We start from the raw sequence: 144179 nt of genomic DNA on the forward strand, positions 1-144179 counted from the left end.
CCATTTTCTTTTTGTTCATTAATAGATTTTATTCCCTAGAACAATATTTTATAATTTACTACCATCTACTAACTGTGTCAAATGAGCTTCTCAAAAACACTAAACATATGCTCACAATATGACTTTGTTATAGCACTCTTGAACATATACACAAAGGATTGTTCATTCTTCTATGGAGATATTCGCACAATCACGTTTGTGACTGCTATTCTCACAACAGCAAGGAAATAGAATCAGCTTATATAAGATCATAAAATTGTTGCATAATTTACATAAACAAGTATAGGATAGCATTTTATTCATCCATATAGAAAAATGAAATCTGCAAAAATTAAATGGAACAAGAAAATGTTGCTTTATGCCATGTGACTCAGAATCATAAGGAAATATTATGCGCATCTTCACACACCAAGACTGGTGAATATGCATATCCAGGTAAGATCAATATGAGTAAAAGAGCCCATAGAACTGGGACAAAAGAAGCTTGAAAGAAGGAGCTGGAGGAAGACAGTAGAACAGTGGGAGGTGGAATACTGGAGACAAAATATTTTAGTGTGGAACTTGGCAGATTGGAGTTAAAGGGGAAAGTGGGACTCACTTCACTATAATTAAATATGATTAATGAAACACTAATTAAACTTAGTAACTCACCCATAAAAAATGTAAAGAAGTGAGGACAGAATTTCTTGACAAGAATGTTTTACCATGAGAAAAAAGATTAAAAAGCAAATGGGAATCATGGGAATATAAATGAATGCTCCATTCAGAAATCTATTACTGTGTAAACTAAGTTTAAAGCAAATTCATTAACTTGATGTTAGTACCCGAGGATGAGGAAATCTGTACTCAACAGCTTTCCTTCAATTCTGGGAAGGTGGTAAAAGAACAAGCAGTTCCAGGATGGGGAGCTATTTTCCTGACATTTCTCTCTTACCCCACTCCTCTGTGCAACAGAAGAGAAAGTGCCCTGGGAAGTGGGATGGATGAGAGACCCATTGCTTGATCTGGGTACTTTTCAACTCTAAGTCCTTTCACTTAAACTACTGTTGCTGATGGAAGCAACAAAAGGCCTGAGTAAGATAAAAGACAGCCAGGCAGATGTTAAAATCATCATAAGAAACAGAAATGTAAATGTTCCTGAATAAATGATTCTTAAAAAAGAAGATTAGCAACTTTATATATTTCATTAAATCTAATAATCCATTAAATTGGCTCCATATTTTTATGCTGTAACTCATATCTTATAATCCTTTCTTCACTTAAAATAAAAAATAGCATTGCTATTAGAATTTTAATTAAAGAAGAAAATAGAAACAGTCTAAAATAGTATGTAGTTTTGGAGGAACATCTTAGATGATGATCATCTGAACTCCATGTGTGAAGTATTTCATAAGCATATTTTGGGAATATTATAAAGAAAAATTATCCATTCCAGCTTTCAGACTAGGAAAATGGGATTTTAAACACGAGTCATTAAAAACAGGATAAATTTAGGTGAAGACCAGAAGGTAATAGACCTAAGCCCAAGATTAGTAAGGAAAGGAAAGAAGAAAAGAAATGAAAGAGTCATACAAAATGAGAAGAACTATGCTGATCTAAAAAAACAATTCTCCAATATCACAGGTTTGGCATTAGATGGCCTAGAGTTTTGAACAGAGAGTGGGCAGCAATACATAACCAAAACCATGAACACAGCACAACTTCAAGTGAACAGACAGCACAAGTTGGCATTCTTATTGATATATTGAATATATTTAACATAATCTTTGTGTGGTTTGCTTTTTATATGATATTATAACATTGTCTTCATGGTATAAACATGCCCATATGTATTATGAAACGAATTGTATAATACTGAATAAACATTACACACAAAATGATTCCAATGTGTCTACATAAATACAACATTCAGCAAAATGCTGTGAGAAAGCATGCATCATTTGAAAAAGTGCAACTCCTTCTTTCTTTCTTCAATTCAAAATAGCTAAAGATTCTAAGTAATTTATAGAAACATAATATTATAGAGATAACAATATCCTTTTTTCATTGATAAGCCTTATCCAAACAAGTGTATGCAAACATATACCTTAAAACCAGGCTTGCTTCTGATGACTGCATAAAGACTGGAAACCTTAACAGGTGATTATAGTGCATGTAACTATGTGTGTGCTTTTGCATCAACAGAAAATTCTAACTCAAATGACTGAGAAGCAAAATATATGTGTAAGCCTAACTTTACTAAGCTATGCCTATAAAATCTACATATGATTCTAGAAATATCTCTGATTAATCCCCAGCTTCAGCCCTTTTTATTACTTTTACCAGGAAGACATGAATATTTCTAATTGTAAGACCCCAGATCCCACAAAGTGAATCTTAAGAAAATGTTGTTCTCCAGCAGGTATCACAAATAGAGTTCAGATATTCTTCCCAGGTTTTCCTACTCAATTCACATGCAACATTCTAATTCAAAATGGACTCTTTTAGCTTCTGTTCACCTTAATTTGAAATCTTTTCCTGGGAGTATGAGATCATGAGCAAGAGAGGGAGCCTGGAGAAAAAGTCTATGGCAGGATAAAAGATGACAGACACAGTCCAAAATATACCTGGTGGTTTTGTTTCAGTGTTTTCAAGTATTAGATAAATAATGGTTCTGCAAAATTATATATATATATATATATATATATATATATATATATATATATATATATATATGTATATATATATATATATATATATATATATATATCAACTTATATTTTATCTTTTGGATCTCCATTGGGAAAACTGCAAAGACCATCTAAGGCTTATTTGAAGTAATTTCACACTTAGAAATCCACCACAATATATTTGTATATCACTATGCTTTGATAATATAGAATGTTTTAACAACAAACTGGCAAGTACTACAAAAGAAGTTCCTAGTTTTCCCATTAAAATATCCATTTCTGGCTTTGGCAGAAAGGTAGAAGCTTTATGTTAAATTACATCGTCATCATCCTGGAATTGTAGGCTAAAAGGACAGAACAACAGATTCATTCCACTAGAGTTTGTCATTTTAAACAAATAAGGGAAACAGATTCCTGGGATACCATGACACTGTTACCAGTACTTTTCCAGTTACAGATTTCTGGCAAAACAGGATACCAAGGTCAATTTTAGTGTCAAGGTACCATGAAAAGCTGAAAGCTTCACATTGTTTTTATTGCAAGCACAGCCCCAATTTTGTTGTTAAAAGTTAAAGAACATGGCACATGAGATTGTGCATGAAACCACATCTGTTATTATTATCATGGAAGAAGCTTCTACTATTTAGAAAGTAGGCACCATTATTAGTCAAAAAGAATGAGCAGAGGGCTGCATACTCTTCAAGTGATGAGGCACTATAAGCTGACATTCTCTTATTTGAATCAGTTTCTGCCCCCAAATGAAATAAACTCACCATAATTTGCCTATAACTTAGGGTTGTTTTTTTGTAGTTCTATATGAAAATCATTCATACCTAAAAGCAATTTCAATTTCAATTTAAAATAGTTTAAAGATTTTTTTATCCAATTGTAAGTTTGTTAATCTTCTTAACTAATTTATTCTTAATTTTATAAGTATTGATTTGTTTATTTATTATTATGTCATATACACTCCAGCTGTCCTTTTCTCTATCTCAGAAATCATGCATGGTCCATGTCTATTTGAAAAGTAGCTGTACTACATGGCCATGCACCTCCACCACAAAATTGACATGGAATTACACAATATGTTCATTGTTCATCTACCATTTGTCTATTTACCATGAGTCACAGAAGATAGGCCATGACATGTAGTATGAAGTTTGCCCACTTCTACTGGAAACTATTAAATAGTAGCAATGCTCTTTGTTCTACAGGCTTGGAAGGTCTTCTTCACATAATCTCCTGCAATATATGATTACTTTCTCTCCTAACTCAGCTCATCCTGGGACTTATGTAGAAGTTTCATCCATCAATGTAATTCACCATATAAACAAACTCAAAAAACAAAACCACATAGTCATCTCACTAGATGCTGAGAAAGCATTTGACAAAATTCAACACCCCTTCATGTTAAAAGTCTTGGAAAGAGCAGGAATTCAAGGCCCATACCTAAACATAATAAAAGCAACATACAGCAAACCAACATCCAACATCAAACTTAATGGTGGGAAACTTGAAACAATCCCACTAAAATCAGGGACTTGACAAGGCTGCCCACGCACCCCCTACCTATTCAACATAGTACTGGAAGTCCTGACCAGAGCAACATTTTAAAAATGGCCATCTTACTAAAAGCAACCTACAGATTCAATGCAATCCCCATCAAAATTCCTACATAATTTTTCATTGAGTTGGAAAGAGCAATGTGCAATTTCATCTGAAATAACAAAAGACCTAGAATAGCTAAATCCACCCTCAACTACAAGAAAACTTCTGGGGAAATCACCATCCCTGACCTGAAGCTATATTACAAGGCAATTGTGCTAAAAGCCACATGGTATTGGTACAGAAATAGGCACATAGATCAATGGAATAGATTAGAAGATCTTGAAATGAGCCCCCACATATATGGTCACCTGATTTTTGACCAAGGAGCTGTAAAAATTCAATGGAAAAAGGACAGCCTCTTCAGCAAATGTTGTTGGTCCAACTGCCACTCAGCATGCAGAAGAATGAAAATAGACCCTTTCTTATCTCCTTGTACAAAGCTCAAGTGTAAGTGGATCAAAGATCTCCACATTAAACCAGGTACAATGAAACTATTAGATGAGAAAGTAGGGAAAACCTTAGAACACATAGGCACAAGAGAAAATTTTCTGAACCAAACACAAATGGTTCGTGCTCTAATGACAAAGATTAACAAATTGGCTTGAATGAGATTGCAAAGTTTCTGTAGGGCTAAGAACACTGTTAAGAAAACAAAATGGCAGCCAACAGAATGGGAAAAGATCTTTACCAACCCCACATCAGACAGAGGCCGAATATCCAAGGTATACAAAGAACTCAAAAAGCTAGACACCAAAGAATCAAACAACCCGATTAACATTAGGGTTCAGAAATAAACAAAATGTTCTCAATTGAGGAATATCAAATGGGTGAGAAACATCTAAGGAAGTGCTCAACATCCTTAGCCATCAGGGAAATGTAAATCAAAACAACCCTGAGATTCCACCTCACACCAGTCAGATTGGCCAAGACCCAAAACTCAGATGACAGCAGATGCTGGCGAGGTTGTAGAGAAAGAGGAACACTTCTCCACTGTTGGTGGGGTTGTAAACTGATACAACCACTCCGGAAATCAGTCTGGCAATTCCTCAGAGAATTGGACATAGTACTACCTGAAGATCTAGCTATTCCACTTCTGGGTATATACCCCAGAGACACTTTAATATACAACAAAGGCACATGCACCGCAATATTTATGGCAGCTCTATTTATAAAAGCCAGAAGCTGGAAAGAACCCAGATGTTTTTCAGTAGATGAATGGATACAAAAATTGTGGTAATTTACACAATGGAGTACTACTCAGCTATCAGAAACAATGACTTAACAAATTCTTAAGAAAATGTTTGCATCTAAATAATATCATCCTAAGTGAGATAACCGAGTTACAAAGAACAGACATAATATGCAGCCATTGATAATGGAATACTAACCCCAGAATGCTTGAACACCCCAGAAACAACTCACAGACTTCATGAAGTTCAAGAAAAAAAAAAAAAACTTTATGCTTAATTCTTACACACCAAGAAAATTTTGACTAATTCCGGGTTACATCCTGTTTTACATGTACTTTTTGCTCATTGTAACTGTAAGAACTTAATGTACACTATCAAACCTTTGGAAGCAAATAAGCCAAGCACTAACAAAAATGTATTCATATACTTTTATGCAAAATGCTTTGGTCTTTTGCAAAATTTGGTCTTTTATCTTTGTTTTTTAATATAAAGTTGTTCAAAAAAAAGGAAAGAAAGAAACTAAAGAACAGAAACGAAAATAAACTTCTATAGGAAAAAAAGAGAAGTTTCACCCTCACTCTCCCTATAAATCCCTGCTATGCTGTCCCTAGTGTGATAGCCTATCACTCCCAATTGCTCTTTAATTTAAGAAACAGCCACGTATGTATCCAGGTGAATATGTAGCAGAGGATAGCATTGCCTGTCATCACTAGGAGAAGAGGTCTTTGGTCCAGCGAAGGCACATTTTTCCAGTGTAGGGTAATGCCAAGTTGCTGAGGTGGGAGTGGGGTGATGGAAGTGAGAGCATCTTCATGGAAGCAAGGAAAGGTGGTGGGTGTATGGGAGTGGAGGGAAAGGGATTAACATTTGAATTGTAAATACAGAGACTATCCAATAAAAATGACAAAAAAATGAAGGACACACACACACACACACAAAAAAAAAAAAAAAAAAAAAAAAAAAAAAAAAACAGACACTGATCATGTCTCACTTTCATCCCAGGATCTGAGTATCCCTCTAAAGGAAGCCATTGTGAATGATAATTTTATGACATCTGGTTTCCCAAAACTGCTCTTTGTTCTAACACTTATTGGATTCATTTTTATAGACAGAATCTCAGATAGTAGCTCAATGTCTCAGTATATAGCCATGCTGTCATTGGACACCTAGTAGTCTGCCCTGTTTAGCCACCCAAGTGATTAGATTAAAAATGTGAATCATTATATCCATTATTTTATGGATAAAATGGTTTTGATTGTTTATCCCACACCAGTTCCTGCTCCTGCTTTTGACTACCTCAGGATATAGACTTCACCCATGCAGCTGCTAGGGAATTTGAAGTTGCAGTTGGAGTTGGAGTTGGAAATGAAGTATAGCGTTTCAGGTAACACAAATAATTGAGACATATTTTTCTTTTTAAATCCTCAGACCTTTGCCCGATTCAGAGTAGCTGTTTGTGGTGCGGGCACCACATCCAGGCATTTAGAACAATATTTTTAAAGCCCTTTCCCTCAGTAACACACTTCTTCCAAGAAGGCCACATGTCCCGCGCAACCGTCTCGCCTGCAAGAACGACGCGGCACACGAAATAGAATCCTTCTGCAGTAAACTTTATTATCCTCGAGAACCAGTACTTGCGCCACGTGACGAAAAAGACGGAGAAAGCCAAGAAATCCAAGAAGACGAACAGGACGAACAAGACGAACAAGATCCATGAGACGGACGAAACCAACGAGAGAGGCAGAGAGAGGAACTATCTAGCCCGTCCCCTTCTAAAGGGATCAGTCCTTGCCTTGGACGCGGAGCCCCCTGATTGGTTGAAACTCATCAGGCCCTATGACGCCACGGAAGAGGCAGAGCTCAAGAAGTGGAAAGTTACCCAGCACGTGCGCACATGGCTTGTTTACTGCTAACTCCAGCCGGATATCAGTGCCATCTTGTAATGGAGAATGTGTGGGAATGTGTGGGCGGCGCCCCACAGCCACACATACTCGAACAAAGCCACACCTCCACATAGTGCCACTTCCTGGGCCAAACATGTTCAAATCACCACATCTGTGAGAATTGTAGCTTATTACATCTTAGAAAATATCATGTTTTGTTATATTCTCTATGTGTATATGTGTGAGAGAGACAGAATAAGAGTGAATCGGGATGTCAGGGGAGGTGGAAAGAGGAGGAATTGGAGACATAGAGGGAGGAATAATTGTAATGAGAATATGTTGCATGAGAAAATGTTTTATTTTCAATTAAAAGGGAAAATAGAATATTAGATTATCTGGGATCATTGGGGAGCTCAAAAAGTAGCTTGTATTATTGGTCCCTTCTGTGTAAAAGCTGTGAGAAGAATTAATGTGCATATGAAGGATGGAGTTCCTTTGAACAGCTGCCCTTGGAATTATCACAAGTACCCTTGCTCCTAAGAGGGACATGAAAATGGCTGAGAGTACCCAGTCTGAGAGCCCTTGTTACCAGTTGGACAGGCACATAGCCTTCCTTTTTATATAATAAGATGGTACTAAAAGCAAAGAAGGAAGCTCCTGACCCTTTCAATGCTGAAGGGAAAGCCAAGAAGGAAGTGCTGAAGAAGATCTGAATGTCACCCACTTTCAAGTGACCCACAACCCTGAGGCTTTGGAGGCAGGTAAAATATCCTCTAAAGAGTGCATCTAGAAGAAACAAGCTGGACCACTATGCTATAATCAAATTCCACTGACCACTGAGTCAGCCATGATACAAACAGGACAACAATATGCTTGTGTTGGTTGTAAAAGTCAAAGCCAACAAGCACCAGATTAAACAGGCTGTGGAGAAACTCTAGGACACTGATGTGGCCAAAGTCAATAACCTGAGAAGGCCTGATGGAGAGAAAAAGGCTTATGTTTGCTTGGCTCCTGATTGTGATTGGGATCATCTAAACTGAATCCAGATGGCTAATACACCTTTGTTTTACCATGAAAGAAAAAAAGAAAGAAAGAAAGAAAGAAAGAAAGAAAGAAAGAAAGAAAGAAAAGAGAAAGAAGGAAAATCCATCACTTCCTAGATCATGTACCTCACTAGCAATGTGCATATCTGAGGACACAAATGTTCTACATTGAATATTTGCCTCTCATCTAATTCCAAATTTGTTAATGAATCTGTTGGTAAGCCAGATTTTCTGAGTACATTCCACTATACTGCCGAATCAATTATTAAATGTGGCTGCAGTAGTTGGAATAAGAATAACTGCCTTAAGCATAATGATTTTTGAATATCAAAAATTGCCACAAGGCTATATTTTTAGCTCTTGGATTATTAAGGATTTAAGGTCCAGGTGTACCACACTCTGAGAGGGTGCTCTACATTTATTTTTTTTCCTAAGAAGGACTGAGGCTTTCATTTTTTGGCCTTTTTTTTTTTTTCTTGAGCTTCATATGGCCTGTGAGTTGTTTCTGGGGTGTTCAGAGCTTTCTGGGGTTAGTATCCAATTACTCACCAAGAAAACTGGCAGTTTCCATGTTAAGCTCTGTCCTACATGTACTTTATGCTTACGGGATTTCAATGCATGATATCAAACCTCTAAAATAATTATGTACTGACAAAATATATTCATATAGTGTTATGCTAAAATGCCTTTAAAAATCTGTATATGTATACCTTTTTTTAAATAAAATAAAGTTACAAGAGAAAAAAAAAATAACTGCCTTAAATTCATGCTTGTTCCCCAGCTGGCAAATTTTCAGGGAAGAATTAGGAGGCTTTTTGTTGGAGTAGGTGTGGCCTTGTTGGAGGAGATGTATTTCTAGCAATGGTCCTTTACATTTCAAACACCATGCCAGGCTCACCCAGTCTATCTTCCCTCCCTCTCTCTCTCTCTCTCTCTCTCTCTCTCTCTCTCTCTCTCTCTCTGTGTGTGTGTGTGTCTCTCTCTTTGTCTCTCTCTGTCTCTTTATCCTTCTCTCTGCTTTCCCTTTGTGTCTGTCTCTCTCTCTCTGTATAAAGATCAGCATATAAGGATCTCAGACACTGTTACAAAGCCTGTCAGAGCCCTACCATGATGATAATGTATGAAACATCTGAAAATGTAAGCAAACCATGGACTGAATGCTTTATTTTTCAACAGTTAACTTGGTGTTAGAGTCTCTTCACAGAAATATAAAAGTGTTTAAGCTATTGTCATCTGGCTCTATAACTTTAACGAAACAATTAATAAAGCAACTGGACTAATATAAATATTAAAGTACTTATGCTAATACATTTTTTTGTATCCAATTGTCAGGTTTTCCTGGCGAAGTGATCTAAATAAGAATCTAATCTTAATTTAATGTGATAAAAGAAATTCTACCCATGGCATTGGCTGTTTAATCCAATGGTCTGAGAAACATTTCTGTTATGTTGACTACTGATCTTGTCAACTCAGCTGCCCTATAGTGCTGTATGTGAGATAGTACTCTTGTCTGAAAATGATGTTGTGTTACAGGCCCTTTAAGAAAAGCAGAATGGCTTCTTTCACCTTCTGTAAGGAAAATGGTAGCTCTTTTATAGAATTGAATCTTGATCCACTGTCATTTGATCTCAAGGGCTATGGAATGTTTGATTTATATTGCCTTGTAGAACATGGGATATATACTCTTGAATTAGATCTCAGTGCACATAGCACCTTGCCAGAAAGCTTTTCCAGACTGACCTTTGGAATGTGAATACCACATGCTAGCCTCACCATGCACCCTTTGTTCATATTCCCCTCTCACATTTTTATATTAGTTCTTTTATCACCTTATATACTTGTCATTTATTTATCATTGTAATGTGTATATGTGGCATGTAGTTTACTGCATGTTTTACAAATTATAAATCCTTTACATCTGTATGTGAATATGTACATGTATCTAGGTGTGTTTGCACATTGAGGTAGACCCCTGTGTGTAGATACATATGTGTGAAGGTGTTCAGTTTATATTACAATCATTCTTGATCACTCTCAACTTTCCTCATTGAGGCTGACTCTCCCACCTGAACCCGAAGCTCAATAATATCAGCTAGTCTAACCGGCCATTTTGCTCCAGTAATCTTCTTTCTCTCTATGGAGCCCTGGAATTACAGGTCAGACACCATTCTCATTCAGTATTTACATGAGCTCTAGGGAGCTGAACTCTGATCCTTACCATCTCCATAACTCCTGATCTCTAGTTTGGGGATCAGGTAAGTGTCTGAGACTTCCTTTCCATTCTTCTTGGATACTGATACATCTAAGCAGAGAAAATAACTGGAGTAAGAAACTGATGATGATGTCATGTTAATATTTGATTATCACCTATGCATAAGCACTTGCTAATGTATCCCAGTTTTTTTGTGTCTGAGGACCCAGATTCCAAATAACTGTGTGAACAGTGGTTTGAGTCATGGAGTTGTTGATCTGTACAGATTTCCTTTTCAGAGTCCTACACTTGAGGTACAGCTGTAGAAAGCCGCCACTTCAACTTTTCAATTTTTGCATAATTTCTTCTCTTTTATAATACTTTCTTGATTCTAACTAGATCTGTGTTAGAAGAAGAAAATAAGCCACCAAAACTTAGCAATTTGCAATTGAATGCTCAGATTAAAATGTACATTTTAAATAGGCACAAATACCTAGTAATTAATGAGTAGGAGGTCCTTCTTTTAATACAATAATGACACAAAAACAACTTGATCTTCATAAATAAAGCTGACAGCCCCTAACAGACACTTACATTGAGGAGGAATAAATACTCACAGGGACCTGCTATAAACTTTTAATCAGATTAGCTCAAAATTAGACCTTAGCCATTAGCACAGCATCCACTCCGCTGTAGTGATTATGGTAGGGAGTTCAGTTTCCAACTTTAGTATTTTAGACTGACATCATTATTTTCCAGTTAAATGTCTGCTCACTCACAGCACTTTAACAGGGTAGCACTAATTCTACCAGAGAAAGATAGTGACGGCTATGTTTGAAATGCTGACTGTAGCTTTGCTCTGCCCCCAACTGTAGCCAACCTTGATCCAGAGCTTACACTCTGGAAGTAAAAGTTTAAAGCCATTGATATATTTTATCTTGTCTAATTTTTGCATCAGCCTTCTGAGATAGAACACCGTTTTGTTTTCATGTTGCAGGTAGGGAAAGTTAAATTAGGTGAATTAAACTTAACCATTGAAGGTCACACAGTTTTCAATTGTGTGGGTATAAAAAAAAAAGTACATTTCACATGGGAATGAAGAAAGTGAAAGATGCAGGACAAGGAATTTTACTGTGCGTATACTCATCTCATAAAATGCATGTGCATTTTTTGTTTTGTTTTTTTATTGGATAGTATATGTATTTGCATTTCAAATGTTATCTCCTTTACTGGTTCTCTGTTTCTTTACTGTCAATCCTTCCTCTCCCATTTAAGAGGATGCTCCTCTCCTGCCCACTCCCATGTCAACATCGTGAAATTCTCCTTCACTGGGAAAATAAGCCTTCACAGGCCAAGGACTTGTCCTCCTGCTGAGACCAGAGAATATTATCCTCTGCTATATGTGAGGATGGATCAATGGGTCCTCCCACACCCATGTGTGCTCTTTGGTTTGTAGTTTATTCCCTAGGAGTTCTGTAAGATCTGTTTGGTTGATATTGTTGTTTTTCCTATGAGGTTGCAAATCCCTTCAGCTCCTTTAGTCCTTTCTCTAGCTCCTCCATTAGGGTTCCAGTGCTCAATCTGATGGTTACCTGTAAGGATCTTAATCTGTATCAGTTAGGCTGTGACTGAGCCACTCAGGAGACATCCATATCAGGCTCCTGTCAGCAAGCACTTCTTGGCATCAGCATTAGTGGCTGGGTTTGGTGGCTGCATATAGAATGGAAAATCTGGAGGAAATGGATGAATTCCTAGACAGATACAAGGTCCCAAAGTTAAACCAAGACCAAGTAAACCATCTAAATAACCCTATAACACCTAAAGAAATAGAAGAAGTCATCAAAAGCCTCCCAACCAAAAAAAGCCCAGGTCCAGACGGGTTCAGTGCAGAATTTTATCAGACTTTTATTGAGGATGTACCACATTTTTTAATAGGGTTATTTGATTCTCTGGTGTCTAGCTTTTTGAGTTCTTTGTATACCTTAGATATTAGGCCTCTATCTGATGTGGATATCTTAATTGTTAGATTATTTTTTATTTCCTTAAAAAGTTGTATTCTAAAAGCAAGATTTTGCTAATTTACATGTTCTAGGAAGGGAAGCAGATGTCAACTAGAAATTGTCATGGCAACAAATTAGGAAATTGGGAGAAATATTGTGAAAAACGAAGAGGAAGAAATCTAAACAGCTCAAGGGCTGCACAATATCCCGATTCTCATACACTGGAACACAAGATTAGAGGAAGGAGTTGCTAAGAAAGCTTAGACTGAACACAGAGACACTTTTGGAAAAGCCTGGGTCATGCCAAGCTGTCTCTGGCAGTTTAGGATTGCAGTAGCCTGGGGGTCTCTGGAGTAGACCTGAACAGGACTTTCTCTATACCAAGACACTTCTGGATATAGAAACAACATTGCTTTTAGTAGTGATGTGATGCAGAGATATAAAGTATAAGTATATGCGTAAGGGTGTCCTAAACATTAGCTACAGCTCTGCCTTACATTCCCAGATGCCAACCACAACAACAAACCAAAGGATTGAGGAAGCATATGGTAAGCAGCTTGAGAGAATCAGATTTTTTTTTTCTCTTGCATTGGAGTCCTATTATGTCTCTAGATGCTCTCTTGCCTGTTTCCTCTCCAATGTTCTGTGTCATCATCTGTGTCTGGTTAGTCCTTCTAGAACATGTGCAATAGTTTGTCATTGTAGTTTTTGGTTGTCTTTCCTGATGACTAGTTAGAAGAGGTATTGATTTCCATGCTTCATATTCAGGTGTTGTTATGGTCTCCAAGATTCTCAGTCTTCTATAACATTGTCCTGAAACCCTTAAAATGAGGGCAAGGCAGAATGGAAGATTCTGGGTCTAATGTACAGACTATACTATGTGGCAGTGGTCTCCTGCTTTGTTACAGATACTTTAACAGGATCTTGATAATGTTTGACATGCCTTTTCATTTTCTAAGGTGGGAATATTCTTATAGAGTCTTAGGTGTTTGGTGTTCTCACATCTGTCTGCACTGTTTTGGAAAGTAGTGGAAATGGAGGTAAGGGCAAGAACAGTGAACACAGCCATGGGTGAACAATGTCACTACTTGCAAGAGGATTATGGAGCCGTGAAACTTTTTTTTTTATTTCACTTTTCATGTTCCAGGAGATGGGTCTGTCTGTAAGTCTACTGGGATGGTTCATTACATTTATAGAATTGCATAGTTTGAAACATCCCTGAAGCTGTGGATAAAAGCTGACTTGACCACAGTGTATGGATAATCATTTTGATATATGTGTGTATTCAGCTTTCAAAAATTTAAAAATTAGTTTTTATCTATGTTCATCAATGGTATTGGTGTACAGTTTCTGTTGTTCATTTCATGGCATTCCCAAGCTCCTGCATATTTTTTTTTCATTTGTATAAAGGTTATTATCATATCATTTGTTATAATTCCTCTATTTTATCTTCAAGTCCTGATACTATTTCATCTATCTGATACATTACTCTGTTAAGGCTCTTTCCCTAGTTGTAGGTTTTTGAAGTTCTCAGTTGTATCTTCATTTCAGCTTGAGTTATCTTCAGTAGCTCTTTTTTTTTTTTCTTTCTGGAATCCAGTTTGCAAATCCTTCTTTTCTTTTATAATCTTATTCAGCTGTTTTATATGTTTTCTTGACCTTCAAGTAAGAGTTCACTTTTCCTTGTGTGTTTATTCATTTTTTTTGCCTGTGTCCTCTTTGATTTTTTTGAATTTATGATCATATTTTAATTGTTATATTAAATTATTTGTCTTGGGGTCCATTTAAATAATTTTCATTGGATAAAATGTTTATAGTACTGGTAGACATAGGATAATTAATTTGTCTTGGTCATTTTTACTGTCTGTATGATTTTTGTGGTGGGATATATACTGTTTTTGATTTACTGCTATGAAGACACTATGGTCATGACAACTCTAATAAAGCACAACATCTAACTGGGGCTGACTTACAGGTTTAGAGTTTTATGGCAGGAAGCACAGCAGTGTCCAGGCAGGTATTGTGCTAGAGGAACTGAAAGTTCTATATCTTCACCCAAAGGAAGCCAGAAACACATTGTCCTCAGGCAGCTAGGAAGAGGGTCACAAAGCACACCCCCAGAGTGACATACTTTCTCCAAAAAGGACATAACTCCTCCAACAAGGTCATGCCTCCTAGTAGTAACACTCTCCCGGTCAAGCATATGACATATGTGTAATATTTATTTTGTTGGTTGTGTGTTGCATATGAGATTCCATTATATATATATATATATATATATATATATATATATATATATATATATATATATATATATATATATATATATACTTGTGAAGGACTCAGCAAGACAGTTTGTAGATGGGCACAGGTTAAGAGAGCTTGGATATTCAGTTTCTGTCTTGGACCTAAACAGACTACATGTATGGGCATCTCAGCATGAGTGTCCTGGCTCTGACTGTTCATATGAATTCAAATTCCATTTTGGTCTGGTCCCAGAATTGTAGAATGAGGGTTATTCCAGGGCTTAGATTAATTTTAATATCTCCCTGATTATAGAGATTTTTGTGCTAACAGGCTTACAAGCAATAATTCCAAGTGTATTAACCTAATATTATTTCAAAAACTACTGAAGCAGGCGAGTGGGTGAAAACAGAGGGGAAGAAAAAAGATGCAAACAAAAGGATTAAGGGAACTGGAAGTGTAGAAAGGAAATATAGACACATGGTAGTGTGTTCGCTCTTTAAAAATAAAAAAAACAAGCTCCATGCATAGTGGTGGAAGATGATGAATTTAAGTAGAAATATACAAATATTTATTGCCCTCACTCACGTGGTATGGTACTTTATCAGGTGATAATCACACTCAACTGTTAAAAACATAGACCTGCCAATATGGATTTCAATGGCTTTTTTTTTTCCTCACAAGCATCTTGAACAGGTGCAGCTTTAACTTAAGCAGCCAGGAGTATTTAAACTGGAGTGTCTGGCAGCATTTCCTTCTTCATAGACTGTTTTTATGAGACTTCAGTCTTTTCCTTCCATTGTTTAAAGAACTTTCCAGAAAGAGCCAATACATCCCTCAGGACTGTATTTCATTAGCCATCTAAATGCAGGAAGGCTTAGAAATATAATATTTATTTGTTTTACAAACTTGTTTTCCTTTCTTTTAAGATTTATTTTACTTTATGTGTATGACTGTTTATCTGGAATGTATGTGTACCACACTAACACAGGCAGCTTACAAAGTGTTATACCATTATTAAAAGTAAATTCTGACCAGATAATTACCTTGTTTACACCCCTGCAGTGAGTTTGAATTACATACAATGTAAGGTGTTAAAGAATCATCCTTTCAAAGATTAAGCATAGCCAAATTAGCCTTGTCTGCTTCTCATTCTCACTCAGCCTCTGTCAGACATCAGAATTCACTGATAAGTCTCTGTGCTTGAGGTGTTGGTCCCTTGGAAGGCTTGATCCCTACTACTCTGATAATTTTCTTTGTCTTTTAACACTGGGATGACACACTGGCCTCTCCTGGACACTGCTTTGCTCTTCTCTACATGGATAATCAAGGTGAGATGCCTTTAAAAATGTGTAAGTGCTTAGGACCCAGTGATGGTGATAGTGAACCACAGTTTTAAACTGAACTGTATCTGTAGCCAACTCTGTTAGTTTTGAAAGTATGAGTGCTTAGGTTTAGAAAACACATTTCTTAGGCAGGCCTAGTTCTTAGGTAGTCTTGAGAAATTTTTCTAAAAAAAATTTCTCACTATAAATTAATAGCCATGTGTGGTGGAAAAATTGAAACCTGTTCCATGACCCTTATTAGGTGCCTTTGATGCTTTGGGTGAGTGCTGACCCTCTCTATATATCACAGCCTAGTTTGCTAGATTAACATATGCAGAATATCTTTTATATGGCATCGATAGACATCAGGGAACAACATATTTCACTTCATAAGGGAGGCAGTTGTTAATTAAAACACTTTATGCCACAGGTATTGAGATTTTTTTCCTTTTTACCTTTCTTCTTTTCTTTCCTTTTTTTACACTTGAGAATGCAGGTCATATGGGGAGTACATGAAACAATGAAACAGAAGAATATTTTCAGGAGAATTAGGCTTGAAGATGTAGCTTCAATCTTTTATATGACATGTTTGGAATTCCTAGAACATCTGCCACAATAATTCCAAAAAAAATAAGAATCTATATTCTAAACACAAATATAAGTGATTTTTGATGATCTGTTGCTATTCCTCTCTAATAACACAGAACACAGAGAGAAGTGTGTGTGAGCATCTCTGTTGCAGTGAGATGGAACACAGCCTCCTTGAATTATTCATGCTAATTATCAGGAAGCTGTGTCATGAATAAATTCATTTTATGGATGAACAAAATAATTGGTGAGTATATGACATTGTATTTCTCTTTCAATTAAAATGTTTCACAGTATATTATCATTATTCCCATTCAGTATAATTCTATGCTTTATCTATTAGTCTTGAAGATTTTAAGGTACACAGTCATACGAAATTGAGGTGAAACTGAACAAAAAAAAAAAAAAACTCATCTAGTGAGAGTTGGGAAGTTCAGTACAGTTTGAGTACCCCTAAAGACATAGGTATGAATATGTTAAGATTTTTGCAAACCCTCACATAATTACTATGACAATGCTGTAAGGGTACATACACAAAAGCTTGGATAGCAGGAACTTCAAAGAATAAATGGATTCCAAGAGCTGAATGGTAAAGAACAAAGTGTCTAGACAGCTCAGGGTGACCTGAGCTCAAGTGATGAGGAAGCTCAGGGTGACCCTGTGAAAGAGAGAAAAGAAGTGACTGGTGCTTTCCATAGAGAAGTGGCCACTAGGAGAAGAGGTCTTGGCATGGCTATACCTTCATCTGTATCATAAGTGATTACAGCAGCTTTGAATAAAATGAGTTTCCCATAGCTTCCTTTTTAACCTGTAAATATCTGAGTACCACACCTCATAAATAAACATTAGATTTGACTCCAGGACAAAACTATGAACAAAATTATTTGTATACTATAAAAAATATGCTAAAATTAGAAACTGGTTTTTCTATGATGCAGATTTCATAATATTCTGTGTAAGATAAAAGACTCAACCTTCTGAACCTGCCATAAAAATTGAAACTCATCCTGAAATTTATTTTGTTACTCCCAGGTGACTATCATGTGCAGTTGGTTTGAAAAACACTTACAGGGACACTAGTCAGAACACAATTTTAGATTTTGTTTTGTTTTTCTGTTTTTATTCTTTCCTTTTCTTTCATATCCCCAGTGAGATTTTAGAGCTAAGTATAGTTCATTGCTTTAAACACTAAAACCCATTTTTCTAGAATGACTAACAATATACATTAGTATTTGTAATTGCCAACACTCTGACATGAATTTAGAGGCTATTATTAACAGAAGGGCCAGCCTTCATCCTAAAAGATGAACTAGAAAATTATAAGAATATTACCGACACAAATTTTTGGGAAGAAAATACTTGGTAGTCTTGTGACTAAGCATTCAAAATCACTTGGTTTTATGAATATATTTTAATGGCAACATGCCTTTCTACACATGTGAATATATCAAATACCCACTATAAAAATTCAACCTTTGTTCTCTTTTTCATGAGCATATGTTTGTTGAAAGATCATTTTAGAGTCCTTAGAAGATCTCATGTCATTTGTTTGCTTGTTTATCTTTATAAAATTGTTGTTTGCTTCCTTTTAATTGACTATTGTGTTGAGACCCGTATTTATAGTCACTAATCAGCAGGATAATGTCCTACATTTAAAAGGAACAAATCATGATATCTGGCCAGTAATTTAACCTCTGTGCCTACCAGAATATACCAAGAATCTGTGGGCCTACAAGGATAAACAAAGAATCTCTTAGTACTTTAGGTAAACAAATAATACCTAGACTGAATCTTGTCAAGAACAAGAGTTTAAGAAGAAAAGTGAATTGATTTGTTAACTGAAATAATGCAAACCTCATAATATTTGCTAAATGTTTGTTTGTTTGCTTTCAGTATTGAATAGAGTTTATTCATGGCATGAAGAGGGGAGTCAAGTGGGTAGTAGGGGCAGGAAAAGGCATAAAGAAAAAAAAAGAGTAGAGGCTGGCCATGAGCACATGGAGAGAGAGGGGAGAAAGAAATGGGGAGAGTGGGGACAGGAAGGAAAGAGCAAGAGAGGAGCACAAGGGCCAGAGTGTTTGCTTAAATTTCAACAAGCAGTATTGAGATAAAAGCAAACAGTAAGATTAAAGGAACATAGCGTTCTTTGTCTCTTAGAGTTTTCAGCTGTTTCAAGCCAGGGACAGGATGTTCGGTTGGAAATTAATGTTGTTCAATAAAGAACAATTGGCTTGGCTCCTGAGTATGACATGTGATGAAACAGACATCCCTTAACCTAAATCTCTCAACACCATGATAATACAAAAAGGAAAGGGCAGTTCCACTTCTGATCATTCCTGAAAGGAATATTTTCTTGCTTTCCTGAAAGGTAGACTCATCACATATTCATCTTTAATATGTTTTATTAAACAACAGAAGAAGTAGAAAATCTCAATATAGTAGAAATGTTAAGTATATATTAATAATGAAATAATTATATTTAAGGCAATATGTATTTTCTAGGACTCAACAAACAACAGAAAGAAACAGTGGAAGCAACAAATCATGGCATGAGGCAGGCTTCCCAGAGAATGATGAGGTCCATCTTTTGGAAGCTTATCAGAACTAGGAAGTTCTGAACACAGATTTGAAAACTTGACTTTCTGTTAGAAATAAAAAGGTGACATAAATGAACTCACTCCACTGAAATCATGAAGTCCTTAACCTCTTTAGATCGTCTTTTTTGAAAATATAACTATATTGCAGATTAATTTTCAATAATTCAGGAAAATTTCAGAAAGCAATTCTGAATTAATCTGAGATTAACATTTGCATGGATATTAATATGTAAAGTTTAGCTATTTGAGCACCTAATCATTAAATTCAAGAGCCTAGGAACAGGTTCTTCCTGAACCCCACCTCAAAAGAATCTTACCATTCACCACGACTAAATCAGAAAAGCATTGCTGTTGGTTGTCTAGAGAACTATAATATGAAAATGATTGTGATGCATGATAATCACATTCCCAACAAACCTGTAAACTAGAGATAAACCTACTGGAACATGCAATAATCTATTCACCATGGCATTGTGGAAATGGGTTTTAAGTCTCCTTTCCAAATGCTTCTTCAAATGTGGAAATGCATATTATGTAGGGAAAAACACAAGCAAAAATCTGAAAGAATCTCAAGAAGCAATGGGATAAATGCAAAAAGAATTTAAAACTGAATGGAACAATGTGCATTCACTGCAAACTTCTTATGAAGTTTTAGATCTAATTTTTAAAATAAGTGAACCACAGTCCTACAATTCTGCCAGTATTGCTTTTCCTTTATTATACAAACCAATATTTAGTAGTGCTTAACAGCAAAAGGAAACTCTCAGCAATAGCATGTTGACTGCAACAAATGTAAACATATAGAGTTAGGATTGTTAAAAAAATGGAAGTCAAGAGTGTAAGCATTTTCAGTTTCAAGTTTTGAAGCTATAAGACAAAACAAACATGCAGAATTAGGAACAGAGCATGGAGGTAAACAAAGGGAGGGGGGTAATAAGAAAGGATGAGAATGAGTAAGAAAGAAGAAAGAAGGAAAGAGGAAGAAGGGAAACAGACAAAGGGAGGAAGAGGAGAAGAAAGTGGAAGAGGAACAGGAGAAGGTGGAAAATGTTAATAGTTCCTTTGTAAATTCAGTATGATTCAAGCTGGTATATAAGGATCCAGGTGAAATCCAGTGGAAAGTGAGGAACATGAGAGGGTAGCTTGGCCATATATTGTTCCTAAGAAAGCTGACAATAATTATGTCCTTACCTCTTAAATCAAAACAAGTCTCACCTGGGTATTTGTTCCAGTAACAATTGTGTGTGTAGCACGAGTATATATTGGGATTTACTGACAAGATACCTTCCTTGAGTGTTAAGTTTTACACTGTCCCTCATGTCCATAGTAACCGACTTTTCCTCTAAGATGACCTCTATGATTTGCTCTATGTCACCTAGTTTAGACACAGTCCTTGGAAATCATATTACCAAGAATCTTCCATATTTAATGTGAGATTTAACTCCTTATTCTCTGTCGATAGAATCTGCATGTTAGTTAGTGTCTCCTTAGCCCCTCGAATCTCATTCTTTCATCCACTAACCTACTCCCAGGCTTATAAAGCTCCATTGTGTATTGTTTATGCTATGTTCATAACGGTACCCAGTCTTCAACTAAATTCTCCCTCTCACTCTACTTCCTGAATAAAGTATTTTCTTACCGGTATTGTTAAACCATATGCATATATATGGCTTACTTTAACAATATCACTTGAATATCTGGTATTTCCAGTACTCCACTCTTTGTATTTTTCTGTTTCATATTTCTATTTCTCAGATCTATGAATACCAAAGTTAATTAATTCCCTGGAGACCTAGAACCTGCTCTTTATTTTTTCAAGTCTTATCCTTTTTAAACAGAAACATAGCAGGTGTCCTAAAAATGTAAGTCCGAAGGACTAGAGAGAACATTATTAAATATTAAATATTATTAAAGTTTAAGTGAATAGGTACTTGTAAGTCTTGAATATTTGCTTCTACCTATAAATAGACACATTCAAAGTTGATATTTGGTCATTCCTTTACATGGAATAATTTTTAAACTAAGAAATTTTGGAATTGTGACATCAGTTAAAAAAGTGATATGGTTTAAAGGTTTAAAAGGAAAGATTAATTTTTTTTAGCCAGTTTGTAACTCATCTGATTGTATTTTGTAAAGTAGACACAGTACACTAAGGAGATGGAATGATTATGATACACGAGCTTTCGTTACAATATCAATGACTCTTATAAATGAAAATTTGATGACCCCATTTCCTTGAGAACTTAGTTAAATATCTACATTGAAAGTAGCATAATCTTGTGACCTATAGGTCTTATAAGAGGTGTAATTATAAGTTATCAGTGTTTCACTATTTGTAAGTGACTATCTCATTTTATTTGCACTATCTTATCTGAAAATAAATAGAATCTCTGAAATAAATAGAATCATTTCTATCTTCTCTGGAAATGGAGATCTAATTTCAAGGTTAGTCTCATTAAATATCTAGCCACAGGGACATTCAAATAAGTTAAGGAAGAAACTAGCGTTCATCTCTTAGAGTTGTGTGTGAAAACTCTGTTTTGACCCTTTGCTGAAATAGGACCTCTGCAAAATTAAAGTTGTAACTCTGGGCACCTACTTATTTACCATATTAGAGACATTGAAAAAATAATTCACCTGTCCTCCTAGAGCACACACTACTGTTTGTTATAATAAGTTTATTATATTTAATGGAAAGCTGACCTTTGTAGGTATAGGTTGGAAAATATATTAAAATAATTTAGTAGGACTCAGTATACATTCTAAAATCAAACTTTTATTAAGTATCCATGTTACTATTTGGAGTAGAAAATGTCCATCATCCCATAAGCTTCATCGAGAACAGAATAATATCATAAACTTCCTTATAACCAAGCAAAACAACAAACAAAACTGTGTCCCACTGCTGTGACAAATGTTCCATTGCTACAGCAAATGTCAGAGGTCAGAGCAGGCTGACTCAGAAAAAAGAGCATTGTCCATAGAGGGGACTGACAAAGTACACAGGAAATCCTGTTGTTTGCTGCTCTTCTGCTTATAACACAGATCAATTTTAGTGTTCCTACTATTCTATGCTATACTGGTCTTTGCATCTCTTAATAATACATGTTTAAACTTATGCCTCATGTATAATTATTTTTCAGATACAGTTATGAACTTTGAACAGAAAATGCAATGTTACATAAACACACTAGTGACTAGGGACAGTGGAATCAGGGTAGAGTGGAGAAAGCTTTGAGTAGCAAAGTCCCAGAGTAAATTTGTATTGTGGACATGGGTACACAGCCATGAGAAAGACTTTAAGACCTTGATTCTACTGGGACATCAACAATGGACTTTAATATTTTAGAGGGTTAATATAACTTTCATTTTCCTCTAGGGACTCAACACAAGTGTTAATGAACAAAGGACCTACATGTATAAAGAGAAGCAACCATGCTTTCTCCTCCCAGATGGTTGCAGCCAGGGGCTGGCCTCCTACTGATATTAGATAAACTGTACCTAAACTATACCAGTGTACTGTACCTGATAAACAGGCTGAGGTTCCATGTTAGTAGTAGAAAATCTTAGCTTGAATGTATGTATGTTTGTCCCACTTTGGTTGCTGACCCTAGTCAGGGTGCCAGAAACCAAGCCTCAAGAGTGGAGGCAAAGCCATGTTATTTAAATATAGCTGTGTTTTTGGACAGACAATACAATACTGCTTCAGCACAATTGTGATTAAGTATTGGCAAGGCAAATGTAGCACTGCTTAAGCAAATGTGCAAACCTTGGTTTCTGCTCTCAATGTTCCCAATCGTTTATCCCCAGTGTCATAAGAGGCCAAGGAAACTAACTATTATCCTTTGTCATTGTTAGCCACTCCACCCCGAAAAACACACACCCTTGTTATCTAACTATCTGAGCCAGGGATAAAATCAGTGGGACACTTGGCAGCTCATTTTAGCAAAGACGACTTTCCACTAATGAGGCACCGATAAGAGATATTCACAGTCAGATAAAATTACACAGTTATGTAATCTTTTGAAGCTTCTGGTCCAGTTCTTTCTAGAATCAAATGTCTCTAGGAAATATATATGATCATAAGAATATTACAATAGAAATACATAGCCAACTATAAGCACAATGTGAAAGCACATAACTTTTAAATTAAATTCAGGAAGTGTTACATGAATCAAGGGACTGCCAGTTTAAAGGTGTTGGACATTATTTTGATTTTATTGCAGAGTTGCTTTCAAAATTACTTTATATCCTAAAATTTTAATACAAATAAGATTAAATATTTTAGCAACTGACAAAGAAGTTTTGAATGACCTGTAATTCCAGCAGACCCCACAGAATGACTGTGTCCCTGATAACAGCCATTCCAAGACCATGTTGTAAGACCCAGAAAGATTCTGAGTAGCTGAGCATCAATTTGTGCCTAAAGCATAAATAAATTAAGATAAAGATCAAAATTGAGTTATGCACAGACTTGTGGTGACTCAGAAGTAGGAACAATAACGGACTTAATGAAAAAAATCTTTTATGGTCTTTTTCCACTGAAATCACAAGATTAAATTCCAATGTTAGTTAAATAAAAGTATATGACAGCTGGCTTACAATTCCAAACAATTAAATATATTTTAATGACGCGGGCCTGATAATTAAGGTTTCTATGTTGTTAGTATAAGCTATCATGGACATTTTATTACATATCTGGGGAACTCCTGGACATGACTAGAATAATACCAATAAATTCAGCCAACTATGGTTTTTTAATTGTCTTTAGGAAGGAGAAACTAAAATCAATCTTAATTTCCCTCACCGTTTTTTAAATTTTTTGATTGAACAACTGTCTTTTAAAAAACAAAGACAAATATTCAGATTTAAAAAGCATTTTTGCATAAAAGTATATGATTAATTTTTGTCAGTACTTGATTTTTTAAAGGTTTGATAGTATGCATTAAAATCATACTAGTTGCAATGATCATAGAGTACATGTAAAGCAAGATGTAACCTGGAAATAGTCAAAGTTTTCTTGCTGTGGAAAGATAAAGCATAATTATTTTTCATCTTTTTTTTTTTTTTGGCCTTTGTTTTTCTTGAACTTCATATAGTCCATGAGTTGTTTCTGGGGTGTTTAGGGCTTTCTGGTGTTAGTATCCAATTAACAGTGACTGCATATTATATCTGTGCTTTTGTGTCATGGTTACCTCACTCAGGATGATATTCTCAAGATGCATCCATTTTCTTAAGAATTTCATAAACTCATTGCTTCTGATAGCTGAGTAGTACTCCATTCTGCAAATATACTACAATTTTTGTATCCATTCATCTATTAATGGACAGCTGGGTCCTTTCCAGCTTCTGGCTATTATAAATAGTGCTGCTATGAACATTGTGGTGCATGTGACTTGTTGTATGTTGGAGCATCTCTGGGGTATATGCCTAGAAGTCGAATAATTGGGTCTTCAGGGAGTACTATGTCCAATTTTCAGAGGAACCCCCAGGGTGATTTCTAGAGTAGTTGTACCAGTTTACAACCCCACCAACAGTGGAGAAGTGTTCCTCTTTCTCCACATCCTCGCCAGCATCTGCTGTCATCTGAATTTTTTATATTATTTTTCATTTTTCTCAGGGTTGTTTTGATTTGCATTTCCCTGATGACTAGGGATGCGATCACTTCATTAGATGCTTCTAAACAATTTGATATTCCTCAATTGAGAACTTTTTTTTAGCTCTGTACCTCCTCATTTTTTAATAGGGTTGTTTGATTCTCTGATGTCTAACTTCTTGAGTTCATTGTATACCTTGGCTATTAGGCCTCTATGAGATGTGGAGTTGGTAAAGATATTTTCCCAATCAGTTGGCTGCCATTTTGTTTTCTTGACAGCATCCTTACCCTTACAAAGACTTTGCAATCTCATTAAGTCCCATTTGTTTATATTTAACCTTAGAACATGAGCCATTGGTGTTCTGTTCTGGAAATTTTCTCCTGTTTATATGTGTTCTAAGGTTTTCTCTACATTCCCTTCTAATAGTTTCAGTGTACCTGGTTTAATGTGGAGATCTTTGATCCACATGAACTTAAGCTTTGTAAAAAGAGATAAGAAAGGATCTATTTTCATTCTTCTGAATGCTGAGTGCCAGTTGGACCAACACCATTTGTTTGAATAGGTTGTCCTTTTTCCATTGGATGTTTACAGCTCCTTTGTCATATATGTGAGGGCTCATTCCTGAATCTTATATTCTATTCCAATGATCGACGTGCTTATCTCTGTACCAGTCCCATGCAGTTTTTAACACAATTGCCTTGTAATTTAGCTTGAAGTCAGGGATGGTGATTCCCACAAATGTTTTCTTGTTGTTGAGGGTAGATTTCGCCATTCTAAGTCTTTTGTTATTCCAGATGAAAGTGCACATTGCTCTCTCCAACTCTATGATAAATTGGGTTGGAATTTTGATGGGAATTGCATTAAATCTGTAGATTGCTTTTGATAAGATGGCCATTTTTATAATGTTGATCCTTCCAATCCATAAGATATTGTGGCCTAGGAAAATGTGTTGAGTAGTGTTCCATTTGACTCTCTTTTCTGGAATAGTTTGGAGAGTATTGGTATTAGGTAATCAATAAATATCTGATAGAATTGTGTACTGAACCCATCTGGACCTGGGCCTTTTTTTTTTTTTTTTTTTTTTTTGGAGGCTTTTGGTGAGTGCTTCTATTTCTTTAGATGATATGGCGTTATTTAGATGGTTTACCTGTTCCTTGTTTAAGTTTATTATCTGGTGTCTGTGACAGAATTCATCTATTTCATCCAGATTTTCCAGCTTTGTACAGTAGAGGCTTTTGTAGTATGATCTGATAATTTCTTGAATTTCCTCAGTTTCAGTTGTTATGTCTCCACTTTTATCTATGGTTTGGTTAATGTGAATACTCTCTGTTTTCCCTCTAGTTAGTCTGGATAAGGGTTTATCAACGTTGTTAATTTTCTAAAAGAACCATGTCTTGGTTTTGTTGATTCTTTGAATGTTTCTGTTTCTTTCTATTTGGTCAATTTCTGCTCTGATTTTGATCATTTCTTACCATCTGTGCCTTTTGGGTGTATCTGCTTCCTTTTGTTCCAGATCTTTCAGCTGTGCTGTCAAGTTGCTATTGTATGCTCTCTCCAGTTTCTTTTTGGAAGCACTCAGAGCTGTGAGTTTTCCTCTCAGTACTGCTTTCATTGCATCCCATAGGTTTGGGTATGTTGTGTTTTCATTTTCATTAAATTATAGAACATCCTTAATTTTTTTTTTCTTCTCTGACCATGCTATTGTTCAGTACAGCATTGTTTAGTTTCCAATTGTACATGGGCCTTTTGTTGTCTTTGTTGTTTTTAAAGAACAGCCTTAGACAATTGTGATCTGAAAGGATGCATGGGAGTATTTCAATCTTCTTATATTTTTCGAGGCTTGTTTTGTGACCAATTATATGGTCAATTTTGGAGAAGGTGCAGTCAGATGCTGAGAAGAATGTGTACTCTTTTTTTTAGGATAATATATTCTGTAGATGTCTATTAATTTCAATTGGTTCATAACATCTGCTAGTTTCATGGTGTCCTTGTTCAGTTTCTGTTTCCATGATCTTTCCTTTTATGAGTGTGGGGTGTTCAGGTCTCCCACTATTATTGTGTGGGGTGCAATATTTTTTGAGCATTAGTAGGGTTTCTTTTATGAATATGGTTGCTCTTTTATTTGGATCATAAATGTTTAGGATTGAGAGTTCCTCCTGAAAAATTTTCCCTGTACTGAGTCAAAAGTGTACTTCCTTATCTTTTTTTTTGATAAATTTTAGTTGAAAATCTCTTTTATTCAATATTAGAATGGCTACTCCACCTTGTTTCTTGGAGCTGTTTGCTTGGAAGTTATTTTCTCCAAACTTTTACTCTGAGATAGTGTCTATCTTTGTCTCTGAGATGAGTTTCCTGTACACCTCAAAATGTTGGATACTGTTTATATATACAGTCTGATAGCCTATGTCTTTTTTGGGGGGGATTGAGTTCAATTATGTTAACAGATATTAAGGAATAGTGGTTGCTGTTTCCAAATATTTTTGTTTTTACAAATAGAATTGTGCCTGTGTGTCTTTCTTCTTCTGGATTTCTTGCTTAGGCATTTTCTTGTTTATACCAGGATGTAGTTTCCCCTCTTGTATTGGGTTTATATATTTGTTGTAGTTCTAAGGTTCTGGTCAGATATTGTGTAAATTTAGTTTTCTCTTAGAATATTTTGGTCTCTCCATCTATAATGATTGAGAGTTTTGCTGGGTATAGCACCTTGGGCTGACACTTGTGTTCTCTTAGGGTCTGCATTATGTCTGTCCAGGATCTTCTAGCTTTCATAGTCTCTTTTAAGAATTCGGGTGTGATTTTGATTGGTTTGCCTTTATATGTTATAAGACCTTTTCCCCTTACTGCTTTTAGTACTCTTTCTTTGCTTTGGTACTTGACTTTTTGACTATTATGTGTCAGGAGGAATTTCTTTTCTGGTACTACATATTTGGAATTTTGTAGACCCCTTTTATACTCATGGTCTTCTCAGTCTTAAGGGTAGGGACATTTTTTTATCTAATTGTTGAAGATATTTACTGTGCCTCTTAGTTGATATTCTTTGCCTTCTTCTATTCCTATTACCCTTAGGTTTGGTCTTCTCATTGTGTCCTGGATCTCCTGGACATTTTGTGTTAGGAGCTTTTTGGCTTTTGCATCTTCTCTGATTGTTTTTTCTGTGTTTTCAATGTTGTCTCCTGCTGCTGAGATTCTCTCTTCCATCTCTTGTAGTCTGTTAGAGATGTTTGCATCAGCGACTCCTGATTTCTTTTTTAGGTTTTCTACCTCTAGGGTTGTCTCTTTTAGTGTTTTCTTTATTGTGTCCATTTCCGTTTTATATTCCTTCTTCCATTCCTTCATCTCTTTGGATCTGTTTTTCCTCTAGTTCTTTGAGTTTTTTTTCTTGTTTCCTCTTTAAAACTTCTATTTCTTTATGCTTTTTCTTCCATTCTTGTTTGGCATTCTGCTGTTTGCTGCGATGGGAGATCTGGGTTATGGTCTTACCAGGTTGTCTTGATTTCCCTTGGGTAAGTTCTTTTGCTTTTCTCTTGCCATCTGTTGTCTGGCATTATACATGGTCTTGTTGTCAGAGATTGGTTCCCTTCTCTCCCGTGTACCTGGCCTGTTTTACTGGATCTCAGTTGTTCCTGGTGGCAGGTGGCCTGAGCACCTGTTCTGCAGGCAGGGACCCTCCACTATTTTTTGATCTTTGATCTTACAGCATAAGCAACTGATGTTGTGTTCGGGAATTTTTTCTCTGTGCCTATGTCTTTTAATGTTTTCACTACTTTCTCTTCAAATAGTTTCAGAGGACCTGGTTTAATGTGGTGAACATTGATCTACTTTTACTTGAGCTTTGTACAGATGATAAGGAAGGGTCTATTTTCATTTGTCGGCATACTGAATGCCAGTTGAACCAACACCATTTGTTGAAGAGGCTTTCCTTTTCCATTGAATATTTACATGTCCTTTGTCAAAAATCAAGTGGCCATATATGTGAGGGCTCATCTCTAGATGTTCTCTTCTATTCCATTGATCAGCATGCCTATTTCTGTATCAGTATTATGTGATTTTTAACACAATTGCCTTGTAATAGAGCTTGAGGTCAGAAATGGTGATTACTGCATATGATTTCTTGTTTTTGAGGATGGATTTAGACAATCTAGGTTTTTTTGTTATTACAGATGAATTTGTAAATTGCTCTTTCAAACTCTGAATATTTGAGGTGGAATTTTGATGGGGATTGCATTGAATCTGTAGATTGCTTTCTGCAGGATGGCCAGTTTTACAATATTGATCATTCCAATCCATGAGCATGGGCAATCTTTCCATTTTCTGATATTTTCCTCAACTACATTCTTCATAGATTTGAAGTTCTTGACATACAAGTCCTTCACTCGCATAGTTAGAGTGACACCTAGGTATTTCATATTGTTTGTGAATATTCTGAAGGGTATCTTTTCCCTAATTTCTTTCCCCACATTTTTGTCCTTTGAGAAGAGGAAGGCTACTGATTTCTTTTAGTTAATTTTATATCCTGCCACTTTGCTGCACTTGTTTATCAGCTGCAAGGTCCTCTAGTAGAATGTTTGGGGTCACTTACACATATTATCGTGTCATCTGCAAATAGTTATATTTTTACTTCTTCCTTTCTGATTTGTATTCCTTTTATTTCCTTTTGCTATCTAATTTTTCTGGCCAGGACTTCAACTACTTTGGTGAATAGGTAGTGGGAAAGTGGGCAGCCTTGTCGAGTCCCTGATTTTAGTGGGATTGTTTCAATTTCTCACTGTTAAGATTGATGTTGGCTATTGGTTTGCTGTATATTGATGTTATTTTGTGTAGGTATGGGCCTTGGATTTCTGTTCTTTCTAAGTCTTTTAAAATGAAGGGGTGTTGAATTTTGTCAAATGATTTCTCAGAATCTAGTGAGATGGCCATGTGATTTTTTTTTTTGAGATTATTTATATAGTGGATTACATTGACCAATATCCATACATTAACTATCCCTGCATCATAAGAATAATGCCTACTTGTTCATGGTTAATTATCATTTTGATATGTTCTTGGAATCATTTTCCAAGAATTTGGTTGATATTTTTGCATCAATGTTCATAAGGGGGATTAGTCTGAAGTTCTCTTTCCTTGTAGGTTCTTTGTGTGATTTAGGAATAAGTGTTATTGTGCCTTGGAAAAATGAGTTGGGTAATGTTTCGTTTGACTCTATTTTGTGTAATAGTTTGGAGAGTATTGGTAGTAGGTTGTCAATAAACATCTAATGGAATTCTTAACTGAAACCCTCTGATCCTGGGCTTTTTTTTTTTTTTTTTTTTTTTTTTTTTTTTTTTTTTTTTTTGTGTGTGTGTGTGGGGGGGAGACTTTTAATGACTGCTTTTATTCCTTTAGGTGTTATGAGATTATTTAGATGGTTTACCTGGTTCTGGTTTAATTTTGGTATCTGGTACCTGTCTAGGAATTCATCCATTTCCTCCAGATTTTCCAGCTTTGTTGAGTATCGGCTTTTGTAGTAGGACCTGATGATTTCTTGAATTTCCTCAGTTTCAGTTATTATGTCTCCACTTTTCTTCCTGGTTTTGTTAATTTGGCTACTCTGTCTTTTCTCTCTAGTCAGTCTGGCTAAAGGTTAATCAATCTTGTTAATTTTCTCAAAGAACCAGCTGTTGGTTGTATTGATCATTTGATTGGCTCTTTTTGTTTCTATTTATTCCATTTCTGCTCTGAGTTTGATTATATCTTGCCATCTTCTCTTTGGCATATCTGCATTTTTTGTTCTATATTTTTCAGCTATGCTGTCAAGTTGCTAATGTATGCTTTCTCTAGTTTCTTTTTGGAGGCACTCAGAGCTATGAGTTTTCCTATCAGTGCTGCTTTCATTGAATCCCATATGTTTGGGAATTTTTTGCTTTCATTTTCATTGAATTCTAGAAAATCCTTAAGTTCTTGCCTTATTTCTTCTATGACCATGCTATCTTTTAATCGAACATTGTTCATTTTCCATGTGTATATGGGCTTTTGGTTGTCTTTGTTGTTATTAAAGACCAGCCTTAATCCATGGTGATCTGATATGATGCATTTGAGTATTTCTGTCTTCTTATATCTATTGAGGCTTGCTTAGTGATCAACGATATAGTCAATTTTGAAGAAAGTGCCATGAGATAGTGAGAAGAATGTGTATTCTTTTGTTTTAGGATGATATGTTCTGAAGATGTCTATTTATTCCAATTGGTTCATAAAGTCTGCTGGTTTCACTGCATTCTTGTTCAGTTTCTGTTTCCATGATCTGTCTATTGATGAGAGTGGGTTGTTGAAATCTCCCACTATTTTGTGTCTAGTGCAATGCATGTGCTGAGCTTAAATATGGTTTCTTTTATGAATATTGGTGGCCTTGTATTTGGAACATAAATGTTAAGTATTGAGAACTCCTCCTGATAAAATTTCTCTCTAATGAGTAAAAAGTGTCCTCCCTTATCTTTTTCAATAACTTTTGGTTGAAAATCTACTTTATTCAATATTAGAATGGCTACTCCAGCTTGTTCCTTGGGGGCATTTGCTCAGAAGGATTTTTTCTTAGACTTTTCTCTGAGATAGTGTCTGTCTTTTTCTGTGAGATGAGTTTCCTGTATGCAACAAAATGCTGGATTCTCTTTATGTATCCAGTCTGATAGCCTATGTCTCTTCATTGGGGAGTTGAGTTCATTTATGTAAACAGATAATAAGTAATAGTGGTTGCTGTTTAGTGTTATTTTTGCTTTTAGAAGTAGTATGTCTGTGTGTCTTTCTTCTTTTGTTTTTTTTGCCTAGTTATTTTGTTATTTTTTCTAGATGTAGTTTCCTTTTATGTGCTGGGTTTTCCATGTATTATTCATTGCAGAGCTGGATTTGTGGTCAGATATTGTATAAATTTAATTTTGTCCTGACATGTCTTGGTCTCTCCATCTATGGTGATTGATAGTTTTGCTGGGTATAGTAGCCTGGGCTGACATGTTCTCTTAGAGTCTGTTATGATGTCTGTTCATGATCTTCTAGCTTTCATAGTCTCTGTTGAGAGGTCAGGTGTAATCTTATAGGTCTGTCTTTACATGTTACATGACCTTTTTCCCTTACTGCTCTTAGTATTCTTTCTTTCTTTCTTTCTTTCTTTCTTTTTTTTTTTTTTTTTTTTGAGCACTTGACATTTGACTATTATGTGTCAGGAAGAATTTCTTTTCTAGTCCAATGTATTTGGAATTTTGTTGGCTCATGGTCATCTTATTCTTAAGGGTATGGATGTTTTCTTCTACAATTTTGTTGAAGATATTTACTGTGCCTCTTAGTTGACATTCTTTGCCCTCTTTTATTCCTATTATTTTTAGGTTTGGTCTTCTCATTGTGTCCTGTATCTCCTGGCCATTTTAGGTTAGGAGTGTTTTGGCTTTTGCATCTTCTCTTACTGGTTTTTTTTTTTTTTTTTTTTTTTTTTTTTTTATGTTTTCAATGTTGTCTTCGACCCCTGAGATTCTCTATTCCATCTCTTGTAGTCTGTTGAGACGCTTGCATCTGTGACTCCTGACGTCGTTTTTGTGTTTTCCATCTTCAGAGTTGTCTCTTTTTGTGTTTTCTTTATTGTTTCTATTTCCATTTTCGTTTTCATTTTAAATTCCTTCTTCTCTTTGGTTGGTTTTCCTGTAGTTCTTTGAGTGATTTTCCTGCTTGTTCTTTAAAAGCCTCTGTTTGTTTATGGTTGTTCTCCGGTACTTGCTTAAGAGAGTTATTCATGTTCTTCTTGAAGATCTCCATCATCATCTTTTGGTATGATTTCAGGTCTGAGTCTTTTTTTTTTCTGCAGTGTTTGGGAATCCACTGCTTGCTGTGGTGGGAGAGCTGGGTTCTGATATTTCCAGGTTGTCTTGGTTTCTATTACTTAAGTTTTTTTTTCATTTTCCTCTTGCCATCTTGTTGTCTGTGGTTATATGTGGTCTTGTATGTCAGTGACTGGTACCTGTCTTTCCAGTGGATCTGAGGGTCCTTGGACTCAGAAAGAAAATTGCCTCTGAGTGTTCAGCTTTTTGGGGGTGAGCTGTGAGCTCTGGTGGCAGGTACTCAGTTGTCTTTGTGTACTCAAATTGGGAGTTCTTGTGAGGCTGCTCTGGGAGCTCAGCCCCTGGCCCTCTGCTCCTAAGTACTAATGGTGAGGATTTGGCTCTTTCTCCAGTCCAAAATGGACCCTTTTCTAGCTAGTACAGCACTCTGCTCACTGAGAACTTGAGGTGTTCCCTCCCTGGGCCCTTGTGTCAGTTTCACCTCTGGTCCAGGTGTAAAAGTGCCTGTGGAGCTGATATTCCAAAACTACCTTCGATAGGCAGATCAGGATTCTCTCTGACACAGTCCTGGGCACCACCTCCAAGCACTCTCTGTGTACTCACTGCATAACCTCACTCGGTTTGTACCCCAGGTTACCTGCTGGTCTAGGTGGAAGAGCTCCTTGGAATCAGGTCTTCCAGAAAAGCCTTTCAGGTTGGGCAGATCTGGATACTCCCTTATTGTGGGCCAGAAAGGATCTTTTGTCACAAGCACTGCCTCCAAGCACTGTCTGTGTTCTGGATGCTTATGCCACAGCCTGTGTCCCAGGTTATCTGCTGGCCCAAGTCGCAGGGTGCCTGGGTGTCTGGTCCTGGAGCACAACCTTTCCCAGCAGCTCTGGGTACTCTTTTACTGTGGGCCTGAAAGGAACCTTTGCCACAAGCACCACCATCATGTGCTTTCTGTTCTTGGTACTCAGTGCACAACCTCACTAGGTCTGTGCCCCAGTTTACCTGCTGGTCTAGGTGACAGAGCACCTGGGTGTCTGGTCTGAGAGCACAGCCATTTGTGATTTCTTTCTTGTTTTTATTTCCATTTTCAATTTCTTAACCTGTTTTGTTGTGTTTTCCTGTAGTTCTTTGAGTAGTTTTTGTGTTTGCTCTTTAAGGGTTTCTATTTGTTTATGTGTGTTCCCCTGTAATTATTTAAGAGAGTTAGTTATTCATGTGCTTCTGGAAGATCTCTATCATCATCAAGAAGTGTGATTTCAAGTCTAAGTCTTGTTTTTTTCTGGTGTATTTGGAAATCCACTACTTGCTCTGGTGGCAAAGTTGCCATATTGCCTTGGTTTCCATTTCTTAGATTCTTTTGCTTTCCTCTGGCCATCTTGTTATTTGTGATTATAAATGATCTTGTTTTTGACTGGAGCTTATCTCTTCTGTGGGTCTGAGGTAAAAAATTGTTCCTGAATGTTTGGCTCTTTGTGAACAGGCAGTGAATTCTGATGGCAGTGACTCTGTTCTGTCTCTGTGGGCTCAGGTGGGAGAATGTTTCAGAGGCTGTTCTGAGAGCTCATCTGTCTGCTGGCAGGTCCTTCCTCCTTATGGTGGTCACCAGTCCTCTCTCTTGGCTTGAAAGGACTGGATCCCATAGTGACCCACGCTATCTCAATAATCACATTTTTAATAGAATGTTTAATGTATAGAAAGCAAAAGTAACTATGCTGGCAATGTGGAAATTGATAATAATATTTGAAAAACTTTACTATGTATCCCTAAAATTAAATAAATATTCTTACATCTAAAAAAGTAATGATATTAAAGAACTTTTTTAAGGAAATATTTAAGGAAATGAGTGTTTCCAGTCATTGTAGAGTTATATATCATAGCAAAATACCATAGCTACTCAGCAAGAAGAAATGATTAAATATAGTATATAAATAGATATTGTACTAGCAGAAAGTAATTAAAGTTATTTATGTGAATTCTATAGCATCATTTAAGAAATATTAAATAAAAACAACTTTCTGAAACCTCTATAACTGCAGAAAATAAATTTCAAAAAACTTTGAATAGAAACATTTTACACATGATAAATATTTTTAATTCTATAAGAAATCTGACTAATCTATTTCTCCACTTCCTTCTTTAAAAATTTTAGCTCCTCAAAATGGCTATAGCAAGGAAGACTAAAAATTAAATTTTTATAATGCTAATTGTTCAGATTTCTATTGATTTGTATTTTTGAGCCAAATTTGCATTGTAACTTATTGCTAAAAGAATACTCTTCAGTTGTTAAAGGTATTTGATCAACACTGAACTCAGACAACTGAACTCTGAGGGGAGACTTTACCAGAGTAACAGTGTTTCATACTCAGGAAGGAAGGCAGAAGGGCATGAGGGCATGAGGGCAGTAAGGTATAAGGGCAGTAGAGCAGGAGGGCATGAGGGCAGTAGGGCAGGAGGGCATGAGGGCATAAGGGCATGAGTGCAGGAAGGAAGGAGGGAAAGAGGGCAGGAGAGCAGGGAGAAGGGGGCAGAGGACAGAAAGGCAGGAGGGTATGAGTGCAGGAGGGTAAGGAGGCAGGGGCCAGGGAAGTAGGAGGGCAGGAGGGCAGGAGGGAAAGAGGGAAGGAGGGAAGGAAGGAAGGGGGGAGGGAAATAAGACTTGCAAAAGTCTAGGTAGTTAGTGCTGACCTTCTTCCTTGAAATCATCTGTACATTCTTAGAAGGAATTAATTCAAACAGCCTGTCTCTTCCACTGTGCTCAACTTCTATGGCTGTGTGGAGAAAGCTATGTAAGCAGCACTGTTGCACAGAGCTTTTTGCGACTTTGATAAAATTCTGAGTCCATTAGAGCTTGGTCCAATCCCGAGGAACTGATGACTAAATATTTCTCATATATTAATGCCTGGGTGTACAGAATGTTGATAAAAGTTTATACAGAATTGCATATCTATAAGGTACCATATCAGGACCATATTATACATTTTTCATATTTACATGGATCCCAGAGTCTTTTCAGCAGGGCGTTTTCTGTGTTCCAATATGAATTGTGAATAGTCCCCTCATGGAAGGTTATGTGTGTTTTCTAATTGGAAGACCTGTTAATTTTCCCTCAACTTTTTAGAGCATGTATTTGACAAGGTGGATGAGTGGAATGAATCAGCCTTCATGGAACATGGTGTGATGACTCCAATTCACTTTCCCTGTATCCTGCTGGAAGGCAGCTCCCAGAGCCTTTACTTGACAATTATGCAGTGATATCTGAGCACAGTGTTGAGGAAATTATTGGTAGTATATGAACAGTTTTTTGCTGCAGTTAAATAGAAAAGCATGACTAATTGGAACAATGTGCAATTGGGCATCTTTTAACAATAGAATCTCAAGTTTACAAAAATTAGCTGATTAACCTATAATCAGGATGTAGGCTTGCATGTTTTTTAAGTACTTTCCTACCATATTTTGTTTGTTTGTTTGTGGCAACAATATGTTCTTTGATTTTGTTTTGTTTTGTTTTATCTTGTTTTACATAATGGAATTGAAAGGTGTGAAAGAAAATAATAGGATATGTAAAATGAATAAAAATCCATTGTCTTGACATTGACTTCAATATATGTAATTAAAAATAAATGAACCCACAAGACACAACTCACACATAAAAGCAAAAATGCACACTTTTCCATTAGAACTATATTTTCAGCTAGATTAAAATAATATGTAGAGTATGTATGTATGTGTGTGTGTGTGTGTGTGTGTGTGTGTGTGTGTGTACTATTTTGACTAAGTGACTCTTATCTATCATCTGCAATTTTTGGGCGACATCTACAGTACAAAGGAAAACGTGCATGGCGTGTTTCTCAGGCATGACACTTAAGCTGCTAAATTTCAGATTCCTATTTCATTTTATTTTTCATTTTTTAAATTACAATTACATTTCATTAATGTGAGTAATCTTTATCTTTACAAAGGGATGATAAATAATTATAAATTCTATCTTTAAAGAATATAGAAATTTTGTCCTGAAGAGTGGAGAGAGAGAGAGAGAGAGAGAAATAAAATGCAGTCTTACAGACTTTTCATGTTGTCACGGAGATGGAACTTGAACACAGAAGCAAGACTCTAAGGTGGCGATGCCAGCAAAGTATTCTAGGTAGACCACAGAATTTCAGTCCTACACACAGAATTCCCAATTCTTATTTCAGCCGACAGAAACTCCATGTGCATTGTTACACCCTGTAAGTCAACCTGTACCCCATCAGAGCTGGAAATACAATGATATTTGTTGCTTTTTCCAAATCATTTAAATTTCTTTTAAATATCAAATAAGCAGAAACATTTAAATAGAGATACTCAATATGGAACTTACATAAATTAAATATTTACATCCCACCTTTCAACCAGTATCTAGTCCTTGCAAGAAGTTTGATTATTTCTTGCCATCTAATCCTTTTGGGTGTATCTTATTCCTTTTGTTCTAGAACTTTCAACTGTGATATCAAGTTGCGATTGTATGCTTTCTCCATTTATTTTTGGAGGCACTCAGAGCTATGAGTTGTCCTCTTAATACTGCTTTCATTGCATCCTATAGGGTTGTGTGTGCTATGCTTCCATTTTCATTGAATTCTAGATAATTCTTAATTTCTTCACTTATTTCTTCTTTTACCATGCTATTGTTAAGTAGAGCATTGTTGAGCTTTCTTGTGTGTATGTGCTTTTTGTTGTCTTTGTTGTTATTAAAGACCAGCCTTAGTCCAAGGTAATTTGATATGATGCATGGGAATATTTCAGTCTTCTTATATCTATCAAAGATATTTTGTGACTGACTATATTGTCAGTTTTGGAGAAAGTGCTATGTGGTGCTGAGAAGAAGATGTATTCTTTTGTTTTAGGGTGAAATATTTTGTAGATGTCTATTAATTCAAATTGGTTCATAACCTCTGCTAGTTTCATTGCATCCTTGTTCAGTTTCTGCTTTCGTGATCTGTTCATTGATGAGAGTGGGTTGTTGAAGACTCCCACTATTATTGTGTTTGGTACAATGTATTTTTTGAGCTTTAGTAGGGTTTCTTTTAAAATATGGGTACTCTTGTAGTTGGAGCATATACTTTCATTATTGAGAGGTTCTCCTGATAAATTTTCCATGTTATGGGTTAAAAGTGTCCTTCCTTATCCTTTTCGATAACTTTTGGTTGAAAATCTACTTTATTCCATAATATCATTGTTACTCCAGCTTGCTTCTTGGGACTGTTTGCTTGGAAGACTTTTCCCTGCATTTTGCTCTGAGATAGTGTCTGTCTTTGTCTCTGAGATGAGTTTTCTGTTGGCAAGTACATGATGGATTATGTTTATGTATCCAGTCTCATAGCCTATGTCTCTTTATTGGGGAATTGAGTCCATTTATGTTAACAAATATTAAGAAATATTGGTTGCTGTTTCCTGCTATTTTTGCTTTTTGAGGTAGAATTCTGTCTGTGTGTCTTTCTTCTTTTGGTTTTCTTGTTTTTTTCTAGGATGTATTTTCCCTCTTTCTGTTTGATTTTCCATTTATCATTCTTTGTAGGTCTGGATTTGTGGCCAGATATTATTTTAATTTAGTTCTATCCTGGAATATTTTGGCCTCCACATCCATGGTGATTGAGAGTTTTTCTGGGTACAGCAGACTTGGCTGACATTTTTGTTCTCTTGGGGTTTGTATGATGTCTGTCCAGCATCTTCCAACTCTCATTGTCTCTGTGTAGAAGTCGGGTTTAATTCTGATTGGTCTGCCTTTACATGTTACATGAACTTTTTCCCTTACTGTTTTAGCATTCTTTGTTTTGAACACTTGGCGTTTCGACTAATATGTGGTGGGAGGAATTTCTTTTCTGGTCCACACTATTTGGAAATCTGTAGGCTTCTTTTATGCTCATGGTCATCTCATTATTAATTGTAGGGAAGTTTTCTTCTATGATTTTGTTGAAGATATTTACTGTGCCTCTTAGTTGATATTCTTTGCCCTCTTCTATTCCTATTATCCTTAGGTTTGGTCTTCTCATTGTTTTCTGGATCACCTGAACATTTTTGAGTTAATTTTTTTTTTTTGGCTTTTTCATCTTCTCTAAATGTTTTGTCTATGTTTTCAATGTTGTGTTGGCCTCTAAGATTCTCCCTTCCATCTCTTGTAGTCTAATGGAGATGCTTGCATTTGTGACTCCTGATTTGTTTTTTAGGTTTTCCACCTCAAGGGTTATCTCTTTTTGTCTTTTTTAAATTTCTATTTCCATTTCCACTCCCTTTATCTCATTGGTAGTGTTTTCCTGTAGTTCTTTAATTTCTTTGAGTGTTTTTAATGTTTCCTCTTTAAATCTTCTATTTGTTTATGGTTGTCCTACTGTACTTGTTTAAGGTAGTTATTTCTGCTCTTCTCAAAAATCTCCATAATAATCTTGGGTTATGATTTCAGGTCTGAGTCTTCTTTTTGTGGAGTGTTTGGCAATCCACTGCTTGCTGTGGTGGGAGAGCTGGGTTCTGATGTTGCCAGGTTTTCTTGGTTTCCATTGTTTAAGTTTTTTCGTTTTCCTCTTGCCATCTTGTTTTCTATGATTATATGTGGTCTTGTTGTCAGCGATTGGTACACATCTCTTCCATGGACCCGAGGGCTCGTGGGTTCAGGAAGAAAACTACTTCTGAGTGTTTGGCTTTTAGTGGGCAAGCAGTGAGTTCTGGTAGCAGTGACTCATCTCTGTCTTTTTGGGCTCAGAATTGGGAGTTCTTGTGAGGCTGTTTTGGTAGCTGAACCTTGTGCCCACAGGGCCTGAGTACTACTGGCAGGGACCTCCCTCTTTCTCTAGGCCACAATAGATTTTTTTTTTTTGACAGCACAGTACTTTCTGCTCTCCGAGGACTCCCCATGTACTCTCCCTTGGCTTAAGTGTCAGTTTCCCCTCTGGTCCAGGTGCAAGAGGGTCCGTAGTGTTAAACTTCAGGTACTGCCTTTCCTGGCAAACCCCGGCTGCCACTGACAAGGGCATGTGGCTCACTGTTAGCCTCTGTGTCTAGACTTTGAGCCAGGGCTTTTCAGGCAGATCTCAATTCCCTATGCTAGAGATCAGGCTCCTCTGAACTGGAGGACCACGTTTTTCAAGTGCTCTGCCTAGCCCTCTTTGTGCTTTGGTTACCCACAGTGCAGTATCACTAAGCCTGTTTCCCTGGATCTCTGCTGTTCTAGGTGGCCCTGTTGATAATTTTTAAAAAATTGAATTAACAAGTTCACCACCCATTGTGCAAAGCGAAATGCTTTCTGATTCTCCTCAGTTCATCATTTTACCAGCAGCTGAACACCTATTTCTGTCAACTTCAGAAGAAAGAGAATATTTTGGAAGGTTAATTTTTTTTTTTTTTTTTTTTTTTTTTTTTTTTTTTTTTTTTGCTGGAGCATGTTTGCTTTCTACTGCTGAGGAGCCCTTACTAGTACAAAGATGGACTTTCAGGGCGTTATGTAGGAAGAAACATGGCTGTGGTGCATTTATCACAAATTAATGCCTTCAAATATTTCTTGTGTTAGTTTTAGGCTATAATTACCTCATTTGAGCTACTTAATTTGGCTAATTTTATTTTGCCTTGGTAAACGATGTGTGTCTATGACCATCACCACAAATATTTCATGGAATTTTGCAGCAAAGATGTTTGTCAAGGACAAAGCCATGCAATGTGTGCTATTTTATGCCTTTCCTCATCTGGTTTTAATGATTTCTACAAGGAAAATTGGTCCTAATGCCTTCCTGAACAAAGACATTTGACATTAAGATTTGATTGCTTGTGTTTATTTACTTAAAATTCATTTAGTATGTGGATTTTTATTATACTTTCAAAGAACACCTTGTGCTGATGCATTCTCCTAACTGGAACCTATAATCTATTTTTACACTTTTCTCTTAATAATTATTTGCATGATATAAAACCATTGCCAAGTATAAATGATTGTAGACAATTACAATTTATACCTACTTTCACCTACCACAGTCTGTACATCTGCACTGTGCTTTTCTTCCCCCTCTTAAGTAAGATTGAAACTTCTTTAATAGGGCCCTTTGCCTCATTAATGTTCTTGAGTTCTTTGAATTGTATCCTGGCTATTCTGTATGTTTTTGGCTGTCATTAACTTATTAGTGACTATGTATTATGCACATTTTTAGGGATCTGAAATAGTTCATTCAGGAAGCTATTTTGCAATTTCACCCATTTGCCTGCAAAACACATGAGGTATGTCTTCATTCTTAATAGGTGAATAGGATATCATTGCGTAAATGAGCCACATATATTTTTTATCCATTCATCAGGAGTGTAACATCTTTGTTGTTCTGAGCTTATCACTAACACAAATAAGGCAGCTATGAATATAGTGGAATACTTGCTGTTGTGACATCATGGGATATTTTTGGGGTATATGTCATGGTGTGATATACCTGCCTTTTGAGGTAGATCTATTTTTCATTTTCTTATGAAACTCTATATTAATTTCCAGAGTGGTTGTAACCATTTGCAAGTCTACCATTTGCAATGGAGGAGTATTCCTCTTTAATGCCATCCGTGCCAAATTATTGCAGCTAGATTTTTTAAGACAGGATATCATCCTAATTTTCTTTGGAACCCAAAAGAAAGCTACATCCTACTGATATTCCCACAACTACCCTCACAGAACAGAAGCATTTTCAAAAGAATGATGCCTCATTTTCTAAAAACAGGGTGGGTGGTTTTTGGTCTTTTGTTGGGTGAAGTGTTTTATTGTTTTGGTCACGGAAGAAACAAGTTCAGGAGATTATATTCAGTTATTTCTTTCTCCTTTGTATTTCTCTTTCCTTCTTTTCATTTTATATAGGAGGAAGGGGACAAGGAATGAGAGACAAAGGCATGGATATAACAATGATATTTTAAAGCATAAAATAGTGATTCTAATTTAGGACAAAGACACTGATAAGTGAAATATTTTTATTTTGCATAGGTCTGTATATTCTTTCATATTTTAGGTCATATTTTGTCACTGCATATTCCATATTTATATTGCAATTCTTTTTAAAGGTATTGTACGTATGTAATTCTTAAAAATCATGTGTTAAGTTTTTGTCATTCTGAAAGCTTCTTTGTGAACAGTATAGAATAAATAAGAAATGCAAGTTAGAAATCAATGAACCAAAATTATTGGTCATGTTAGATACTAGTTTATCCAATTACAAAATAAACTTCATTTAGATGTTTTAGATGTTTTCAAAATTAAGCAGATATTACATAGTTATAAATGGCAAATCAGATATTCGATAGATAGATAGATAGATAGATAGATAATAGATAGATAGACAGATAGTCCTCAAAATATCAGAGATCTATAACTATAAAATATAATTTTGTATTATTAATAAAATCTTTTTCTGAAAATGATATGTCTGCTCCCAGCATCTTCTACTTTACTATGTTTCTACCATTCTACTTCAACGAAGATGAAAATCATAGAAACACATCTTTATGATATTTACTATTAATGGGGCCATCAAGCCACTGTCCAACAAACAAACAACGTTTAAATACAAAAACAAAAAAAAAAAAAACCAGAAAAAACAGCAAAAGTATACAAAAGTTGCACTTGCACCTGGGCACCTGGAAGAGTCAGAGGTGAACTCTCACAACTTGTTGTTCATTTGTTTTGCACTTACAATGATTTTTAAAATTTGTTATTAAATGCACTGTATTTACATATGACATGGTATCCCTTTACACTGCCCTGCTCATATTCCTTCTCCCTCCATTTGCCTTCACAAAGTTGCAGTGTCTGGCATCAATGTGAGAGGACTTTCACTCTTAAGCCCAGGGGCAGGTCTGAACTTCCTCTCCAATGACTATCCCAGAGAGACTGTCCAAAAATCTCAGGGCACAGGCATCAGTGTTCCCTGGGAACAGATACTTCTGGTCAAAGGACAGAGCTGTTCCAGTTGCATTAGAACTTGGCACTGCCATCGGAACTCACAGCCTATCCAGGGACCTGAACACCCAAGAGAAAACTCCCTCTAGAGACCATGGGCCCACAGACCCACAGGAGTGACAAGCTCCAGTCAGAGACAACAAGATTACCTAGCAGCACCTGTAGCAAGATGTCAAGAGGCTAAACCAATAATCTAAGAAACAAAACCCATGACAACCTGACAACATCAGAACCCAGTTCTCCAACCACAGAAAATAGTGGATATCCCAACTAACCATAAAAACAAGAACCATGTGTAAAAATAAATACTTATGATAATGAACATCCTTGAGAGGCATATATATAACACACATAAAGAAGTACAGGAAAAATAGGTGGACATATGCAAATAAGTTGTAGCCCTTAAACAGGAACCAAAAAACAAAACAAAACAAAATATGGAAATCACCTAAAGAACTACAGGAAAACACAACCAAACAGGGTAAGGAATTGAAAATAAAAAGAAAAACAATAAATAAATCACTAAAGGAGGCATTTCTGAAGTTGGAAAACCTAGGAAAGACATTGGAAGTCATAGATGCAAGCATCACCAACAGAATAGAAGAGATGGAAAGGAGTATCTCAGGGGCAGAAGATACCATAGAAAACAATGCCACAACAGTTGGAGAAAATGCAAAAGTCAAAAAGTTTCTAGCCCAAAACATCAAGGAAATCCAGGACACAATGACACAATGAGAAGAACAAACCTAAAGATAATAACTGTAGAAGATAGCAAAGACTTCCAAGTTAAATACCCAGGAATTATTATTAAACAATTATAGAATAAAATTTCCCTAACCTAGAGAAAGAGAAGAAATAAACATACAAGAAACCTACAAAACCCCAAAGAGATTGGACCAGAAAAGTAATTCATCCAGACACATAATAGTCAAAACAACAAATGTTAAAAAAAAAAAATAAAACCAAAAGGAATACTAAAAGCAATATAGGAAATAGGACAGATAACATATAAAGGCAGACTGATTGGACACAAAAAAGCTAAAAGATCCTGGACTGACATAATGCAGACCCTAAGAGAACGCAAATGCCAGCCCAGGTTACTATGTCCATCAAAACTTTCATTTGCCATAGATTGAGAAACCAAAATATTTCAGGACAAAAGCAAAGTTACACAAAATATCTGTCTCCAAATCTAGCCCAACAAAGGATAATAGATGGAAAACTCCACCACTAAGAGGTAAACTTCACTCTAGAAAAAGCAAGAATTAATCTTCTTGCAATAAACCCAAAGGAAAAAGCACACAAACTTAATTCTAACAATAAAAAAATAGCAGGAAATAACAATCACTATTCTTTAATATCTCTTAACATCAATATACTAAATTTCTCATTAAAAAGCATAGACTAAAGGAATGGATAGGTAAAAAATTCCCAGCATTTTGCTGCATAGGAAAATTATCTCAGCAACAAAAACAGGCAGTACCTCAGTGTAAAAGCTTAGAAAAATAATTTCCAGCAAATGTTCCCAAGAAACAAACTTGAGTAGCCTTCTAAACATTCCATAAAATAGATTGTCAAACAAAAGTCATCAAAAAGATAAGGGAGGACAATTTTTACTTATCCTAGGAAAAAATCTATTAAATGAACTCTCAATCCTGAACATCTATGCTCCAAATACAAGGGTGCCCACACTCATGAAGAAACTCTACTAAAGCCCAAATCATATATTGCACCATACGCAATAATAGTGGGAGACTTCAACACCCTGCTCTCATCAATGGGCAGATCATGGAAGCAAAAACTGAGCAGAGACACAATGAAACTAACTGAGATTATGAACCAAAAAGATTTAACAGATATCTATAGAATATTTCATCCTAAAACCAAAGAAAATACATTCTTTGCAGCACGTTATGGTACCTCCTCCAATATTACCATATAGTCCATCACAAAGCAGGCCTCAAGAGATATAAGAAGAATATAATCCAATGCATCCTAGCAGATCACCTAGATTAAGGCTGGTCTTCAATAAAAATAAAAACAACAAAAAGCCCAAATACACATGTAAACTAAACAATGCTATACTAAATGATAACTTGATCAAAGAAGAAATAAAAAAATCAAAGACTTTTTAGAATTTAGCAAAAATGAAGTCACAACATACCCACACTTATGGGATACAATGAAAAGTGCTAAGAGGATAACCCATAGCTCTGAAAGCCTCCCAAAAGACACTGGAGAAAGCATACACTAACAGCTTGACAGCACACCTAAAAGCTCTAGAACAAAAAGAAGCATATATACCCAAGAGGAGGAAACACAGGAAATAATCAAACATAGATCAGAAATCAAACAAACAAAAAGAAAAAGAACTACATGAATAATCAACACAACCAAAAGCTGGTTCTTTTAGAAAATCAACAAGATAGATAAACTCTTAGGCAGACTAGTTGAGGGTTCAGAGAGAGTATCTAAAGTAACAAAATCAGAAGTCAAATGAGAGACATAACAGGAGAAACTGAGAAAAATAAAGAAATCATCAGATCTTATGAAAAAGCCTATACTCAACAAAACTGAAAATTCTAGAGGAAATGAACAATTTTCTAACAGGCACCAAAGTTAAATCAGGAAAAGATAAACTATTTTAATAGTGCTATAACCTCTAAAAAATTGAAGCAGTCATCAAAAGTCTCCCAAGCAACGTAAGCTGAGGAACTGATGGGTTTAGTGCAGAATTTTATCAGATCTTCATAGAATACCTAATACCAATACTCTCCAAACAATGCCACAAAGTTGAAAAAAAGAAAATGCTACCAAACTCATTCTTTGAAAACACAATTATGCTCATTGCTAAACCACACAAAGACTCTACAAAGAAAGAGAACATTAGACCAATTTTCCTCATGAACTTTTATGCAAAAATACTCAATATAATACTTGCAAACCCAAGAACACAGAAAAACAATCATTTACCATAATGAAGTAGGATCCATCAACATAATCAACCATATAAGCAAACTCAAAGGAAAAAAAAACAAAACACATGATCTATACATGCTGAAAGACGCATGTGACAAAATTTAAAACCCTTTCATATTAAGAGTCTTGGAAAGATCAGGTATTAAATGCTCACAGATAAACATAGTAAAAGCAATGCATAGCAAATAATTAGCCAACATCAAACTAAATAGTTAGAAACATGAAGCAATCCCAATAAAATCAGAGATTAATCAAGGTTGCTCACTCTCCTCCTACCTATTCAGTATAGTGCTGGAAATACTAACCAGAGCAATCAGACAGCAAAAAGAGGTCCAAGGGATAAAAATTGAAAAGAAAGAAGTCAAAATATCAATAATTAATGATGATATAATAATATAACTAATTAACCCCAAAAATTCCTCTAGAGAATTTTACACCATATAAATAACTTCAGCAAAGTGGCTGCATATAAAATTACCTCAAACAAATCAGTAGCTTTCCTCTACTCAAAGAATAAACAGAATGAGAAAGAAATTAGAGAAAAGACACTGCTCACAATAGTCACAATGTATATAACAAAACTTTGGGTGACCTTACTAAGGAAGTGAAGGATATGTATAAAAGAACATCAAGCTTCTGAAGAAGGAAATTGAAGAAGACCTAAAAATGTAGAAAGATATCTCATGCTCATGGATTGAAAGGACCAACACAGCAAAAAATGTACATCTTGTCTAAGGCTATCTACAGATTCGACACAATCCCCTTCAACATTCCAACTCAATTCTTCATAGAGTTAGAAAAAGCAATTTTCAAATTCATTTGGAATAGTAAAAAACAGGATTGCAAAAACCATTTTCAAAAACAACATAAAACAAACAAATGAAAACAAAAAACATTTCTGGGGTAATCATCATCCCTGTCCTCAGGATGTATTATAGATCAATTGTGATAAAAACTGCATGGTATTGGTACAGAGATAGGCAGATAGATCAAACAAATATAATCAAAGACCCAGAAACGAACCCACACACCTATAGTAACTTGATTTTTGTTAAAGGAGGTAAAAACATTCAATGGAAAAGGGACATCCTCTTTAGCAAATGGTGCTGGTTCAACTGGCAGCCAGCATGCAGAAGAAAGCAAATGGATGCTCATTTATCTCCTTGTACAAAGCTCACGTCTAAGTGGATCAAAGCTCTCTACATAGAGCTAGGTACACTGAAACTAATAGAATAGAATGTGGGAAGAGCTTAGAACACATAAAAACAGAGTAATTTTTTGAACAGAACATCAATGGTTTATGCTTTAAGAATATAAATGGGACATCATGAAATTGCAAAGCTTCTGTAGGGCAAAGGGCACTGTCAAAATGAAAAACTGGCAATCAACAATTGGGAAAAGATCTTTATCAATCATACATCTAATACAGGTCTTGTATCCAATACATACAAAGAACATAAGAAGTTAGACTTTAAAGAATCAAACTATCCTATTTTTTAAAATGGGATACAGAGCTAAACAAAGCATTTTCACTTGAGGAATATTGAATGGTTGAGAATCACCTAAAAAGATGCTCAACATCCCTAGTCATCAGGGCAATGCAAATCAAAACAACCCTAAGGTTCTAACTCACAACAGCCACAAAGGCTGAGATAAAATCTCAGGTGACAGCAGATGCTGGCATGGATGTGAAGAAAAAGGAACAATTCTCCACTGTTGGTGGGACTGTAAACTGGCACAACCACTCTGGAATTCAGTCATGCAGTTTTTAAAAAATTGGATATACTGAGGCCCCTGGCTATACTACTCCTCAGCATATACTCAAAAGAAGCTCTAACAATTATCAAGGACACAAGCGTCACCATGTTCATAGCAACCTTATTTATGATAGCCAGAAGCTGGAAAGAACCCAGATGCTCTTCAGGAAATAAATGGATACTTCATGGAGGCAATGGGATAGGACATGCAGATGGGATTGTGGGAAGCGTAAAACATCTGTAATATAAATACAGAGAATATCCAATTAAAAATGTAAAAAAGGTTGCCATTACCTTAAGTACAGACTGAACAAAAATTGGACAACTGGGATTCATAGAAGTTGACTGCCAAGCTTTGCAAGACAAGGTATGCAGCTACCTCAACATTCCCAATTCAGAACAAATTTGCCATACCCTGGGCTGTCTTATTAACTGTTTATTTAGCTTACAGTTCCACATTGCTGCTTATCGCCAAAGATTTCAGGACTTGAACTCAAGCAGGTCAGGAAGCATGAGTATATAGAGGTTGTGTAGAAGTGTAACTGACTGGCTTGCTTCCCATAGCTTACTCAGCTTGTTTTCTTATTGAACCTAAGACTACTAGCCCAGGGATGTCATCTCCAACAATATGCTCTCCCACCCTTATCATTAATTGAGAGAATTCCTTATAACTTGATTTCATGGACACATTTCCCCAAAAGAGACTTGTATCTCTGTGATAACTATAGCTTGTGTTAAGTTGACACAGAAACCAGCCAGTACATGGGACATAAATCCTGACATAAATGTTCCCAAGGTTCTGAGAAATGTTTGGCAATTGATCAGGTAATCAGGTAGTCTTCTTCCACTCTTGTCCACTTTTGAATAAGTTTTTTTGCCCATTGAATGCTCTAATGATAGACAGGAAATTTAAAGAGAGAGAGAGAGAGAGAGAGAGAGAGAGAGAGAGAGAGAGAGAGAGAGAGAGAGAGAGAGAGAGAGATCAGATGTAATATTGCTTTTTCTTGATTTACCTTTAACAAACCACATCCAATCCCAGTGAATGACCAAGACTCAGGACCAACAATGAAAAGCCCACACCCAACCTTGAATTTATGTTTCTTGAAAAGGTTCCTAAATTCCAAATGTGACAGAACTGCAAAAAAATATCTGCAGAAGACAAAATCACAACTCTTCTATATGATGACGGAAATAAGAGTCAGTTGATGTGGACAATCTGAAGCAGCCCCACACCTGGAATTTCTTGAAAGCACACTCTTATATTTCTGTGTTTTTGAAAGAAAATTATATTCCAAAAATTCCCAAAATGAAGCTAAGCGTAAGATATGAGGTATTTGGGAGATAATCTTTAGAATTTGAGAGGAAAATGTGAGGATGGCTATTATCAAGATACAGTCTATATCTATATAAATACTTTAAAATTGTATAATACAACTCCATTAAAAATACATTATAACCAAAATATTTGCCAATTTTTATTTTTTTGAGATTTTCAACTTGTTCTTAATTATTTTTGATGTTCACTGCCTTTCTTAGTCGCTCTTGAATGTTGTGACCATTGGTATCAGAAAATGCTTTTGCCTTCAGCAGTGATGTCACCAGCAGGTGACAGGGACCTGTGAATTCATTTCCATAGCATACATCCCCAGCATACATTTGGTTCAGTTCCCACCTTCACCCAGATCATTTTTGTAACAATTAAAATAAAAGACAGACTCTCCTATCCCCTACCCCTTTTCCTCTTCCTCTTTTCTCTCTTTCTTCCTGTTGGCTCTGTCAACCCCCAAAAAACTTCTTCCACTTGGGACCATATTGGCCCGGTGTGGTTTGTCCAGACACTAGCAGTAATTCTATCATAACATTTGTGCTGATGCCCAGGAACTTCTATTGGCTGTGCATAGTCCCAGTGACTGACCAGGCCCTGGCTGCAGCAGACACCCTTCTGATTGCAGTAGTCAGTTGCCACCTGAATTTGATGGCTACTTCGTTTGAAGAATTGTGTTTCTGTGTCCATCTCATGCTGTGCTGCAGCCACAACAGCCTGGTGTCTTCCTGCTCTGCTATCTACTGTCTGTTTTGGGACTCACAGACTTCCACAATATGAGTTGCTACTTCAGCCTAGGTGCTGCATGCAGTGATCCAACATCTGATGCTAGCTCTTGACATGTGGGTTACTTAGTTAGTCAGGATCTCAACAACTATATGGTTTCACATTTTCTACTACCAGACTTCTAAAATCCTCCCAGAAACCAAAACATATTGTCAGGTTATTTTTTTTCCTTCAGTTGGCAAGGAAGAACCCTGATTTCCAAAATAAGACCTGGCCAGACTTTATTGGGTAAGGATTTGGCTGCTTCACAGCCAGGGTTGTTTTGACCAGCCTCCTAGCTGACTTAAGAATCATACTTCAACCCTTGGCAAAATATTCCCTCCTAAAGGGTTCCTCACGCCCCTCCCCAACTGGTCTCTTGCAGCCATTTAGAAATTTCCAGGCCAGGGTAAGACTGATTTCTGGTGAGTTCAGGACTTGCCTTATATAGCCTCTAGGGGGCTGAAGTGACAACTAAGACACCTAGCTTGGCAGAAATTTTATTGTTGACATTTTTCTCTGGGACACCGATACAAATATTTCAATAACTCTTCGGTGGTTAACTCAATGTCTTTGAATATAACCTCTAGGATCCTCACTGGAATGTCTCCTAAGAATTTTCAACTCTCTAAAGTTAACACCAGACTTGAAGGCATTAAAACTAGTAAATGTCTGCAATAAGGTGTAGATTCAGTATCCATTAGACAATTTTTCCAAATGGCCATTAATGGCACACTACATCCTATATTCTGACAGGATATTCATACATAGTGCCGGCAAGAGGTTCCCTATCCTGACCACTCCCATCGCTCCAGTCACCTATCTTTGATCCAACACCCACAGATAACAATCTTTCCAAATAGGGTCAACAAAATGCTCCATGCCAGGAACCAATTGGTTATTCTGTCTAAACATTATAATCTCTTTACTTGCTTTCTATTAAACCAGATAAAAGATGAATATAAAAAGTAGCTGGATGAATATGGGGGCTGCCTATATTACTCCTGTCAGATACATTGGTCATGGATCAATCACTTCTTTTATCAACAACACAAGACACTCTTTTTTTCTACATACAAGATCAATGAAATCCCAGGTGGGCGACATGAGTTGTTGGTAAGCTCTACCATAAATAATCAAGCTGGGTCCCTGTAAATTTATGTTAAGGTAATACATGATTAGACAGGGAGAGGAGGTGGAAAGAGAAGAGGAGGAATCGTATTAAAACAGAAGAGGAGGAGTCAGAGGAGAAGGAGGGGAGGACAGAAGTGGAACAGAAGGACTGTTCAAGGCAAGTGAGAGGGATTTCTTAAGATGGGAATAGAGAGTGTAGTGGTAAATCTGCCCAAAATAGACCGCAGCTTATTTTCCTAATTACTGAGTTGTGTTTACATTGAAGGACTTTATTTGGGTTAAAGAGGAAAATGCCTTAAATTGGCGATTGTGCTAAAAAGGATATTGCAACAGGTCCCCCTTAAGTACTATCTACCTTCAGAGAAAATATCTCACCTGCCCAGAATCCAGATATTGAAAAGGTGGAGGAATCCCAGACACTCTAAGGAGGCAGCATTGTTTATACTCTTGTGTTCTGGCTGGCTCTGCTGATTCAGATTGCCATGGATGGGATAGGGGATTTATGAAGGGGATACTGAAAAGGAAGACAATATTTGAAATGTAAATCAAATAAACTTAACAATAAAAATCCAAACAAAAAAAGGAAAATAACACCCATCCAAAAAATAACAAGAAAAAAAAAAGATGAACTAGTGAAGCATTTTTGTTCACTCTTCCTGAGAGCAATAGGCACTGGTAAATAGTTCCCATAGCCAGGTGAATGAGCCAGTTTGTATACCCATCTTGGCAACAGCAATTGGATATTAGCACAAGAGAAAATTAAGTGTAGCTGAAGTTTGATAGTTTATGAGATCTTCGTTCTTCCACCCATGTCCACCTTTTAGTTTTAGTTTTTGTTTTTTTTTTTAACCCATTCAATGCTCTAGTGATAGGAGAGATAAAAAAGGAGAAAATTGAGATGGGGGAAGAGAGGGAGTAGAAGGAGAGACAGAAGGAGAAAGGGAGAGAGGGAGGGGGAGGAAAGAAAGAGAAAGAGAGATAACCCAGATCTAATTTCTTTTTTTTTTTTCTTATTTCATTCTTGAGGAATACAATTAACAAACCACTGAATGCCCCATACACAGGACAAACAAAGACTACCCACACCCAAACCAAACTCACCCCTGTTTGTTAAGCTATGACCTTTTATGGTCATGGGACAAGAACAAAGGCAACACTGTCTGAATGAAAAAATTTCTTACGCCCACTTTTTCTCTCTGCTGCCTGGTATGATTTATTAAGAATGTTGTTGGGTATAATATGTGTTCAGTATTCTGGGGATTTAAGGAAGATATGAGTGACTTTTATATAAAGTTCAGATTTGTGACTCCTTTAAGCTTTATACTAGATTACATTTAAAGATGAAGAAGAAAATAATTATTCCTTTCTAATTATTCCTTTCTTTAATGCTACAAAACAAAAATAAAACAAACAAACAAAAAAGCCCCACTATTTATATTCTCCCTGGGACTGTCACTTAATTCCAAATGTTACACAACTGCAAAAACTATTGGCAGCTGTCAAAATAATGGTTCTGCTAAATGGTGAGGGAAATGTTAGTTAGGCACTGTGGACAATCTGAGATAGCCACATACTCGACATTAACTAACAGCACATTCTTCTAATATTTCTGTGTGTTTCAAAGAAATTAATTTTCAAAATTCTCATTACAATGACGTTTAGAGGAAGATTCCAGATATGTAGAAGAGAATCTTTGGAATCTGAAAAACTGTGAGGGTTAATATGATCAAGATACACTACATATCTATATAAAAAATTTGAAGTGTACATTACACCTCTATCATAAATACATTATAACCAATGACTTTGCTAATTTCTCTATTTATTTTTGATATTTTCAATTTGTTACTAATTATATTTTAAGGTCACGGGCTTTCTGAATCTCTGTTGAATTTGGGGCAATTTGACCAAACTAGCTTCCTTTTCTTGACTTTTTTTTTTTTTTTTTTTTTTTGCTAAATGTCAACAGATCTAGAACATTTATCTTACACCACACTGAATTCTAATCCCATAGTTTAAAATGAAGCAATGCCAATCACTTGCAAACACTGCCAGCCAATCTGCAAACCTGTTGATAATTTTTTTTAAAAAAATAGTGAATTAACAGGTTCATTGCACATTGTGCAAATTTAAAGGCTTTTTGATCCTCCTCATTTTTTCATTTCACCAGCAGCTGAACACCTATTTCTTTCTATTTCAGAAGAAAGGGAATATTCTGGAAATGAAGATTCATTTTTCTCATTTATTATCAATTTTTATTTGGCTACCTCTACATACAGCATAAACAGAAGGTTCTCTATTGAATGATCTTTTAAAAGATTAAAACAGAACAAAAATAAGTTTTAGGAAGTCTGATGTAAGCTAGGAGATAGCAGTTTCTTAGCACATGAGTTGAGATGCAAACTTTCTGCTATATGGGAAGCACTTTTGTCACGTTGCATAGCTGAGGACTTTAAACAGGGAATTTCCCCTGCCTGAGATGTAGAGACAGGACATTCTGCTGGAAAGCCTGGTTGTGGCTTTTTACATATCTGACTTTTTATCTCCTGCTTGAGAGCCAAGCTGAAGTGAGATAAAGGTGACATTCCTATGGGCTACTTTCATTTCTGAATAAATTCTTCATTTATACTTCTATGAACGCAAAAAAAAGTCACATTTATACTATACATTCCTTACCTTTTTCTTCTCCTTGGTGTAGTCTGTTTACTTTCTTCTCCTAGGAATGCTTACCAGCACAAGGATGGGCTTTCAGGGAGTTATGAAGAAAGACAGGAAGCTCTGGTGAATTCATCACAAATGGAAGTCTTAAAACATTATTTGTGGTAGTTTAAGGTTATGGTTGCCTCATTTGAGCTACTTAATTTGATTAATTTTATCTACCTTGGTAAACAGTATAAAATTAATCTCTTATCAATGCCATGTTTTTAAACTTTTGCATAATTAATATTATTTTCATATTTTACGGAAAATATATATTTTAATTAAATCATTCAGTATTCTACATGACTTCAGGGATTACCCTTAATCAATATAATAGAATCCTAAAGTCAATTTTATATCTGCAAGGCAAAGACATTGAGTATCATGTATTTCAGGAATAGATTTCTCTCTTTTAGAGTCATTATAATACTTGTTATATGTTTAAAATGATTTATGTGGAATTTATTGTCATTTCAAAGGATATACTTAAATTGTGCTTTACCCATTCCCCAAAAGGACCAGACACTTGGGACCATGTGAATAACTATCTGAGCCTGTAAGAACACTCACATTCCTGTCACCATATTTGCAAATTGAAGTGGAGCTGCAGATACTTTGTTGAGATGCAGCTCTCCATTAACACTCATTCTCATTATGGTGTGCAGTTGTGCATGGGACTGAGAGCATTATTTTTAAACAGCTTTTAACATAGTCATTTAGAACACAGTTTGGTGTTTTAACACTCTACATAAATAGTACTACAGTTTCTTTGGTACTTAAGATTTTCTTAAGCATGGCACTTTTTGTATGTTTAAAGAACCAAACTTAAATTATTTTTATGGAACACATCCCAGCAACAACCAGAAAGTATTTCAATGTTCCAAAACATTACATTATATTATGCCCCCATCTGTACACACACACACACACACACACACACACACACACACACACACACACACATATATATATATATATATATATATATATATATATACATGTCAGTGGGGATGGAGTAGTGTTTGGGGGGATTTTCAAGTTGGTATGGCTCTTAGAATTCTTTCCTTGAAACCCATGTTGCACTCAGCATTGTGAACTCTTTGCCAGAGACAACACTCCTTGTGAATGTCTGTTTTCCTCTTCTGTTACTCTTTCCACCTTTCACAGCACCTCCTTCTTTCCAGTGTTTTTTACATTCTAGGCATGAGAAGAGGTTATGTCAGGGCAGCCGTCCAAATGGATAACTTTCTTTCTGTTCTATTTTTTTTCTATTGCTTGTCATGAAAACAATAAAGCCATTATACACTGTGTCATCAAAGTGTGACTTCTGTTCGTGGCCCATTTTGGTTGGCAGTTAAACGCTGAGGACAGAGCTGTGTCATTTACAGATGAGATCAGTTTGGAGAGAGTCTTAACTGAAATTTAACGTATTTTAGTCAGTGCAATTGGTAAAACTCCATGGTGTGTTTCTTGTTTGTTTGTTTGTTTTTCTGTCTCAACTGGTGAAACGGAGTGTGAAGGGCAGAATGTTCTCTGCACTTCTTTCTTAAATCTTTCACTGGGGCATATTTTGCTTATACTTGATTTCTGAAAGAAAATACAGTAGAGTCTGCATTTAGACTGTAATTTGTTAATGTCCAAAATGATCTTGTTCCCACTTAATCTGCGGTTTCCACCCTGAGGGCCTTTACCCATTCGGCAAACTGTCTCCAAAAATGTTTACATTATGATTTCTTAACAGTATAAAATTTACAGTTATGAAATAGCAACTGAAGTAATTTTATGGTTGTGTCACCACAACATGAAGAAATGTCTTAAGGGGTCACAGTATTAGAAAGTTTGAGAACTGTTACTCTTAATGGTCGAAAAATAAATTCATAGAGTAGATATAGCTGTGTGATAAAGATATTTACTGAGGATTTAGTGGCTCTGAAAACTGAGATACCAGGAATATTAATTTTAACATAGCCTGAGAATGTGTTTCTTTCACTGTTCTATTGCTATGAAGATAAGCCACAACCACTGCAATTCTTATGGAAATAAACATTTAATTGCAACTTTGCTTATGATCTTAGAGCTTTAATCCATGATCACCTGGCAGGTAACATAGCAAAGAGCCAGGTATGGTGTTGAACAGGTAGCTAGATGTTCTACATTCAGATCCACTAATGATAAGAAGAGAGAGCTTCTGGGACTGATTCTGGCTTCTGACACCCCAAAGTCCACCGCCAGTGACACATTTCATCTAACAAGGCCACATTTATGTTAATAAGGCTACACTTCCCAATTCTTCTCAATTAGTGCCTATTCCTAGTGTCTAAGCATTCAAATATATAGGCCTATGAAGGCCATTCCTATTTAAGCCACCATAGATTGTTGTATTTTTTGTTCAATTCTTGGTTTTGTTTGTTTGCTTTTGCAGTTCATCAGCCCACACTAAGTATTCTGTGTTAAAACAGGAATCATATCTCCACTAGTACAAAAGTTTGAGGTCTAAAATTTCAGCTCTCAATATGACATTGGGACCTGGGTTTCATTCCAATCACAAAAAATGACCATGAATAACCACCTAGGATCTCATTCGTTGATTTTCAACATGATCTGGTCTCTAAAACTTCAAGAATATATAACTGATATAAATGTTTACATGTCAGAACAGAAACCCATAAAGTAAAATAAATCACTTAACTAATTATTAATTAACATAAAATAACACATTTCAAAAATATTCTTGGATCAAGGTAGAATCCTGAAGCAAATAGGAATCATGAGACACAATGCTGAGAAGACAAGTGACAAGGCAGAGAAGATCCCAGTTGATCTCCAAAACTGACTGAGGTTCAACAGAAGCCTGAACCATCCCTTACCTGTTCTGGGCCCCAAATCTGTCAAATCCAGTTCTTTGAGTTTGTGTTTCCAAAAGATCATGATGACCCAGGATGCAAGAAAGTTTATCAAAAAGAAAAAAAACATTATTAATAGAAAGTTAAGTACATAAGGAATAGGGTACTGCAGAGAGTGCACAATGGTGTCTTAGAAAGAGCACTGTTTACCACTTTTGCAGCAGTCATGCACACTATTTTCTATATTTCTGGCAGAATTTTGTATATTTCTGGCATCCTTTATAAAAATTTCTGGCAGTATGCTGAAAGTAGAGTCATCAGTCTTTCATGATTGAAGCAATATATTTTCCAAGATACCTGCCAAGAGCCTGCAGACAGCTGGTGATATCAAGACTGAACATTGTGATGGAACACATGATGACTTTTTTACTGAGTAGCAGTGATTTAATCTTCCAACATGTTCTTTCTTTCTGTTTTTTGATGATTATCATAATAAGGTATCCTGAGAAAGCCTTTGTTCATATACAACCTGATGAGATCATTTGATCAATATAATTATATCTCAAAGGATGGTCAGAAAGTCCTTTAATTTTAAATGTTTTGTGACAATCAATATATGTATAATGGAATATAATATATAATTTAATATAATATATAATAAAGTGGTTTGGGCCAAAGTATAATCTTATAATCTTATAAAGTAATATTATTAATATTATGGGTCTATAAATATATATATGTACACACATTAGTATACTTATAGGAATTTATATTTGTAACTTCAGTTTTCTGAGATTATTTATATTGATTCTAATTGTTTTCAGGTTTTCCTGTCATTTTTTTAAATAAAATTCAACATTCCCTCAGGATTTAAGTGTTGAATAAGTATTATGGGACAAGCCAGGGACTAGCGCCTGCAGAATTCTTCTTTCTTGTTGGTTCTTCTTGAGGCATCCGAGTAGGAATAGCATCTGCAGAGGGTAATACTATGTCTTAGAGATATGTAGGGTTGCTGTATAACAATAAATAGTTTAATCACCTAAGTTACTATGCTACTGTAGCTAATGTGCCTTCTGGGATCCTCTGAGGCCAGATACTGCAGTCTCTGGCACTTAGCGCATCTTTAGCAAACAGCAAAAATTAAGTAAATATCATTTGCACTATTCCAGCAGCAACTGAGCAGCTCTAACTTTCAGCCTGATAGTAGCAACTCACAGGGCAAAAAGAGAAAACTCAGAAAAGTGATTATAATGTTTATTACTAGTTTATTACTAAGTAGTAAAAAGTTTCCTATGTTAGCTATCTAAGAGAAAAAGCAGAAAAAAATCCTATCCTTAGGGTGTTAAGGGGGTTCTACTTCTAGGTGGGGAAAGGGAAACATTCTTTTCTAAGTAGGGAAGGGTAAAAAAATTCTAATATAGCAAAAATGCTTCCGGGAGAAGAAAAGGAAATAAAAACCTACTCTCTTTGTCCTTAGTACTTATATATCTTTCAGAACACATGATGAGATGTTTCAAAGTTTATCACAAGTTCACAAAATATCAAATCATAAATTTAAATATAAGTTTATGACAGAGAATGTGTACATGCATATCAGTTAGCTGTAATTATCTAGAAAAACATCCATCACCTGTCACAGCTCCACATGTTCATTAAAAGTCAAAATCTATAACTAAGTTATTAGTGAAGTATTTGTATAGACACAGTCAATATTTTATCTTCTATCCTAACACCTTTAATAAATCATTTGTTCCCTTTTTATGACCTCTGGTTACTTGTTTTACTACCTCTTGCAATGTGACCTGTGTAGAAGAAAGTCTGGTTACTGTCTGAGAGGCAATTAACTGGTGACACACAGAAGACTGACAGAATGATCATTGCAGTTTTCATTATGAGAAAAAGACCTAATATCAGTCCCTCTATAAAGGAGCTTAATAATCACTAATATAATATTAGGAATTGTTATAAAATCATCATTAAGACTTTAGAAGTCACGTACTTGTTGATATAGCACCACTAGAAGACAGTAAATTATTGTAGATCTGCCGAGATCTGCTTAAAATCATCAGTTAATACATTTTGATTGTTATATATTTTTAATAATAGATGAAACTTAATTCTTGGTTTTCTTTTTGTTAATTTGATCTCGCTTTCATTCTCTTTCTCTTTGTGTATGTGTGTGAATGTATGTGTATGTGTACACAAAATGCTGAGAACACTTTAACAAAATTAAACACCTCTTCATGATAAAAGACTTGGAAAAATCAGGACATTATGTGTTTAAGCTCATACCAAAACATAGTAGTAAATACAATAAAAAATAAATGGTTAACCATCACCAAACTAAATGGAGAAAAACTTAAAGCAATTTCACTAGAATCAGGGACTCGGCAAGGCAACCCACTCTATCCCTACATACTTAATACAGTATTCAAAGTCCTAGCGAGAGCAATTAGACAACGAAATATGGTCAAATGAATGCAAATTAGAAAGGATAAACTCAAAATATCACTATTTGCAAATGATATAATAGTATAGCTATATGACCCCAAAAATTCTACCAAACAACTCCTACACCCAATAAACAATTTCAGCAAAGTGGATGAATATAAAATTAACTCAAACAAATCAGTAGCCTTAGTCTACTAAAAGGATAAACAGGCTGAGAAATCAATTAAAAAAAAACTATACCCTTCACAATATTAAAATAATAATATAAAATATATTGGTGTAACTCTAACAAAACAGGTGAAAGATCTGTATGATAATAACTTTAAGACACTGAAAAGGAAATTGAAGATCTCAGAAGACAGAAAAAATCTTCCATGCTTATGGATTGGCAGAATATATTTAATATAATATAGTTATATATTTATATAGGAAAAATTCCCATCTTGCCAAAAGCAATCTACAAACTCAATGTAATCCCCATCAAAATTCCAACTCATTTCTTCATAGAGTTCAAAAGAGCAACTTGCAAGTTCATTCGGAACAACAACAACAACAACAACAACAACAACAACAACAACAACAAAAAACAGGATATAAAAAAACTAACCTCACAATAAAACAAATTCTGGGGTAATCACTATTCCTGATCTCAAACTGTATTATAGAGCAATCATGATATAACCTTCATGGTATTGGTACAGAGACAGGCAGGTAGATCAATGAAATAGAATTCAAGACCCAGAAATGAACCCATACATTTATGGTCTCTTGGTCTTTGACAAAAAAAGCTAAAACTACTCAGTGTAAAAAGGACAGCATTTTTTTTTTAAATGGTGCTGGTTGAAGTGGAAGTCAGCATGTAGCTGAATGCAAATCCATTCTTATCTCCTTGCAGAAATATCAAGTTCAATTGGATCAAGGATTTATCCACATAAAACAAGATACACTGAAAATAAGAGAAGTGGGGAAGAACCTTGAGCATATAGCAACAGAAAAAAAAATTCTAAACTTAACACAAATGGCTCGTGCTCTAAGATCAAGAATTGACAAATAGGACCTCATAAAATCACAAAGCTTCTTTGTTGCAAAGGACAATGTCATTAGGATAAAATGGCAACCAACTGATTGGAAAAATCCTTTACCAATCCTATATATGATAAAGACCTAATATCTAACATATACAGATAAGACAAGACATTAAGCTCCTGAGAATGTAATAACCCTTCTAAAAATGGGGTACAGAGCTAAACTAAAAATTCTCAACTGAGGAATACCAAATTGGTGAGAAAAAAACTTCAGAAATGTTCTTCATTTTTAGTCATCAGGGAAATGATAATGGAAACAACCTTGAGAATCCAAGTCACAAAGTTCAGAATGGCTAAGGTCAAAATCTCATGTAGCAGCTGATGCTGGCAAAAATTTGCATTAAGAGCAACATTACTTCATTATTGGTGGGATTGCAAACTACTACCACAACTGTAAAAATCAGTCTGGTGGTTCCTCAGAAAACTGAACATAGTGGTACCTCAGGACCCAGGTATAACACAACCAGGTATATACCCAAAAGATGCTCTAACATTTAAAATGAATGCCTGTCCCACAATGTCCATAGCAGCCTCTTTTATAATAGTCAGAAGCTGGAAACATTCGAGATGTCCTTCAAAAGCTGAATGTACATAGTAAATATTGTACATTTACAAAATGGAGTATTGTCCCGCGCCCCACTTCCCGCCGGCAGGAAAAGGCATGCAACAACAGGATTCTTCTGGGAACAACCTTTATTGTATGTTGAAGAGGAAGACACCAGGCAGGAAAAGGAACCCTAATTTATACCCCCCAAGGGTGGTGTGTCTCTGTGTGATTGGCTGCCCGCCAGTGGTCTGATCGTGCCGCCCCGGGATGGGCAGTGACTTGGCTCGCACCACTCTTTGCACGTGTGCCCAGTGGTTATTTACCACACTTTAGCTGATTCATGGCACCTGAAACCAGCACCATCTTGTAAGGCGCAGCCTTCGGCCCTCAACAGAGTATTATTCAGCTACTAAAAGCAATGACTATAAAATCCTCAGGCAAAAATATTGAACTAAAATATACCATCCTGGGTGAGGTAACCCAGACACAAAAGAACACATAAAAATGGGAAAATAGACATGGGAGGAAATACAAAGAAAAACTGTAAAACTGAGATTGAAGTAAAGGACATCCTGATATTTTCCTACTTAGGAATACATCCTATATGTAGTTACCAAAATCAAGTCACTATTTCTTATACCAAGAAATGTCAAGAAATGCTTGCTGACAGGAGCCTCTTTTGGATGTCTCTTTAGAGGCTCTGTAAGACCCTTAATGTTAATGATGAGATGCAACTAACCATCAGGCTTAGCAGACAGACTCCAATAGAGGTGTTAGAGAAAGGACTGAAGAAGCTGAAAGGGTTTTCAACCTTATAGAAGAAATCAACTGTATCAACCAATCAGAACCCCAGGGATTAAACCACTAATCCAAAATTACACATGGAGAGACCCATGACTTCAGCAGCGTATGTACCAGAGAATGTCAGTTGCAGGAGTGGCCCTTGGTTGTATGAGGGCTACTTTCCCCAGTGTAGGAGAATGCCAGGGTATTGCTTTGGGACTGGTTTGTGGGAAGGGGAATATCCTCACAGAAGCAAGAGAAATGGTTATGAGAGAAGAGGAACTTGGAAAGTGGGTCACATTTGAAATGTAAATACATAAGCTATTCAAATATAAAAATTTGAGAGGCAACTGTAGTGAATATCTTCCAACATTCTCTGACAAAATTATCTATCTTTACCTCAAGACACCTACCTCCTGTTTAATCTCCAGAATGGAAGAAAAAGCTATTGATGCATACCTCCTATGGAAACTTTTGACTACCACAGCTTTGTTTTTCTTTGCTTAAATGTCAGACAGAAACAGTTATTCTACTTCTGGGCATTTACCCCAGAGACGCTTCAAAATACAACAAAGATACATGCACCAAAATGTTCATTGCAGCTCTATTTATAATAGCCAGAAGCTGGAAAGAACCCAGATGTCCTTCAGTAGATAAATGGACACAAAAATTGTGGTACATTTACACAATGGAGTACTACTCAGCTATCAGAAACAATAGCTTAACGAAATTCTTAAGAAAATGGATGCATCTAGAGAATATCATCCTGAGTGAGATAACCCAGTCACAAAAGAACAGGCATAATATTTAGTCACTGATAATGGGATACTAACCCCAGGAAGCTCTGAACACCCCAGAAACAACTCACAGACTGTGTGAAGTTCAAGATATTGATGTATTTAGTTTTTGTTTTCACACATACATTAGTTGGAGGTAACGATTTGTAGCTTTTCTCAGATGTAGTGTGTTTCACTTGAATGTAGTTCATGCTATAATTGCCATAAGCACATTCTTCAGAGTCATAAAATAACCGTATACTAACTAAATAAATATGTATTTGACATTTTATTAAGCTAAACCTTTAAGTATGTGATAAAATATCTATAAAACAGCAAAAAAATCAATTTTTCTTATGGAAATCATGCTTTAACATGAAAGAGCAATAGAAGATGAGTAAAAGTACCCAGAGGAGATGGAGCAATGACATGGAGGACCATGGATACATAACCTTGCACAACAGCCTGTCCCTGGGAAGATGCATCCCACATATCTGCACACCTGAGAAAATAAATGCATAACAGGAGACATTGCTCCAGTGTCTAATATGATAAAAACAATTACTTTTTAATTGAGGTTACTAATAGATATATGGATGTGATTTTGCTTGCAATGAACAAGGAAAACTCTTAAAGCACCTATATTGCCAGAAAACTTACCTCCACACAGCTTGCAGACAGATTTACAGAATGAACATATTCTATCTTCTATCTTCATTCTGGTCAGAGGCACCATTCCCAGTAACTATTCTCTTTTGTACAACATTAATTTCACACATTCGTAGATTGACCTGTAAGCAGAGTGTGAATAAGCACACACAGTCCTTCTTCACTGAGCAGAAATGCCTGGTTGACCAAGTTTAAGAAACTAATGAGGTAGAAAGTCTCAAACCTGGACAATCCATATTAACCTATCAACACTCAGACTTAAATTCTCGTTCAGCTTTCTTTCTCAACAGAAAGGCTAAACTTTGCAAATAAAAACACAAGGAGAGTAGATTAAACTTGAATCTCAGACAAACATTGTAATGAATAATGGTATTCCCTGCAATATGTGGGGTACAGATATGCTATGAGATGAATCATTTTTATATGAGACTCAATTTTAACTAAGCTTCCTGTGTCATGTACCTTTTATCATTAGTGAACTATAAGACCTGTGTGCGGCTTCAAACGAAAGTATTTGTTTTAGATCCAGATGTTGTAAGTGATTTCTCTCATGTTGTGCCTCATCTCAGCTTTGTTCTTATGGAGACATACAGAATAACTCATGACAATTGGTGAACAACAGCCTAAAAGGGTAACACATTTTTAATTAAAGTATTCAATTTAAGAGAAAGGATCATCAACTTCCTCTTCATTTGCATGGATATTTATGAAAAGAATCACTGAAATACATTGCCAGAGCTGCATGATTGTTAACTCTAGTTGAAGTTTCCAGGATGGTGAGTTTATCTCCTAGGGGAAGTTTGGATTAAACAGCAATGTAATGAAAGATTATTATACAAGTAAAAATAATTTCTTAAATGAAACTACAATAATAAATAAATATAACAAAAATCAATGCTTTTTTAATGATTGCTCTTGATTATAATTTGGTCTGTCCATTTGCCAATTGTTTTATGAGCATTAACATTTGTTTAATGATCAAAGTATCCTACTCTTACCTTTTATAACCAAAAGTCTCACAAAGACAGGTGAAATTTTAATATACACTTTGCTTTTATATAAAACTCAATGTGCTTATTCATAATATAATATCAATTATTGCAAGCAAAATAGGCATTTAATTTGCATATTACTATCTTTAATCATTTAAGTGCATTTATTTATTTACTCATTTATTTAGTGGTGTGCTTGTGTGCATGTGCAAATATGTGTATATTCATATCTGTATACCATTTTCATATGTGGAGTTTAGAAGACAACAATGGAGAGTTAGTATTTCTTTCTCACTATGTGAATCTGAAGGATCACTCTCACATCTTCAGACTCAGCACAGTTAGATGTGGCCAAAGACACAATCTCCCACTGGAGAACCTCTGGCTTGGACAGATGGATCATTGAAATAGATACAAGTGATTCATTAAGCTGCCGTATGTTGAGAATAATTACTGCAGCACAGGAAGGGATGAGAGAGGAATGACAATGTTGTCATTAATTACCACTGTGGAAATTGGCATGCAATTTGCATGATTACTCATCAGACACAGAACACATAGGAGAACATCCTTTATAAAAATAAAAAGTTTTATTAAAGCTGCTCATGGATTCATATGTTCCACAGTATATGAATATAATTACTTGAATATCAAAAAGAACCCAGGTAGGAATGGCAATATACATTCATATAAAATAAAGTCTTATTTTACAAAATACTTACTTTGTAATTAAAACTTAGTACTTTTATTGTGCAAACTGATAATGTCATGGAGGAATGCTATTTCCTTATCATTATCAGAGAGAAGATATTAAAACATCATCTAGCACAAAATAAATTTCAGATTTTGAGGTCACAAAGATACAGGCATAACCGGTTCCTTCTACTTCATACATGAATCAACAATCTATGCAAAGGTTAGAGAGATGGAACAGCAGTTCAGAACACTGAGTGTTCTTCTAAATTACCTGAGTTCAGTTACCAACACTTCCATGGTGGCTCTCAATTATCTGCAACACCAGTTCCAGGAGATCAGCCTCTCTCTCCTGCCACCTGTGGAGAGCATATTTTTCATATGTCAGACAGACACATACAAACACAACATAGACACAGAAAAATGAACTGAAAGGCACCATAAAAGTATGAAAAAGTTTCTAAATAATGATGGCTACTTCTGAAAATACCATGCCTGATTCTAAAAGTTCATAACACAGAGGGGCCAGAGGTCAGACATTTCACACAAAACAAATTCATACATGCAGAGGAATGAAGAACAGAGCCTCTCAGCATCTCAGCTACTTGACTCAGCCAACTAACTGGACAACTAACCTTTCCTTAAAAAACAGTGAGTGAGGTTTACAAAGAAGCATGGATAATGGCACTGGAGACATAGAGATTCTCCCAAACCATGATCTTTCTTCATCCCCTTGATATTAAAGCACTAGGTTCACTACAACTTGAAAAGTGCTCAAAGAAAGGAAAGAAAACCTTAGAACACATAGGCACAGCAGAAAATTTCCTGAACAAAACACCAATGGCTCGTGCCCTAAGGTCAAAGGATGACAAATGTGACTTAATGAGATTTCAAAGCTTCTGTAAGGCTAAAGACACTGCCAAGAAAACAAAATGGCAGCCAACAGAGTGGGAGAAGATCATTATCAACCTCACAGTAGTAATATCCAAGATATACAAAGAACTCAAGAAGTTTGACACCAGAGAATCAAACAAACCTATTAAAAATGGGATACAGAGCTAAACAAAATGTTGTCAATTGAGGAATATTGAATGGCTGAGAAGCATCTAAGGATGTGCTCCACATCATTAGCCATCAGGAAAATGCAAATCAAAACAACCCTAAGATTCCACCTCACACCATCCATATTGAATCAAAAATTCAGATGACAGCAGATGCTGGCAAGGATGTGGAGAAAGAGGAAATTTCTCCATGGTTGGTGGGGTTGTAAATTGCTACAACCACTCTGGAAATCAGTCTGTCAATTCCTCAGAAAATTGGATATAGTACTACCTGAAGACCCAGATATTCCACTTCTGGGCATTTACCCCAGAGACTCTCCAACATACAGAAAGGACACATACACCACAATGTTCATGGCAACCCTATTTATAATAGCCAGAAGCTGGAAAGAACCTAGATGTACTTCATTAGATGAATGGATACAAAATTTGTAGTTCATTTACACAATGGAGCACTACTCAGCTATCAGAAAAAAATGATCTTATAATATTCTTAAGAAAATGGATGCATCTAGAGAATATCATCTTGAGTGAGGTAACCCACTCACAAAAGAGCAGACATAATATGTTGTCACTGATAATTGGATACTAATCTCAGAAAGCTCTGAACACCCCAGAAACAACTCACAGACTGTGTGAATTTCAAGAAAAAAAAAACATTTTGTTTACTCCTTACACACCAAGAAAACCTTGAATAATTCCAGGTTACATCCTGTTGTACATGTACTTTATGCTCATTGTAACTAGTAAGATCTTAATGCACACTATCAAACCTTATTTTTAAAAAAGCCAAGCAATGAGAAAATGTATTCCTATACTTTTATGCAAAAATGCTTAAAACTTATACATTTATCTTTGCTTTTAAAAATAAAGTTCTTCAATTAAAAAATGCTCAAATGTTTCATTTTACTTTGACGTTTGCAAATTATAGAACCCTAGTTAGAAGGTTTGCAGCTCAACATGATTTGGACACTCTGTAAAACTCTTTTCTTATAGGACCAAGTTCCTAGTCATCATTTTAATGAATCTCTAAGTTAAAATCTGTCTTGAACTTGACTGTATGCTTAGAGAAAGGGACTCTCAAAAAGTCAATTAGAATTTTCCATACTTATTTCTTCTGTAGGATTATTTTGTGTGCTCATGTTTGTGAACTGCTCTACACGAGTTCTTGTGTTGACTTTTGTCAATGATGGAGTTTGATCTGGAAGTGAAAAGTAAAAAAAAATCCTTTCCTCTCCAACTTTTTCTGTGGTCATGGTGTTTCTGTTGCAACAATATAAACCATAGCTAAAACACCTTATAAAACATATGAGCATGAGTAGTTAAATAATTTTTAGCTGTGAAGGTACAGAGAACAAAGATTAGTGATAGAGTATAACAAAAATAAGGTCACCAACTCCTCTAGTCTGCAAACTCCTTTGAGGTAAGAATTATTTGCTCAAGGATTCCTCTTTCAGACATTCTCTGATGCTCTGGAGGAAGAATTTATGAACTTTTCAGTCGTACATAATTCATGTTGCTAAAGCCAGCCACATTACTGCCTAATTTAGTTGTAAGCTAAAGATGGCCACATTCTCATCAACTTTGGTTTGTCATTGTTTCCTAAAATTAGAAAACTCTTTATGAATTTTCCTTTGGAAGCTTAGTTGTGTTTAGTTTAGCCATATCTTGAGAGCATCATCCCCATTTTTCCATTTAGCAAACACCTCCTTAACAGTGCTAGTAACCTTAGCAAGTACAGCCTATCTTCCAGCACATGATGTGACTATAGCATTGCTTTTACTCGTTCTTCGTTACTCTTCAAACTATGTACTGTGTACTTATTTCTGACCTACATATTCATTTTCATTATAGACATTATAAGGATAATCAAAAAGTCATGATGCAGCTCAGTGTTATACGGCCTGAATACTTACTCCACTGATTTAATTAGCACAAAAGGATAGTGAGATGGCTGAGCAAGTTAGAGTACTTGTTGCTTTTGTAGAGGACCCAGTTTATAATCTCGCTCTTCTTCCAGTTTGTTCTCTGTGCTCCATATTTTCAGGTAAAGATGTGATTGCTCAACTTTCTCCCCCTGCTGCCATTATGTCTCCATGCAGTCACCATATCAGTTTGTTCACATGTCTTTCTGTCCTGGTGGATGCCTGTTTTTCTGGAACGACAACCAAAATTAACTCCTCCACCAATATGCTACTTTGTTCACAGTAATTTATGACAATAAGACACAAGTCACTTAAAAGAAACTAGTTAAGTGGCCTGTTGCTGTAAAGAATATTAGTTTTGGGAAGAATGTGGAAGATTTTGGTAATCTGAACTAGAAAAGTAGGGTAAATTCTGAAGCAGACGTTTGTGTATCATTCTAACAAAAACCTAAAGGTGAGTAGTGCTAAGAGCAACTGAACTGTGGAGGAGAGTTCAAAAGGATTAAGATGAAGGTGAGAACTTTAGGAACAATTGACTGCAGACTGTCTGCATAACATTTTTGAGGGTAAGGAAAATACACACACACACACACACATACACACAAAGAGGGGTAAGGTGGAGGGAGAGTGGGAGGATGGAAGGAAGGAATGAAGCAAGCAAACAAAAGAGAATAAAAGGTGAGGAAAGGGAAGGGAGTAGGAAGTAAGGAGAATGGAGAGAAAGAGAGGCAAGGCAAGGTGAGGGGCAAGGTAAGGAAGGAAGGAATGAAAAAGAAGGGAAATTGTTCTGCTTTATGCTCTGGCCATATAACTCTACCTAAAGATAAAATTCAAAATAAAGGGTTTTGTTTGTTTGTTTGTTTGTTTGTTTGTTTTGAAAACACAATGTACCCAAACCTATGGGATGCAATATAAGCGGTACTGAGAGAAAAACTCATAGTTCTGAGTGCTTCCAAGAAGAAACTGGAGAGAGCATACACTAGCAACCTGACAGCACAATTGAAAACTCTAGAACAAAAGAAAGCAGATACACCCAAGAGGAGTAGACATCAAGAAATAATCAAACTTAGGGCAGAAATAGACCAAATAGAAACAAAAAGAACAATTGAAAGAATGAACAAAACAAAGAGCTGGTTCTTTGATAAAATTAACAAGATTGATAAACCCTTAGCCAGACTATCGAGAGGGCAAAGAGAGAGTAGCCAAATTAACAAAATCAGAAAGGAAAGTGGAGAAATAATGACTGGAACTGAGGAAATTCAAAAAATCATCAGACCTAATACAAAAGCTTATACTCAACAAAACTGGAAAATCTGGAGAAAATCGATGAATTCCTAGACAGATACCAGATACCAAAGATAAACCAGGACCAGGTAAATTATCTAAATATTCCCAAATCAACTAAAGAATTCGAAGCAGTCATCAAAATCCTCCCAACCAAGAATGCCCAGGTCCAGATGGGTTCAGTGTAGAATTGTATCAGACATTTATTGACAAAATAATACCAATACTCTCAAACTATTCCACAAGATAGAATCAGATAGAATACTACCTAACTCATTTTTTGAAGCTACAATAACCCTCGTTCCTAAACCACACAAAAACTCTACAAGGAAAGAAAACTTTAGACCAATCTCACTTATGAACATTGATGCAAAAATACTGAACAAAATTCTTACAAACAAAATACAGGAACACATCAAAACGATCATTCACTATGATCAAGTAGGCTTAATTCCTGGGATGCAGGGATGGTTTAATGTATGGAAATACATTAATGTAATCCACTATATAAGCAAACTCAAAGAACAAATCCACATGGTCATCTCACTAGATGATGAGAAAGCATTTGACAAAATTCAACAACCTTTCATGTTAAAAGTCTTGGAAAGAAAAGGAATACAGGGCCTATACCTAAACAAAGTAAAAGTAATATACAGCAAATCAACAGCCAACTTCAAACTTAACTGTGGGAAACTTGAAGCAATCTCACTAAAATCAGGGGCTCGACAAGGCTGCCCACTCTCCCCCTACCTACTCAACATAGTACTGGAAGTCCTGGCTGGAGCAATTAGACATCAAAAGGAAATCAAAGGGATACAACTTGGAAAGGAAGAAGTAAAAATATCACTCTTTGCAGATGACATGATAGTGTACTTAAGTGACCCCACAAATTCCACCAGAGAACTCCTATATCAGACAAACAATTTCAGCAAAGTGGCTGGATATAAAATTATCTCAAACAAATCAGTAGCCTTCATATATTCAAAGGACAAACATTTAGAGAAAGAAATTACGGAAAAGATACCCTTCACAATAGTCACAAAAACTATGAAATACCTTGGCGTGACTCTAAGTAAGCAAGTGAAGGACCTGTATGACAAGAACTTCAAACCTCTAAAGAAGGAAATTGAGGAAGTTCTCAGAAAATGGAAAGATCTCCCATGCTTATGGATTGGAAGGATCAACATTTTAAAAATGGCCACCTTAACAAAAGCTATCTACAGATTCAATGCAATTCCCATCAAAACTCCAACCCAATTCTTTATTGAGTTAGAAAGAGCAATGTGCAATTTCATCTGGAATAACAAAAACCTACAATAGCAAAATCCATCCTCAACAACAAGAAAACATCTGGGGAAATCACCATTCCTGACCTTAAGGTATATTACAAGTCAATTGTTATAAAAACTACATGGTACTGATACAGAAATGGGCAAGAGGATAAATGGAATAGCATAGAAGATCCAGATATGAGCCCTCACATATATGGTCACCTGATTTTTTACAGGGGAGCTGTAAACATTCAACGGAAAAAGGACAGCTTTTCAACCAATATTGTTGTTCCACCATCTGGTACTCAGCATGCAGAAGAATGAAAATAGACTCTTGCTTATCTCCTTATACAAAGCTCATATGTAAGTGGATCAAAGATCTCCACATTAAACCAAGTACACTGAAACTATTAGATGAGAAAGTAGGGAAAACCTTAGAACACATAGGCACAGGAGAAAATTCCCTGAACAAATCACCAATGACTCATGCTCTAAGGTCAAAAATTGACAAATGGGACTTAATGAGATTGCAAAGTTTCTATAAGGCTAAGTACACTGTCAAGAAAACAAAATGGCAGCCAACAGAGTGGAAAAAGATGTTTACCAACTCCACATCAAATAGAGGCCTAATATCCAAGGTATACAAAGAACTCAAAAAGCTGTACACCAGAAAATCACACAACCCAATTACAAAATGGGGTACCGAGCTAAACAAAACATTCTCAATTGAGGAATATCTAATGGCTGAGAAACATCTAAGGAAGTGCTCCACATCCTTAGCCATCAGGGAAATGCAAATCAAAACCACCTTGAGATCACACCAGTCAGATTGGCCAAGATCAAAACCCAGATGACAGCAGATTATGGCAAGGTTGTGAAAAAAGAGGAACACTTCTCCACTGTTGGTGGGGTTGTAAACTGATACAACCACTCTAGAAATCAGTCTGTCGATTCCTCAAAAATATTGGACATAGTACTTCCTGAAGATCCAGTTTTTCCTTTTCTGGGCATATACCCCAGAAACACTCAAATTTATAGCAAAGTCACAGGTACCACAGTGTTCATAGCAGCTCTATTTATAATAGCCAGAAGTTGGAAAAAACCCAGATGTCCTTCAGTAGATGAATGGATACAAAAATTGTGGTACATTTACACAATGAAGTAAGTCAGAAACAATGACTTAACAAATTTCCTAAGAAAATGGTTGCATCTAGATAATATCATCCTGAGTGAGATAACCCAGTCACAAAAGAACAGACATAATATGCAGTCACAGATAATGGTATACTAACCCCAGAAAGCTATGAACACCCCAGAAACAATTCACAGACTGTGTGAAGTTCAAGAAAAAGAAAAGAAAAAGGAAACCGTTATGCTCAATCCTTACATACCAAGAAACCTTTTACTAATTTCAGATTACATCCTGTTTTACATGTAAGTTTTGCTCACTGTAACTAGTAAGACCTTACTGAACACTATCAAACCTTTGAAAAAGAAAAGCTAAGCACTGACATAAATGTATTCATATACTTTTATGCAAAAATGCTTAATTTTTTATTTTTGTTTTTTAAAATAAAGATGTTAAAAAGGGCTATTTTTCATTTTAAAATATTTTAAATATTTTAAGACAATATGTGCATAAAAGTTTTACTTGCCTGTTTGTAAGCCCACTGTTTGAATGTCTTATGCTTGCAGAATTTGGAAAACTGTGTAAGTTCTAGAACTGAAGCTAAACATTTGGATGGTTCCGAAACTCTCCCCTGTATACTGGGATCTGAATGAACACAGTAAAGAATGACATAGAGGTTGAGATTTTAAGTCTAGATAGTTTTTCATGTGGAAGCACATGGACAGATGTCATTATCTTACATTGACAAACAGAACGACAATATCACTGTGAATTTTGATCTATCAGTCAATGGTAGAGTTTGCCCTAGAAATTTATTGGGGCATATGAAAACAGACAAAGTGCTGCAGAACCCCTGTTTTGTGTGATTTTATTAGTAGTTAACAATTGCATCACTAAATAGCTTATGGTTATGGTTTATTGATGGATGAATCAACCTGTGCTTCTATTTTAAGGCAAAAATAATGTCTTTCTTTCTACAGTGATTATCTCTGTAAGACTCATGAAGAAAGGACTGTTTTGTTTTATGTTTGACTGGAACAAGATAATGGTTCTTGTCTTTTCTTGAGAAATGACTAAGATGCTCCCTTGGGAAGATACAGCAACTTTTCAAACTATTAAGTTTCATTTCTAAAGTTCAGTCTTTTCTTGCCTTGTGATATGACAGAGTTTATGTTATATATGAACACTAAGAGCTTTTACTGAAAAACCTTACCTCAGTGTACACAGGGCCTTCAAAGAGAGCGTTTTTTTTTTTTTTTTTTTTTTTTCCATTTTGGTAAGCAAAAATTGGAATCTTATGTGAGCGTTCGGCAGATTTAGGGGCACTAGCTCTCAGTCACATTTCACAGGAATGTGAACCTCACCTTGGATAAGTGCTCAGAACCAGATAATACAATTTTTGATACAACTTTTTAAAAGTTTTTTTTTTAATTTTACAAATCAATGTAGCTGAAAAATATCTGCTATTTTAAAGTAATTTTTAATGAACAGTAGCCCTTATATAACTGTTCCTTTGAGAAATCCAGTATGCACCTCAGCAGTCTTTTTCTACCCTCAGAAGTTGTCTCTTGTAGGGCTAGATTCATGGCTGTGATTACAGTCAACGTGGTCACCGTGTTTTCAACTCGGGCAAGCTGATTTCAGGGTCTTATTCTGAAATCTACCAGGGAGTTAGTAAGGGTTTTGTAGAAGGATCTAGTAACTGCTTCTGCTATAATCAGGATTCCTGAAGAGAGAAATTTTTAAAAAGTGTATTTAAACCACGAGCTATATAGTGCATCTAGCATTATACAGCAACCAGCTGACATGGACTCTGTGGGAATGCAGAACTGCAGCAGGAAAACATTTGCCTTAGCTATTCAGACCCCACAGAGAAGAGTCATAAAACCTCCACCAAGGAACAGCTGGAAGTCATTAAGAAAACAATAAGGCTGGACCATGAAACACCAAGTCAACAAGGAGTGCAGCTGGGACCAGGAAAAGGAGGAAATGGTGGACATATTCCAAGGAGACCAAATACAAAAATAAGATTTAGCCTATGATTCCATTACCTGTTTTCTTCATCCAGCTCCTGTGGTCACCAAATTCACCCTGCTGTTTCCAAATGTTTCTTACCTATATTATACATTGTATCAATGTAGTAGACTAACATTATCCCACACAGGTGTAAGTTCATTTATTCTATTATCTATCTATCTATCTATCTATCTATCTATCTATCTATATATCTATCTATCATCTATCTATCATCTATCTGTCTGTCTATCTATCAACCTATCTATCTATCTTTCGATCTATGTATGTATCTATCTACCTATCTATCATCTATCGATCTATATCTACTTTATATCTATAATCTATATACCTTCTATCTACTATCTATCTATTTATCTATCATCTATCTGCAACTATACTACTATATAGCTAAAATATGTAATCTATCTACCTTTTATCTACTATCTATCTATCATGTATTTTCTTTTACTTTCTCTCTTTTTATGTATCTATCTATCTTAATATTTTATCTCCCAAAGTTCAGAGGCTGAACTGGCTAACCATAACTTAGTACATCTCTTCACACCCTCCATTAGTCCACCATTCCTCAGAATCTTCACATACTCATCCCATTTTTCCTCTGCTTCAAGTATTCACACTCTTCTCCATGTCCCTCTTCTCAACACTCAGCCTAACAACCTACTACTTGTTACTAGTATCACAAAGACTGCTTAGTTCCTTTTTTCATTTCTATTCATATTAACACATTAGTACACACATAAACTTTCTAGTTCTTTTCTCTAAACCATTCATAACTTAGAAAGTCTCTGCTTTGTAGATAACTGATACTCTAATAACAAAGTGGTGTACCTACTGAATAGAGATTATTGCTGCAGACAGTATTTTTTCAGCAAGAGCACATTACAAATAAAACCTTGTGCCTAGAAGACCAGTCTAAGAGTTTATAAATGTTACCACCACTGTGCTACAGTCTAACATTTCTTGAATACAGCAAACATACTCACCAGGAAATGGCAGGCAACCTGCATTAAAATATCAAAAGCAACAAGTCTTACCCAATAATTTAAGCTCAAGTGGGTATAAACCTCCAAGTAACATGATAAACCAAGAAAATTTTCTCCTCCACAAATTGCCAGTCTCATAGTAATATTCCTCAATGCAAACTTCTTTAATGCAAATTCAGATGTATATTTCAAAAGCGTGATTATAGATATGGTACAACAACTCAGAGAAGATTCATGTAATTTTTCCAAAAAAGCACAGGCAACTGAATAAAATATAGAATTCGATTCATAACAAGGATGAATTCAATTTAAAAAACCTGTATTATACATGGTATCAGTGTAGTAGACTAACATAATATTATGAAAGTCCAAATAAAATATTCAAATAAAACAAACAGAAAGAAACAACAACAACAACAGAAAAAACAAACTACAACAACAACAACAACAAACACAAGGCAATGCCTGCTTATAATATCACTCCTTCTAGGTCAATCATTATCAAACCACTGCACTAAACTTCCTGGAGCATAGAGTTTGGCAGTGGAGTCCATAACTAAACATAGCCTATAGTAGTATCACCAATATTAATATACCAATATTTGAGGTGTTTCTGAGATTCATTCCATCACTTAACTGTAATCACCTATAATGAAAAAAAAAAAACAGACAAAATACCATAAATATCAGAGGATGTATACTACTATTCCAAAATATAATAGTGATGAAATACTGAACCAAAGAAGACCAAAATCTAACTGGGCAAATTCCAAATTCTACATTTACATGTCTGATGCCAAAGCACTTTTAATATCTTTAACTTCTCATCTTTTTGGAACTTCTTTCTCTTGGGCTGATGGGCTGTTTCTACTTCCTGTTAGCATGTACCCTATGTATTTGATATCTCTGGCATATTGAAATATGCAGAGAAACTTAATTTTATATGTTCTTGTTGCAATGTCTGTTATCCAACATAATCTTCCAGACTTATCTAAGGTACTTAGACCACTTCTCCAGCTCTGTAACACTCTAGCCTTTGGTTGACTCTCTACTACTACTGCTGCTGATACTGGCATCTCTAATACGTTTCAGTCTTACAAGGAAAATAGCCTTTAGAAACAGCCAATCATTATCCCCTTTATAATGAAAAGCCTCAAATTCTTTGTATAATTCTTTCAGTCCTTGGCTGTCTACTCCAAGCAAAGATTTTCTGGACTCTTACAGAACCAAGCTTCAACTGCATTACAGACCTCTTCATGACTTTAAAATCAGTACCACCTGGGTGATTCTTACACATTACCATATGCAGCTGCAGTATGTAGTACAACCATGGCTGTCTCTGGAACACAACTTCTTTGTGCTTTCAGAAAACACTACCGGATTTCACCTCAGGTATTAATACTGGTCTCTTCTTAATCATTGCTAATTTCTTAACTGTAGCTACTCAAAAACCAAGCCACAAGGCCAACGCTGCTGAGATCTCCTGTATACTGGAGTTGGGACATGGCCCCTTTGTTATATATATATACATATATATATATATTTTCACAGGTCCACATCCAGGTTTTCCCAAACATCATGCTCAAGCCTATATCATCAGTACTCAGATTCAAAATCCTATTTGTCATGCAACAGAAAGAGACACTGGACTTGGTTTTGAGCATCTGATCCTCAAAGCTCAAGTCCTGTGATTTTTCATGAGTATTATCACAAGCAAACTTAAAAATTAATTTCAAGCTGCAACTTTCACTACTGATCAAGCATTCAAACGTAACAGCCTGTATGTGATGGCATTAAACCTTGCATGTTGTTTTAATGGAGGTGTACATTATTATTATGAGAGGATTTCTAAAGTCACTTTTGACTCAGTATAAATAGCAGGCACTTTCTTCCTGCTCTAGAATAGTTAATTTTCTGAAAAGGAGACCCAGAAACAACACATTTTTATTAACACACTTCAAGGATATGTTAGGAATGTTTTGAGCTATTCAAACATGACTAGGCAGACAATACCCAGAAAAATGCCCTTTTATTTGCTGTCATTTACAGGTCCACTTTTGTCCCCTTATGTCCTCATGGCTGCTAAGTCATACCAACCTAATAAGAAATCCTGTTATCACCATGTGATTTCTTTATTCTATGTTACTTTGTATTCATTCTCTACCCTCTTCTATCCTCTTTTCAGACAATATGACTGTCAGTACTTTTGCCCTATTCCCTTCTGGAGCTAATTTTAAAGTTCAAACAGACATTAATAGCTTTAAACTTATGTAGAATTTGTGACCCACCTTAAATCCTCATTTTAATGCAGCAAATCTGAAGTAGTCTACCTTGAGAAGGCTCAGGCTCTGAACATAAGGATGTTTGTAAAATGGCTGCAGGTTTGATTTTTATAGGCAGAGTAACTATGGAAACACTGTAGAATCTAATTTGCAAATACACAAGACAATGATAACACCCCTCAATCTAACACACAGTAAGATCAGTCCTGATTATTGAGCTTCCATACTGCAAGAGGGACAGTCACTGGACTCGAGGTCTTCAGTCAGTCACTGTTTGATCTAGATATCAAATGCTGAATGGTTGTTCTTACCCCCTGTCCAGTTGAAAGGTCTAGCAAAGCCAATTCTTCATCTGTAGTGTGTGTGACTGTGCTTTTGATATTCACGCACAGCCCACTACTTGTCTAGTTGAAGTATAAGGGCCTAACTTTTTGATAACTCCACCCTACCTCTATTTTTGTGTCTTATTACTTTTAATCTCTTTGCCATTTATTTGTCTCTAAGGGTAAAGAACTGTAATCTCTAAATATTTCTTCATCACTAGGAATTTTTGAAAGAATTCTTTCTCAAGTTGAGGAAAATAAAGAAAAAGAAAGAGAGTCTATAAATAACCCTGTAGATACAAGGAAGGAATAAAAAAAAAAACCTTATCAATCAAAATATTTTAGGACTTCAAGCTCTCAGGTCCTATTTTGAATAGAATATTCTAGGAACAAATTGAAGACAACCAGAAAGAAGCTGTATGATGCCATTTCTTCCAAGACTCACTTCAGAGTTTTCACAGTTAGTAAAAAATATGTCTATATTTATAAGGGCAACATTTTCCTCATTCAATGAATATTCTCATCATTCAATTACCATTCTTCCTTTTTGCTTTGGGGAAACATTTTGATTAGATGTGGTACAGAAAATTACCAGTATCCCCACACATGAGGTCATAATGGAGAAGCAAGTCAGAGTGAGATTACTTTTTAAGATAAATAAAGAAATAACTGATCTTATATTTATTAACCACAAATTTCAGCCTGTCAGTATAACAAAAATGTCTGAGAAAAATTACATGGCTTTCTTATGACTTCTTAATCTACAACAAGTTGCTTACTTGTCAGTGTATGTGGGTTCTTTGGAAAATGTTTTCTTCTTCAAATGTAATATGTAATTTTTCAATTAAAGTTATTTGAAAACATACTTTATAAAAACATAGTCTTTCATTAAAGAGATAGAATGTAATCACATTGTAATGTTTCTGCTACTTAAAAGATTATTCTTGATTATAGGTCATGAGAGAAAAAAAATTGGAACTTGCTCTTAGTTCATGAACTGTGTGTGTTTGTGTGTGTGTGTGTGTGTGTGTGTGTGTGTGTGTGAGCGAGCAAGCGAGCGAGCGAGCGAGAGAGAGAGAGAGAGAGAGAGAGAGAGAGAGAGAGAGAGAAAGAGAGAGAGAGAGACTCTTTTGCCTGTTCTTTTAATCCTTTTGCTTTTCTCAAGCTTCTAAAGACTTCCAGGAGAGTTATGTATGACACAGAAAGTACTGGCCCCACTGAATCAAGCTTTATTCCATCAGAGAAGTCTGCTGACTTTTAAATTTTAACTCTATGCCCCAACCTCATTTTACCCTAAGCTGAAAACATTACTCTTCAGCATATCCCTTTAAGTTATTTTTGTAACTCACTCCCACCCCCCAAATAACATGCAACAGAAATGTAATTAATATCCTTAGTAGTTTCATGTAATTTTAGCTCCCAAATTTTAAAATGCACAAAATATTCTTATTTCTCATAGGATGATGAATGTGAGTTTGATACCAGCTCTCAAAAAATTTGACTGCAGGGTGTGGATTGCGTACTTTATTGAAAAATTGTTTTGCAACACTTGAATCAATGCAATTAATCACATTTAAAGCCAGTAATGATTTTCACTAACAATAGGGTTTTCAGAAATTTTGGAGAGACAGTTTGGAATCCTTTGTGTATGCAACCTTGAATCAACTGCAAACTTTAATTCCAGTGACTCAGTTATACTGAGTAATACATTTTTTTTCTGCTCATGAGATTAAGGCCCTCATTTAGGGCACACATCTGTGAAGAAGACAAAGAGGGAGAGAGTTTAAAATACTACTGGATATCCAACATATTTTTATGTGAAAATTTTATATTACTGAGGTGGAAAACAATGATTATTTGCTCTGATTTCAAGTCATCATTGGTCTAATTTTTGATGAAACAATTTACCTGTTTCATAGACATTTTCAATATTTTTAGGAGGAATTCTAAGTTTCTTAGTCAGCTTCATGTATTTTTCCCACATTTCTTCTGTAATATTTGTTCCAGTTGCTGCAATGCATAGAAGAAAGTTCAGAGGAGACAACCACTATAACCTCACCAAATAGTCTAAGTTCATCAGTAAGTAAATCCTGCGACTTCACCCACTGCCTTCACCATAATGGTCATTCCAATCTGGGAAAGATTCTGAAGTCAGATCATACATTTTACTCAAGATTAGATATTTTCCTTTCAAAAATATCTAAGTCACTGATTTAAAATCAGGAATATACAAATCATTATTAGATTATTATTGAAATTATTTTTTACAATCCATCTTGAATATTATAAAAATTATTATACACAAAATATGTTAGTAAAACATCCTTGCATCCAGGTATCATAAAAATAAACTCAGGGAACACAGTTATCTTAAAATTAACAGAAAGAAAAACATGTTTTATCTCATATAAGATTTACATACCAGTACTCCTGCCAGGTTCTGATTCAAATTCCATTTATTAATATAATGAACTTTGAAAAGGATGGTGGAGTTTGAGATAAAATGTATCATCATATATACATCACTTGGTGCTGGAATAAATAAAATTTCCTTTTAAGAGCATGATGTAGACATAACCAGTTATTTATGTACTTGATGTAGCATAATTTTTAGATTTAATAACTACAATATTTGAAAACTTACCTTTTCCCCATAAAAATCTGATTGTGTGTATGTCCATACTCTCCTTAAAATGCATGGCATATTTTTTTCACTGATTATAATCATATTCTTATATTTATCACATTACAATAGTTATGTTATATTTTATATTGCACAAAATATGTATTACATCATATAAAGTAGTAATTTGTGAGTGATTAAATCTTCATTCAGAAATCTAACACATTTAGACTATATAATGTAAGTTTATTGAATCTCATTTCTGTTTTTGCATTATTCCTAAAACAATCTTGAAAGTTTTCTCATGATGATCCCATTTTGCTAGCATACTACTAAATAACTTTTTTGTATTTAATTATTGAATCAAAAACCATTTTCTTATCTGCTAACATTAAATTAAAAGAACCAGTGTATGCCTGCATTTGATCAACTTTAGCAAAACTCTTATTAAAATATTTGTTAGATATTTTGTTTGTTTTGTGCCACCTTGCAAGATTCATTCATAAGTGCATTTTTCCGAGAGGTTGCTAGAGAATAATCAATGGCCATTTTACTCACTTCGATATGCACCTGCAGGAAATGTTGGATAAGAGTAGATATTTGGAAAATGAAGAATTGAATCACGCAATTTCCATCTCCCAGGGATAGAACTGGTCTGTTTTTCTGGGGGACATAGTTTAAAGAAGGAATTCCCTGTAAAATTAGAAACAACAAAGCATTTTTGCATTGAAGAAACTATTGGTAAGAGATCACATCCCATACAGAACGTGCAAATAATGATGACAATTCTGAACCATCACTACTCACATGATTCTGGGCAATACTTCACCATAATTTTATCAGCCCAAACACTGTGTAGTTGGCACATCCCATTTTTTCTAAACAATAAATATAAACCAATAAGCATTACTTATTTCACATTCATCACCACATATCTCTTTGTTCTCAAACAAAACACGTTTCTGAAAATGAGACACATTTCTGTCCTTGATCTTGTCCTCTATGATGCTGTACTTTAGTTTCTGGATATCTTTATTTATCATTTTTCAGTCTATGATTCCTGTTGGGAATGGATTGACTTCTCATGGGCACCTAGACTTGTAGATATCATTGAGGCTCAGAAACTTATTTGGTATCATTCCCCAAGTCATCAAACAAAGCAAGCGACCTCATTGATGCAAAGCTAGGTATCCAGTTGTCAGTATTGTATAAACACTGCTTTTCTTATATTTGATATAACATTTTCTTATATTCATATTCACATTTATTAATATTTTACTTTTAGCAAAAATAGGTTTCATTACATGATCTATATTTTACTGGGTTGACATCTTCCCAATTTGAGTATAACAAAATATTAAACCATCAAAAGTGAACAGTCACATTTATTATATTATAAATGAAATTATTCTCAATTCCAGTTTGTCTCAAATTACTATTAGATCCAAATCATCTCCTCATTTCCAGAAAATTGTTGTATAACCTTGATTCCCATTTAATAAGTTGTTCTTCTACCCAAATAACTTTGTTTTACCTGACATAGAACCTCATGTTCATGACTTTGTAGTCGTTAAAAAACATAACCTCACGCATCAGTATCCACATTGGACTATTTTCTTCTGTTATGCCCTCATTTTTGCTTGCTAAAAATATGGTTTTAAATTTCCCTGAGAACTAAAAATAAACATGAATTAAATTGATGAGTTAGGTCAAATGAGTTTGATCCCCTATATCCATTCGTGTGTAGAATCTCTTGTATATTTATTTCTGAGAGAAATGATTTTGGTGATAACTACATATACATATTTTCCCATGGACCAAATATCCACACACAAAAAAATGATAAAAGAAAATTAGTGAAAATTTAAGGTTAGAAAAGCAAGTTGTAGATGTTCAAGTAAAGAAACAGAATTATTTAATATTGTAAAAGAAAAAGAATATATAATGTGCTAACAACATTACTGTTTTATCTCTTTATAGATTATAGTTGCAAAAAATCATATATACTTGGCAATAGTTTTATAAGATGCAAAGCATAATTAAGAGAAAATGGTAAAATGGATTATAAGTTCTTATAAATTATAATAAAAACCCACATACTGAATGCATTTTAAGAAAAGAAAGAGAAGCATTCATGTTTTGATGTCCAAAGTCTTTCATAAGGTAGCATTAGGAACAATTTTTCTTGTAGAAATCACCTGAATAAGAGGATGGAAGGCTTAGAACTTTACACATTGCATGGCATTGTTTCTGATTCCATCTTATTTGCTGCAACATTCCATGAAATAAATGTCTTTAGTCATAGTCTCTCTCTCTCTCTCTCCCTCCCTCCCTCCCTCCCTCCCTCCCTCCCTCCCTCCCTCCCTCCCTCCCTCCCTCCCTCTCTCTCTCTCTCTCTCTCTCTCTCTCTCTCTCTCTCTCTCTCTCTCTCTAGCTCTCTCGCTCTCTCTCTCTTACACACACACACACATACACACACACACACACAAACACCAACACAGAAACACAAACACATATGTACAAAATCAACTATAAGAAGGTTTTGTTTTGTAGATGCTACTAAACTATACTTCATATCAATATGATTCCACATATTTACCACAATATAATGAATCTAATGGAAAGAAATCTATTCCTCAAATGCACAGTATATAATATCTTTGCCTTCCTGCTATAAAGTTGACTTTAGAATTCTATTACATTTATGAAATTCATCCCTGAATTCATTTAAAACACTGAAACATCTAATGCAAATAGCTATTGCCTTTTAAATATGAAAATATAGTTAATTATGCAAAAATTTAAAAGCATCGCATTAAGAAAAGATAATTTTATATGGTTTACCAAGGAAAAAGAAAATGAGTCAAATTAAGTAACTCAAATTAAGTAGTCATTACTATAAACTAAAACAAAATATGTTTTAAGACATCAGTTTGTGATGAATTCACCACAGCCACCTTTTTTCCTACATAACTCCCTGAAAGTCCATATTTGTACCAGTAAGGGTTTCTCAGCAGAAGAAAGCAAACAGGCTACAGCAAGGAGAAGAAATTTCATCTTCCAAAATTCTTTCTTCTGAAGCAGAAAGAAATAGGTGTTCATCTGCTGGTGAAATGATGAACTAAGGTGAACTACAGAGCTTTAAATTTGCAAAATGTGTGATGAAACTGTAAATCCAATATTTGTTTTTACTTCTCAACAGGTTTGGAGACTGACTGACAGTATTTGCAAGTGACTACCACTGCTTTATTTTAAACAATTGGATTGGAATTCAGTCCTGTGTAAGATAAATGTTCTTGAACTGTTGACATTAAGAAAAAAATTCAAGGAGGGGAAGCTGGATTGGGCACATTGACACAAAACTCAACAGTGATTTGGAAAACCAGTGACCCCATCAAATTATACTTAAGCTTGGGTTTAAAATCTAAAAAGTAAATAAATAGAGAAATTTGAAAATTTGTTGGTTACAATGCATTTATGATGAAAATGTACTATACAGTTTTGAATTTTTATTTAGATATATATTGTTTATAGCTATATGTATATATATCCTGATCCATAGCTACATTTAGATTCTCCATTTAGATTTTCTTCCAAATCTCTGGAATGTTTCTCTGAACTTCATTATAATGAAAATTTTGAAAATTTAGTTTCTTTAAAACACACAGAAATATTATAAGAACGGGCTCTCAGCTAATGTCAGGTATGTGGCTATCTCAGATTGTCTTCACTGACTGACTAGCATTTCCCTCATTATTTAGAAGAACAGTGATTTTTGACGTTGTGTTTTTGCAGATAGTTTTTGCAGTTGTGTGACATTTGGAATTAAGTAAGCATCCCAGGGAGAATATAAATTCTGGGGTCTTTGTTTGTTTGTTTTATTTATTTTTGTTATGTGGTTACAAAGAAAGGAGTAACTATTTTGTTATTTATCTTTAAAAGTAATCTATAAAAAAGCTTGAAGAAATCACTAATCCAGGCTTTTAAATAAAAGAAACTAATATAGTCCTTAAATCCTTAGAACAAAGAACACAAAATAAACCCAACAACAATCCTTAATAAATCATACCAGGCAGCTGATGGAAAAAATGGGCATAGAAAATCTGTAATCACCAGACAGCCTTAGTGAGACTCATGCAGCTAGTGTTGATTTTGATCTTGTTCCACGAGCATAAAAGAACTTTGATTAACAAATAAAATTGAGTTTTGGGTGTGGGCTATTCCATGTTGGTCCTGAATCTGGGGCATTCAGTGGGACTGATTATGCTTTGTTCACTGTATTCCTCAATGATGAAATATTAAAACTCTCTCTCTCTCTCTCTCTCTCTCTCTCTCTCTCTCTCTCTCTCTCTCTCTCTCTCTCTCTCTCGCTCTCTCTCTCTCTCTCTCTTTCTCTGTGTGTCTCTCTCTCTCTGTCTCTTTCTGTCTCTCTCTCTGTCTCTCTCTCTGTCTCTCTCTCTCTCTCTGTTTCTCTCTCTCTCTTTCTCTCTCTCATGTTTTCCATTTCTTTATACTCTCCTTTATTAGAGCATTGATTGGGTAAAAAAAAATAGAAAGTGGACAAGTGTTAAAGAAAGAATGTCCCATAAAGTATCAAACTTCAGCTGCACTTTATTTCCTCTGGTGCTATATCCAATTACTGTTTCCAATATGTGTGTATAAATGGGCTCATCCTCCTGGCTATGGGAACTCTGTGTCAGTGCCTATTGCCCTCAGGGAGAGATAACACAAATTCATTACTAATTATACTTTTTTATCTTGTTTTTATTCCTTATTGGGGGGTTCCTTTTTAATTTTTGTTTGGATTTTTATTGTCAATTTTATTTCTTTTTTACATTTCAGATGTTCTCCCCCATTTCAGAGTCCCCTCCACAAACCACCTATCCCATCCATAGCAATTTGAATCCACAGAGCCAGGTACAAGAGTGTAAAGAATGCTGCCTTCTTAGGGTTGTTCTTCTCTGGTCTTCTGAGAAATTTGCATGGAATCTCCAGTAACCAAGAATCCTAATTTCAGTTGCTACTCCAGCAACATTTCTTCTTATGTGTGCTTTTTTTCAAATTTGACCTGGACAGGAATCATACAAAGCTGATGTGCAACTAGATAAATCCTATACCTGTGATGTAGTGGGAAATCTTATAGCACTGTTTATACTGATTTTCCTGGGTTATGTGAAAAAAACACTTGTGATAAGCAGGAATATTCTTTTTTTGTAATTTCTTTTTTTACAACTTTATTTAAAAAACAAAGATAAATGAATCGATTTTAAGCATTTAGGCATAAAAGTATGCAAATATATTTTTGTCAGTACTGGATTTTTTTAAAGCGTTGATAGTGTGCACTAAAATATAACTAGTTACAATGAGAATAAAGTACCTGTAAAACAAGATGTAACCTGGAAAGAGTCAAAGTTTGCTAGGTGTGTAAAGAATAAGCATAATGGTTTTTCATTATTTTTCTTATTCCTTGAACATCATATTGTCTGTGAGTTGTGTCTGGGATGTTCAGAGCTTTCTAGGGTTAGTATTAAACTATCAGTGACTACATATTATGTCTGTTGTTTTGTGACTGGGTTACCTCAGTGAGGTTGATATTCTCTATATGCATACATTTGCTTAATAATTTCATAAAGTCATTGTTTCTGATAGCTGAGTAGATTTCCTTTGTGTATATATACCACAATTTTTACATCCATTCATCTAGTGAAGGACATCTGGGTTTTTTTCTAGGTTCTGGCTATTATAAATAGGGCTGCAATAAACATTGTGGTGTATGTGTCTTTGTTGTATGTTGTAGCTTCCTTGGGGCATATTCCCAGTAGTGGAATAACTGGGTCTTTATGTAGTACTATGTCCAATTTTCTGAGGAATCACCAGACTGATTTCCAGAGTGGTTGTAACAGTTTACAACCCCACCAACAGTGGAGAAGTGTTCCTCTTCTCCGCATCCTCACCAGCATATGCTGTCATCTGAATTATGTATCTTGGACAATCTGACTGGTGTGAGGTGGAATCTCATGGTTATTTTGACTTGATTTTCCCTGATGGCTAGGGATGTCGAGTGCTTCCTTAGATGTTTCTCAGACATTCGATATTCCTCAACTGAGAAATTTTGTTTAGCTCTGTAAACCATTTTTTAATATGGTTGCTTGATTCTCTGGTTCCTAACTTCTTGAGATCTTTGTATAACTTTGATATTAGGCCTCTATCAGATGTGAGGTTGGTAAAGACCTTTTCTTAGTCTATTGGCTGCTGTGTTGTTTTCTTGGCAGTGTCCTTAGCCTTACAGAAACTTTGCAATCTCATTAAGTCCCATTTGTTAATCTTTCACCTTAGAGCACGTGCCACTGGTGTTCTGTTCGGGAAATTTTTTTCTGTGACTATGTGTTCTAAGGTTTTCTCTACTTTCTCATCTAATAGTTTCAGTGTACCTGATTTAATGTGGAGATCTCAGATCCACTTACACTTGAGTTTTGTACAATGAGATAAAGAGGGTCTATTTTCATTCTTCTTCATGATGAATGTCAGTTGGACCAATGTGATATGTTGAAGATGCTGTCCTTTTTTCATTGAATGTTTACAGCTCCTTTATCAAAAATCAAGTGACAATATATGTGAGGGCTCATTTATTGATCTTTTATTCTAGTCCATTGATCCATGTGCCAATCTCTGTACCAGTACCATGCAGATTTTAGCACAATTGCCTTGTAATATAGCTTGAGGTCAGGGATAGTGATTCCCTCATATGTTTTCTTGTTGGGGATAGATTTCTCTATTTTAGGACTTTTGTTATTACAGATGAAATTGCACATTGCTCTTTCCAATTCTATGAAGAATTGTGTTGGTATTTTGATGGGGTTTCATTGAATCTATAGATCTTTTTTGGTAAGATAACCATTTTTACAACGTTGATCCTTCCATGCCATGAGCATGGGAGAGCTTTCCATTTTCTGAGATCTTCCTCAATTTCCTCATTTAGAAATTTGAAGTTTTTGTCATACAAGTCCTTCACTTGCTTAGTTAGAGTCACACAGAGGTATTTCATATTGTTTGTGACTATTGTGAAGGGTACCTTTTCCCTAATTTCTTTCTCTGCATATTTGTCTTTTGAGTAGAGGAACGCTACTGATTTTTTTGAGTGAATTTTATATCCATCCACTTTGCTGATCTTGTTTATCACCTGTAGAAGTTTTCTTGTTGAAATTTGGGGTCATTTACCTACACTAATATGTCATCTGCAAATGGTGATGTTTTTACTCTTTCCTTTAAAATTTGTATACCTGTGATTTCCTTTTGATGTCTAATTGCTCTGGCCACGAATTCCATTACTATTTTAAATAGATCAGGGGAGAGTGGGCAAGCTTATCTCATCCCTGATTTTAATGAGATTGAGTCAAGTTTTCCACTTTTAAGTTTGATGTTGGCTATTGGTTTGCTGCACATTGCTTTTATTATGTTTAGGTATGAGCCTTGGATTCCTGTTATTTCGAAGATTTTTAACATGAAGGGGTGTCGAGTTTTGTCAAATGCTTTCTCAGCATCTACTGGAATGACCATGTTTTATTTATTTATTTTTTCCTTTGAGTTTGTTTATATGGTGGATTATGTCGATTTATTTTCATACATTTAACTATCCCTGCCTCCCAGGGATGAAACCTATTTATCATGGTGAATGATCATTTTGATCTGTTATTGGATTTTGTTTGCAAGAATTTTGTTGAGTATTTTTACATCAATGTTCATAAGTGAGATTGGTCTGAAGTTCTCTTTCCTTGTAGGGTCTTGTGTGGTTTTGGAATGAGGGTAATTGAGGCCTCGAAAAATAAGTTAGGTAGTGTTCCATCTGTCTCTATTTTGTGGAATAGTTTGGAGAATATTGGTATTATGTCATCAATAAATGTATAGTAGAATTCTTCACTGAACCTATCTGTATCAGTGCCGTTTTGGTTGGGATACATTTGATAACTGCTTCTATACCTTTAGGTGTTATGTAATTATTTAGATGGTTTACCTGGTCCTGGTTTAACTTTAGTATCTGATATCTGTCTAGGAATTCATCCATTTCCTCCAGATTTTCCAGCTTTGTTGAGTATAAGGTTTTGTAGTAGGATCTGATGATTTTTTTTTATTTCCTCAGTTTCAGTTGTTATGTCTCAACGTTCATTTCTGATCTTGTTAATTGGATACTCTTTCTTTGCCCTATAGTTAGACTAAGTGTTTATCAATCTTGTTGATTTTCTCAAAGAACCAGCTGTTGGTTTTGTTGATTCTTTGAAAGGTTCTTTTTGTTTCTATTTGGTCAATTTCTGCTCTGAGTATGATTATTTTTTGCTGTCTCCTCCTCTTGGGTGTATTTGCTTCCTTTTGTTCTAGAGCTTTCAAATGTGCTGTCAATTTACTAGTGTATGCTCTCTCCAGTTTGTTTTTGGAAGCACTCAGAGCTATGAGTTATTCTCTCAATACTGCTTTTATTGCATCCCATAGGTTTTGTTATGTTGTGTTTTTATTTTTATTATATTCTAGACAATCCTTAATTTCTTTTTTTATTTTTTCTTTGACCCTTCTATCATTTCATAGAGCATTGTTTAGTTTCCATGTGTATTTGTGCTTTTTCTTGTCTTTGTTGTTATTAAAGACCAGCCTTAGACCATGGTGATCTGATTGGATGCATTAGATTATCTCAGTCTTCTAATATCTATTAAGGCTTGTTTCGTAAAAGATTATATGGTCAATTTTGGAGAAGGTGCGTTGAGGTGCTCAGAAGAAGCTATATTATTTTTTTAGGATGATATGTTTTATAGATGTCTATTGTTTCCAATTGATTCATAACCTATGCTAGTTTAACTGTGTCCTTGTTCAGTTTCTGTTTCCATTATCTGTCCATTGAGGAGAGTGAGGTGTTGAGGTCTCCCACTATCACTGTGTGTGGTGTGATGTATTTTTTTTTTTTTTTGAGCTTTAGTATGGTTTCTTTTATGAATATGGGTGCTGTTGTATTTGTAGCATATATGTTAAAGATTGAGAGTTCCTCCTGACAATTTTTTCCTGTAATGAGTAAAAGTGTCTTTCCTTGTCTTTTTTTTGATATCTTTTGTTTAAATATCTACTTTATTCAAAATTAGAATGGCCCCTTTATCTTGCTTCTTTAGGTCATTTGCTCTGAAGTTTTTTTTCCTAAACTTTTACTCTGAGATAGTGTCTGTCTTTGTCTTTGAGATGAGTTTCTTGTGTGCAGCAAAATTTTGAAATCTGTTTATGCATTCAGTCTGATATTCTATATATTTTATTGGGGAATTGAGCCCCCTTAGGCTAACAGATATTTAGAAGTAGGTGTTATTGTTTTCTGCTATTTTTGCTTTTAGATGTAGAACTGTGCTTGTGAGTCTTTATTCTTTTGGTTTTCTTGCTTAGGTCTTTTCTTGTTTGTACCAGGATGTAGTTTCCCTCCTTAGGTTTTCCACCTATAATTCATTGAAGTGCTGGGTTTGTGATCAGATAATGTGTAAATTGATTTTTTTTTTCCTGGAATAACTTGGTCTCTCCATCTATGGTGATTGAGATTTCCTGGGTATAGTGGCTTGGGCTGTCACTTTTGTTCTCTTAGGGTCTGCATAATGTCTGTCCAGGATCTTCTAGCTTTCATAGTCTCTGTTGAGAAGTCAGGGGTGATTCTGATTGGTCTGCCTTTTATGTTATATGACCTTTTTCCCTTACTGCTTTTAGTATTCTTTCTTTTCTTTGGGCACTTGGTGTTTTAACTATTTTGAGTAAGGAGGAATTCCTTTTTTGATCCAATCTATTTGTGGTTCTGTAGGCTTCTTTTATGCTCATGGTCATCTAATTTTTAAGGGCAGGGAAGTTTTCATCTAAGATATTGTTGAAGATATTTACTCGGCCTCTTAGTTGATATTCTTTGCCCTCTTGTATTCCTATTATCCTTAGGTTTGGTCTTCTCATTGTGTTCTGGGTCTCTTGGATATTTTGTGTTGGGAGCTTTTTGGCTTTTGCATCTTCTATGACTGTTTTTTCTATGTTTTCAATGTTGTTTTCAGCCCCCTAGATTCTTTCTTCCATCTCTTGTAGTCTGTTGCAAAAGCTCGCATCTGTGACTCCTGATTTTTTTTTAGGGTTTCTACCTCTAGCGTTGTCTCTTTTAGTGTTTTCTTTATTGTGTCCATTTCTGTTTTATATTCCTTTTTCTATTCCTTCATCTCTTTGGTTTTCTTCTAGTTCTTTGATTACTTTGAGTGTTTTTCTTGTTTCTTCTTTAAAAGCTTCTATTTCTTTATTCTTTTCCTCCCTTTCTTGTTTAAGGATCTCTATCATTATCTTGAGGTATGATTTAAGGTCTGAGTTTTCTTTTTCTGGAGTTTGGCATTCTGCTCTTTTCTGTGATGGGTTCTGGTGTTGCTAGGTTGTTATAGTTTTTGTTGAGTCAGTTCTTTTGCTTCCCTCTTCCCATCTTCTTTTCTGTGATTATACATGGTCATGTTGTCAGTGTTTCCTGTCTCTTGCGTGTACCTGGCCTGTCTAGCTGGATCTCTGCTGTTCCAGTTAGTAGGGGGCCTGATCATTTGTTCTGGAGGGACGGGTCTTCTGGGTGGCAACCAATTTCCTATGGCAAAATTTCGGCTCCCCTGAATCAATCGGGTGGTGGGTGTGTCATGCTTTTTGTGCACTTTTTCCAGACCTCTCTGCACCCCAGCTACTTACAGAGCAGTCTCACCAGGCCTATGTCCCTGGACCTCAGCTGTTCCTGGTGACAGATTGCCTGAGTGTTTGTTCCAGATGCAAGGGCACTCTGCATTAAAATCGAGTCCCTATACCAGAGTTACTGCTCCCCTGGCGAGAGGCAAATTCTGAACATTCAACCCAGACCTCTCAGTTTCCTGGCCACTCACAGTGTACTCTCACCAGGCCTGTGTTTCTGGATCTCTGCTGTTCCTGGTGGCAGATGGCGTGAGTGCCTGTTCTTCATGCATGGGCCCTCTGAGTGGAAACTGAGTCCTTAGGGCAGATTTCCTGTAACCCTGAACCAATCAGGTATGACACACATTTTCTCTGGTCTTGGCCCATACTTCTCTGTGCCCCGGCTTCTCATAGAGGAGTCTTACCAGTCCTATGTCCCTGGATCTCTGCTGTTTCTGGTTAACTTTCTTTCTTTCTTTCTTTCTTTCTCTTTCTTTCTTTCTTTCTTTCTTTTTTTTTTTTTTTTTTTTTTTTTTTTCTAATTCCAAGGAAAAACACATGCAGTTTTTTAAATGTTCTATTTGATTGAAGGGAAACCATGAACATGTGAACTCTCTTATGAAGGAAGTTAATAATCATTAATCAGGACTCAATAACAGCTTCGAGTTTTAGTTCATAATGACCACATTTGTTGGCTTGAGCCCTAGAGATAGAGTACTGGGGAAGGAATTAGGAGTTCCGATCCTAATCATCATGAAACAAAAAGAGACACTAGATCTGACTTCAAAATTTCAATCTTCAAATCTAAAACCCAGTGACACCTCATTCAATAAGGTTATATGTAGTGCCATAAGGCCAACCTTCAAATTCCTTTCAAGCAGCAACTCTCACTATTGACCAAGCATTCAAATGCAAGAGCCTGTGAGTACAGGCAATAAAATATGCATGCTGTTTAAATGGAAGTGTGCACTATTATTTTGGGGAAATTTCTAAATTTTCTTTTACCTACTCATAAAGATCAGGCATTTTCTGCCTGTTCTAACCTATTTAAGTTTCTTAAATAGAAGCAGAGACCAGGCATTATTATTAAAAGACTTTAAAACTAAGTCATGTTGGCTTTGAACTATCCAAATATGGTTAGACAGGTAATACTCAAAAAATGCCACATTACATGCAATCTTCTGCAGATTCTCGTTGGTCCACATGTGTCCTCTTGGCTGATCAATTATAACAACCTCCTGGTGAAACCATCCTGTTTTCTCAGTGTGGTTTCTCTACTTTTTCTTTTCAATGAGGTCTTTCTCTACTGTCTTTCATCTCCTTCTTGGAAATTCTGCCCAGCACTAGAAGCTCCAATATGTTTTTTTTTTTTTTTTTTTTTTCTGCTCAGATAATTGTCTGGACAGTCCTTTAATAATCAGAGATGACATAAAACAATTTTTACAAAACATAGAGAATGAATATGGTTGACTATGCAATATTCTTGCTGTCAACAAGATATTGTGACATTAAAATAAACATTTGAATTCAGACTGCTCAAAATCATCTATCTTTACCTTTGTATCTTATAAAAGGGTTTATTTTAATGTTGGTAAAGTATACACCATTTGTTTTTTTTAATATAGTTGTTCAATTTATAAAAAAGAAACAAATACATATTTTAAATTAAGATGAAAGATAGAGTTCAGAATGTTGTTCATATGTTAATATAATCATTTAACTTTTTTCCATTTAAAATGTAACACCATTGTGTGAGTAATATAAAAATAGGCAGAAACTTATGAGCTAGTGTGTCAATGCGGGTCTGTGTCAGTCAACATGTGTACCATGTACTCTTATCCTCAAATAAATTATGGCAGTTTGGAGGGGGAGAAAAAAAGAAAAAAAAATGTATCATGTAAAATTTATATTCACAATGTTTACTCTACTTTTATTAGGGAACCTTGGAAAAAGAACTATCTTGATAAGGTTAGAGTTCTTAAATCTTTTTCTATCAAAACTTGAATTTATAATTTAGGAATATCTTCTCAGTTCTAAAACTTATCTTAAACAATTATGTTTAATATAAGACTATATTTTATAGTTTTCAACGCCATCAGAGGTCTGAGGGTGAATATTACCTGAGTATGTATAAAATGAAGAGCAAGGAGCTTCCAAAGACAGGGAAATGATAGGGATGGCTAACTGCCTGATGAATTACCCAAAGTTTCTTATAGCCGTTGGAATATATACCTCCAGCCTTATGTTCTCTTTACTGTCTGGAATTGTGTATCAAATTAAAATCTTTAATGATCCCAGAGATAGAAATCTCCCTTGAATAAAAGTCTTTATGAGATCCAGCTGTTGTTCTCTCAAGTAATGGATAAGGGTGGGAGATTACATGGTGAGGGGATACCTTCTCTCTGCTGGAAATCTTGGGGTATATATGAAAACAAGTTGAACAAATTAAGGGAAGAAATCAGGTAAGTAACATCTCTCCCATGACCTCTACATCAGCTCCTTCTTCCTGACAAACTTGAATATTAAGTGCTGACATCCTTTTTTGGATAAACAGCAATGTGGAAGTATAAGCTGAATAAATCTTGTCTAAGACAGCCCAGGAAATGGATGATTTGTTAAGAAGTGATAATTTGCATGGAATTGCCTTCCTTGTCCTTGCAAAGCTTGGCCATAAACTTCCATTCACTCAATTATCCATTTCAGACAGCATTGTGTCTGTATTTAAAGCAAAGTCAACATTTGTTTTTTCAGGTTGTTGTTTGTTGTTTATTCTGTTTCTTTGCTTTTGCTTTTTCTCTAAAGGGGTATTTGTTTGTTTGTTTTTTGGACAGTGACTGGCTGGCCACATTTGTAGCAAACATCATAAAAAAGTTTTTCATATTTGTGCCATAGATGTAAGACCATCGTGAAGGCCTTCTTACACAAGTCCTGTTCTGAGAGAGCTAGTTTCTCAGGACTGCTTTCACTCATAGGCCCATGAGTGATACCCCACATTTTCTCCAAAAATTATCCAAAGAAGGAAGTGCCAGAAGCATAGAGGGCACAAGAATCACAGAGCAGCCTGTATCATAATACTTCTGCTATTCATCTGTGCCCAGATATGAGGCTGTTCCACACCGGTGTGCCCAAATTCTCCCCAGATAGAGCTGGTTTTTTAGCAGTGCTCTCACTTATAAGATCACATGTTCACCATCATACAAGAAAAAAATAAAGATCCAATTATAGGGAACAAGACCAAGTAACACAAGAGATAACGAGATGTTTGAGAGGCAATCACAAAAAGTAAGCAACAGTAAACAAGGCTGCTTGTCTTCATCATAACCTAGTTCTCCCACCACAGCAAGTCCTGGATAACTGGATATATTGTAAAAGCAAGATTTAGATATAAAATCACATCTCATAATAAAGTTTTAGGATGTTAAGAAGTACATAAACTACACTCTTAAAATACAGGGGAACACAGGTAAATAAGTAGAAGATCTTAAAGAGGAAAGACACAAAAAATAAATCCCTTAAAATTACAGAAAAACACAAACAAGCAAGTGAAAGAATTGAACAAAACCTTCTACTATTTAAATATGGAAATAGAAACAATAAAGAAATTACAAAGGGAGACAAATGTGGAGATAGGGAACCTAGTAAAGAGATCAGGAGGCATAAATTCAAGCATCACCAACACACCACAGAAGATAGAAGAGAGTAGTAACTCTGGAGGAGAAGATACTTTTGGGCATTAAACTAAAAGACATTCCACATAAAACAAGGACACATATGTTAACATGTTCATAACTCTCTTATTTAAAATAGCCAGAAGTTAGAATGATCCCAGATGTCCTTCAGCTGAGGAAGATACAGAAATTGCTGTACATTTGGATGATGAATTACTACTTATCTATTTAAAACAATGAGTTTATAAAATTTCTAGGACAAAGGATGTAAATAGAAGCTATCATCCTGGGTGAGATAACCCAGTCACAAAGGAACACACATTTATGCACTCACTGATAAACAGATACTAGCCCCAGAAGGCTCTAAATTATCAAGAAACAGTTCACAGACCTTATGAAGCTCTTAAAGAAGAAAGGCCAGAATATGGATGTCTCAGTCCTTCTTAGAAGGGAGAATAGAACTCTTCTGGCAGTCAGGAAAGTAACAAATAGAGGAGCAGGAATTAAAGAAATATACTTCAGAGGCTGCCTCACCTGTAGATATGGCCCATATGCAACACCCAAACCCAAGCACTATTGCTGATATCAAGAAACGTTTACTTGAAGGAATGTGATATGGATATCCCGAGAAGGCTGCTTCTGGTGCATGCTCTGCCTGGGCCACAGGGGTTCAGGCGAGGAAGTGTTGGAGCAAATCCCAGTGGGGTGATGCCAGACCTGTGAAATCTGGCTAGATCAATGCTCAGAGAAGTTCTAAGATTAAAGACCTGCTATCTGGGGTCATAAACCCTAGCCTGATCTTCAGGAAGCAATGCAGGCCCAGTGATAAAGCTCTGGAATAGAGTGGTCACAGAGGATGAAAGAGTCGGGAACACAAAGAAGCCAGGATAGAGGAGAAAGTTTAAACATATGCATTTATTTCGCCTGCTTTTCTCATTTGTTCTGTCTTTTTTAAACTGCCCGGGACCCAACCACCAGATTCCCATTCCTTTGCCTCTAAGATTGGCCATAGTTGTTTTTCTAGTGCTATGTGTGTTAAGGGGAGGGACTTAGGGAGTGGCTGATCTGGCTAGAGTCTAAGTCACTCTCTCCTGTGGATGTGGGGTTTGTACATCTTCCCCATTGTGATGCATCCATGCAAAATGGATTTACAATCAGGAGTTCAGAAAGCACCTACCAGTGGGCAGTTATCTATCTTCAGGCCTTCTACTGTCATCAAACTCTTGCATTTCCTATTTGACAATTCAAACCCACAATGGAATAATTTAGTTTTTCTTAGAATAAGAAACAAAAATATTCTCATGAGGAAATACAGAGACAAAGTTTGAAGCAGAGACTGAATGAAATACCAGCACAAAACTGCCTTGCTTTTGGATCCAGCCGTTAAATAGATACCCAACCCAGACAATATTACTGAAGCTAAATACATGCAGGGAGGAATCTAATAACTCAGTCTCCAGAAATGCTGAAAAATACAGAGGCAGACGTTCCCAGCATCCAACAATTGATTTAAAAATGGGGTGATCAATGGAGGAATTAGAAAAAGAACTGAAGGAGCTGAAGCCCATAAGAACAGCAATACCAACCAACCAAAGTTTCCAGTGACTAATCCACAGTGTACAGACCCATGACTACAGGAGTATATGTAGCAGAGGATGGCCTTGTTGGATATCATTGGGAAGAGAAGACTTTGGTCCTGCCAAGGCTCAGTGCCCCTGTGTAGGGGGATATCAGGGCAGGGTGACAGGAGCAGATGGGTGTGTGAGGGAGTACCTCATAGAAGCAGGGAAAGGGGGGATGGAATAGAGGAATTATTCATGGAAAAGCAGGAAAGAGGATAGCATTTGAAATATAAATAAAATATATGTAATAAAAAATGAAAAATAAAACAAAAGAAATGAAAAACAAATTTAAAAAAAAGAAAAAAGTAAAAGAAAAAAATTGAGCTCCATATAGAATGGAGGTGTTTTAGATAAAATGTATCAAGGTATAAAATTCACTTTTCTCTGGTAATTAATAAATTTTCTTTCATACAAAGGTGATATAGAGTGTGGAGAGCAGGTGTGGTGGCAGTCCCAAGATGATTCTTGGAACTCCAGCCTAGTCTTGTGACTAGCACCTGACTTCCTTCTGCCCCTGAGATTAGCTACTCCCACAGTGAGAGCTGCACAAGTGCACACATGACTCAAGATCAGGCCAGATCATGCAGACCTATGAACTGCAGTCATGCAACATGGACTGAGGAGGTGAAATTGAGAGAAGATAAAAGGGACTGCTCTTGGAGGTGGAGAGGACAGAAAGAGAAACAGAAAGAGAGACAGAAAAGAGACAGAAAGATTTTCACTTGCATGCTGTAAAGTTCCTGAATTAACCGATTTGAGAAGAATGTTGTGTCATTGCTCCTTTAGTGCTAGTCAGAGATGGTAGCAAGAATAGAGTTTCCTGTTTATTTATTTACATACTTACTGTTTAGGTTTGAGATTTAAAATAGTTTCACCATTGTGAAACTTACTTTTTGCCCATAAAAATCTGTATGCCTATTTATACTCTTCTTAAAATTCATAGTATCATGTTTTACTAATTATCATCATATGCTCATATTTAACATATAATAATACTTATGTTTTATTTTATATTATTCAAATATAAAATAATTTATGAAATATGATAAAATTATTCAAAATATCAACATTTCATTCTATATAATGTTATTAAGATGTATCTCATATTTGTTTTTAATTAAATTATTTTAAAGATATTATAAATTATTTTATAATAATACCATTATTTGTAGCAGACAAAAACACCTACATATAATTTTGCATTAAATTATTGAGTCAGGAAAACATTTTCTAATCTTCTAAAATGAAAATTTAAGGCCTTTTAAAATTATTTATACAAATATTAATTTAATGTTGTATAGTGTGTATTGTATTTGATGAAATGTAATAGTTGTATTATTTGCATTATAGTATACTTATAACAATTTAAGATTGCTTTTTAAACTTATATACTAATAGAATTGTAAGATTTTTGGATAGGCAAATTTACTAGAACAGTATGTTCATATGTTTTCTTTAATTAAAGTATGATGAAATGTTCTAATTTTGTATCTTTTTTTTTTTACTTGGCATTTTCTTTTTTTTTTATTTTTAAATGACTTTATTTTGCAAAACAAAGATAAATGTAAAGATTTTAAACATTTTTTGCTTAAAATTATACATTTTTGTCAGTACTGTTTTTTCAGACATTAAAATAAATTTTACATAAAGCCATGTGAATATGACTTTAGTCAGTACTTGATTTTTTTCAAGGGCTTGACAGTATGCATTGAAAACATACTAGTTGCAATAAGCGTAAAGTACGTGCAAAACAAAACGCAACATGGAAATAGTCAAAGCCTTCTTGTTTTGTGAATATATGTATATTTTTTGTTTTCTTTATTTCTTGGACTTCATACAGTCTGTGAGTTGTTTCTGGGGGAGTGCAAGCCTCTGGGGTTAGCATCCCACTATCAGTGACTGCATATTATGTCTGTTCTTTTGTGACTGGGTTATCTCACTCAGGATGATCTTCTCTAGATGCAGCCATTTTCTTAAGAATTTGGTTAAGTCATTGTTTCTGGTGGCTGAGTAGTATTCCATTGTGTATATGTACCACAATTTTTGTATCCATTCATCTTCTGAAGGACATCTGGGTTCCTTCCAGCTTCTGGCTATTATAAATAGAGCTGCTATGAACATTGTGGTGCATATATCTTTGTTGTGTATTAAAGTGTCTCTGGGGTATATGCCCAGAAGTGGAATAGCTGGGTTTTCAGGTAGTACTATATCCAATTTTCTGAGGTATCGCCAGACAGATTTCCAGAGTGGTTGTATTAGCTTGCAACCCCACCAACAGTGGAGAAGTGTTCCTCTTTCTCCGCAGCCTCGCCAGCATCTGCTGTCATCTGAGTTTTGGATCTTGGCCAATCTGACTGGTGTGAGGTGGAATCTTAGGGTTGTTTTGATTTGCATTTCCCTGATGGCTAAGGATGTCGAGCACTTCCTCAGATGTTTTTCGGCCATTCGGTGTTCCTCAACTGAAATGATTTGTTTAGCTCTGTACCCCATTTTTTAATAGGGTTATTTGTTTCTCTGGTGTCTAGCTTTTTGAGTTCCTTGTACACCTTGGATATTAGGCCTCTATCTGATGTGGTGTTGCTAAAGATCTTTTCCCATTCTGTTGGTTGCCGTTTTGTTTTCTTGATGATGTCCTTAGCCTTACAGAAACTTTGCAATCTCATTAAGTCCCATTTGTTAATCTTTGACCTTAGAGCTTGAGCCATTGGTGTTTTGTTCAGGAAATTTTCTCCTGTGCCTATGTGTTCTAAGGTTTTCCCTACTTTCTCATCTAATAGTTCCAGTGTATCTGGTTTAATGTGGAGATCTTTAATCCACTTACACTTGAGCTTTGTACAAGGAGATAAAAACGGGTCTATTTTCATTCTTTTGCATGTTGAGTGCCAGTTGGACCAGCACCATTTGTTGAATAGGCTGTCCTTTTTCCATTGAATGTTTACTGCTCCTTTGTCAAAAATCAGGTGACCATATACATGAGGGCTCATTTCTGGATCTTCTATTCTATTCCATTGATCCACTTGCCTATTTCTGTACCAGTACCATGCAGTTTTCAGCACAATTGCCTTGTAATATAGCTTGAGGTCAGGGATAGTGATTCCCGCAGATGTTTTTTTGTTGTTGAGGATGGTTTTCGCTATTCTAGGTCTTTTGTTATTCCATATGAAATTGCACATTGATCTTTCCAATTCCATGAAGAACTGGGTTGGAATTTTGATGGGGATTGCATTGAATCTGTAGATTGCTTTTGGTTGGATGGCCATTTTTAAGATGTTGTTCTTTCCAATCCATGAGCATGGGAGATCTTTCCATTTTCTGAGATCCTCCTCAATTTCTTTCTTTAGAGGTTTGAAGTTCTTGTCATACAGGTCCTTCACTTCCTTAGTTAGAGTCACACCAAGATATTTCATAGATTTTGTAACGATTGTGAAGGGTACCTTTTCCCTAATTTCTTTCTCCACATGTTTGTACTTTGAGTATAGGAAGGCTACTGATTTGTTTGAGTTAATTTTGTATCCGGCCACTTTGCTGAACTTGTTTATCAGCTGTAGGAGTTCTCTGGTAGAATTTTTGGGGTCACTCAAGTACACTATCATGTCATCGGCAAAGAGTGATGTTTTTATCTCTTCCTTTCCGATTTGTATCCCCTTGATCTCCTTTTGCTGTCTAATTGCTCCAGCCAGGACTTCCAGTACTATGTTGAATAGGTAGGGAGAGAGTGGGCAGCCTTGTCGAGTCCCTGATTTTAGTGGGATTGCTTCAAGTTTCTCGCCATTAAGTTTGATGTTGGCTGTTGGTTTGCTGTATATTGCTTTTATTATGTTTAAATATGGGCCTTGGATTCCTGTTCTTTCTAGGACTTTTAACATGAAGGGGTGTTGGATTTTGTCGAATGCTTTCTCAGCGTCTAGTGAGATGACAATGTGATTTTGGTCTTTAAGTTTGTTTATATGGTGGATTACATTGATGGATTTCCCTATGTTAAACCATCCCTGCATCCCAGGGATGAAGCCTACTTGGTCATGATGAATGATGGTTTTGATGTGTTCTTGGATTTGGTTTGCAAGAATTTTGTTGAGTATTTTTGCATCAATATTCATAAGTGAGATTGGTCTGAAGTTCTCTTTCCGTGTAGGGTCTTTGTGTGGCTTAGGTACGAGGGTTATTGTAGCCTCAAAAAATGAGTTGGGTAATATTCCATCTGATTCTATCTTTTTGAATAGTTTGGCAAATATTGGTGTTATATCCCCAATAAATATCTGATAAATTTCTGCACTGAACCCGTCTGGACCTGGGCTTTTTTTGGTTGGGAGGCTTTTGATGACTTCTTCTATTTCTTTAGGTGTTATAGGGTTATTTAGATGGTTTACTTGGTCCTGGTTAAACTTTGAAACCTTGTATCTGTCTACGAATTTGTCCATTTCCTCCAGATTTTCCAATTTTGTGGAGTATAAGTTTATGTAGTAGGATCTGATGATTTCTTGAATTTCCTTAGTTTCAGTTGTTATGTCACCACTTTCCTTTCTGATTTTGTTAATTTGGATACTCTCTCTTTGCCCTTTAGTTAGTCTGGCTAGAGGTTTATCAATCTTGTTGATTTTCTCAAAGAACCAACTCTTTGTTTTGTTGATTTTTTCAATTTTTTTTTTTGTTTCTATTTGGTCTATTTCTGCCCTAATTTTGATTATTTCTTGCCGTCTACTTTTTTTGGGTATATCTGCTTCCATTTGTTCTAGGGCTTTTAGCTGTGCTGTCAGGTTGCTGATGTGAGCTCTCTCCAGTTTCTTCTTGGAAGCACTTAGGGCTATGAGTTTTCCTCTCAATACTGCTTTCATTGCATCCCATAGGTTTGGGTATGTTTTGTTATCGTTTTCGTTGAATTCTAGAAAGTCCTTAATTTCTTTCTTTATTTCTTCTTTGACCCTGCTATTTTTTAACAGAGCGTTGTTTAGTTTCCATGGGTATGTGGGCATTTTGTTGTCTTTGTTGTTGTTAAAGACCAGCCGTAGACCGTGGTGATCTGACAGGATGCATGGGAGTATTTCAATCTTCTTATATCGGTGAAGGCTCATTCTGTGTCCAATTATGTGGTCAATTTTCGAGAAGGTGCATGGGGTGGTGAGAAGAAGGTGTATTCTTTTACTTTAGGATAGTATGTTCTGTATATATCTATTAATTCTAGTTGGTTCAAAGTCTCTGCTAGTTTTGCAGTGTCCTTGTTAAGTTTCTGTTTCCCTGATCTGTCCATTGGTGAGAGTGGGGTGTTAAAGTCTCCCACTATTATTGTGTGGGGTGAAATGTATTTTTTGAGCTTTAGTAGAGTTTCTTTTATGAATGTGGGTGATTTTTTATTTGGAGCATATATGTTAAGGATTGAGAGTTCCTCCTGACAGATTTCCCCGGTAATGAGTAAAAAGTGTCCTTCTTTATCTTTTTTGATAACTTTTGGTTGGAAATTTACTTTATTCGATATTAGAATAGCCACTCCAGCTTGCTTCTTGGAGCTTTTTGCTTGGAAGTTTTTTTCCCACCCTTTTACTCTGAGATAGTGTCTGTCTCTGTCTCTGAGATGAGTTTCCTGTATGCAGCAAAAGGCTGGATTTTGTTTATGTATCCAGTCTGATAGTCTATGTCTCTTTATTGGGGAGTTGAGACCATTTATGTTAATAGATATCAAGGAATAATTGTTTCTGTTTCCTGCCATTTTTGCTTTTTTGGGTTGAGTTGTGTCTGTGTTTTTTTTCTCCTTTTAGTTTTCTTGTTTAGGAGTTTTCTCGTTTTTACTAGGCTGTATTTTCCTCCTTGTATTGGGTTTTCCACCTATAATTCGTTGTAGTGCTGGGTTTGTGGTCAGATATTGTGTGAATTTTGACTTGTCTTGAAATATCTTTGTCTCTCCATCGATGGTGATTGATAGTTTTGCTGGGTATAGCAGCTTGGGCTGGAACTTGGGCTCTCTTAAGGAGTGCATGATGTCTGTCCAGGCTCTTCTAGCTTTCATAGTCTCTTTTGAAAAATCGGGTATGAGTCTGATTGGTCTGCCTTTATATGTTACCTGACCTTTTTCCCTTACTGCTTTTAGTATTCTTTCTTTACTTTGGGCACTTGATGTTTTTACTATTATGTGTCGGAAGGTATTTCTTTTCTGGTCCAACCTATTTGGAGTTCAGAAGGCTTCTTTTATGCTCGTGGTCATCTCATTCTTGAGGGGAGGGAAGTTTTCTTCTATGATTTTGTTGAAGATATTTACTGTGCCTCTTAGTTGATACTCTTCTCCCTCTTCTATTCCTATTATCCTTAGGTTCGGTCTTCTCATTGTGTCTTGTATTTCCTGGACATTTTGGGTTAGGAGCTTTTTGTTTTTTTGCATCTTCTCTGGCTGTTTTGTCTATGTTTGCAATGTTGTCTTCTGTCCCTGAGATTCTCTCCTCGATCTCTTGTAATCTGTTGGAAATGCTTGCTTCTGTGACTCCTGATTTCTTTTTTTGGTGTTCTGACTCTAGGGTTATCCCTTTTAGCATTTTCTTTATTGTGTCAATTTCTGTTTTAATTTCCCTCTTCCATTCCTTTATTTCTTTGGTTCTGTTTTCCTCTCGTTCTTTGAGTTCTTTGAGTGTTTTTCTTGTTTCTTCTTTAAAAGCTTCTGAATCTTTTTGCTTTTCCTCCCTTTCTTGTTTAAGTACCTCTATCAGCGTCTTGAGGCATGATTTCAGGTCTGTGTCTTCTTTCTCTGGAGTGTTTGGAATTCCGATGTTTGCTACTATCGGAGAGCTGGGTTCTGGTGTTGCTAGATTGTCTTGGTTTCCTTGGGATATACTCTTTCTCTTTCCTCTTGCCATTTTGTTGTCAGTGATATGTTCTTGCCTTTCCCTTGTATCTGGTCTGTGTCCCTGGTACACTTTCCGTGTGCACTCTGCAAAGATCTCTCTACTCCCCGGCAGCCGAGGTTCCGGGTGGCAGCTGGGCCAGGCTCCGCTCTGCGTACTGAAGTCGCCTCCGGGTTGGAACAGACATTCCTAAGATCTGTTCCTGGTCACAGATGCTCAGCCTCTCCGAGCCACCTTTCCAGCTGGCAGTTGGGCCAGGCTCCGCTCTGCATCCTGAAGTCGTCTCAGGGTGGGAACAGAAGTTCCTAAGATCTGTTCCAGGTCTCAGTTGCTCAGCCTGTACGAGCCGCCTTTCCGGCTGGCAGTTGGGCCAGGCTCTGCTCTGTGTCCTGAAGTCGTCTCTGGGTGGGAACAGAAGTTCCTAAGATCTGTTCCCGGTCACTGGATTGGGGAGGACAGGGCAGGTCAGGGCAGGGGGTGCCCTTTCCGTGTGCACTCCGCAGAGATCTTTCTGCTCCCCCGCAGCCTAGGTCTCCCACTCACCAGTTGCTCAACCTGTACGAGCCGCCTTTCCGGCTGGCAGTTGGGCCAGGCTCCGCTCTGATATTTTTTTTTTTTTTTTTTACAATGAGCAGACAGTACATGTAATACAGGGTACAACCAGGAATTTGTCAAGGTATTCTTGGTGGGTAAGGATGGAGCATGACTATTTTTGTTTTGTTTTGTTTTCTTTCTTTCTTGGACTTCATAGATTCTGTGAGTTGTTTCTGGGACAGTGCGAGCCTCTGGGGTTAGCCTCCCACTATCAGTGACTGTATATTATGTCTGTTCTTTTGTGACTGGGTTATCTCACTCAGGATGATAGTCTCTAGATCCAGCCATTTTTTTAAGAATTTGGTTAAGTCATTGTTTCTGGTGGCTGAGTAGTTTTCCATTGTGTAAATGTACTACAATTTTTGCATCCATTCATCTTCTGAAGGACGTCTGGGTTATTTCCAACTTCTGGCTATTGTAAATACAGTTGCTATCAACATTGTGGTGTATATATCTTTGTTGTGTATTAAAGTGTCTCTGGGGTATATGCCCAGAAGTGGAATAGCTGGGGCATCAGGTAGTACTATGTCCAATTTTCTGAGATATCTCCAAACTGATTTCCAGAGTGGTTGTATTAGTTTGCAACCCCACCAATAGTGGAGAAGTGTTCCTCTTTCTCAGCAACCTCGCCAGCATCTGTTGTCATATGAGTTTTGGATCTTGGCCAATCTGACTGGTGTGAGGTGGAATCTCAGGGTTGTTTTGATTTGCATTACCCTGATGGCTAAGGATGTCAAGCACTTCTTCAGATGTTTCTCAGCCATTCAATATTTTTCAACTGAAAACGTTTTGTTTAGCTCTGTACCCCATTTTTTAATAGGGTTATTTCTTTTTCTGGTGTTTAGCTTTTTGAATTCTTTGTATACCTTGGATATTAGGCCTCTATCTGATGTGGAGTTGGTAAAGATCTTTTCCCATTCCGTTGGCTGCTGTTTTCTTTTCTTGACAATGTCTTTAGCCTTACAGAAACTTTGCAATCTCATTAAGTCCCATTTGTTAATATTTGACCTTACAGCTTGAGCCACTGGTGTTTTGTTCAGAAAATTTTCTCCTGTTCCTATGTGTTCTAAGGTTTTTCCCTATTTTCTCATCTAATAGTTTGGTGTATCTTGTTTAATGTGGAGATATTTGATCCACATACACTTGAGCTTTGTACAAAGATATAAGAAAGAGTCTTTTTCATTCTTTTGCATGCTCAATGCCAGTTGGACCAGCAACATTTGTTGAAGAGGCTGTGCTTTTTCCATTGAATGTTACGGCTCCTTTGTCAAAAATCAGGTGACCATATACATGAGGGCTCATTTCTGGATCTTCTATTCTATTCCATTGATACACATGCCTATTTCTGTACCAGTACCAATCATTTTTCAGCAAATTGCCTTGTAATATATCTTGAGGTCCGGGATAGTGTTTCCCGCAGATGTTTTCTTGTTCTTGAGGATGGATATTGCTATTCTAGGTCTATTTTCATTCCAAATGAAATTGGACATCTATCTTTCCAACTCAATGAAGAACTGGGTTGGAATTTTGATGGCAATTGCATTGAATCTATAGATTGCTTTTGGTAGGATGGCCATTTTTAAAATGTTGATCCTTCCAATCCATGAGCATGGGAGACCTTTCCATTTTCTGAGATCTTCCTCGATTTTTTTCTTTAGAGGTTTGAAGTTCTTGTCATACAGGTCCTTCACTTGCTTATTTAGAGTCACACCAAGGTATTTCATAGTTTTTGTGACGATTGTGAACGGTACATTTTCCCTAAGTTCTGTCTCCACATGTTTGTCCCTTGAGTATAGGAAAGCTGCTGATTTGTTTGAGTTGATTTTGTATCCAGCCACTTTGCTGAACTTGTTTTTCAGCTGTAGGAGTTCTCTGGTGGAATTTTGGGGGTCACTTAAGTACACTATCATGTCATCTGCAAAGAGTGATGTTTTTATCTATCTCTTCCTTTCCGATTTGTATCCTTTTGATCTCCTTTTGCTGTCTAATTGCTACACCCAGGATTTCCAGTACTATGTTGAATAGGTAGGGTTAGAGTGCACAGCCTTATGGGGTCCTAATTTTAGTGAGATTGCTTCAAGTTTTCCACCGTTAAGTTTGATTTTGGCTCTTGGTTTGCTGTATATTGCTTTTATTATGTTTAAGTATGGACCTTGGATTTCTGTTCTTTCCAGGACTTTTAAAATGAAGGTGTGTTGAATTTTGTCAAATGCGTTCCAGTATCTAGTGAGATGACCATGTGATTTTGTTCTATGAGTTTGTTTATATGGTGGATTACATTGATGGATTTCCTTATATTAAACCATCCCTGCATCCCAGGGATGAAACCTACTTGGTCATGATGAATGATGTTTTTGATGTGTTCTTGGATTCGGTTTGCAAAAAATTTGTTGAGTATTTTTGTGTCAATGTTCATAAGTGAGATTGGTCTTAAGTTCTCTTTCCTTGTAGGGTCTTTGTGTGGTTTAGTTATGAGATTTGTTGCAGCCTCAAAAAAATTAGTTAGGTAGTATTCCATTGGAGTCTATCTTTTGGAATAGTTTGAGAGTATTGGTGTTATTTCCACAATAAATGTCTGATAAATTTCTTCATTGAACCCGTCTGGACCTGAGCTTTTTTTTGTTGGGATGCTTTTGATGACTTCTTCTATTTCTTTAGGTGTTATAGGATTATTTCTATCGTTTACTTGGTCCTGGTTTAATTTTAGGATCTTGCATCTGTCTAGGAATTCGACCATTTCCTCCAGATTTTCCAATTTTGTGGAGTATAAGTTGTTGAAGTATGATCTGATGATTTCTTGAATTTACTCAGTTTCAGTTTTTATGTCTCCACTTTCCTTTCTGATTTTGTTAATTTGTATATTCTCTCTTTGCCCTCTAGTTAGTCTGGCTAGGGGTTTGTCAATCTTGTTGATTTTCTCAAAGAACCAACTCTTTGTTTTGTTGATTTTTTAAATGGTTCTATTTGTTTATATTTGGTTTATTTCTGCCCTAATTTTGATTATTTCTTGCCATCTACTCTTTTTGGGTATATCTGCTTCCTTTTGTTCTAGGGCTTTTAGCTGTGCTGTCAGGTTGCTGATGTAAGCTCTCTCCAGTTTCCTTTTGGAAGCACTTAGGGCTATGAGTTTTCCTCTCAGTACTGATTTCATTGCATCCCATAGGTTTGGGTATTTTGTGTTTTCGTTTTTATTGAATTCCAGAAAATCCTTAATTTCTTTCTTTATTTCTTCTTTGACCCAGCTATTGTTTAACAGAGCGTTGTTTAGTTTCCATGTGTATGTGGGCATTTTGTTGTCTTTGTTGTTGTTAAAGACCAGCTGTAGACGATGGTGATCTGAGAGGATGCATGGGAGTATTTCAATCTTCTTATATTGATTGAGGTTCATTCTGTGTCCAATTATGTGGTCAATTTTTGAGAAGGTGCCATTGGATGATGAGAAGAAAGTGTATTCTTTTACTTTAGTGTGGTAAGTTTTGTAGATATCTATTGATTCCAGTTGGTTCAAAGTCTCTGCTTGTTTTGCAGTATCCTTGTTCAGTTTCTGTTTCCATGATCTGTCCATTGGTGAGAGTGGGGTATTATAGTCTCCCACTATTATTGTGTGGGGTGAAATGTATTTTATGAGCTTTTGTAGTGTTTCTTTTATGAATGTGGGTGCTTTTTTTATTTGGAGCATATATGTTAAGGATTGTGATTTCCTCCTGACTGATTTTTCTGGTATTGAGTAAAAAGTGTCCTTCCTTATCTTTTTTGATAACTTTTAGTTGGAAATTTACTTTATTCAATATTAGAATAGCCACTCAAGCTTGCTTCTTGGGGCTGTTTGATTGGAAGTTGTTTTCCCACCCTTTTACTCTGAGATAGTGTCTGTCTTTGTCCCTGAGGTGAGTTTCCTGTATGCAGCAAAAGGCTGGATTTTGTTTATGTATCCAGTCTGACAGCCTATGTCTCTTTATTGGGGAATTGAATCCATTTATGTTAATAGATATCAAGGAATAGTTGTTTCTGTTTCCTCTATTACTGCTTTTGTAGGTTAATTTGTGTCTGTGTCTTTATCCTTTTGGATTTCTTGTTTAGGAGTTTTCTTGTTTTTAATAGTATGGATTTTCTCTCATTGTGTTGGGTTTTCCACGTATAATTCATTGTAGTGCTGGGTTTGTGGTCAGATATTGTGTAAATTTAGATTTTTCTTGAAATATCTTCATCTATCCATCTATGGTGATTGGTAGTGTTGCTGGGTATAGCAACTTGGGCTGGCACTTGTGCTCTGTTAGGGTGTGCCTGATGTCTGTTCAGGCTCTTCTAGCTTTCATAGTCTCTGTTGAGAAATCGGGTGTGATTCTGATTGGTGTGCCTTTATATGTTACCTATCCTTTTTCCCTTACTGCTTTTAGTATTCTTTCTTTGTTTGGGCACTTGGTGTTTTGACTATTATGTGTCGAAAGGTATTTCTTTTCCAGTTCTACATAATTGGAGTTCTGAGGGCTTCTTTTATGCTCGTGGTCATCTCATTATTGATTGTGGGGTAGTTTTCTTCTACGACTTTGTTGAAGATATTTACTGTGCCTCTTAGTTGATACTCTTCTTCCTCTTCTATTCCTATTATCCTTAGGTTCGGTCTTCTCATTTTGTCCTGGATTTCCTGGACATTTTGGGTTATGAGCTTTTTGTTTTTTGCATCTTCTCTGGTTGTTTTGTGTATGTTTACAATGTTGTCTTCTGCCCCCGAGATTCTCTCTTACATCTCTTGTAATATATTGGGAATGCTTGCTTCTGTGACTCCTGATTTCTTTTTTAGGTGTTCTACCTCTAGGGTTATCTCTTTTAGTGTTTTCTTTATTTTGTCAATTTCTGTTTTAAATTCCTTCTTCCATTCCTTCATCTGTTTGATTCTGTTTTCCTCTAGTTCTTTGAGTTCTTTGAATGTTTTTCCTGTTTCCTCTTTAAAAACTTCTGATTCTTTTTGCTTTTCCTCCTGTTCTTTTTTAAGTATCTCTATCAGCATCTTGAGGTGTGATTTCAGGTCTGTGTCTTCTTTTTCAGGAGTTTTTGGCATTCCAGTGTTTGCTGTTATGGGAGAGCTGGGTTCTGGTGTTGCCAGGTTGTTTTGGTTTTCTTGGGATATATTCTTTTGCTTTCCTCTTACTATTTTGTTGTCAGTGATATGTTTTTGCCTTTCCCTTGTATCTGGTCTGTGTCCCTGGATCTCCACTGGTCCAGTTGGCAGATGGACTGAGCCCTGTTCTGCATCTCAGAGTCGCTGGGTGGGAACAGAATTTCCAATGTTGTGTTCCTGGTCCCTGGATCAGGCAGAGCAGCGGTGCGCTTTCCGTGCGCACTCTGCAGAGATTTCTCTGCTCCCTGGCTGCCTAGATCTCCTACTCACCGGTCTTTAAACCTTTAGGAACTGCTGGTCCGGGTGGCAGATGGGCCGAGCTCTGTTCTGCCCCCTGATGTCTCCACCGGGTGAAAACAGAAATTCCAAAGTTGTGTTCCTGGTCCCTGGATCAGGCAGGGAGAGGGGTGCGCTTTAGTGCACACTCCGCAGAGATCTCTCTGCTCCCTGGCTGCCTAGATCTCCTACTCACCGGTCTTTAAACCTTTAGGAACTGCTGGTCCGGGTGGCAGATCCCATAATTTCTTTCTTTATTTCTTCTTTGACCCTGGAATCATTTCATAGAGCATTGCTTATTTTCCATGTGTATATTGACTTTTTTTTTGTCTTTTTGTTATTAAAGACCAACCTCACACCATAGTGTGCTGAAAGGATGCATAGGAATATTTCAATCTTCTTATATCTATTGAAGCTCATTTTGTGACAAATCATGTGGTCTATTTTCGAGAAGGTGCCATGGGGTGGTGAGAAGAAGGTGTATTTTTTTTCTTTGGGATAGTATGTTCTGTAGATATCTGTTAATTCCAGTTGGTTCATAACCTCTGCTAGTTTTACAGTGTCTTTGTTCAGTTTTTCTTTCCATGATCTTTCCATTGGTGAGAGTGATGTATTGAGGTCTCCCACTGTTATTTTGTGGGGCTCACTGTATTTTTTGAGCTTTAGTTGGGTTTCTTTTATGAATGTGGGCGCTTTTGTATTTGGAGCATATATGTTAATGATTGAGAGTTCCTCCTGACAAATTTCCTCTGTAATGAGTAAAAAGTGTCCTTTCTTATCTTTTTTGATAGCTTTTGGTTGAAATCTATTTATTTGATAATAGAATGGCCACTCCAGCTTGCTCCTTGGCGCCATTTGCTTGGAAAGTTTTTTTCTCAACCTTTTACTCTGAGATATTGTCTGTCTTTTTCTCTTTGTTTCTGCACTCAAAGTCCTCTGGCCCAATATCTGATTACTGGTTCCCTGAATCAAGCAGTGGTGATGGGGTGGGCACTTTCCACATGCTCATCAGAGATCTTTTTGCAGAGATCTCTCTGCACCACAGGTAGCTGAAATGCCTTCTCACCAGGCCTGTGTCCTTCTAGAACATTTTTTGATGCAGTAACATTTAATTGTTCTGAGGGAGAGAACTCTTTCTGTCTGGCATTGGGGCCTGCGAAAGCCCCCTCCCTGGGAGATTGTGGGTAGGGTCTTGCCACCCCTCCTGTGTGTTATTACTCTACTTTCCTTAATCTTCCTTTCCCACAACTTTGACATATTACAGGAGGCACAGGCCCCCTTTTGGCATTACATTGGTTGCTCATTTATTTAAGTATAAGATGACTACAATTAAATCATTTGAGACCTTGGGTCATCTCTAGCTGTCTAGTGGCAGCTTCTCCTATTACAGTTATATTAGGTGAACAAGATCCAATTTCAGCTGCTTATCTAATCCACATATCTATTGATGCTGACCTGCACTCAATGGTCTGAATACTTTCTTACATTTAATATCCTCATATTCAAAGGTTAAAGATTCAATAGTTGCCTTTTTTCCTCCTGAGTCTGATGCACTCCAATCTACATCTGAGCTTAGTCTTTTGAAAATGTCGGGGAAGGTTTATTTAGGACCTTGATGATTTGAGAAATTGGTTCAAGTTTTTTTTTCCTAATTCTACAACTTTGTCCCAGGTCTTTAATGCTGACAGTAAACACAATGCCAGAGTTTCTCCAGCATATACAGCCTGTACCACTTCTCAGCACAGTGATCTTAACCAAGTAACTAACCTGTGGAAATCTCTCTACTCCTGGCTCTATTCTGTCATGTTACCTCCCTCACCTCTTCTCTCTATCAAAAGATTCATTGTAAATTTGCAGCAGGCTCTAGTATTGCTCTTGCCATATCTTACCAGTCTTGAGGAATTATTCATTTTTAATATCCTAAGAAGTAGGGATTTCTTTTACAGTGGGGAATACATTCCAAAGTTAATGACACTTTCCTTAAATATCCTCAGTTCTATCACATGAACAGGTTGCAATTCATATTTTTTTATAACCTTATAGAGGATAATTCTCTGGAGGTCTTTGTTGTATATTAAAACAAATAGAATAAAGTTTGTTTTCTAATAACATTCAGTTGGGTTTCTCTAATTTTATCTTATATCTCTACCTGAGTAAGTTCCTTATTTGAAAATTAAAAATTTCTCCCTTAAGGTCTGTGTCCAAAATTTATATCTCTCCTTTTATTGCTCCTACTGTCCCTAGAGTTTCTGTAGTCTCGTTCAAGGTTTTGCCTCCACATTTTGAATTTTTCTTTATATTGCAACTCTGCTAGTCTTTTGTCTATTATTTTTTGATTGATTAATTTTAAGGTTATTTTCACTCTTGCTTCCAAACCTTCTAATTTTCTCTTTGCTGCTCTGACTGAGTTGTGGGCTGTTGTACATTTTGTTCTAACATCTTTTACAGGTCCTGTCTATTACATTAATTTTCATCTTCTTGTCTCTTATTCTGATCTATAATTTCTGTGTCTTCAAATCTATTGTTTTCTCTAGTCAATGTTGCAAAGTCTTAAATTTCTCTTTCTGGTGTTTATACTGCTCTATAGCTTCCTGTATCTTCACTTCTAGGTCCTGCTTCCATTACCTTAGCTTCTCCTTATGCTGTAATCCTGATATTGCAACTTCTGCCTTATTTTGATTTGTTAGCTTTAGAAAATTACCCTCTAGACTATGCTTTCAAATTTTAACTCTATCTCCTTGCTGTTCAGTCTGATCTGTGAATTGTTGAATCTTTTTTTAGAGTATCTCCCAAATCTTGTTTTCAACCTTCATTCTCCTTCTGCTGATTAACCAAATAAAGTTTGTTTTTTTAATAACATTTAGTTGTGTTTCTCTAATTTTATCTTTTGTGTCTACTTGAGTATTTTGCTTAATTGAAATTTAAAATTCCTCCCTTAAGGACAATGTTCAGGTTTCATATCTCTCCTTTTGTCACATTTTCTGTTTCATGAGTTCCTGTATTCTCTGTTTTGACCTATGAAATCCCGAACCTTTAGTTTTGGTATTTCCTCTATGCCATGTTGAGAAGTTTTAACCTTATTTTATTGTTGCTCAGAGTCATCTATAAACTTCAGAACTTTCTCTTCTATCTCTTCCAGCTTCGGTCTCCAATGTTCACTCTCATTTTGCTGTTATTTATTTTGAGCTATAAATTTTGTGCCTTAAGTTTAATGTTATTTCTAATCTCTTTTCTAAATCAAGATGTTTTTTATTTAGGGACCTGTGGTTTGAGCAGACATAGTAAAAAAAAAAGAGCTGAATATTTCAATAATGGTAAATGATAAAGTGTTTATTTCTTTTAAATCTTTACCTGTCAGACCATCCAAAATATCATCCCGTGAGGCTCAAAAGACATTGTGTTTCTCATCTTGCAGTATCAAAGGTTATACATCTCTCTTTACAGATTTTCAGAGCACTTTGTACCTTTGTCTCCATCTGCTGTTTGATTCAGAACAATGCAGTCCTGTCTGATTCATCAATGTCAGGGAGAAATAAAGGGCTTTGCAGGAGTCAGCAGTTGCTTCCATGTGGATCTCAGGCAACCTGCAGTCTGGAGATCCAGTCTGTCTCTACATTTCCTGCATAGACATGGGAGGATAAGAGGATTCAAACACAGCAAGGCCCTCCAGAGTTTTAGATGCCCAGACATGTTTTCTGTATCTGCTGGAAAACTTTGAGTCAAATAGATTTAACAGATATCTATAAAGCATTTCAACATAATACAAAAGAATATACCTTCTCCTCAGCACCTCAAGGTATAATCTCACAAACTGACTATTTGATCATTCACAAAACAGGCCACAACAGATACAAAAAAGAATTAAATAATTCCATGCATCTTATCAGATCACCACTGAGTAAGATTGGTCTTCAATAAAAGCTAAATTACCAAAAAACCCACATAAACATGGAAAATGAAAAACACAAAATATCCAAAATTATGAGGCACAATAAAAGAACTGCTAAGGGGAAATATCATATCTCTGAGTGCCTCCAAAAGAAACTGGGGAGAAAATACAATAGCAGGTTGACATCACACCTAAAAGCTCTAGGACAAAAGGAAGCAAATACACATATAAAAGGAGTAGACAACAGGAAATAGCCAAACTAAGGGCAGAAATCTACCTAGTAAAAAAAATAAACTATGAAATAGATAAATAATACTGGGAACTGGTTCTTTGAGAAAATCAACAACCTAGATAAACCCTTAGCCACAATAACCAGAGGACACAGATATAGTATCCAAATTTAAAAAAAAAATGAGAAATGAAAAGTGAGAAGTAACAAAAGAAACTGAAGAATTTTTTTTTTAAAAAAATCAGATCCTGCTACAAAGGCCTTTGCTCAACAAAACTAGAAAATCTGGAGAAAATGAAGAATTTTTTATGTAGATACCAGGTACCAAAGCTAAAACAGGATCAGATAAACTTCTAAATTGTCCTATAATTTTTAAAGAAATAGGGGAAGTCACTAAAATTTTCCCAACCAAAAAAGCCAAGGAACAAATGCGTTTAGTCAAGAATTTGATCAGACATCCAAAGAAGAGCCAATACCAATTCTCTCCAAACGATTCTACAAAATAGAAACAGAAGGAACACTATTCAATTAATTCTTTTAAGACACAATTATTCTTATACCTAAACCACAAAAAGACCCAACAAAAAAGAACTTCAGAACAATCTCCTTTCTGAATATCAATGCAAAACTACTTTCAAAAGTTCTAGCAAAGTTAAGAGAATACATCAAAATGATCATTCACCATGATAGAGTAGACTTCATCCCAAGGATTTAGGGATAGATAAATATAAGGAAATCTATTACAGTATTCCACTATAAAAAATTCAAAGAAAAAAAACATGATCATATGATTAGAAGCTGAGAAAAATTTGACAAAATTCAACAGATCTTCATGATAAAAGTCTTAGAATGATCAAGAATTCAGGGTCTATACCTAAACATAGTAAAAGCAATATATAGCAAACCAGTAGACAACATCAAACTAAATGTAGGGAAACTTGAAACAATCCCACTGAAATCAGGGGCTAGGCAATGGTGCCCACTCTCTGCCTACAAATTTAAATTAATACTAGAAATCATAGCCAGAGGAATTTGACAAAGAAAAAAAGAGGTCAAAGTGGTACAAATTGGAAAGGAAGAAGTCAAACTATCACTTTGCAGGTAATATGATATTATATTTAAGTGACCAGAAAAATTCAATCAGAGAATGCCTAAACCTGATAAGCAACATCAAAAAAAAAAAAAAAGAAAAGAAAAGAAAAGACTGCATATAAAATTCACTAAAACAAATCAGTAGCTTTTTTTGTACTAAAGGAATAAAAAGGCCGAGAAAGAAAATAGGGAAATGACACCCTTTACAATAGCCACACATAATATAAAATACCTTGGTGTGGCTCTACTTCAAGTTTCTGGGGTGAAAGAAAATAAACAAATGTTGAAAAAGATCTCAGAATGTCAAAAATGTGCATGCTCATAGACTGGTAGCATTAATATAGTAAAAAGGACCATCTTGCTGAAAAACAAAACTATAGATTCAATGCAATTCCCATCAAAATACCAACTCAATTTTCCATAGAGTTAGAAAGAGTAATTTTCATAATCATTTGAATTTTTTAGAGAATTAAAAGAACAACAACAGAATTTCCTGAACAAAATACCAATGGCTTATACTCTAAGATCAAAAATCAACAAATGGAACCTCATAAAATTGCAAGACTTCTCTAAGGCAAAGGATATTGTCAATAGGACAAGATGGCAACCAACTGATTGTAAAAAGATCTTTACCAATCTTACATCTGACAGAGGTACTGCTATCAAATGTATAAAAAGAACTCAAGAAGTTAGACTCCAGAGAATCAAATAACCCTACTTAAAAATGGGGGACAAAGCTAATCAAAGAATTCTCAACAGAGAAATATCGAAAGTTCTCAATGCACCTAACGAAATGTTAAACATCCTTAGGCATCAGGAAAATAAAATTCAAAACAAACCTGAAATTTCACCTCATGTCAGTCAGAAAGGCTAAGGTCAAAAACTCAGGTGTGGTTAATGTCTATGCAGGTAAGGCAGACAAGGGATAAGACAAGGGTTGTGATTGGGCAGTGAAAATATTTCAGGGGTAAAATCACTAGGCAAGGAGTAGGCAGAGCTTCTGGGTCAGAAGGAGGAAGAGGAGAGGTAGGGGAGAGAGACCAACATGTAGGTAGGAGAGGCTTCAATTTTTGGTAGCACAACCCTTGGAATACCCATATAAGAGGACTCATAACTTATGAGTTATAACAGGACACTAGGAGGTAAATCTATATCATTATTAATTTGCTCTGAGCTTATTGTGTGATTGTGTTTCAGGATGAGAATTTACTGATATATATATGAGAAATTGCAAGTCTCAAGAATTTCAATTTTACAGGGATGCAGGAATGTAAGCAGAGTCTATAGCAGGGAGTCCCTGGAGAGCAACAGCTGCTGGGGCCAGAGAGTAGTGGGCACCAACTTGTGGCTAGCCATGGAGGTAGAGAAACTGCCTGGAACAGAGAGTAGCAGATTGTAGTGTGGCAGGGTGCTTAAAAGCATTTGTCATTTTCAAATAATTTTCCATAAACATAGGTGAAAGCAGATGCTAATGAGGATGTGGTGAAAGAGGAACACTCCTTCAGAGTTGGTGTCCCCCCACTCTGCCACTTAAAAATAAGGCATTGTTCTCTTGAAATTGCTTCCTTCTGTGAGGGATTGCACTGGGGGTCTGGTGAAGTGTAACTTTTTTATGGGTGGTGAAGTAAATTAGGATAATGTCCAGTTTTAAGAAACTCAGCTGTAACATGATTGCAAGAATACCAAGAAAGAGAAACACTCCTCCATTGCTGGTTGGATTGCAAACTGCTACAACCATTTTGGAAATCAATATAGAGTTGCCTAAGAAATTTGAAAATAGATCTACCTCAAGACCCAACTAGACCACTCCTGTGTATATCCCCCCAAAAATTGAAACTCATGATGCCACAACAGCATATGTTCCACTATGTTCACAGCTGTTTTATTTGGGTTAGCAATAAGCTGAAAACAACCAAGATGTCCCACACCTAAAGAATGGATACAAAAATGTGGTTCATCTACCCAATGCAATCCTATTCAGCTATTAAGGACAAGAACATACATCATGAGTTTTGCAGGCAAAAGGATGGATCTACAAAATATTTTCCTGAGACCCAAAAAATATGCATGTTATATACTCACCAATAAGTGGATAATAGCCCAAAAGTACAGAATTCCTAGAATATAGTCCACATAATTCAAGCCAAGAAACCCATCTGAAGAGGATTCAATCTCAACTGGGAGAAAGTAGAAAGCAAACTGCACATGAAAGTATGGAACAAAGTGAAAAGGGGAGAAGAAAAGGGTCCAGGAATACAGGAACATGACCAATTTGTGGGGGAACCTGGAGTGAAGCCCCAAGCACAAACAGAATGTATCAAAATTTCCAACTTAGGGAATTGGAAGTTGGGGACAACCTCTTGAATGTAAAAGAGACTTGGAGTATAAGATAAAATCATGACTCAACTTTCTGTTCTATGGCTTCCAATCTAGCATTAAATCATTTAGTCTCCTCTTTCTTTAAGACAGTTTTATTTTGATTTCCTTTAAAGAGGATATATAAAATTATAATCACCAGTGAACATATAATTATTTTTATGTTGATTATAAAAACAAAAGTAGATAGGTTCCTAATGCCTTCATTTTTCTTGTAGAAAATATAATTTTTAAAAATCTCCTGAACTCTCTGCTCTCTTTGGAAACTTTTGTTTTCTAAATCTTTGACTTTCTTTGAAGATTTTATTTTAATATTTAAACTATATTTCTATAACTGTGTATGTGTGTTTGTTTAACCTTTATGTACCTTTTAAAAGACATTTAGCTGTTTTTTTCTCCAAAAATTTGCATATAATTATGTATTTATTTATTTATTTATTTAGTATTGTTTTCCAACTTTACCTTCTTCTTGTATTTAAATTCCATCATTCCATGGTTTATTCTTTTCAATTTATTTAATTTACTATAAAGACTTTATGTAATAATTTCTAACTCTTTATATCTGTCTTTCCTGTTTTATATACACTTTCCCCCTTTTCTTTAGACTCTAAGCATAATTCCAAACATTTTACCTCATCAGGAGCTCATCTGTGCTCAGATTATTTCTGAGTCCCTCTGTTTTCCTTTGTAGTTCGGCTCAAACATCTCAGTGTGATATTAACCCCAGCCCATTTCATCAGTCCTCCATTGAAGACTAACAAGGTTCAGATCTAGAGTCTGACACCAAGAATGTACTGCATAATGAAAGGGGAAGAAAATTAGGATGAAAGGTAAACTACTTCCTTGTATTGCTCCACACATTTTGACTGCCATGTTTCCAGAGCACCATAAAAAATAGAGGCTAAGAGTAAAAAAGAGTTCAGATAAAATTATATAGTATTCAACTGAGTGACCATCAGAGGATTTTCTTGGGACCACAAAAGACCTTCAGCCTTTCCATTCTTTGTGCAATATATATCTAATAATGATGATGCCTAGAGCTAACATGGCATATGATGGAAATAGAGCATCTAAAGCATTTTAAAGAGGCTTTAGTATTGAATGTCTTTAATTCTCAATTTGTCAAAGATTAAATACTTGGGCTAGGAATAAAAGAATTATGCACTAAGATTGGAAAAGATTGGTGTAGAAGCTCTTCTACTCTTGTAGAAGCTGGACCGTACTTACAGTGATTGTATTGGTAAAGGTACAAAAATCACAAAAATTGAACAACAGAATATCACAAGGAATTTAAATGTTACTGCAAACCGATTACTTGGTAAATGACATAATGCTGAGTTACAAGAATAAATTTGATCTGATAGTGGCCTAATTGAAAAATGTACCATTGTGGCTTTAAGGGTCTGGGATATGATTGAAGAGCTGAGGGAAAAATCTACCACATTCATGAAGGTAACTCAAGAACCTAAAAAAGTATTAACTGATTTTTTTAAAAATAGAGATTGAGTTCAGTTGTACATACAGCCACATCAAACCCAAAACCCAGACATTCATTGAGAAAAATATTGGCCTTTCAAAGAACAAACACAGAATATAACTGCAATCAGACCATTGATAGCATGAGAAGCCCCAATAGATAAAAGGAAAACAGAAAATACGGCTCTTCCTTTTCAGGAGCATAATGCTAATATCAAAGGGCAAGCTAGAACTAGAAGTTTTAGTAGTCAAAGTGCCCAATTTTAATTATGAATTTGACTGCTTCCGAAAGTATTTTAAGGCTAGAAGATTCAGAAGTTACAACATCGGGTACATTTGGTCTAGAGAATATGGTGTCTGTAGAAGAGAACAGGCAGGTTGTGTTTGCTTTTGACTGCAAATTTTTATATTGTAGTCACAGTTGAAAGTGCAAGCATTAGTCATTAGAACGCTACTCCAAGACAGACATATAAGTTAACCTGCTGTCCTTGAGAAAAATCAGAGAAACCTATCCACTTGAGGCCCCAATGTAAACAATAAAATTTGACTTCCTTTGGTAAACCAGAAAGTACCAACAGGCAGAAAAATTAAAATGTATTATGTCTGATCTTATACTTGCTACATAAGGGAGTACAAATATGGACATGGCCACAGATACGCCTATTACCCTAACCCCCAAAGCTGAATGATACAAATCAATAACTGGTGTATATGGTACTTTATCCTCAGGAAAACGATGAAAAATCTTGGGAAAAAGAGGCTTAGTATTCATACATTTACTGTTCATCCCTCTACATTAGATGAGATAGCAAGTAAGTAATTAGATTCATGAGATATGTGAGAAAAGAGATAAAAATTGATGCAGAGAAGGGAATTGTCAAACAGTTTTGTTTTTTTCCTTTAATTTAGGGCAAGACTGCTCCAGGAGAAAAGACAAAAGCTTTTGGAAGTAATGGAAAACCAGTATTCTGAGAAATAATGTTTGATGTTCAGGAACCCAAATTAATGGTGCAAATGAACGATTTAGACTTTGAAACTTTGATAAACACAGTAGCAAATATTAGCATACAATCTCAAGTGTCTTGAAACCCAGATTGGCCACATCAAAAGGTATAGACACAATTTATAGGAATTGGTAAATTACCGGGAATAAGACAAAGTATTCAATAGATTAATGGAGTGGGATCAAAAGGAAAAGAAGATAAGTTGTAACTTTATATGACTCACATACCCATATATTTAGAAAGAAAGCATCTTTTACAACAATAGTTAAGATACTCTGTATGGCAAGAATATCTGCCCATAACAAAAGGAACATTGCAGTCACTTCAAGAGATGGTAAAAGAACATCTGGGAGTTCAAACTATAGAAGACTCTAACATCCCAAGTAATACTTCTGTGAGTGTTGTAAAAATGAAATCAGGAAAATGTAGGAGAATAACTGATTTAAGAGCAGTTAATTAGGTAATTTAACCAATGAGTTTTTTACAGCATAGAATATCTTTAGCACCTTTGGTATTGAGATCATGGCCTATAAATATAATTGACTTGAAATTTTGCTTTTTCACAATGCCCATGAATAATAAAAATAGGAAAAAATTTGTTTTCTCAGTACCTACTTTGAATAATAGCCAACAACTAAAAAGATACCACTGGATGGTACTTCTACAGGAAATATTAAATATTCTAATATTGTGTCATTATTTTGAGCAACAATATTAGAAATAATTTGTAAGCAATTCCTCTCTGTCATTTATTATTATGTGGATGACATTTTGTTGGCTGATTCTGACAAAAAAAAAACATTTAGAATAATTGATTAAGGTAACACTAAACATTTTCCACACTGAGTGTTAAAGATTGTTCCAGAAATGCAAAGGTCATATTCTCTTACTTATATTGGGTTATAAATACAATCAACATAAAATTTGATGATAAAAGGTACAAACATCTGTAGATTACTTGAAAACACTTAATAATCTTCAGAAATTAATTTGGAAATATGGACTGACTGTGACTTACAGTTGTATTACATACATATGAGTTAAGTAAACTGTTTTAACCATTACAAAGAGATTCAATTTGAAACAGTCCAAGAAGTGTAAAACCTGAAGCAGAAAAGGCATTAATACTTGTAGAACAAGAACTGCAAGATGCATAAGTGGATTTAAAACAACCAAAACTTGATTTTATTTTGATCATTTTGCCTTCAATTGATTTTTTTTACTAGGCTCATTATGAAAAATAGAAGAATGAACTATGGAATAAATTGTCTTATCTCATGAAAAAAAGGAAAACATTAAGGATATCTATACAGAAATTATCTAAATTAATTATAAAAGGTAGAATAAGACTATTCTGCCAGGAACAAACTCAGCTATATTTGTAGTACCCCTTAAATGTGTCTAGATTATGTTATTATCCCTGATTACAGAAGATTGGCAAAGATGTTGTAGTAATCATTTGGGTGAAATTAATAAGCAAAATCAGAAAAAGAAAATATATACAGTTTATAAAAGAAGAAAATATATCTTTCACCTATTGTAAAAGCTTGCAGTGTGTTGATGAAATTTCCAGGTCTCTCTGTCCTTACTTGAGAGCTAACACCAGATAAGGAACATGTATGAGCAAACTTCCTTTACTTGGCATCCAAAAGGACATGCAAATCTTACTCTCTCTAAAAAAATTCGATGGCAGATGGCACAGTGAATGTGTGGCAAGAACTTAGAAAGCATCCACACTAAGACAGAAATCTAACCTTAGAAGAAACCAGGCTGCAGGGTTCAACCTTTTAAAACCTAGTTTTAATAAGAATTCTCAAATGCTTTATCCCCCCCTACTGCCATTCTAGCCCACCATCCATGGTTAGAAGAGAAAAGATTGTAAACAGTACAAGTGGATGTGGGCCTGTTTAGAAGTTGTTCTTTAAGGCATTTCCAATTTCTGTTCATCAGAATAGCTACAGTCCAATTAGTGTTAGGAAATAAACCATGAATCAGCAACTATGACTAGATCTATTAGAAACCTTCATTTCTCCATTGTATGTGCACTTGTCAGTGGCAGAGACCAGGATGAGCTTGGACACTAACATCAAGTAAACTTTGACTATTTCCAGCTTATGTCTTGTTTTACATGTACTTTATGCTCATTCTAACTAGCAAAATTTTAATGCATATTATCATGCCTTTAAAAAAATCAAGTACTGACAAAAATGATTTCATGTACTTTTGTGCAAAAATGCTTAAAACCTGTACATTTATCTTTGTTTCTTTAAAATAAAGTTGTTCAATTTAAAAACATAAGAAGTTCTTTGCTGTGCCTCTCTCAATGAAGTGAAGATGAGCCAATATTAAGATGCAAGACGAATGAATCATTGCAAAGCTAACTATGCATGCTCGCAACCATTCTCTGGTGAGTTCACTTTATAGCTTCTCAAATCATCACATGCTCCATTATGTGTCTTTCCTCAGTAAAACCGACATGATTCTGTTTTAGAAAAATCAAAGAGTGAATGGGCACCTGACATATTCAGAAATTTCCACTCCATATTCTCTCCTTTCCTTAAAATAATATTTCCCCTAACATTCACAATTTGCATATAATAAAATAATTATAAGGACCAAAAGTTATAACTTTATATCAAATTTTATATGAACATTTTAAGAGCAATATAGTCTCAAAAGATCCTTAATTTTCTACTATTATACAATAAGTTTAACAAAACAATTTAAATAATTATCAATATACTATAATTTTAGCAGAACAACCTCTATTAATATTCTATAAAAACCAAGCAAACTTAAATTTATATTTGTATAAAATAATTTTAAAAACTCCTAGTTTATTATTAATCTACCTTAAAAATTAAAAATGGTTTCTACCCAGGATTCTTCATGGCATCAGCCCTTTGCTTATAAGGGGCTTCTTTCTTACCCACTCAACCACCCACTTCTTACTCCTACCATCATCATCCTTTCCTGGAGCCTCACATTTCTGTAGGACTAATGGTATCCTCTTCCAATGAGGCCAGACAAGAAAGTCCACTGCTACATATGGGTTAGGGGCAATGGACCAACCCATGTGTGTTCATTGGTTGGTAGCTTAGTCTCTGGAATTCTGAGAGGTTCTTTTCTGTTGATGCTATTGGTCTTCCTATTTCATTGCAATTGCATTCAGCTCCTTTAGTCTTCTCCCAACTTTTCCAGAGGGACCTTGACTTCTGTTCAATGGTTGGCTCTAATTATCTGCATCTTTCTCAATCAACTGCTTGTAAAGCCTTTCAGAATACAACCAAGCTAGGCTTCCATCTACGAGTACAACATGGCATCAGTAATAGTGTCAGAGTTTGCTGCCTATGCATGGGATGATTCCCAAGTTTAGGCTATCACTGCATGGCCTTTTCATCACACTCTGCTCCATTTTTTTCCTGTATTTTCTTTAGACTGGAACAATCCTTGGCCAAAAATTTCAAGGATTTGTTGAAGACCAATTGAATCTACTGAAGGCATTTTCTTCAAGTTCAGTCTCCCTACTGTTGGGCCTTTTGGCTAAAATTATCTCCATTCAGTCCTAGGAGACTCTCACATCCCAGGTCAATGGCACTACCTACAGCTTCTCCCTACCTCAGCCACCCAGAAGCTGCATATTTTCATTTATTCTCCTGACTCTCTAAGATTCTTTCGCACTCATCCTTGATTCTGCCCCTTTATCCCTCTCCCCTTCTACTTGCCCACTCATGTATCTTCCTACCTTTGCCTCCCATGGTTATTTTATTTCTCATCTATGTGAAATTGAAGTAACACATTTGGCTCTTACTTTTTATTAAACTCCATATAGTCTGTGAGTTGTACCATGGGCATTTTGAGCTTTTGGACTTATAGTCACTTATCAGTGAATATATCCCATGCATGTCCTTTTGTGTCTGGGTGACCTTGTTCAGGATGATATTTTCTAGTTCCATACATGTGTCTTTATATTTCATGGTATTATCCCTTAAAAAGCTGAATAGTATTCCATTCTGTACATGAACTATATTTTCTGGGTCCATTCTTTTTTGAGGAACATCTGTTTTTTTCTAGTATCTGGCTATTACATATAAGGCTGTTATACACATAATGGAGCATGTGTTCTTGTGGTATGGTCAAGCATGTTTTGGTTATGTTACTAGGATTAGTAGAATTGGGTCTTTATGTATAAAAATTTCAAATTTTCTGAAATTTTTTTGCATTTCCCTGATAACTAAGAATTTGAAAACTTCTGTAAGTGTTTCTGGGCTATTTAAGATGCCTCTGTTGAGAGTTCTCAGTTTGGCTCTGTACACCACTTTTATATTTTGTTATATTGTGTTTTGGAATCTAGCTACCTGAGTTCTTTGTATATTTAGGATATTAGCCTTCTATCAGATGGCTGATTGGTTAATATTGTTACCCATTCTGTAGGTTCCCAATTTGTGCTAATGACAGTTTCCTTTGCCTTGACAAAATCTTTTGGGTTATGAGGTTTCATTTGTCAAATGTTGATCTTAGAGCTTGAGCCATTAGAATTCTGTTCAGGAAAATGTGTACTGTGCTGATATGTTGAAGGCTACTTCCAACTTTCCCTTTTATTAGATTTGGTGTATCTCAGTTTATGTGAAAGTTCTTGATATAGTTGTATTTGAGCTTTGTACACAACAATGAATATGGATAAATTTGCATTCTTCTACATGTAGATTGTCACTTTGACCAGTGCTATTTGAGATGCTTTCATTTTTCCTTTTTGATTTCTTTGTAAAAGATAGGTTTGTGGTTTTATTCATTGGTCTTCAATTCTATTTCATTTATCGACCTAGCTGTCCATGTACTAATGCAATATGGTCCCAATCACTATTGGTCTGTAGTACATCTTGACTTCAGAGATGGCAACTCCCCTAAAGTTCCTTTGTTATGAGAACTATTTACACTACCTTTTGTTTTTGGTTTATGAATATGACCTTGAGAACTGCTTTTTCCAAGTCTCTGAAAAATTGTGTTACAATTTTGATGGGGATTGCATTAAATATGTAGATTGTTTTTGGTATTAAGTCTATTTTTACTATGTTAATCCTATTGATCCATTAGCAGGGGTCAGGTTTTTATCTTTGAGATCTTTGACTTCCTTCAGAAATGTGAATTTCTTGTAATATATATTTCCCCTTTCTTGGTTAGAGTAACTATTATACATTTCATTATTTGTGGATGGTGTGAAAAGTGTTGTTTTCCTAATTTCTTTCTCAAGTCACTTATCATTTATATAAAGGAAAGCTGCTGAGTTGTTCAAATTAAATTTAAATCTGCAAACTTCCTTGAACTTGTTTGTCAACTGTAGAAGTTGTCTTATAAAATTTTGGGAGTCACATATGTATGCTAACATATGATCTATAAGTTAGTGTACCTTGAGAAATTTTAACAGTCCCACTGAAATCAGGGACAAGACAAGGCTGACCACTTTTTCCATATTTATTCAATATAGTACTCAAAGTTATAACTAGATCAATTATATAGCAAATGGAGATCAAGGAGATATAATTTGGAAAGGAAGATATAAAGGTATCACTATTTCCAGATGATATTATTTGCTTTTTCTAATTGATTCATCTATATTGTGTCAGAGAACTACAGTTTGGAGTCTAAGGAAAATTATTTCTATCCAAATGAATAAAGATATAAAAAAGAAAGAAAAGAGATAACTTTAGCAGTAGAATTTATTGCCTAATTTCTGTTTTTTTTTCTAGTCTATTTCTTGACCATCTAGTCTCTGTATTGTTGGTTCTATTTGTTGTAGGTCCACTGTATGTATCTATGTGTTCTTGTCAAGTTTTTGTGTTGTTTATTATTTGTGATCAGTCATTTGGTCATAGAGTTTTGAAGTCCATTTGTATGCATATGGTGGTAACCTAAGAGTAACATAAGAGTAAATCAACTGGGTTCTTTGTTTTTTGAAGACATTTATGTCCTAACTGATGTGAGAGGTTCTCTCTAGTCATATCTAATCATTATTAGTTTGGTTGATAACTATTTTCTCATTCTCTATACATACATAACTATAACCACATCCCCACCCTAAAATGATTCCAGATTAACATTCTAATGTCAATACATTTTTATAACATGCTGTTTGGCATAGTTCCTTAGGTTTTTTGTTTTGTTTTCTTTTGTTTTGTTTTTGGTTTTTGTTTTGGTTTTGGTTTTTGTTTTGTTTGGTTTGGTAAGGCATTGTCTTTCAGCTTCTGTTATTTATATTTCACCAATATTAACAATATTTAGAATTAATGAAGCATTATTTCTTCTTTCTCTTTTGGTTTTTACTGACACTTCTTGATTGATAAACATTTCATTTAAGGTGCATTTAGATTTTTTCTAAAATGGTTTGTTATTTGGGACTGTGTGGTACAATAAAAACATGCTTTATATTGTCCTTTTATTAGGTATGTATCCAGGAGCAGTATCAGTTTTAATTTGTTCAAGCATCCCCGTAACTGCAATTATTTCCAATGAGTGTGTAATAACACTATCAGCTTTTTCAGAATTTAAAAGTGCTGTCCATTTAAACCTAGAATTCATGTCAATAGTATGGTATATGTAATTTTGATTTTAACTTCTGAAAAACACCCATTTTCCTGATATCACTTGATTTGGTACTCCTAGGTACCAGCAGGTAGTGGAGTTTCACTGTATAAAGAACATGTAGGACAATTTTATTATTATTATTGTTATTTTTATTGTTATTGTTATTATTATTATTATTATTATTATTATTATTATTATTATTAATTTCATTGATTTTGGAAACTAATGGAATTATTTTCTTTAAACATCTTCCATTCACAAGATGTTTTCATTAAATTTTGAGGCTTATTACACAATTCCAATTAATAACCAGTCAATTCTATCATTTCCTTGAAGTACTCAACCTAGCTAATCTGTATGAGACTGAGTAAGAGAAATATTTAATAAATAGTTTCTACTTCTGCTTGTCTGTTCCAGTTATAAAAATAATGATGTTAAATGTGAATTATCAGATGCAACTTCAGCAGTCTCTATTGACAAACAACTCTTTCTGAATATAAAAATTCAATGATAGTATTAAGAGATTGGGAATAATATAATTATGGGAAAAGATCTGCATATATTTCTGACTTTTGAACTGAGATTTATGGAAATTTGAGCACCTTGCTTAGTCTGTCTGATTTATAACTGGTCATCCCAATCTTTTATGAACTTTTAAACACAACTAGGCTATCCAGCAAAGCGCCCCATCATTTGCCATCTGGGCTTTTGCTGGCTTACACTGTTTCATATGTATCCTCAGGGCTCCTTCCTCATTGCAGTCCTTGGGTCCAATATTTCTTTCTTCTCCACATGGTTTCTTCACACATTCTTCTCCTAGTGGTCCTTCTCTACTCCCCTCCAACACCCTCTGTGGCCCCCTGGTTAAGATCTTTTCTGCCCAGCTAATTGAATAATCAGACCTTTCATTAACTGGAGAGAGGTGATGGAAAATAAATTTTCCATGGCATAAAATCTAAAGACAGTTGACAGTGCCATCATCCAGACTAAAGCCAGATATCTGGACATAGAAAGCAGCATGTGAATATGGAGTGCACAAAATCATTCCACAACAGATTTCTATGTATTTGTGCATATTTTTAAGTGTCTGAAATAGTGTTACTCTGTCATTCTATGCCATATGTTTGAGACAGGCTCTTTATGCCTCACTAACAAGTGATATCTGAGATGCTACCATCATTAAAAAAATGTCAAAACAAAACAAAACAAAACAAAACACAGTCTCTATTCTACTCTATTCAAGGTGAAGACTAAGTGATACAGATGTGACACTTCAAGTTTTTTATTTTTTATTTGAGGAATGACTGTTTTCTATTTATTTTCATTTTCTGTATAATACTAAAACTATATAGGTTGTTTTACTCCCTCTAAATCCTTCCATATGTTCTCTCTTGGTCTTCTCCAATTAATTGCTCTAAAATGTGTGTGCATGTGTATGTATGTATGTGTGTGTGTATGTGTGTGTGTGTGTGTGTGTGTGTGTGTGTGTGTGTGCGTGCGTGTGCACATGCCCACATAATTCTTGAAACAATTCTACCCTGAAGTTAATCAGTCTGGTGATTCTTCAGAAAAATGAACATAGCACTACCTGAAGATCCAGCTATTCCACTTCTGGGCATGTAGCCAGAGACACTCCAATATACAACAAAGACACATGCACCACAATGTTCATAGCAGCTCTATTTATAATAGCCAGAAGCTGGAAAGAACCCGGATGCCTTCAGTAGATGAATGGATACAAAAATTGTGGTATATTTCCACAATAGAGGACTACTCAGTTATCAGAAACAATGACTTTATGAAATTCTTAAGAAAATGAATGCATCTAGAGAATATCATCCTGAGTGAAGTAACCCAGTCACAAAAGAACAGACATAATATGCAGTCACTGATAATGGGATACTAACCCGAGAAAGCTCGAAAGACCCCAAAAACAAGTCACACACTGTGTGAAGTTCAAGGGGAAAAAAAGTAGGTAAGCTTTTCACCCTGCATATGTATTAGCTCAGCTACACTGCTTTGAGGGATTGTGTTGCTTTGGCTGTGATCTGAGAATGGTGCCTTTATTTCATGTTTGTGGACCAAGATTTTACTTTCAAGACAACAACTATCTTTTTCATATTGTTTCAGCTTTTAACAGTGTTCTAATATTTTAAAGGCCCTGTACTCTGCTTTTAATTTTCATCAAACTCCTCTAATTACACACCTGTTATTGTTCAAAGGGGTTTCTGATAAAGAACAGCTAAGAACACAGACATAGAGAAAAAATATGCATTTTAACTATTTTTCTGACCTTCCCAGATGTGGATTAAATAAATAAAGGGAAAAAAAGAAAGGGAGGTTCTTTTCACAGACTCATAATCTAATAAATGTAATATGATGTCCTTTTGAGTGAAAAAGAGCATTTCAATATTTACTATTACATGATTTTATACATACATACACAGAAAAATATGTATATATTATTTTTATTTGATTTTTGTGAAACAAATATACCAAGATTTGTAAGAAAACCAGGTCAGATTTGTACATATGAGAATCTACCATCAAGGGAACACAGTACAGTCTGTGTTCTTTTAGAGGACCAGATAAAAGCAACAAACTTCTTTAGAACTCAAGGAATGTGGCTCACCCAGTAGCACAACTGCCATGGGCATCCTGAAGACAGGCAGACAGGCAGAACCATAAGAACAATATGTCCTGAGGACTTTTTGCTCTTATGGAGCATATCTCTGATGATCGTAATCTCAATCTTCACTTCCTTTCTAATCTAAGTGTTCTGTTAAAATTCAGTGAGAGATTCCAGCCACATACTAGATGGTATTATTAAGTCTCACAATAATAATGCCTATTTTTGTTAAGCATTGCTGCTGGTACAGATTAATGATTCAATCACCACCCTTGAAAAGAATTTAGAAGTAGATTACTAGCAATTACCACTATCTTTAGTAAATTATTGGAATCATAGATTCTTACTTAGGTTAGGTTAATTGTTTTCTTCAGTGATTCTGCTGACACAATAATTCGAAGTTCAGAAAGGTTGATTTTTCAATAGTGGAGCTAGGGATAGGTTTTTAGTCAGCTAAAAAAGACTATAACCACCCTATCTCCACTATCTGGTGGTTCCTCAGAAAATTGGACCTAGTTATTCCACTTTGGGCATATAGCCCAAAGATGCTTCAATATACAAGAAAGACACATGCACCACAATATTCATAGCAGCCCTATTTATAATAAGCAGAAGCTGGAAAGAACCCAGATGTCCTTCAGTAGATGAATGGATACAGAAATTGTGGTATGTTTACAGAATGGAGTACTACTCAGCTATTAGAAACAACTTTACGAAATTCCTAGGCAAATGGATCGATCTAGAGAATATCATTCTGTGTGAGGTAACCCAGTCACAAAAGAACAGAGGTAATATGCAGTCACTGATAATTGGATACTAACCCCAGAAATCTCTGAATTCCCAAGAAATAACTCACAAAGCATATGCAACTCAACAAGTAAAAGGCCAAAAAGTGGAAGCCTCAGTTCTTCTTAGAAAAAAAAAATATAAGTTTATAGCACCCTCTTAGAGTGTGGTACACCTAGACCTTAAATCATCAATAATCCAAGAGCTAAGAATATAGCCTTGTGGCAATTCTTTGTATTTAAAAATCATTATGTTTAATCTTTATACACCAAGAAAACTTTGACTATTTCCATTTTATGTTTTGTATTACATGTACTTTATGCTTATTGTAAATGGTAAGATTTCAATGCATACTGTTAAACATTTTTTAAAATATCAAGTACTGTCATAATATATTCATATATTTTTATGTAAAAATGCTTTTAAAAATTGGTACAGGTTACTAAGGTTTTGGGTTTATTAAATATGTATGTACTTTTAACAAACTAGTTTCTAAGAATGATATTTCTTGTTTTTTAAAGAAAATGTCTATTTTTTTATGTTTTGCATAAATAGGATATTTATCAATAATAGAATTATTTGCAAAAGCAAAAATATCTGTACATGCATTTCTGCTTTTTAATAAAGTTAAAAAATAAAAAAAACAATTTATAAAATATATGTAATATGTGTTTATTCAAAATATTAGCCTCTGTGTTTATTTAATGTTATTTGTAAGTATCACCGGTTTGTTTTAAGATTTATTTATTTACTTTATGTATGAGATTACATGGTCTCTGATTTCAGATACATAAGATATTACAGATGTTTGTGAGCCACTGTTATTTCCAGGAGTTGAACTGAATGCCTTTGGAACAACAGTCTTAAAAACTGAGCCATCTCTCTAGTTCTCACATATACATTTTTAATTGAATTATTTCTACAACAAATTGTGAAATAATTCTTCCATAGTAACCCCAGTATTGCTAGGATGCTACAAAATATATTATGACTTTTGAAGTAAATTATTGAAATAGGGAAGCTTTTTTGAGAAAAAAAATTCTCTGTACCATGAGGCACAATAAACTGTTTATTCTCTAAAATGTTTCTAATAAAGTAGGTCCATTAAATGTTATATAAAAAATGCAACCAATCCTGTAATTTGTTCTTCAGTAATAATTTGTGTTGAGGTTTATCTAGCAAAACATATGACATTGGCACTTTTAATTTATCCAACTTTGCCTAGTACTAATAAGTTGCTTACTGTTCTTGGTGATGATCTTGTGCAAAAATAAAAGTAAAAATATGAAGTATGTGTGGTCTGAATGATTCACCTAGCACCTTAAGTCATCCATGTTTACCTATGCGTAACAAAACAGAAATTCAAGCAAATTACATTTGTGTTCAATTAAGCAAGTTACATTTGTTATTGTCCAAATTAATTTTGATGACATAAAGAGTGTCTTTGTGTTTATTTTATTCCTGATAAATGGTAGTTGTGAGGTTAATAGAGTTAAATGCCATACTTTGTGAAATTGAATTAAAATTCCTAAAGACTTCAGCATTCCATAATCTAAGAATGAGGTACACTGAAAATAAAATGTTCTTTATGCATCACAATGGTGTTTGAAAACATACAAATCAATCTGTTTCTTCACCAGTGCAGTTCATCCAAAATTATGATGATACACCATTCATCAACAAAAATAATAAAAATATTTTTCTCCCATATAAAATTGAACATATAAGACATCAGAGACCCTGCTTGAAACAAGATTGTGTATCTGATACAGACTACATTATAATATCAACCAGGAATAAACAATTTTTACATATTGACTCTACTGCTTGAATTTTCTAATTGTTAACACACTACTGTAAATGCATTGATAATACTCTCTAAATTGCTACTGAGACAGGAAATATAGTTATTTTTATAGAGTTAAAAACATAGGGGATCATTCTGTATCATAATTAGGGTTTTCTATTGCTGGAATAAAACACAATGAGCAAAAGTGTATTTAGAGAAAAGGTTTTGTACAACTCATAATTTTAGATCATAATCTATCATTGGAATAAGTTAGGGCAGGAACTGTAGCAGGGCTGAATCCTACAGGAATGAGCTAATGGCCCTAGGCTTGCTTCACATGGCTTGTTCAGCCTGCTTTATTATAGAATCCCAAACCACCAGTCCATGAGTGGTACCACCCTCACTGGGTACGCACTCCCACTGATTACTAATTGAGGAAATATCTTACTGCTGGATCTCATGGAGACAATTTTTCAACTAAGGTTATCTCTTATGATTCTAACTTCTACTAAGTTGAAACACAAAGCCAGCCAGTACACCCTGTATCATCTGATTTAAAATACACATGTGATATATCTTCCCATTTCCTAGACTGCAACAAAACTGATATATCCTAGCATTTATAATACACAATGTAGCAAGATTTTGTAAACATGAAATGTGGAAAGCTTTCAGGAAACTATATTGATTCAAGAAATCTAATTTTAATATTAAAAATATTAAAGTTTAATATATTGATTAAATGTGATATTTATTAATTTGTTAGAAGTTTTAATCAATAGATTTTATTTTATTTTAATATTGAATTATATGATTAATTACAGCTATAGTTGCCAGAAACAGGATCTTCATTATTAGTTTGAAGAGTAATACTGAGGAAAATGATAGTTGATGTTTGGTATTGGAAGTTGCAATAAAGATTTGTTATATAACACCTGAATAATTAAACCATGAACTTTTCATTGTAACATTCCACAGAATGTAGCTTTCAGAAAAGCAGCTAATAAAAACTCATGATTTATATTCACTAAATTTACTACATAGTACTTTGTGCCTTTTTCCTTTAGTATTGGTGCTTAAAACATTCACTTTAATTTATAAATGTATTTTTGTAGTTAACAATTTCTTGATTTTTATATTATACTGGACCAAAATTACAGTTAATTATAAGTAGTATTCAGAATTTTGATGTTAATTTTTAAGTTTCCTACAGTTTTGTTATTGTTGTTTAAAATATTCCAAAAGTTTTTAAAGATGTATTTATTTGTTTTTTATATATTGGTCTTTTGACTGCACCTATGTCTGTGTGAAGGTGTTGGAAACAATAGAACCAAAGTTGTAAGGAGTAGTGACTTGCACTATGGGTTCTGGGCCTGACTCTGCATGATCTCAAAATGCAGCAAGTACTCTAAACCACGAAGTCATGTCTCCAGCCCATTATCCCAGTGTATAATATACCATCTGATACAACTTTGATTGAAGAGGACCGAAGCTTTAAAGAACTGATGATTGAACCTAAAGGTTAGAAACCGTCTTGCTAAACTGGGAAAATTCCTACAGGCTTGGCTGTTTATAACAATCTGAGCTTTTGGGAATTGGGTCATATTTATTACACAGTGACAGCCCCCCTTTCTTCGCACCTTGGTTTGAAGTGCTTCTGTGATCCTATCCCAGGGTTATTGGGTACATGTCTCATTTTTCTGTATGTCAGTTTTTGTATGCATACTAGGACATTTGCTTATGAAATGGCCTCTATCTACCAGTAACACAGGTGTCTCACCTCTTCACAGTGACATCAGGAATTTTATTAACATAATAATTATAGGTGCTGTGTGAAGAAATGTAAAACTCCTTACAGGAAGTATTGGAACACAATTTATTTGACACTTATAGTCTCATACTTTGTTTATTTTGACTTAACTACTATTTATCAGCATGTGTCAGAAATAATTACTTCTATGAATCATAAATTAATAATTTCCTGTGGTTAAAAACCCTACTGCTAGTCCTAATTAATTACCCAGAAGATTAATATTAGATCAATAGTTTTACACTCAAGATATCAAATAAGCTATATAGACTTTCAGGTTAGGCAACGTCTTTCAAAAATATTGTATCTATTATTGGCTATTCTATTAATCGGCAAATATTTTACTCTTTGGAAAAAAATTCCTTCACGTGATAAATCTTTCACTACCTAAGTTTATATTACTACTTTAAAGGACAGAAAATTTCAAGCTTCGAGGAATAAAGCTTTGAAATTCTCCTGATATTAAACTAAGATGAGGCACAAAGATTAATAACTAGCTTTCTCAAATTGAGAGATTCCACTGACAAAATTTACAAAAAAATAATTGTTTCTAATGGTTTCCTTCCCTATTAGCTTCCAAGAACTGGTAGAAAAAGAAGGATATGTTTACGCTTCTATACTATCCTCACTCAGGCTAAGAGAATGACATCACTTGATGTACATTTAGGAGTCACCTATCTTTACATGTAATAAAAGTACCAGCGAGCAAATTTCCCAATAATTCTACATTAATCAGAGCAATTGGAGATACACACAGTGTCTATTGTCATTTTTTTATTTATGTCACACTTGGTTTTTATTTGGGAAGACTTGGTGTAAGGTTGGTCAAAATTATGATATAGCAGTATTCACTTGAATGTATGGTTTTCCTGATTTAACTTTGGTATCTGGTATCTGTCTAGAAATGTATCTATTTGCTCCAAAATGGCAGCTAACAGCTTGGGAAAAGATTGTTACTAACCCCACATCTGATAGTGGCCTAATATCCAAGGTATACAAAGAACTCAAGAATAGACACCACATAATAAAACAACCCTATTAAAAATGGGGTACAGAGCTAAACAAAAAGTTCTCAATTCAGGAATATCAAATGGCTGAAGCATCTAAGGAAGTAGTCGACATCCTCAGCCATCAGGGAAATGCAAATCAAAACTACCCTGAGATTCTACTTCACACCTGTCATAATAGCTAAGATCAAAAATTCAGAGGACAGGAGATGCTGGTGAGGATGATGAGAAATAGGAACACTTCTCCACTTACAACTGGTACAACCACTCTGGAAATCAGCCTGGTGTTTCCTCAGAAAAAATGGAAATAGTACTACCTGAAGACACAGTTATTCAACTTCTGGGCATATACCCCAGAGATGCACAAACATACAACAAAGGCACATGCACCACAATGTTCGTAGCAACACCATTTATAATAGCCAGAAGCTGGAAAGAACTCAGATGTCCTTCAGTAGATGAATGGATCCAAAAATTGTGGTATATTTACACAATGGAGTACTACTCAGCTATCAGAAACAATGGCTTAACAATATTCTTAAGAAAATGGATGCACCTAGAGAATATCATCCTGAGTGAGGTAACCTAGTCACAAAATAACAGACATCATATGTTGTCACTGATGATTGGATACTAACCACAGAATGTTCTGAACACCCCAGAAACAAATTACAGACTATATGTAGTTCAAGGAAAACAAAGGGCAAAAAATAAAAAGAAAAATCATTACGCTTAATCTTTACACACCAAGAAAACTTTGACTATTTCCAGGTTACATCTTGTTTTACATGTACTTTATGCTCATTGTAACTAGCAAGATTTTAAGGCATACTATCAAACCTTTAAAAAAAATCATGTACTGACAAAATGTATTCATATACTGTTATGCAAAAATGCTTTGAAAATCTGTGCATTTATCTTAGTTTTTTTAAAATAAAGTTGTTCAAATAAAAAAAAAAAGTCTCTCAACAAAAAGCCCACTTCCAGATGGTTTTAGTGGGAAAGAAGTCCTAATATTAGTACTTGTCAAACTATTTCACAAAATGTAAACAAAAGGAACACTATTCAACTGGTTCTATGAAAGCACAGTTACATTTATATCTAAACCACATAAAGACCCAACAAAAACGAGCATGGTAGCCCAGTGACTGGGGTAACACCTCATAAAGGCAAAGTGAAGTAGAATGAGGGAGGACCGAATGGGGAGCAGGTGGGTTGTGGAGGTTAAAATAAGGAACGAGAATATTATTTGAAATATGAACAAATTAAATAATTAATTAAAGAAAACAAAAATTAATTTCAGCTAAAAAATCAAAAAAAAAAAACTTGAGAATCTAGAATGGAAGATATTGTCTGTTCAACTTAGGATTTAAGACCTTAAAGAATGGGGCTGATTACAGACTGATACTGTAGACAACATTACTTCAGTTTTAATGTACATTTATATATGAATGTAATGATGAAACCATTTGTGCAAGGAAGGTTGCCTAAGTTCTGAAAATCAAGATCAGAAAATATTTAAATAAACATTTACATACACCATGATACACAAGCACAGAACATCACACACATACTATATATCACACAGATAAAGGCACATTATCCATCACACACTGTACAACATCCATACACTGTATAGTCCATACACATACTGTACATCATCATGCACTATACATTAGGCAAACAGTATGCATCCTATACACACATGTTTTTTATACATATACACAACACCATAGACACTCTACACATCATACATGAACACTGAACATTATTGGTCTGAGAGCTCTAAAATATGAACAAAATTTAGTCATTATCCATTAAATCACTTGTCTTGTATATTTTCTTAAAGCAACAAAAAGCTAACAGTGTGAGGTGAATATGAAATTGTGTCTTTCTGAAAAATATATTCAGATTCAAATCACTGATGTCATTGTATGTTGCCCTTTTTACATGGTCTTTACAAATATAAAGTCAAGGTGAGATCACACGGGATTATTAGAATTTTTTTTAAGAATAAAGTTTACCAAAAGAATATTTCAGTTATAAACAACTAAACACCTACACAAGAGGACACAAGTTCATCAAAAAAAAAAAACTTTTACAGATTAAATCATATATTGACCATTACACACTGATAACATAAAACTTTAGTACCCCACTCTGGTTAATAGGCAGGTCATCCAAATAAAAACTAAAAGGCAAAATAATGGATTTTACAAATATTCTATAACAAATGAACCTAACTGATATTTACAGAACATTTCACTCAAACATAAAAGTCTAGTTTCTTCTCAGTACTTCCTAGGACCATCTCCAAAATTGACCACATGCACAGACAGAAAGCAAGTTATGCTTAATCTTTACACACCAAGAAAACTTTGAATAATTCCAGGTTACATCTTGTTTTACATGTACTTTATGCTCATTGTAACTAGTAAGATCTTTATGCACACTATCAAACCTTAAAAAAATTACCAAGTACTGACAAAAATGTATTCATATACTTTTATGCAAAAATGCTTAAAATCTGTACATATATCTTTGTCTTTTAAAATAAAGTTGTTCAATTAAAATATGTTTTTCTTGAACTTCACAGTCTGTGAGTTGTTTCTGGGGTGTTCAGAGCATTCTGGGGTTAGTATCCCATTATCAGTGACTGGATATTATGTCTGTTCTTTTGTGACTGGGTTATTTCACTCAGGGTGATATTCTCTAGATGCATCCATTTTCTTAAGAATTTCATTAAGCCATTGTTTCTGATAGCTGAGTAGTACTCCATTGTATAAATATACTACAATTTTTGTATCCATTCATCTACTGAAGGACATCTAGGTTCTTTCCAGCTTGTGGCTATTATAAATAGAGCTTCTATGAACATTGTGGTGCATGTATCTTTGTTGTATGTTGGAGCGTCTCTGGGGTAAATGCACAGAAGTGGAATAACTGGGTCTTCATGTAGTACTAAACCATATTTTTGAGGAACCGCCAGACTGATTTCAAGAGTGGTTGTACCAGTTTACAACACCACCAACAGTGGAGAAGTGTTCCTCTTTTTCCACATCCTTGCCTTCATCTGTTGTCATCTGAGTTTTGGATCTTGACCAATCTGACTGGTGTGAGGTGGAATCTCAGGGTTGTTTTGATTTGCATTTACCTGATGACTAAGGATGTTGAGAAATTCCTTGGATGTTTCTCAGCCATTTGATATTTCTTGATTTAGAACTTTGTGTTTAAGTCTGTACCCCATTTTTAATAGGGTTGTTTGATTCTCTGGTGTCTAGTTTTTTGAGATCTTCGTATACCTTGGATATTAGGCTTCTCTCTGATGTGGGGTAGATAAAGATCTTTTCCCACTCTGTTGGCTACCTTTTATTTTATTGAAAGTGTCTTTAGCCTTACATAAATTTTGCAATCTCATTAAGTCCCATTTGTCAATCTTTGACCTTAGAGCTCAAGCCATTGGTGTTCTGTTCAGGAAATATTCTCCTGTGCCTATGTGTTATAAGGTTTTCCCTATTTCTCATCTAATAGTTTCAGTGTACCTGGTTTAATGTGGAGATCTTTGATCCACTTACACTTGAGCTTTGTACAAAAAGAAAAGAAAGGGTCTATTTTTATTCTCCTGCATGCTGAGTGCCAGTTGGAACAACATCATTTGTTAAAGAGGCTGTCCTTTTTCCATTGAATGTTACAGATCCTTTGTCAAGGATCAGGTGACCATATACCTGAGGGCTTATATCTGGATCTTCTATTTTATTCCATTGATCCATGTTCCTATTTCTGTACCAGTACCATGCAGTTTTCTGCACAATTGCCTTGTAATATAGCTTGAGGTCAGGGATAGTGACTCCCGCAGATATTTTCTTGTTGTTGATGATAGATTTTGCTTTTCTAGGTGTTTGTTATTCCAGATGAAATTGCACACTGTTCTTTCCAACTCAATGTAAATCTGGGTTGGAATAATGATGAGGATTGCATTGAATCTGTAGATTGCTTTTGGTAAGATGATCATTTTTAAAATGTTGATCCTTCCATGCCATGAGCATGGGATATCTTTCCATTTTCTGACGTCTTCCTCGATTTCCTTCTTTAGAGGTTTGAAGTTCTTGTCATACAGGTCCTTCACCTGCTTACTTAGAATCACACAAAGGTATTTCATGTTTTTGTGACTATTGTGAAGGGTATCTTTTCCCTAATTTCTTTCTCCACATGTTTGTCCTTTGAATATAGGAATGCTACTGATTTGTTTGAGTTAATTTTATATCCAGCCACTTTTCTGAACTTGTTTATAAGCTGTAAGGGTTCTCAGGTGGAATTTGTGGGGTCACTTAAGTACACTATCATGTCATCTGCAAATAGTGATGTTTTTACTTCTTCCTTTCCAATTGATTTCCTTTTGCTGTTTAATAGCCCTGGCCAGGATTTACAGTACTATGTTGAAAAGGTAGGGAGATAGTGGGCAGTCTTTTCTAGTCCCTGATTTTAGTGGGATTGCTATAAGTTTCCCACCGTTAAGTTTTATGTTAGTTGTTGATTTGCTGTTTTTGCTTTTATTATGTTTAGGTATGGACCTTGGATTTCTGTTTTTTTCCAAGACTCTTAAGATGAAGTGGTGTTTGATTTTGTCAAATGCTTTCTCAGCATCTAGTGAGATAACCATGTGGTTTTTTTCTTTGACTTTGTTTATATGGTGAATTACATTGATGGATTTCCTTTTATTAAACCATCCTTGCATGACAGAGATGAAGCCTACTTGATCATGGGGAATGATCATTTTGATGTATTGTTGGATTCAGTTTGGAAGGATTTTGTTGAGTATTTTTGCATCAATGTTCATAAGTGAGATTGGTCTGATGTTCCTATACTTGTAGGGTCTTTGTGTGGTTTAGGAAGGAGAGTTATTGTAGCCTCAAAAAGTGAGTAGGTAGTGTGTTCCATCGGATTCTATTTTGTGGAATAGTTTGGAGAGGATTGGTATTATGTTGTCAATAAATGTCTGTCAAAACTCTGCACTAAACCCATCTGTACCTGGGTTTTTTTTTTTGTTTTTTTTTTTTTTTTTTTTGGTTCTGAGGCTTTTGATTACTGCTTCTATTGCTTTAGGTCTTATGGGATTATTTAGATGGATTACCTGGTCCTGGTTTAACTTTGGTATCTTCTATCTGTCTAGGAAATCATCCATTTCCTCCAGATTTTCCAGCTTTGTCAAGTATATGCATTTGTACTAGGATCTGATGATTTCTTGAATTTCCTCAGATTCAGTCATTCTTTCTCTACTTTTCTTTCTCATTTTGTTAATTTGGATACTCTCCCTTTGCCCTATAATTAGTCTGGCTAAGGGATTATCAATCTTGCTAATTTTCTCAAAGAACAAGCTTTTGGTTTTGTTGATTCTTTAGATGGAGCCTTTTGTTGAAATTTGGTCAATTTCTGCCCTAAGTTTGATTATTTGTTGTTCTCTACTCCTCTTGGGTGTACCTGCTTCCTTTTTTTGAGAGCTTTCACCTGTGATGTCAGGTTGCTAGTGTATGCTCTCTCCAGTTTCTTTTGGAAGCACTCAGAGCTGTGAATTTTCCTCTCAGTATTGCTTCAATTGGATCCCATAGTTTTGGGTATGTCATGTGTTAATTTTCATTGAATTCTAAAAAAATCCTTAATGTCTTTCCTTATTTCTTCTTTGACTCTGCTCTTGTTTAATAGAGCATTGTTTAGTTTCCATGTATATATGGGCTTTTTGTTGGCTTTTTTTTTTGTTATTAAAGACCAGCCAAACACCAAGGTGATCTGAAAGGATACATGGGAGTAGTTTGATCTTCATGTATAGATTAATGCTCATTCTGTGTCTAATTTTGTGGTCAATTATTGAAAATGTGCCATGAGGTACTGAGAAAGAAGGTGTATTCTTTTGTTTTAGGAAGATATATTCTATAGATATCTATTAATTCCAGTTTGTTCATAGACTCTGATAGTTTTACAGTGTCCTTGTTCAGTTTCTGTTTCCAAGATATGTCTATTGGTGAGAGTTAGGTATTAAAGACTTCCACTATTATTGTTTGGGGTAAAATGTATTTTTTGAGCTTTACTAGGGTTTTTTTATGAATATCATTGCTTTTGTATTTGGAGCATATATGTTAAGGATTGAGAGTTCTTCCTGACTGATTTCCCCTGTAATGAGTAAAAAGTGTCCTTCCTTATCTTTTTTTCATAACTTTTGGTTGAAAATCTACATTACTCAATTGGCTCTTGGGGCCATTTGCTTGGAAGGTTTTTTCCCAAACTTTTATTCTGAGAAATTGTCTGTCTTTTTCTCTGAGATGAATTTCCCATATGCAGCAAACTACTGGGTTTTCTTTGTATACCCAATCTAATAGCCTATATTTTTTATTGGGGAGTTGATTTCATTTATGTTAATAGATATCAAGGAATAGTGGTTGCTGTTTCCTGCTATTGTTTTTTTTGGTAGGTTGAATTGTGCCTGTGTGTCCTTCTTCTCTTGGATTTCTTGCTTAGGAGTTTTCTTGTTTTTTACTATGAGGTGGTTCCTTTCATTGTATTGGGTTTTCCACCTATAATTCGTTGTAGTGCTGGGTTTATGGTCAGATATTGTGTGAATTTAGTTTTGCCTTGGAATATCTTGGTCTCTCCATCTATGGTGATTGATAGTTTTGCTGGGTATAGCAGCTTGGGCTGGCACTTGTGCTCTCTTTGGGTCTGCATGATGTCTGTCCAGGCTCTTCTAGCTTTCATAGTCTCTGTTGAGAAATCGGGTATGATTCTGATTGGTCTGCCTTTATATGTTACATGACCTTTTCCCCTTACTGTTTTTAGTATCCTTTCTTTGCTTTGAGCACTTGGTGTTTTGACTATTATGTGTCGGGAGGAATTTCTTTTCTGGTCCAACCTTTTTGGAATTCTGTAGGCTTCTTTTATGCTCGTGGTCATCTCATTTTTAAGGGTAGGGGAGTTTTCTTCCAAAATTTTGTTGAAGATATTTATTGTACATCTAAGTTGATATTCTTTGCCCTCTACTATTTCTGTTATCCTTAGGTTTGGTCTTCTCATTGTGTCCTGGATCTCCTGGACATTTTGGGTTAGGAGCTTTTTGGTATTTGCATCTTCTCTGACTATTTTGTCTACGTTTTCAATGTTGTCTTCGGCCCTGGAGATTCTCTCTTCCATCCATGTAGTCTGTTGGAAATGCTCGCATCTGTGACTCCTGATATCTTTTTTAGGGTTTCTACCTCTAGGCTTATCTCTTTTAGTGTTTTCTTTATTGTGTTCATTTCCGTTTTAAATTCCTTCTTCCATTCCTTCATCTCTTTGGTTCTGTTTTCTTCTCATTCTTTGATTTCTTTGAGTGTTTTTCTTGTTTCTTCTTTAAAAGCTTCTAATTCTTTATACTTTTCCTCCCGTTCTTGTTGCAGGATCTCTAATATCATCTTGAGGTAAGATTTTGTGTCTGAGTCTTCTTTTTCTGGAGTGTTTGGCATTCTGCTGTTTGTTGTGATGGGAGAGCTGGGTTCTAGTGTTGCCAGGTTTTCTTGATTTATCTGAGGTAGGTTCTTTTGCTTTCCTCTTGCCATCTTGTTGTCAGTGATTGGTTCTTGCCTTTCCCTTGTATCTGGCCTGTTTTTCTGGATCAACCCAATGCCACTGGGTTCTTGGGTCTCTGGATCAAGCCAGGCAGGCGCACACTTTCTACATGCTCTGCTGAGATCTTTCTGCCCCATGGCTAGTCAGAATCTGTTCTCACCTGGTTCTTGCCAGTCCTGTTTGTCTGGGTCTTTCAAACTCATACAGTTTAAATAAATAACAAATCAAAAAAATAAATAAATACAAGTAAATAATAATAAATACAACTTTGAAAAACACACACACGCACACACAACGGATGTGATCAACTTTATTCCATTTGATGAGAGGGTCATAAGCAGCTCTAGTGCCTATCAGACCTCTCAGGTAAACTGAGAAGAAGGTAAAGAGATGAAGGTTCTAAGGTAGAATTGGATTGTTCTCATTTCAAGTGCTGATAAAAACGTTATAGATATGGATGAGATGGTCCATGGATGCTGGTTCCTTAATATGAGCCTCAAACACAAATCACCATGAGACTCCCTCTTATGTTTTTTTTTTTTTTTTAATTAGCACTGAGTTGGGTCTTTTACAATAAGCTCTGCCTTGCACTTGAAAATTTGATTTCATCTGTTTTCTAATTTTGTTACTTTTAATATTTTAGTCAGTAATTAATTTCTTAGTAGCTCCTTGATTCTATCTTTCACAGCTATTATAAAACAGAGTTAGGCCACAGCATCCACATTCTGCCAATATAATCAATCAAAATTAAACCTTAAAAATTACATCATGTAATTCATCAGAAGGAAACAATGCTGGCCACCAGAGATGTCCTGACTCAGTCTTAGCCACAGGCCTGCAGAGGGCACTATTAATTTTTAATAAGAAAGGCTCCTGGCAAAGGCAGGAAAGACTATTTTGTGTTATCATTTTCTGAGTGAGTTCCATAGTTATTACTTATGGTTCTCCCAACACTATACATTACATCCTTGTATTCAAAACAATAGCTGATGTGGTCGCTGAGTCATATTCATTTTTATTCAAAAACAGTTATAATGATTTGTTCTTGTAAAGAAACCATAAAAGAAACACTTCTAGTTCCTACCATCATACAACCATAAATTGTAATTTCTTATCATTATTTTGATTTGAAAATGCAATGAACATTGGAAACATTTTTCCAAGCTCATGCCAAAATCTAAAATAATATTTTAAAGTATTCCTACTTCCAAACACTCAAGTCAAAAATACAACTAAACAACTTAGCTAAACACCAACCTGTCAGTCTACCTTCTTCCTTCCTACTTGTTCCTTACCCAGAATTATTGAATCATAAAAATTGAGATAAAAGCAGATGAAGCATAAATGCACAGACCTAGGAATCCCGACACCCATCACCCAGATATTTCTAGGAAGAGAAAAACAAAAATAAAAATAGTGACAGAGACAATGAAGAGATGATGAAAACATATTTTAAAAGCCAAGTTTTCAAGTATATGACTTAAATATTGGCTGACTAGTGTAATTACTAAAGTAAATTAAGTTAATCCAAAATCTATGATGTATATACTTGAAAACCAAGAAAAGGAAGCAATAAAGAAGAAAAACAGCACAGGTTAGATGTTGTCCCAGATGAAGTCAGATTTGTGTACTCAGAGAACTACTGGAGTGGTCAAAAATTAGGCTATCCATTTAGATTTTTTTTTTTTTACTTATAACTTAAGTTGTGTTATTGATGTGGAAGGAATGAGTGGTTCTGGAAATGTGGGTTAACTGTTGGAGAATCAGGATTCTTGACACTTTTCGTACAAAGATATGGTTCCCAACATTCTAGTGTTGATGAAAGATAATTAGAGAACCAAGCTTCAGACTTCCGAAAGGAACATAGACATACAGAAAAGAAAAGACCCAGTTTAAAAGTGGGTTATCAGACTAAAAACTGAATTCTCAAAAGAAGAAAGAAAAGTGGCTGAGAAATATTCTTTAAAATATTCAACATCTTTGGCCCTCTGGAAATTAAAATCCAAACTACATTGTGATTTCATCTTACCCAGTCAGAATGGCTCAGATTAAACAAACAAACAAATAACAAATGTTGTACCGTCTTGGAGAAGAAGGAGCATTTATTCATTGGTAGTGAGAGTACAAATTGACATAGCCACTATGTAAACCAGTGAGGACATTCCTCAAAAACCTGAAAACATATCTGCCATGTGATTCAGCTGCACTACTCTTGGGCACATACCCAAAGAATTACATAGTATCAAGGTACCTACCTACTCACTGCTGCTTTTTCATGGTCATCCTTGACTGATACATATTTTGCTAAGGAGTGATTTTTTTCTCCAAGATAGGGGCTCAGATCTACTTCCTTCCAGAGGGCCCTCAATTGAGGGAACCTTCTGGAAAACTTGTCCAGGACCTCACTATTAGTCTTGAGGACAAATACAAATTGTTTGATTCCAACACCCAAAAGGCAAAGGGTATTGCTTAGAGACTGGAAAAGTTTCATCTTGCTTGGTCTGACATGGCTTGGCTAGGACTGGCATTTCTGCATCCCCTGTTTATGTGGAGATTAAGACCCAGGGTGACTGTTTCTTGCCATACCAGTACCTGATGTCAGGGGAGTCATAAGAGGAAATTAATCTGCCCAGATTAAGGCTTCTCCAACTTGAGGTGTTGCTCAGTGCATTTGGCCTGAACACATTGCTCCTTCTAGTTAAGAAGTTAGAATCTAATAGTTAATGCCCAGTCCAGGGCTTAGGAGAGGTAAACCAGGGTAAAATGGGTAACATCCACACTAATGTGCCTAATCCTTACACTCTGTTGAGTTTTTGGAAAGCTTACAGAATTTGGTACATGGTCTTAGACTTGAAAGATGCTTTCTTCTGCCTGCCCTTGGCATCACAAAGTCCCGTATTTTCTTCTTTGAATAGAAAGACCCAGAGGATTGTGCCACTGGTCATCTGACATAGACTAGATTCTATAGTGGTTGGACTCAACTGATCACCTTGATGCCTGATATGGACCTCAAACCACCACACCCTGAGTGTCAAGAAATACTGGCAAAAGCCCATGCATGCAGGAAAGAACTCTCTGACTGATCTACCAGGTGCTGAGGCTACCTGTTTTACAGACAGGTGTGGTTTTCTCCATGAAGGTCATATATGAGTGGGTCCTGCTATTTAAAAGGCACAAATACCATCTGGGTTTAACATCTACCCACCCTTACCCCCTGCATGTTAGTGCAGAAAGCATAGCTAATTGTTCTTACCAAAGGCTTGGAAAAAATTAACAACTAATTGTTTTTCTGATATTGTTGAATATTAGACTCTGCCTATTGAACAAGCTTATGGTCTTCATTAAAGAGACAAGAGGTGCAGTACAGCTGATTATCCTGTGCCAACAATATGAGATCCTGAGGAATAAGATCTAGTCACCAGAGAGCCCTGAGTGTAGCTCCAAGTTTGGAGTTTTTACTAGAAGAAAAGTGGAATGAAGGACCGTATGATCTTTAGCCAGATTTACACCCACCCTCCTCAGGTTAAGACTAGGCCAAGTTCCAGCTTCCTGCATCAGGGTAAGGCTAAGAAATGTTTCATTCTCTACCTTCAATTCTTGGGAGGAGCAAGAATATTCTTGAAGAACTGCACAATGTACAAACTGATAGTCACCTAAACCTATTGTCCCAGATACTTAGAAAGTTTATCATAATCTTCCCGTGCTTGTTAATAAATATATTCAAAAGTCAATACACTTAGGCAACAAATTTAAACTGTAACCTTGTTGATAAATTTATACCTTTAAAAGTATAACACTTACTTGCTATAGCCATTCAGCAGCCCCTTCTAGTCACTCACATTGAGTGGTTCTGGAAAATAAAACTCTTGCATTTGCAGCCAAAAAAAAAAGTTTCCTTTATTTAGATATGTATGCAGGAACATTATCAGTTTTAATTTGGGCAGGTATTTCCATAATTATCAATATTTCCAGTAACTGTGTAATAACACTATCAGACTTTTAAGAACTTAAAGGGTTTACCCATTAACCTTGAGTGCATGTCAA

This window comes from Micromys minutus (assembly GCF_963924665.1).
Source record: "Micromys minutus genome assembly, chromosome: 18".
NCBI classification, from domain to species: Eukaryota; Metazoa; Chordata; class Mammalia; order Rodentia; family Muridae; genus Micromys; species Micromys minutus.